The sequence below is a fragment of the Acomys russatus genome, chromosome 4, assembly GCF_903995435.1.
Source record: "Acomys russatus chromosome 4, mAcoRus1.1, whole genome shotgun sequence".
NCBI classification, from domain to species: domain Eukaryota; kingdom Metazoa; phylum Chordata; class Mammalia; order Rodentia; family Muridae; genus Acomys; species Acomys russatus.
In genome coordinates, this window is record NC_067140.1 from 61709972 (window position 1) to 61854150 (window position 144179).

Sequence of the window (144179 nt, forward strand, 5' to 3'; positions counted from 1 at the left end):
GATAGGCTTCTGATTATTTAAATTAAACACCGAGAGCCTAATACTCTACCTAACGCCCCCATTTTCCTGAATATTAAATTATTCTCACCAAAAGGAAAAAATGTAACTATGTGCTAGCAGTGGCCTGGGTAATGCTGTTATTCGATCCAGGCTCCTCACACCTGGGAAATGTACTTCTGTGTGTGACTGAGCCACACCTCACTCACTACAACCTCCAGGCTACAAAATGCCATTCAAGTGAGTCACATACGAAGCACACGGGCCCAGCAACAGGAATGCACTTTGCCATAAAGAAAACAACTCCCTTTTGTTAACAGTTGTGAACTACATCACAAACTTTGTAAGTTTGCCCTGTACACACACACACACACACACACACACACACACACACACACACACGCTTTATCAGATCTAAGACACCCTTGATTGTATGATGTAGTCCCACATATACACTAAGAAAAAAAACAATGCAATTAGGAAACAACACTACTTTTAAAATAAAGACTGTTGGGCTGGAGAGATGGCTCAGCAGTTAAGAACACTGACCTCTCTTCCAGAGGTCCCGAGTTCAATTCCCAGCAACTACATGATGGCTCACAACCATCTCTAATGAGATCTAATGCGCACTGCATACATAATAAATAAATCTTTTAAAAAAAATAAAAAATAAAATAAAGACTGTTAAGTAGCTATTAAAGTGTGAACACAAAATATGTGCTTTTAACCAGACATGACACAAAACACACACGCACACTCTCACTGGGGAATGGAAGCTCTGTCTTTACTCAGTGCCTGCTGGAATTCTTTTGTATAGATCATCAGATAAAGATGAGACTATGACAACCCAAGACAGATGGCACGGTGAGGTGAACATGACTCTCACATCTCTGGGTTCAGTTCATTGCTCCACTGGACATCACGCCTCCACAGAGTCTCAGACAATGAAAACAGGATACACTTTAACCTATCACCCTAAAGATGTGGGAAGAGGTTGAGACAAAGGCATCCATCCTCCAAGGAGAAAGAAAGATGCTTCCAGGGACTGGAGAGTGGGCTCAGTAGTTAAGAGCAGACATTCTTGCAGGCAAAAGACCCATGCACATAAAATCTACAGATAATGGCATGACACCAGTGTACACACACACACACACACACACACACGTTAAGTCCATGAAGAATTCAGGAAGTATAAAGTAAGTAACAATGTGACACTTTCAACCACTACATTGAAAACAGTCACACTTAACACTGACTATGTTGGTCATGGTTTAATGAACTTTTGGTGAAATGTGAGCTGACAAATCATCTTGAGAAACAATTAGTGGCAATGGACATTTGCCACAGTACAACCGCATCTCGGTTAACACGGCAAAATCACGCCATTAGTAGAAACAATGACCCTACTCCTAGATTTGACCAGAGAGCTGACCACTTGAATAAATGGACCACTTGAATAAATGAATAAAAGACCAAGGCATAGACTACATGGGTAGTGTGCTTTCTCAAATATAGCTACCTGTTTACTTTTCATCCTAGCCAGGAAATTTTTCGTAACACCATTAACAAACATATAAAAAAGCATGTCCTCCCTTATACTCGGATCAGACAGATCTCTGACCCGGCCTGTCTATACTTGGCTGATAATACTTGTCAGTGTTGTCCCTGGTAGTTTTCTGGACACACACACACACACACACACACACACACACACATGCACGCGCACACGGATAAATACCACCAGAATCTTGCTTTGGGGGCCAAACTTCAACACATATTTTCTTTTTCAAAAAGATTTATCATCATCATCATTACTTAATTATGAGTGAATATAGCCAATGGGTCACAAGCCTTACACTCCCTTGGAGCTGGAGTCACAGGGGTTGTGACCTATGCAATGTGGGTGCAAAGAAATGAATTCACATCCTCTTGCAAGAGTAGTGACAAGCTCTTAACCGCGGAACCATCTCTCCAGCTGCCGTAGAAAGGATCTTCAGATGGACCTTAAAGAATGTAATATGGCTGTAAGCAATTTACTGGAGGTTCTCATTCAAAAAACCTAGACTCTGGCAACTGTGCAATTTTAAACTGCTTCCATTTCTTTAGTAATGAAACCGGGTAAAAACAGCGTAGGAATGAGGAAGAAGTGGCTGTAACCGCCTGTGAGAAAGCTGACAAATCCGGTGGGAAACCTTACAACTCCGCGCCGAGGCCCCCGCCCTCCAGGCCTGCTCCATTAAACAGTCCAACCGGCGCACTTCCTGGGCGCACGTCTTATCTCCAAACTTTAGCCTTTATTCATACGAAAACAATCAAGTATTGTGAAGCTATGAAGTGAGATTCAGTGTGAGTCACACTAAACTTCATAACTACAAGATGGACTAAATGTAAATGCCCTGCACCCCCTTGGCTTACATGCTAACTTCTCTTTCAGAATGGAAACAGCCAGAACGCAACAGGCTGTTCTAGACACTTTGCAGGTGCTGTTCCGACTACAGAGCGCACAGACAAGTACTGAGGGCGGGGGCAAACGCAGCCGTAGGCACAAATATGACAACCTCTTGCGATCGGTGGTACCGACAGCAGCTTGGACAATCCAAGGAGGGCACAGGACAGCAACCCTAAAATACAGGAAGCTCCCCTTGCTGAGGGTACTCAAGCAGCTCCCTTACCAAAGAGCTGGGCCAGGCGTCCGGGAACCCTAGGAGTCGCCTGGGGCAGGGCCGGGGCCGAAGGCCGAGCAGGGAGCCAGCATGCACCGCAGCTCCGGTGCAGGAGACTCGAAGGCAACTCCCGATACCGCAGCAGCCCGCAGAAGCGTCCTCCAGCAATCAGCAAACCCGACTTCCAGCCACCAGGCACCTTCCCGGTACAACCTAGCCCGCGAATCTCGGCGCTCGACAAGCATCCGCCTCCTCCAATCGCCGTCGCTGCTCGGTGGGCTGGCCGGCTAGGCGAAGCTACGGGGCGGAAGACCCGCCTCCCACTAGGTCGGTTGAGAGGTCGCCTGCAGTTGCTAGAGCGCGGCTGTTCAAAGAGGGCGCCAGTAGCGGCGGGAAGCTGCCTGGAGCCCCCATTGGGGGAAGTCGTGAGCCAATCAGAGATGCCTCCTAAAGGGTTTACGGTTGCCTAGATACGGCAGAGCGTTTGCCCGCCCAGAGATTAGTGAGTACATTCTGTTTTCTCCCTTAAGCCCTTAGAGGTTTCTGCCATTGACCCTTTTTGTTCTCTGAGGTACCAGCCTTGCTGGTTATTATATTTGGCGTTATCGTAAGACTCGATTTGTTGTGTGTGCATGTGTGTGTGTCGGGGGGGTGGGGGGGTTGGTTGGTTGGTTGGTTGGTTGGTTTTCAAGACAAGATTTCTCTGTGTAGCCTTGGCTGTCCTGAACTTGCTTTGTAGACCAGGCTGGCCTCAAACTCACAGAGGCCTGCCTCTGCCTCCCGAGTGCTGGGACTGAAGGCTTGCGCCACCACACCTGGCTAGACTTGGCTTGTTTAGATTTGTGTTTCTTTACTGATTAGATTGTACGTGCTCCCAGGTGCCTCCTCGCTGCATACTTGAATTTCCATGGATGCTATTGGATGTTAGTTAAATTCCGTTATACCATCGAACTTGGAGGTCACAACCACATTGAGTAAATCTCATTTTTGCTTTCCACTTTTAATTTGTCTCTCTTAATTGGCAATATTCAGGGTGGCTGGAGCTCCTGAGTCCTGTAACAATTATCGTCCCTGGCCTCTTTGGTAGGAAGAGTGAATGCCAAGAACGTGGTGACATAGATTCTCACATCCTTTTAAGCCTTTCCCATGTGTACCATGTGGAGTAAAATACTTGCCCAAGGCTCTTCCAAATCTGGCCAATTTTGCTCTGCCACCTGCCATCCCATCGTTGTAATGCCTACATGGACTCTCAGATGGGGGTCTGATACAAATGAGCTTGGGCAAGAGAAACGGAATGAAAGCACAAGGCTCAACTGCCAATAGTTCCAGGATTGCTTGTGTTTCACCCGTGCTGTTTTTCACTTCCATTGTCCCACCTCTACCCACCCCCAGCCCTCAGGAGACACAACATTTCACTTAGCAGAACTGGATTTTGCCACCACTGTACACAGTGTGCATACCTACCACAAGTGAAGATGTGTCTCTGTTTTGTAATAATCAGTTAGTGTGCATCTGCCATGAAGTTCTGTAGTGACATTTTTAAAAAAATATTTATTTTTATGTATGTGAGTATTCTATCTGCATGTACACTTACATGTCAGAAGAGGACACCAGATCACATTATAGATGGTTGTGAGCCACCATGTGGTTGCTGGGAATTGAACTCGGACCTCTGGAAGAGCAGACAGTGCTCTTAACCACTGAGCCATCTCTCCAGCCCCTGTAGTGACATTTTTAAAGAATTATGGCCAGGCAGTGGTGGCACACATCTCTCAGGGAAGCAGAGGCAGGCAGATCTCTGTGAGTTCGAGGCCAGCCTGGTCTACAGAGCAAATTGAGAACATCCAAGACTACGCAGAGAAACCCTGTCTACACAGAGAGATCCTATCTCAGGATGGGGAAAGGGAGTTCTGGAATTTTGGTTTATTTAAAAAAAAAAACAGGAATATTATAAGAACGTGCTTTTGTTTTAATCCCAGGTATAGGGATGTGGGGCTGCTTTCAACCGTCTGCAGCAGCTGACTATGGTTTGCTTCGTGCTCTAGCAGAGGCATTGTTTTACCAGCTGCAGATAATTTCTGCGATTCTGTGAAGTTTGGAGTTCTGGGAACTTTTCAGAAGGTACACAACTGTGATGGCCCGGAGAGGTGGAGGGGTTAGTGGGTGTTGGTTGGTTTGCTAGTAGCCCCGTTCAAAGAAGAAACAAAAGGAATGAGATTAGATTCAGGGATTTCCCTAATACCTCCCTCCCCTCTGTCCTTGTTTCTCTCCTACCTAGTGTTAGGGGGTGAAACCTGGGACGTGGGCTAAAGGGTGAGAAAAAGAAGACCCCACACAGTTGCAAAGACCAGCTGCAAAGTTCTGTTGGGTCTACCTGCCTTTGTGAGTCCTGACTCAAGCAGGTGTAACTTTTCCTTTTTCTTCTGATCTTTTGCTTTTGGACGCTGGCCAGAGCCCATGGTACGTTTTCTCTGGGACTTTGAGCTTTTTCGTTCTTCCTCTAAAGCTCCCCCCTCCCCGCCATCTGGCTGCTTGTCTGCCATGTAGTTTGCCTGGACTCCAGCCTAACGACATGGCATTTTTCTCCTCCTCTGGGCAGCTACCAAGATTTCCAGCTCGCCCACTCTGAGGATTTTCTTAGACCTCTAGTGCAAACGTCCTCAAGCTTCTGTTTGAATCCACTCTTAAGCTGTTTTTACTAAGGAGAGCAAGAACTGCAGGGGAGCCTCTGCTTTCCCTGGCACCGCTCTGCTGGGCCTTGGGGACTGATGTTCAAGACGACATCGGTCAACTCCTTCCCTCTGTGTTCTGTCAGTTGGTGAATGACCCCAGCAGATCAGAGACGGGGGCAGAACGAGGCAGGTTGTCAATGACCTTAGCCAGTCCTCTCTTTTGCACCATTCACCTGCATCAGCTGTGACGTCAGTACAGTACTGTCCACAGCTACATGCAGCCATACAGCTGTCTTCCAGAATCCATACCTGCTCTCACCCTCTCCCTTTTTCTGGACCCTGGAACACTGTGGTCTCTCTATACTTTGCCCACACTTTAAATATCCTTTATTACTCTCTCAAGTTACCCAGTTTGAGAAAGCCCCCTGTTTTCTGCCAAGACACTGCTCCACTACACTTATAATAAAATTTCCAAGTCCCAAATACAAGACATTGTCAGTTGTCACAAAGCAATAATCATTTATTTATTTTTTTTTTTTTAGAAAAGTCATTTACAGACATTTATAGGCAAATGAACCACCATTTTAAAATAGAGGTTGAGAATATGAGAGTAAAATAGCATGCAGACATTTCTTGCATCTTTTCGGAGTGTGTGAACAGTGTCTGTAGTATCTGAAAGTGCAGTATTTGCCTCTCTGCTACCCCACCACTTCAGTCCAGTGCTGAGCACCCACATGTGCTGCCCACACAACCAGTGCTCCCTGCGTCTGCCCTGCCTCTGATGCAGGTTTCCTACAAGCTCCTATCCCTATGCTGATAGCTTTTATGGAGAAAAATGATTAAGAGCTAAGATTATTGGGGAAAATCAATGAAATATACTTTGTTTTCTAGCTGTGGAAAGGAAACAAACCTACCTAAGGAGCCAATGGCTGCAGAAATAAAACAGTGAGCTGTTACATAAAAATGCCAGACTTCAATGTACTTGATTTCTGATTGTTTCTATGCAAAAGAACTATCCCATGCTGTACTTAAAACTTATCAAACATATCACGATCACAAGGTTAGGTTGTATCTTAGTGAAAATGAAATGGTATTGAGATAACTATCTAGAAAACCCATGATTTATAGTCTCTCTCTCTCAGTCTCTCTCTCTCTCTCTCTCTCTCTCTCCAGTGACAGCAAGAAAGGACTAACTATTTCTTCTATTATTAAAAACAACCAGATCCACTTGGACCAACATTATGTGCTTTATATTGAAACACTTGGGGTCAAACTATGTGAGTTCTGATTTGGCTAAACCCTTTATCTGTAGAGTGTAGACACAGAATAAAAGGAAAGTCCTAAATGTTTGTCCTTAACTACACAGGCTGCTTATCAGTATTAACTTCTAACAAAAGAAAAACTACTGTGTTAGGACGGCGGAGACCTCTGAATGAACCTCTGAGCTCCCTCATCTTATAAACAAGAAAACTGGAATCCAGACAGGTTTAGCAACCTCCAAGAGTCAGAGCGATGAGTGGTCTGAGCCTAGAGCTTCTCTGAGAAGTGTTAACTTCACCACTGGTTAAACCATCAGACAGTGTGTGGCAGGCCTTTCCAAGCCCTTCACTCCATGTGTTTTCTCACTCTGCATTTTGTCTGATAACAGATAAATAGGGTGGTAGGACGAATATCGAGGTGACAGGAGGGTTCAGTGGCAGCCAGTCAAAAGGAAAGTTTCCTATACTTTAAGTTACCTTCTGACTCTCAATAGAAATGCAACCAGTTGGAACCAGTGTGGACTGAGTGGGATGAATACCAGTTTTGTTGCCATCTTCTGTACCCATTTACTCAAAATCAGGGACAACAAAGAGATTTGGCCTCGTGAACTTGTCCCGTGCTGCACATGAAGACTTTAGATAGCAAAGAGTGAGGAATGCTGGACAGTGAATTTGGGTCCCAACATTTTAATCAATAAATGTGACAGTAAAGACATCATCAATGGCTTTTGCTTTCGTTCCACAAGCACAGACACAGTCTGAATTTAATGTCAGTATCATATTTAACATGGCAGCAAAAAGTGCCACTAAACAGAAAATGTAATAAAGTCAGCACTATTAGTCAAATTGTTTCTTCTTGCTTTTTTAGCAAGGAAAAACTTTTTTGGCAACTGGCTCTGTAGCTATAGGACACAAAGACACTTGGAACTAATCTCCCCCATATGAAAACGTCCCCAGATTATCAAGTTGAAGGCACATACCACTGCCTGAGCAGTTCAAGTTGTCTGTAGCATATGAAATTGTAGTTGTGCTTTTAGCTTTTAATAATGCAATGTGACCTTTAGAAAGTGACCACCGTGCATATGGATAACTCCTTTCCAAATGGACCAAAATCCTCCTTCTCTGATTTTCATACTCAGAAGATGTTTTATTAGTTCTCTGTTTTATAAAAGAGCCCATGGGTTCTAAGAAAGACATGTTTCATGGTTTGTGTTCTTTTTTATCTGGAGAAAAGGTTTGAATTGTCACTGTTCCTGCCACCATGCCTGGAGCTGTCATTTCTTGGAATGCAAAGGTCTTGTGTTGTTGTCTTTTCGTACTGGTTGTTTAAGGCTTACTTCACTTCCAGAAGAGATGATTGGCAAATGATTTTCCATATGGTATTTGATAAGGTGGCCGACATTATCAAACACGTGGTCCTTGGTCCTCACCTGGAAAAGGAAGCACAAATATACTTAGGTTGAATACTAACAATTCTGAAAAGACACAAACAGTGGTAGGGGAGTGCCCCTGAAGTAGATCTGAGTGAAGGAAAGGTACTTTTCAATTTTATGTTCCTTGAGTCACAATTTTATCGTGCCCCATTACTCTTTACAGCCGTAGCCCTACAGGGTCAAGAAATGGCGAGCACTTGGCATCCAATCCAGATGAGCAGTCCACCTCTCTGCAGTGCTGTTGCTTGATGAGTTCCATCACGTCGCCACTTTTGAAACCATCTAGCTGATTTGTGCACAGGCACAGTCCCAGGATTGCAGTCATCTTCCATAGAGTGGAGTGCTTCCACATTACCCCGTCTCTGCCAAACACAGGCCCCTGGGAGCCTCAACACCAAGCCTGCCTCCTCCTTTCTAACAGGCATTCAGGCTGCCTGCCTGCAAGCTTCATTAACAGTTGCTGGCTCGTTCATGTCTGATTCATGGTGTTCACTGTCCACATGCTGATGGGAATGGACTGGTAGAATGTCCTCCTAGCTATCGTGCACCTACCCCCTGTGGTCTTTACTCTCTACCGGGCACCATTGGCTTTAGTCACTTCCGATGTGGAGGATTGTACAACCTCCAGGACAGAGAAGGCCTGCAGCCAGCACACACCTCCTTAATAGTTCTGCCACCTTCCTGCAGGAGAGTCAGAGCTCTGCCTGCATATTGGTTTCAGCATATTGGAATAACTGGCAGAATTTGAATATGGACTATAAATTATATAATGAGATCTGTAATGGAATGTGCTGGCTTTGAGGATTATACTAGCGCTAGGAAAGAAAGGGCCCCTGATCTTGTAAGCACACAAGACAGGGAAGAGGAGATGATGCCTTTACTGTGTTCTCTAAGGCCTTCCGACCTGAACGAAGTTTTTGCATCTTCCTAATCCCAGTGTAGCTGCCCAATCCTGCATTCTTAATGCCAACTCCTTCTGTCTCTTCTCCCTCGTGTCCCTCTAGCCAACATTCTGGTCCAGGATCTCCCAGTTCCCACCCCGAGGCCCCCAGTTTTGGTCTGTCTGCCCCATACCCTCCACTGTGGCTTCTCTGATCAATCCTGCAGATAGGTGTTAGGCTAACCTTCCTAGTACAGAGACCACAAACTAGCCACTCTGGACAAATGCACCAGATGTCATTATACCAGAAGTTTTAAAGGAGTCTAAGCTGAAAATGAAGAGAATGCACAGAAAACTCTATTTGGTGGCTTTTTGGAAAAATCAGCCTGGCCCTTCTGGGCCCCTACTCTGAATGGCAACAGTTAGGTAGAGCTGAGCAGTGACTGTTTTTTCAGTTCAACAGAGAGCGTCAACCACACCCTCTGTCGACTCCAATAATCACCCACTTCTGCTTCCTTATATACTGGTCAGGCCCTGTAGACATTCGCCTTTGCAGCCCCCTCCTCAAAAGCTTTTAAGAACTGTGTGATTTTTTAAAATCCATTAAATGAGACTTGAAGCAGCTAGTCCAATACTGCCAACTCCAACTTTGTCCGACTGAAACTATGCTACTTTCAGAACCATGATTCCCCATCTCTCCAGACCACCATTTTACTTTGTGTATTTAGGAGTCTGGCTTCTTAAGATCCCTCATCTAAGCAGAATCATGTGACATTTGTACAGGGACAGGCTGGGTTTTGCTTAACAAAATCAACATCCTTGAGAACAGGACAGCATGTGACACGCTTGTCCTCCACAAGGCTGAACAGCATTCCTTTGTACGTTTACAGCATTTCTTCTTTCTCCTCTCCTACATGAGCTCTGAGATTATTCCCACTTCTTGGCCACTGGACTGTCACTGCTAGATACAAGCGCACCTCTCCTAAAGATAGTGATTTCCATTCTTCCGGACTACTGTCCAGAAGTGAGCCTGCTACCTTTTTTTTTTTTTTTTTCCCTGAGGCAGGGTTTCTCTGTGTAGTCTTGACTGTCCTAGACTCACTTTGTAGACCAGGCTGGCCTCGAACTCACATTGATCCACCTACCTCTGCCTCCCAAATGCTGGGATTAAAGGCATGCGCCTGCTACTTTGTGTGGCCATTGTAGACATTTCTAAGAAATTTTCAGACTATTTTCTGTTTTCTTAGCCTTGGATAATAGCCATCTTAATAAACTTGAGGTGAAAACTCATGGCAGCTTTGATTCACATTTCTTATTAGTTAGAAGTCTTGGGCACCTCTTCACATCTGCGTGCCTTCTCTTCTCTGGAGGACTGTCCTGTCCTAAAGGGAATGCTGTGTTTTGCTTTGCCTTTGTGAACTGCAGGATTTCCTTAATGTGTTTTGAATATGAACTCTATTACATTCACAGTTTGCAAATGTTTACCTCACTCCGTGGGTTGACTATAAACCTTGCAGCTCAAAAGCACTTAGCATCGTGCAGACCCACTCTCTACGTTTGCTTTTTGATGCTTGCATTCTGACAACCTTACCTAACAAACAAAAGTCAGTCAGACCACTGGGATGGGATCCCCCGCCTGCCTGCCCTGCACTTTTCTCCTTGGAGCTTCTTAGTTATGGAACTAACTAACTCAGTCTTACAACTGAGTCTTTGGCCCATTCGACTTCGTTTTGATTAATAGTGTAAGAATCCAGTTCCATCCTTCTGCACAGGCATATTCAGCCTCCTGTCAGCACGTGGAGGCCATCCTGTCTCCGGTGTGTGCTTTAAGAAGACCTCCTGATCGTCTTAAAGATGACTGAAGTGCACATGTGACCTCATCGCTGGGCTCATCATGCTGTTCTGTCAGCCTAGACCTTTATGTCAACACTACGGTTTCCATTAACATAGATCTGTGATATGTTTTGAAGTCTTCAGTTCTATTTTTAAAAATTGATTTTGGTTATGCCAGACTTCTTTGTATCAGTTGACCATGATTTTAGGATTTTCTGGATCTATAAAAAAAAGTGTCGCCAGGAGTTTTACAGGAACTGCGGTTATGCGTGTGGATTGCTCTGGGTGGTGTGAACATTTTAATGGCGCTCACTCTTCTAACCCATGAAGAGAGGTCCTTTCACTTATCTGTGTCTTCTGTCGCTCCTTTCATCGCTGTCTTACAGTTCTCACTGCAGAAGCGTGCCTTGTTCTCGCTTGAGTTTATCCCTAAGTACGTTTTACCGTTGGCGCCATTAGACATGTGACTATTTTCTTCATTTCCTTTTGAATAGTCCTCATTGTGTGTAGAAACAACTAATTTTGAATAAATAAATGCACCGTCAGCTGTGAACTCTTCCCAAATCACATTCACTGTGCTTCTTCTATTGCTGTTTGTGTCATTTTGTTACTATCTGCTTCTTCTGCTTTCTTGCTGTCAGAAAAAGGCGGTGTGCAATTGTGTCACATGCCTTTTCTGCATTCATGGAGATGACCATGCAATGTTTCCTCCTCTTCTCCCCGTTTGTGATGGTGGATCTTGGTCATCAACCTGACCGCATCTGGAATCAGCTAAGAGCTGTGCATGCTGCGAAGTGACTACTGGATCGGATCACGTGAGGTGAGAAGATACACCCTAAATATGGCCAGGGTGTCAGGACAACTCTCAACTCAAAAAGTCAAATCAAGTGTTCCTTTCAGCATGAGCTTAAGAAGGCAAGTACTAGCCGGGTACGGTGGCGCACGCCTTTAATCCCAGCACTCAGGAGGCAGAGGCAGGCAGATCTCTGTGAGTTTGAGGCCAGCCTGGCCTACAAAGAGTCCAGGACACCGGGGCTGTTACATGGAGAAACCTCATGTTGAAACAAAACAAAAAAACAGAAAAACCAAAGAAGGCCAGCGCTAATTCTCTGGCTACTGATAAGGAGCTTGGCCAGGTGCCGTTCTCTTTGGGAGGTTGTTTTGGTTAGTGAGTCCATCTTCCTGTAAGTTCTATTATGCTTAGAGCCTCCATTTTCCCTGTGCTTTAGTCCTGGGGTGTGGTGTATTTTTAGACACCTGTCCATTTCTTCTAGTTTATTCCACTTGTTAGTATATGGTTGCATATAGAAATCTTTTCTGTCGGACGGTGGTGACACACTCTTTTCATCTTAGCACTCACGAGGCTACAGGCTTGCCCCACTGAACTGAGTTGAGAAAAGGCAGAAAGATGCTCCAGGGTAGCTTCCAATTCTAACCACACCACTAGTTCTGGCTACCCGGTTTAAGGCTTAGCCTTGACCTCTACTGAATGTTGTCTGTGGGTCCCAAGTGTGAAGTAGAATGAGAGCTCAGTCGTACCTTGCCTTCAGGATCCACCAGGAGAAGGTGCTTGGCCTGGCCGCCTTGCAGTCCGCTCAGTACATACTGGCCAGGAGATGTTACACTCTCTCGAACCAAAAAGTCCCCATCCTTCACCAAAAGTTTCTCTGCTGCCCTCCGGCTCAGCCTGCCATGGAAGCATTCTTCATTCCACAGTTGCCGCCTAATGTGTGGTAAAGAGTGTGCACTCACAGGCTGGGTGGTGGCTCCTGGCTGCACAGTTTCTGGTGCCTCTGAAGTCAAAACACAAAAGAGATATCACCAGGTTATCCCCTAATCCGTCCATTCAGTCTTCCTTCAGCGTACAGGGCACTGTTTAAACAACACTGTGGACCAAAACGTCCTGGCAGGCTCGAATTTGGTGGTGGATTTAAACATTATTTTTGGCTTCTGTCACAAAAAGAGGTTACCAGACACAGGAGTTTCTCTTTCAGGAAGTGGAATCAGCCCATGAGAGCTGATGGACCTGTGGGAAGGGGCCCTTCTTTTCCAGGGGCCGCATGCCAACAGGGAAACAGCTGGTGCTGAACCTGGATCTTAACAACATCTACAGTGTTTCTACAATGTTTCCACAACCTTTCTAAAAATTGATTTTTTTCTGAATTTCACATCATGCACTCCAATCCCACTCATCTCCCCCCGTCCCTTCCTGTCTTCCCTCTGCCCTTGCAACCTCACCACAGAAGAAAATAAATTTTGTTTTTAAATTTTAAAAAAGAAACAGGGGCTTGAGAGATGGCTCAGAGGTTAGAGCACTGTCTGCTCTTCCAGAGGTCCTGAGTTCAATTCCCAGCAACCACATGGTGGCTCACAACCATCTATAATGTAATCTGGTGCCCTCTTCTGGCCTGCAGGTGTACATGCAGGAAGAACACTATATACATAATAAATAAATAAATCTTTAAAAATTAAAAAAAAAGAAAGAAACAACAAAATAACTTGCCATGGAAGCTGCTTGGTGTCATGGTGTGTCATACAGTAAAGCCTTTTGTCCAAATAGCTTTACCTGCAAATGTTCACTGCAATGAGCCGTTGGCCTGGTTCAAGGCCTCTGACTTCTGCTACACCATCAATACTGGATCCTCACTGGGGCTCCTTCTAAACTCTTTGTAAAGTCACAACTGAAAGTTTAAACTATGCTCACTTTAAAAAAGCAAAAAAAAAATTTTTTTTAGCTTTTATTGTTTTTATTTTTACTAGTTTATACATCAATTTAGCTCACCTCGACATTCTTCTTAGTAAACACTTTAGTTTAGCATTCCTACCTTCTAACCCCACTGGGGCTCGTATCAGTCAGATCAGCCACCTGTCTGACCACAGAAGCGATGAGAGGAAAGCAAGCGCGGCAGCAGAGTGCTCAGCCTAAGGCAGCTTCCCGGGCTCCTAGAGAAAGGGCTGTCCCAAATCAGGAGCACTGAGCATGAGACCACAGGTGTGTCAAGGGGACACAGCGCTACGGCGGCTCATAGTGGTGACGATGACAGTGTGGTTCTCACTTATTACAACGGCAGTTGCCAAAGCCTTTACATAACTAATGCTATTTTATTTTTAAAAGCATACGGGTCCCCAGATTGGGTTTGAGAAGAAGGGCTAAGTGACTTATCCAAATCCATACTGCCAATGTTGTAGACCTGGGATTTGAAACCAGGTCCACCTAACTCCAAAGCTTGGGCGTTTTAGTAACAAACGCCAAGGCACTGGCATCGGATGTAAAAAAAAAACTTTCTGTTTCCCGCATTGGTCTAGCTGCCCCAGCTCTGTAGTGCCCACAAACGTCCCTCAGAGACTGCAGTGCTGTCAGAACAAATGTACACAGCACACCTATAACCCCAGCACTCAGGAGGCTGAAGCGGGAGGATTGCTGAGAGTTTTAAGTCTAGCCTGGGCAAGTTTGAGACAAGCTTAGTGAAGCTTTCCCTCAAAACAGAAAAGGCTCAGAGTTTAAGAGCATTTGTTGCTCTTGCAGAGGACCCTGGGTTGGGTTCCTAAGACGCACAAGTTGACTCATTAAATACCTGTAACTAGTTCCAAGGGATCTGGCTCCCTCTTCTGGCCACCATAGGCACTACATGCATGCAATGCACCTACACCCAGGCAAAACACTCATGTATGAAGTTAAAATAAATCTTTTTTTCTTTAATCCACCAAAAATAGTTTTAAAAAACAACCATAGAAACCAGCACTGTGTTTTGAAATGCAAAGGCTCCTTGCATAGAGACCACTTTTTATTCAGTAACACAATAGAGCACTTACAGGCCCCATGGAAAGTCTCACCAAGAGAACTGCATTGGGCTCTAACTGTGCAACTTGTATTCCACCATGCTGTGACACCGTCGGCATAGGCACCCTGCAGTGCCCTATGCATAGCCCAATTCCCATATCAGTGTGCTGGGACCCTGCCCTACTTAAGAATGCCTATTTGACATAAGAATGTGATATGACAGTTACAGCTAGCACCGCAAACATATCTTGTAAAAACATCTTCAGCCTAAAGCTAATGACTGGAAAGAATGACGCCCCACAAATCATCATCTCTCCCCACTGCTGCCAAAAAAGGCCTGAGGAAGTGTGTCCAGATGTTGGCTAATACTTGCAGTTGGCCTTGGTGCTGCCTGTTCTTGGACACAGCGGAAAACGTCTAATGAGCAGTCCTGTGTGTGTGTATGTTTGTGTGTGTGTGTGTGTGTGTGTGTGTGTGCATGCATGTGTGTGCGTGTGTGTTTGTGTCAGAGACAGGTACTGCATGAGTGTAAGGCAAGGCAGGCAGGCAGGCATGCGTCATGTCAGAGACAGAGCATGCATGCAGGCATGCATCATGAGGGCGCAGGCAGCTTAAGTGTGGTGTGCACTTTTGATTTGTCCTGAAATTATGGATGCCTTTTGGACAAGGACAAAGCAAAAGAAAAACAGACATTATATCATCTTGAAGAGTCAACAGCTCGCGGGCCAGCCTTGGGGTTGCAGTGTTTCTAACATAGGTTCCCAGATTAAGACAAGGACAAAACACAGTGTGCTAAGCAATTTCAAATGTTCCCTTAGCATGAAATTCTGTTAGAGAAATAAAAAATATGTGGTAGATTCTCCAATTCATTTGAACTTTAACAGTTATGTTAAATTGGGAAATAAAAACGGAGAAGTCCTTTCTGGTCTCATCACTGACCAGCACGGCTCAGTGCTGCAGTAATCTTTGTCTTGTTCCTCTGTGACGATTGACGCTACTGGGGGAGCATGTGTGCTTACCTATGGTAGGCTCATCTCTGCCACAGAGATGGGTGGGCAGCTGCAGAGGGAAGCGCTCATTTTCCAAAGAAGCAGAGGGGTGAGCAGTAGACACTCAGCCTTCACCAGAATTTGGAAAGCCATCACAGGATCGCTATCAGGAGTGCTCGGTACACTGCTAGGGCTGGGGAGGAGTTCATCTCTCAACTACTCCACTCTTTATCATTGCACTCTCTGAGCATCCACAGTACTTTTGGGTTTTAAAAAATGTTCTATAGAATTTAAAATGCTTACAAAAGTCAGCACAGTCCTGTAAGTAAAAATACAGCCGGAAGATGCAAACTTTGAGGAGACTATCATGGTTGAAGGGTAATTTTCCATTTTCTAAGCTCACTGTATTCTCCCCTTGGCACGTGACCTCATGTCCTGTTTCAAGGAACTAGGAGTGGGATCAGCTCTGGCTATTTGTAGTCCATACTTCAGAAAGTTGCTGTAGATCCTGAATTAATGAAAACAAACTTTCACTCCTACAGGAAACATGGGGTCTCCTTTCCAACACACCTCAGACCGTGACGGTCTCTTCAGTTAACACACAGCCTTATTTTGTGTGGGTTTTGGGTTAAATATACAAGGTTTGGCGTGCTTTGTTAACACTGAGATCATAGCCAACAGCACTAGACCTCATACTTGATTAAGGGTTTTTTAAACCTGTCTTTTCTCATGAGGGCACTTGTTAGCTCCAAATTTTTTTTAACAATTTCACTTTATTAGGAATTTATTAAAGGCATGTACCTCCCTTACAATCCGACTACTCTAAAGAGATTAAGGAGAACAAGAATGGAACCTTCTGGGTATCAGTTCCGTGGAGCAGTTGCCCTGGTGTAATTCTCAGGAGTCTAGCAGATCTATCTGACAGAAGAAGCTGCACCATCTGTGGACCAAACTTGGAGGTACCACGCCTGCCCCCCATCAACTCCTCCACCCCCCACCCGCCCCTCACCCCCACCCATGTCTTTTGTCTTGGGCTGATCCTTCCTCCCTCTCCGTCTATACTAAGATGTTTCTCAGTTTGTAGAGACAAAGTCTCGGTGGGGTCAAGCATCCCAAGCCTGTTTTCACCTTGGGCCCAGACTGAGGTAAGATTGCATTCTCTTCACAGGCACTTTACCGTTTTCTTTCACTTAGGACCACTACACGGCACTTTAGTAGCAATGTGTGGGAACTATTTTAAACAGTGAAACCATTAAAAAAAATAAGCACAAAAATGTGAAGTGGGGAAGTGGCACTAAACGTCCCACAAAAGGACACTTGAAGTTTCGGTTTGTTCAGGTTGGTCTTCATTTTGTGAGACAATTTAACTATGTAGCCCAAGCTGTCCCCAGGCTCACTGTCCATAGCCCAGAGAAATCCTGTGGTTGGGACTGTGGGCCGCACCACTGCACTTGGCTTAGACAATGCTTAGAGCTCAGAAACCAAAACAAGGTAGAGCTTTCCTTTGCTGCCATCTGCCCAGACCGTGTACGTTGGACAGCTGGCAGGCTCCATGGCTCTGCAGCAGGTCTACAGATGGCAAGGAGAGCATGCTGAGTACTGATTTGAGGGACACACCTAAATTTTGCTGCGCATGCTACTCCTCAATTGTGAAACCTGTAAATACCAAGAAACGCCAGGAGGTTACATAATAGGAATTCACTCGTGTTGCTGAAAGTAAAAATATACCTCAATAAAGTGTCTGAAAATGTGTTAGAAAACTCTGACCAAACAAATGTGTGTAGATGAGATGTTAAGATAGTATACCTCAGGGCCAGGCATGGTGGTACATGCCTTTAATCTCAACACTCAGGAGGCAGAGGCACTCAGGATCTCTGTGCATAAGGCCAGCCTGGTCTACACAGTAATATCTGTCTAATGATAATAATACCAAGAGAAAAATATTTGTAATATAAAGAAAAAAGTTTGTGCCTGCTAAAAAAAAATTAGCCAATTTAGTATATAGTAGTAAGTACAGTGGCTTAGAAGAGAGAACTGGCCCAAGACAGGAAGTGTGATGAGGAGCCCAGAACAAAGTGGCACTGGGGGGGTGGGGGGAGGGAAGGAATCAACAAGTGTTTGGAAAGGTGCGTCACGTAAAATGGAGCTAGAGTCACTGTCCCATATAAAGTATAAAGGGTCAAGAAGGAATACAATTATAAAGCCTGTAGAAGAAAATGCGTCAGAAGCCAAACAAAAGAAAAACGAATCCAAAGGATGTACGTTGGAAACACAGTAGGGATAAAAATGGAGACAAATCACATAGGAAAGAAAACAGAAGACCACATGCTTTAGCAAGATCAATACAATCAACAAACCTAACAGAGGCATACAGCCCGAGGGAGGATACGTTTCCAGAGAGCCAGGGGCCAGGAAAGTAATTATCAAGGACTATTCTGTACCAGGTTTCTGCAGAAATCACATTGCCGAGGAATGTACATGCCGCCCTGTTATGTGTTTTGGCTCCTAAAACAAATGTCAAACTCTCATGCCCATAGAAACAGGCTAAAAAGAAGTAAGACTCCAGAGACGTGCACAACACACACACACACACACACACGCGTGCGCGCACACACACACGCGTGCACAAACACACACACACACACACACACACACACACACACACACATACATCGGATGCTGGCAGGAAGAAGCCAGCAGGCATAGCAAAGCTCATAGACAGTAACGGACCAGAGTCATCTCACAAATGGGAGCCGGGTATGAAGCAAGCGGTGCTGTGTCTGCCTCACAAAGTCTTCAGAATTCCTTCCCATTGGGATTCCAGAGACTGCTGTCCCTTTGTGAACGTGACTTTACAGTGTAGATGTATTCCCATGCCACCATCAGGTTTGAGTGCAGACAGGGAAGTTAGTTTGGCAGGTGATAAGAACACACAGCCACTGGATGCCATGTGCCATGTTGTACAGGGTGCCGCTTGGATGTTTGAGAGGTAGAAAGGTACAATAGCAGAGACAGAGGCCTAGACAGCTAGTTGTCCACAGATACTGTCCCCCCTGCCACCGCACTACAGAACCCCTAAGCCTTATCTAGGCACCTACAGTAACTTCTGGCTTCCCTAACAGGAAGGTGTCTGGTTCTGCAGTGGCAAGAGAAGAAAAGAGTGATGTCTTCCAGTGGAAAGAAATGATGTCTGCTACTTCAGGTCACACCCTCTAAAGGAACATTCACGCACTACTCCTGCCTTTCTCCTACCTGGCTGGACCCACACAGGCACCTGGAAGCAGACACGGAAGACAGGTGTCAAAAATAATAATTTTGCCTTGTCCAGGTCCTGTGACAGTAGGGTTTGAACAAGTAGGTAGAAATGCATAAGCCAGGCTGTCTGACGCTGCGGTATCTGGGAGCGTTCTTTGTTATGGAAGCTTCTATTAGCTATAGCAGAGCTAGGGGACCCCCTCTGCCACTGACAGCACGAACAATAAGGCATCCTCAGATTGCCTCCTGCTTACAGGTGGTGGGAAGGACTGAGTATTCCTGCTGGTCAGAACTTTGAGTGTGTGCGTGTGTGTGTGTGTGTGTGTGTGTGTGTGTGTGTGGTGTGTGTGTGTATGTGAATGTGTGTGGTCTGTGTGTGTTGTGTGTATGTGTGTGTCTGTATGTGTGTGGTCTGTACGTGTGTGTGTGCATGTTTATCCTAAACAAATCAGTATGCTTATCTGGATAAAGGAAGCTAAGCAAGAGGGAAGCAGGAGGAACGATGGCAGGAGAGGCTGGAGATCTAGTTAAGGCATTTTATAGAGAAAGTAAGTAGAAAAATGACCACTGCTCTATCTCATCATAAGATGTTCTTAAACCAACATTTTAAAAACTGCATTTGGACTGGGACTGATTTTTGGAGGAAGGAATGGCAAGCTGACACTAACCTCATGGGGGCCCCAATGAGCCCAGGAGCTGTGCACACTGACTCCTAGCAGGAAACAAAGCTTGGGGGAGCATTAGGAGAAGGAAGGCCACCAGTGCGGGAAGAAGGGAAAGCGCTGTGGCTGTTGGCTTGTTCCCAGCTGTGAGAACAAAACTGAGCTGGGCTTAATTTGGCTATGGATTAACACTGCCTTGTCCAGCCGTGTGAATTTACTGCCGAAACATATACCCCATCACCATCTCACACCGCTCCCTCTGTGGTGGACAGAGGTGCACTTTCTTTAAGAAGAACCAACTGCCCTCCCCTCCCACCCCCAGGCCCCGCCCAGCAGTCGGCTTCCAGCAGACTAACCCTTCAGGGCCTGACTCAGCAGCCAAGGGCTTGCCCTGCCTCACGTGGCCCACATCCAGACAGATTCTTGGGGCGAGACAGGCCCATCCACTTGGGCCCTGTGTAGGACAATGTTGGCAGAACACACAGGCTCTCTGTGGAGTTGGCCGAAGCTCGCACAGGCCTGTAGTGTGTTCCGCTGCCCCCTCTGCGCAGTCACACTCTCTTGCTTTGCATCCAGATACTGGTGCCCACAAAGGCCTGATATGCCAACCTCCGTCTTAGTATCTACTTCCAGAGAACAGGCCTGGTCAGAGTGAGTGTGAAGACGGTTCTGACTCCTCTACCACAAGACAGACCACCTGTCACATGGCCGACACTGAGGGCTCACTTCATCCAGAGAGTTAAGGTTCTTTTGAAAGCCAGGCCTAACAAAATCTCCTTTGAAACGCTCAACTCTCAGCTGCCCTGGCTGAAAAGCTGATTTTGGCAGCTCTGCAGAAGCCTCCTGGGCAGTCACGGGGCCTCCTCGGGGCAGCTTCTCCAGCCTTGGAGCAAGCCAAGGCTGATACCACACCAACCTCTGAGCACAGTATTTTGTGGAGAACATTGATGTTTATTTTTCAAATGATTTTAGGCTTTGGGCTTATTTAGTTTTTGTTTATCTGTGTTCCTACTTATGCACTCACTACCCTATACAAGTTGACAAAAATAATAATAACAAGATTGTTCACTTCATTGTGTTTGACCCACGAATGGCTGGAGAACAGAGCATCTCATTCAGTGCTGAATAGATCACTTATCAAGGGATTTGAGGTGATTAGAGTTAGCAATGCCACTAAACAGGACAGAAATAATGGCCATTTTGTTTCTCTTGCAAAGAAACAAATACAGGATTATCATATGGCTTTGAAAGCCCTTCTTTGATCAAAAACACACATCAGAGGTAAATTCAGTGTTGAAAGGATTATCTAAACTGGTCGTAGTGGTGTACTCCTGTAATCCCAGCACTTGGGGAGGCAGAGGCAGGTGAATCTCTGTGAGTCTACAAAGCGAGTCCAGGATAGTCAGGGTTAACACAGAGGAACTATGTAATAAATCCTTAAAGTCTCTAGCATGTACACAAAAATCTGATTGATCGTTAACTATGGTGAAGGACTGAAGTCAAGAATTGGCAGTGAAGGCACTTACCTGCCTCCAGGCCTCACAAGCAGGTGTACTCCCCAGCCCAGGAGGTGGAGGGAGAACCCACTCCTGCAGATTGTCCTGAATGCCTTTGCATATATTTGTGCGTGTGTGTGAAGACACAAAAATAAACAAATGTCATACCCCGAACAAGGCCTTGACTTTGGACAGGTGACCTCATGCGGGGAGCTGTTGTTCTCAGACGCCAAATGTACGATGACTGGTGGCGACTGGCTGCCACAGTACCAGGTCATTAATACAGGTAGTGGGAAGGCACTTACTTTGAAGGTGCCACGGGCTTCCTTGTGGCTGAGTTGAGCTTTGCCGTCCAGCGTAGCCACAGGCGCGGGTACTCTGAAGAGCCTGCGTATTGACGTAGCAGGGGTCATCAAAGAGATCCACCCGACAGGAGTGCTTCAGGGATGCGGCACCCTCGTTCTGCATGCCTGTCTCATAGGGAATACCTGGAGTGGTTAGCAGTGAGCAGCGCATTATGTTTTTTGCCGTGCAAATCATGCCTGAGTTGAAGAGCAACAGGAAGTTGTGTGCCGCGCATGCCCGTCCCAAACAAGGACTGAATGCGGACACTTAGGTCTTTTAGAGGAAAAAAAAAAAAAAAACCAAAAGTAGAAACAGCCCCTCTCAAAAAAACAAAAACAAACAAACAAACAAACAAAAAAAGCCCCTCTCTGTCCCATTCCTTTTGTCAGCTGCATCACTGACAAAAGCAGACAGGAGAGTTAAGCAGAAGGACCCGAAATAAATGGCCAGTGAGAGCGAGGCCCCGCGAGAACAGAGCAAACAGCAGTAGCTCAGGGCGATCACCTGAGAGGACTCGAACACCTATCTGTAACCACCTTTTAAGGAATTGTTGCTTAATACAATGTCTTAAGCTTCCTTTTCCCTAAAGTAACTTAAGAGTAAGTCAGTGAATGAATCAAGTGTAGCCTTAAGGACAGAAAGTCTCGCTCTTTTCTCCTCCCCCAGGTTTTTCTTGCCAAGTACAGCCTTGCTCTGATGGTGGGTGTTTATGTACTTGGTGGAGTGGCCTCTACCCTCCCGCTAGTTCCACCTCTCCTCTGCATCTCAGTTTACACACTGTGGCCAAATGCTCTTTTAACACTGAAAATCCAGTCATATTCCTCAGAGAGTTAGAATCTTCCTAGTTGCTGCGAGCCCTTCTCTACCTGCCTGCACTTGCAGAGTCTCTGCCAGGGGCCACACCGGCCTTCTGCGCTGTGATCTCCACGTAAACCTCAGGTGTCGATTCAAACCTCTCTTTCTGCAGCAGCAGAGCCCTCCCTTCTCCTCAGGACTAGACAGCTCTCTACTTTCCTGGAGGCTTGGACTTAAGCTTTGAAGGCCATTCCGTGGAAGTAATTAATTGCATTGTTTCTGTTACTTGCTTAGGGTCTGTACAACGTCTAGGCTGCACACTCCGTAAAAGCAAGGGTAGTGTCTGCCTTGCTCACAGACGCAATGCTTCAAATGTCTGGCGCATGGGTGTTACCGGATGCATGGGATTAGCACGATCTGTCATGATCCGATAGCATGAAGGACTCAAGATCATCTAGACAGTTGTGTGTACGGGTGTGTGTACGTGTGCATGCGTGCACGTGTGCGTGAGTGTGTATGTGTGTGTTTAAATGAGCACATTTCTAAGTTTCGGATGTACGCGCTCCAGGGTCTTTATGAAGTTGCATCTGCGACAGCGATGATGCCCTGCCCCCGAGGCTGAGTCTCTTGACTGCTCTCCTGTACAACAGCATCCCTTCCTCTTTTGCTTCGGTCACTCAACCCCATTGACATGGTCCAAACAGGACAAGCTCACACCAGACTTTGCCCGATGGTGAAGGGGGCGGCCCAGGGGGGCGACCACACTCGTGACACCTGCCCCTTGTCCCATCCGCTTCTGTTTGCCATCTGCTGCTGTCCTCTCACCTGCTGTCACACTGGCTGTGACACGTAGGAAATCCCGAGGGGGGATCCAGTCTCTACAGAGGGAGGGGCCACCAGGACACTGTATTTGTGCATTCTGTGACATATGACTGCTTGCTTGATCAAATGGAGTTATGGGTTGGGGCCCCTACTTTAAACTTTTGTTCACAAACAGGCGAGGCAACCACAGCCGGGCTGTGCTTCCACTTGAAGGACAACCTTTCTAAGCAACACCGCAAGCTTAGAAACAATAACAACCTAGGCAGATTAGGCTCCGCCCACCCCACCCCCCAATTCTAACTCTTCCCATATTCAAAAATTTCAAGCTCGGGGATGTAGTTGTGCGCCTATTTTAATAACTAAATGCTGTGAGAGGCCTCAGTAAGTCTCACTGAGGGAACTGTTGAGTAAATATAGACTGTGAGAGACAGGCCAAGGCAGCCTCTGCACGTGACAACAGGCTGTGAATACGGCAGAGGGTGCAAGGTGCATCCTGGACTGTCAGGAATTCCCAGGAGGAGAGAGGGAGCTGCAGAGGAAGGAAGGAGTCACAGGTCCAAGACAGCATGGCTTCGAGGCATTTGCACTTAGCCTTAATTTCATTTTCAGCCATATAACTAAGAATTAGTTTACAATTTTACATTTGATCTCAGCCAAAAGCTGAGAAGTAATTAACTTTGGATTTTAACTGACTGTAAGGAATTTTGTGGAAAAAAAATATTTTATTTTTTTTTAGAAACAGTCTCGCTATGTAATCCTGGCTGGCTCAAAATTCACTATGTAGCTCAGGCTGGCCTTGAACTCCTAGGGCTCTACCTGCTTCTGACTCTGGAGTGCTGGGATTTAAGGCAAATGCCACTATGGAATTTTACTTTTCATCAAAAGGAACTATATTTTTAGAAATTTAAAGTGCTGTCTTAGCTCACAGATCTTTAGGTACAGCATGTAGAATTATAATAATCAGAGAGAAACCCTAAACAAAAGACGTTGATGTGTCCTTAGTTGTATAAAAGTGAAGTCAATAGGCTACACTGGCAAAAGTAGATATGAAAGGTGATAAATGGTTGGCTGAGTCCTTAGAAGTGATTTCCCAATTCCTTCCCCACCTAGCCTGCAAGACTTACCTTCCTAAAGAAACAAATAGTCCTGACAGGAAGAATGAAGCTATTGGCTGGGAGCATAATTGCTTTTATTAATGTGTATTTTTTTCTTTTCTTTCTTTCTTTTTTTGGGGGGTGTGGGTGGATTTTGAGACAGGGTTTCTCTGTGTAGTCCTGTGGACTCGCTTTGTAGACCAGGCTGGTCTTGAACTCACAGTGATCTGCCTGCCTCTGCCTCCCTGAGTACAGGGATGGGATTACGGGCATGCGCCACCGCACCAGGCTTTTTAAACATGACAGTTGAGGCCTTGTGTTTGACTGACTGACCCATGAGGTGAGCACACACAGGGGTGAGCACAGAGCTCCCAGGCAGGGTGGATGGTGGGAGCTATTGGTACACTCACATTTCAGCTATGTCTCTCCTGTTCCCTTTGCCAAACTAGAGCACTGGTCTGTCTTAACCACAGTGGAATCAGCATCTGTGTCCATTCTAACTCAACACCTAGTCTTTGAGGTGGAATTTCCTTTTGCTCTGCACAAAAGACATCCTTTTCCAGTAAGAGCTGTTGTGGTATCAGTGCAGTGCAAAACACCAGAGGCACAGCCACCACCTTGGGGATCACACGAGAGCAAGGGGGGTGGGGCTGTTGAACATTACACGACAGCATTCTGGCTTCTCTGGGAAGCATGCAGACCAAAGACTGAGTGCTTTGTTCCATGTCTGCAACTTAAGAGCAGGGGCCTACACATTCATACGACTTAACAGCAGTTGGGGGTGGCAGCTGGGAAGGCATTGTACCTACCTATGGGCCCGCTCTGCTCCGTACAGTTCTCATACACACCGCTGCACTTGGAGTTTCCAGGCTGTACAAACGACAGATTGCAGGACGTTTATCAAGAGTACACATTCGTAAAGAAAATCATGGCTCCCAAGAAAACATAGCAGGCAACTCCATGTTCTGACACGGGAGATGTCTGCAAGTTGAAGCAGAATCTGGGTGGGGAAGTATAGTACTTGATGGTCATCCTTTGAGGTGACCTGAAGGTTGGGGGTGTCAAAAGGACTGCTCACATCCTATGTCTTTAGAGTCCCTTCCTCTGTTCCAGAAGTCACACTCTAGCACTAAAGGGTCTCAGCTAGAGAGTGATGTTTAATTAGTTACTTTGTGTGTGTGTGTGTGTGTGTTTGTGTGCATGTGTGTTCACATAAGTACAGAATATTCTTCAGGAGCCATCTACCTGGGTTTTGTTTATTTTGTTTGTTTGGGTTTTGTTTGTTTGTTTGTTTTTGAGACAGGGTTTCTCTGTGTAGCCCTGGCTGTCCTGGAACTCACTCTGGAGACCAGGCTGGCCTCAAACTCACGGTGAGCCACCTGCCTCTGCCACCCGAGTGCTGGGATTAAAGGCATGTGCCACCACCGCCTGCTCATCTACCTGGCTTTTTGAGATATAGCCTCTCACTGAAACCAGGGGCTCACTGAGATAGGCCAGGCTGGCTGGCTGGAGAGTCCTAGTTAGCTGCCCCCTTTGCAGCACTAGGACATCAGCACATGCCCCCTCACCTGACTTTCTGTTTGTAATGTGGGTTCAGGGGATAAGGCTCAGGTCCTCACGCTCGCACAACAAATCCTTTACAAACTGAGCTACCCCAATTGCTACCTCATTTTGAGATGAGAAACTAGAACCCTACTCTACTGAGGCTTCTGCTAGACTCATTTGTCGTTCTTGAAAACCTCAGCCAATTAGGAGGCTCCAGCCACCCCATCTTTACACATATTTTCTCCTGCAGTGGGATGAAGATGTGCAGATGCTTTGGAGAAGTGCAACATGCATGCTTTAGAAAGATTTGTCTAGGGCTGGAAAGGTGATGGATAGATGTCTAAAGTACTTGCTGAGCAAGTGTGAAGGTTGGGGGTTTGGATCCCCAGAGTTCATGCAAAGCCCTATGCAGTAGAACTCTAATCCCAGGGCATATGTGGGTGAAATGGAAGCAGAGATGAGCAAGTACACAGAAGCTCCTAGAACAGATAGCCTGGCAGGTGGGGTGGGTGGAAGGTCCCTGCACAAGCAAGGACTCAACCCGCAGATTGTCCTTTTAGCTCTACCTGCACACTGCAGCATGCACATGCCCTCACACATACACACGCACACACACACGCACACACACACCATACACACAGACACACACACACAGACATACACATGGACACAACCCATACACAAATATGTAAAAAAAATTCAAGATGGATCATATGTCAACCCATGCGATAAAACAAATGCAATGAGTCAAACATTGTACATGTGAGGGTTCACTGTAGGATTCTTTCCACCATAATAAAAATGTTGGACAGAGAGAGAGAGGGGCCTGGGAACAGAAATGAAAGTTTCATGGAGGAGAAAGTTTCACCAAGATGAAAATAATGTTTAGGAAGCCAACAGAAGAGGACTCTCATGGAACAGCATCCAGTAGGTGCCAGCTCTAAAAATAGAGAGAGATTGCTAAAGGGAGGAGTCCACTTAGCAAGTAAGTCATAAATGACCTACATGAAAGTCACTTACCCCTGACTGTCTGGCAGAGTTAGGATCTCCAAGTGTCTGTGTGAGAGCAAGGATGAGGACAATGGTCCCTAGGAGTGGGAAGGAAAGGGGTGAGGAGCAGTAGCTAAAGCTTGTCCACAGGCAGAAGAGATGGAACCAATGGGGTGGTCCTGAGACAGAGACTGGACAGGACGAAACCACAGGGCTGGTGGGGGGAGGGGTGGGGGATAGGGGGATGAGAGTGGGGGAGGGTCAGAGTACAGGGGAGGATTCTATTCAGACAAAGTGGCTCAGGAAGAGAAGCAAGAGCTAGGGTAGACCTGGGCGGTGGGGGGCGGGGCGGGGCGGGGTGGGAAGGAAAAAAACGAGAGCGGTGCATTGGGTGGCTTTAGTATTCCTGGTGAAGACAGATGTGATGTCATCTTTGGAAGCTGTAGGTAGGGTGTCGGAAATAAAAATAATCTAGTGTAGACTGTGATTTACTCCGCTTTTGAGAAAGATGGTACTTTCATATTTAAAAACCCTCAAGTTGTAAGAACAGAAGCACACCTCTAGTACCAGTAACAATAAAGCATTACTTACCAAATAGCACAACTTTTCACACCGGATAGGGCAGTAACCCATTTGGTCTGTAGCTGGAGCCTTGACCCGCACATCTGAAATGCCACCCACAGGTGGCTGCTTCCCTGGGATTGCGTTGTAATAGTCATGATCTCTGTCTTCAGGTGCACCATCAACATGTACCTCCTCACTGTAAGGGGAAGAAGAGACACCCCAAGAGGCTGGATGGGAAATCAAAGGCTAGAAGGGATACAAAGAGATCAGAGCCAAGCAAATCATCCTGGAAACCTGTGCATCTATGTTTTAAGTTTACTGTGGTGCTTGAGTGATGTCAAATGCCTGGCCTGCCGCACTGACTTGTTTAGAGGTCTGCAGGTAACCCAGATGGAAGAAGCTGGGGAAGAGTGTCAAGAGTAAGGCTTCTGCACTTCTCCGCAGTTAATAGTAGCAGTGATGAGGGTAAACAATGACTTGCCTGAATGAAAGGCTGTTTTAACACAGCATTATAAAATGCAAAGTCTTTTTGTGTGTCTCTGGCTCACTTCAATTGCTTCGTTTTAGAAATGTTTTGGCCAAAGAACATTTAGATATTGTTCTTTGGGTAGAGGGCCTGGCCCAGTTTACTAAACTAAGATGAAAAACAAAAAAAAAGAGTGCTGTGGCCAGCTGTCTTGTCTGCACAAATCTAGACAAGTATGGTGTTCATAAAGAAACATTAGCATCACACATGGCAAGCCGGAGACCTCTGTAAACATGCAATTGTTTTACATTTTCAAACAGAGTTAAAAACATTTAGCAAAAACTGGCTTTTCTTCCAAATCGGAATTAACAAGTATATTTTTTAAATGTATATATTTCCAATTGAAGCCCCCTCCCTCCTCTCCTCATTGGTCCCTCTTTCCCACCCTCTCCCTTCTATTCCCCTCCCTTTGTCCTCAGAAAAGAGGAGCTCCTCCCTTCTATCAACCATCCCACCACATCAAGTAGCACCAGGACTGGGCTCCTCCTCATCCACTGAGGCCAGGCAAGGCAGCCCACAAAAGTGTCTTATAAAAAGAATAATGCAAAGCAAATCTCTTTATGATTTTGCATGCATGTAGGGGAGGCAGGGGACAATGTGATTAAAAGCAGACGTGTGTGTGTGTGTGTGTGTGTGTGTGTGTGTGTGTGTGTGCGTGTGTGCAAGCGCCATGGCACACATGTGGAAGTCAGAGGACAACTTTGAGGTAGTCAGTTTTTGCCTTCATTCTTGTTTTGAAGGCACGGCTCTTATTTCTGCTGTTTCACTGTGGACTCCATGCTAGCTCCTGTTTCTAACTCCCATCTCACCAAAGGAGTTCTGGGATGGCAGGTGCGTGATACAACATCCACCTTTTTCACTTGGGTTCCTGACATCAGAACTCAGGCCAGCAGACTTGAGTGCTGAACACTTTTGCCCGCTGAGCCATCTTCCCAAGCTGAATCACGTCTCTTTGGAATGATCTAATTCTACCAACCCACATGACTGTGTATCATTGTAGTAAATGTAAAGGCGTTTTTGTCTTGATCTCAAGTGTGGGATGTGAAACAGATTGGTGTGAGGGCACGTGATGTTTGTTGGAAACAGAGTTGTGAGAGGACTCGTCATGTCTGTCCACTAGAAAAGGAACTGCCTCTTGCAGCTGATAAACATTCTGGTACAGATTCTGAGAGTAGATAAATAAAACCCCAAAAATAGAGGCGTGGCTTCTGCATTGCTTCTCATCATCCAGTTGTTCACTGCCCCACTTTGAGATGCTCCTAGAGAGGAACGCTCCAGAAAACACTTCTTGGTTCCAGCTGCTTTGGTTGCAGTTGCTTTTGCTGAATCTCTGATTTGCTATTTAACGGGTCTTCTGGAATCCTGACAGTGAAGAGTGGAACCAGGCCAAGGAACTGAGTCTAAAAAGGTCTCCTTCTCCTGCCCGTATGGACCTTCTTTCTCTCCTACCTAGGGTAGCAAGTGGGAAGTATAGTAGGTTTTAAAAGAGCAAAGCCCACATATGATCATGGGTAAACCTTGTCACCAAGGCTCCTGGTACCCCTTTGCTTTGTTGCCCTGGATGACCTACCTCAGAAAGAGGGATCGCCAAACCTTGTGCTTGTTGGTACACAAGATGACAATTTGGAGAAGGGTACATTTAAAATACCCAAGAATTTCATTTCTTGAGTGGTGAACTTGGAGGCCTGAAAGAATCAGCTTCCGTGGCCTCAGACGGAAACACCGTCTCCTTGCGTCCCATCTGCTTCACCCCACGGACTACAACCACCTACAGTGCCTACAGCAGCTAACAGACTCCTGCAGAGAGCTTTGATTCTTATCGTTTTACTCTTTGGTTTTAGTTTGGTTTTTACTAGTGTGCAAGAGATCCAGGGTTAAAGAAAATCTCAGAAACATGTTAACATTTATTATTTTATAACTCTATCAATTCATAGTTTTGTATAACACTGGAGACACAGGTTCGACTCCTTCCCACATTTAGGGTCAGAAGAAGATCTGGATAAACACGAGTGGAAGAAAAGTAAATCTCTCGCTTAGTTTTGTACTGAAACTGTTACTTGTAAGGAAAAAAAAATCACCTCATTAGTGACCTTCAAAACATCATAGTACTTTTTTTGGTGTTTTGTTTTTAAACAGGGCTTCACTGTGCAGCCTTGACTGGCCTAGAACGTGCTGCATAGACCAGGCTGGCCTCAAACTCACAGAGCCCTACCTGCCTCTGACTCCCCAAGTGCTGGGATCAAGGCATGCACCACACACCCTGCCATCAGAGTAATGCTTTAGATAGTCAGAAAGACAGAAAGTTAAATAATTATGGAACTCTTGACTGACCTTTCCCACGTGTTCAAGGAAGGATTTTTCAAGTACTGTTTGAACCGGAGTTCAAAAGCCTGCCCTATGGTACTTATGACATCTTGGGCTATTCCACTATGACACTCGAGTATGTGGCACGCTGTGAGGAGACACATTAAAAATTAAGTATGGTGAGAACATTACACAAAATCAATAATAGTTCCAGAACATGAATAAGTAGTTGCATTAAAAAAAATCAGGCTTAAAGACTCACTTTATCTCTAAAATAGCATTATCAAACTCCATATTCCATATGAATCAACAAGAAAAAATACTCAAAATCTACATATCTAAACATTTAGAAATCTTGAGCCAGGTGTGGTAGTGCACACCTTTAAACCCCAGCACTCAGGAGGCAGAGGCAAGTCAGTTTGAGGCCAGCCTGGTCTACAGAGTGAGTTCTAGGACAGCCAAGGCTACACAGAGAAAAACTGTTTGAAAAAAAAAACTTAGTAATTTTAGTATTAAGGCAGATATTTAGGGTTCATGTTTTAATTAGATTGTCTTATTTTTGTTCAACTATTTATAAGTCTCTGTGTGTGTGTAATATAGACAACTCGTGATAGTCGGCTCACTCCTTCCACTGCATGAGTCTCTGGGATCACACTCAGGCTTGGTAGCAGGCATCCTTGCCCCTGAGCTAGCATTCTGCCTGTAAGACAGTCTTGAGTAAATGATGTTACTACCAGCTACATGCTAGCTCCTGAATCCAGTACAGGAGTCGAGAAGGGTGGTAGTCACATAGGAAAGCCAGGTTTGAGGCTGTGTTGCATGGTAGATTACAGAAGACAGGAACAAAAAGTAATTCCCAAGCCTGGCCCCTAAGGAGCTGCTGGTGAGGACACAGGTGCAAGGAGACCCCGTCTCTACTTGCCCTTTGTCTTGCCTTTGCTGCTGTAAACCAGTGATGTGGGTGGGGAGCCTCACTGAAACCCCACTGAAGAACTTTGCACTAAGACTTAAATTCCAGATTTGGTGAAGGTAGCACTACCAGAAGACAGTGAGGGTTTACCAGATGTAGTCTCATAAAAGCAGACACTAAGGCTAGCTCTCACATAGGTAGAAGCAGTTAAGAGCATATCACCACAAACAAATCGGGTGTTACTATGTTGCCATATGCAACTGCCTTCTTGTCTCACGCAGCCCAGGCGAGCTACCACCTCTCTGTAGATAACTTTGCCTCCTGATCTTCTTTGCATCCACGTCCAGGTACTGAAATTACAGCAGCTGCACCCAGCTGTGACATCATTCTCGACTTGGTTAGTGTGTGTCATGCTTAAGGCCTTGCAATTGCCTGAGCTTTCCTAAGGATCACTCAGGAAGAATACTTGGGCTAATTTATAGACAAAATCAATACTAGCAAGAAGGTCTAAAAGATGGGGCAGGGGGAGGTCCTATGAGAATTAAAAGATAAAAATGCAGAATATTTGGATAGTTTAAGGAAATGAGGTAATGAGGGAAGGTCTGATAAGCAGTTTAACACATGTGAGAATGCTGTTGCTGTTCGAAGTGAGATATTTTCTGAGACTAGGAAAGGGAGGGAAAGCGGCAGGTAAGAAATTAGATGAAGCACTGGGAAGACCATTGCGTGTTCCTTATTGTTACTTTATCACTGCAACAAATTAACCACAAGGAGATCTATGGAAGGAGGGAGGTCTGTGAGATCTTTAACTGTTCCAATCTGCAGCGTGAGCTTTGGGACAGATGTCATACATCTGAATGTAGGAAGCCATTCACTCCAACAGCCCCCGGAGCTGGAAGGCAAGGAGGGACAGTAGAATTTGTAACTAGTTTTTGTTTTGTGTGTGTTTGGCTTTCTTTGAGACAGGGTTTCTCTGTGTATCTCTGACTGTCCTGGAACTTGCACTGTAGACCAGGCTGGTCTCGAACTCACAGAGATCCACCTGCCTCTGCCTCCCAAGTGCTGGGATTCAAGGTGTGCGCCGCCACCACCACCCCGCGGTAACAGTATTTCTTAACTCCAGGATGACAACAACTCAAGAGATCTCCCATATTCTCAACCCAGAATTAACCTGCCTTTTGGATGGTTTTACTAGCTTATACATTTTATCTGAATCTGATAAATCTGAATCTTTCTTTTTAGTGTTTTAGCAGTGTGCATGTGTTGTGCATACTGCTGGGTCCACACAGCTTCCTTCAAGGACACCAAGTAATGTGACCACAGTCGTGGCCTCCCATTTCCTCCTTCAGTCTTCCTTCCCCATCCGTTGCCCACCAGTCTCATCCCTCCTTGCAGTCTCCCGTCTGCTTTCATGCCAGTGTGTGTGTGTGTGTGTGTGTGTGTGTGGTGTTGTGTGTAAAGGTTTTACCTATCTATAGAGAATTTCAGTGCTCACAATTGTGAGAAAACATATATTTATCTTTCCACACATTTATTGAAAAGATTTATGTCTCTGAACACCTTCAGGAGAAATGTGTTCTTGGATCCTAAAACATACTTAGGAGCTAATAATAACTTTGAAAACTCAAAATATCTTTAAATTTACATAATTTCTACTCTCAGAAAATATTTGGTCTCTCTTTATTGCCATTTTACATTGGCTCTATATTTTTCTTTACTGGAGATTTTTAGGGTAAAAAACACATAGAAGTAGTTTTAAGAATATTTTGTTGCTGGGGTTAGAGAGATGGCTCAGCAGTTAAGAGCACTGTCTGCTTTTTCAGCGGTCCTGAGTTCAATTCCCAGCAACCACACAGTGGCTCACAACCATCTCTAATGAGATCTGGTGCTCTCTTCTGGTGTGCATGAAGACTGTACTCATAGACATAAAATAAATAAATCTAAAAAAAGAATATTTTGTTGAATGATTATTTCAGCTATTCCATCAATATTAATCTGTGAGAAATAGTTGTGGAGCTTATTGAAGAAAGAACTAAATGATAAATAATTGCTTGCATTGCTTGAGGAAAAAGAAGTCTCTCCCTCCTGGCTAAGTCTCATACACTGAGAAGTGACAAGCACCCTTTGAGATGTGCTCTGCCGAAGAAGCAAGGCAAGTTATTTTACATTTTATAAAAAGGTTTACTTGAGGATTTTCTTGTTTATTTCTAAACTCATATATTCATGGCTTAATTTAAAACAAAACCACAAGAATGATTGCAAAATTCAACTTTTTTTCCTTTGGGTTGAAAAGATGTCAAGATATAAAGATGAGGAAGCCTGGGGGCGGGGGAGGCCACCAACACTGAGTTTCTGTGAGAAAGATAAGAGAGTGAGTTACTGAAGCACTCTGAAAAAGAGCCAAGTTCACATTCCAATCATGCCACCATCTGTGTAACCCTGGATGTGCTATTTGCGGTGGCTTGAATGAGAATGTCCCCCATAGGCTCATATAATTAAATGATGTCTCAAGTTGGTGGAACTCTTTGGGTAGGATTAAGAAGTGTGGCCTTGCTAGAGGAGGTGCGTTACTGGGGGTGGGGTGGAGGCTTCAGGAGCCCATGTCATGCCAGGTAGCTTTCTGTGCCCTGTGCTTGTGGATCATGATGTGAGCTCTCAGCTACTGCTTAAGTGCGATGCCTGCCTGCTTGATGCCATGCTCCCAACCACGATGATCGCGGACTTGCCCTCGGAAACTAAATCCTCCACAAACTTTTTCTTTTACAGTTGCTTTGATGATGTGTTTTGTAACAGCAATAGAAAAGTAGCCATGACTCTACTCCCCATGACAAGGTCCTCACTTACGGGAACAATGGGGCAGGCTACTTCTTTACTTTGGAGAAAGCCTAGCACTTATTTTCCATAGTAGCTTAAGCCCTCTGAGGAACAGGACAAGAAATCTGGGCACACAGGAAGAATTAACCCAATTGTCCACCCCCTGCCACTTGAGCACACTCTAAAATGCTTTGGCTTTTTTTTTTTTTTTTTTTTTGAGCTTCTCTGACTTGAACACCTAGAAGTTTGATTTTGTCTGTTCATAGGCAGAGTCTCCAAAATACTTTTCTGCTTTGCTTTGGTTACCCTGTTGCTTGCCTACTACTTTTTAAAGAAGATTGAATAGAAAGAAAAGGAAAACAGAAAGAAAAAGGAAAGGGCACCTGTCTCTCTCTGTGAAAATGGCAGGCTGGCCCTAGACCTGTGCCATGCCCACCTCCTCTTAGGAAACACCCATATTTTGACTGTGCTGTGCTGTGAGCTCCCTCATAGTTTAATCACAGGGCAGCGGCTTAGGAATAGGCTGTGAGTCACACACAAAAAAATGTCAAACCAGAATTCTTGGTCAGGAACTAGCCCATCTGCAACTACTAGGCAAAGAAAGACTACATAAGAGGTACCGTGTCCTCAGACAGTGATTCTTGGTGACATCCAAACAGCCATGGCAGGCTGAGCTTTGCTATGCACATCAGGAGTCGCTGCAGGCCTGCTTTCTTTCCCACGCCCACAGTCCTACCTGTGTCAGTAAGGGACAGAGGGCATCCTAGGAATCATAGCAATTCCCTTCACATGGGTTCCTAACAGTAATATGACACAAAAGAATGAAGATTACTCTTAGGGGGTAGAAGGCTTTTCATGAAGTTTTGTTTTTTTAAGTTCCTCGGTGGCTGAGTCCATGACCATCATGGCTAGGAGTGTGGCAGCAGGCAGGCAGCACGTGGCATTGACACGGTTACCTGAGGGCTCACATCTTGGTCCACAAGCAGCACCAGGAAGAGAGAGATAACTGAGAGTGGTGTGAGCTGTTGAAACCTCAAAGCCCACCCCCAGTGGCACATCTCCAGGATCTCACCATAATAACCCCGGTTGCTCTGGGACTCACTATGTAGAGAGACTGCCCTCCACTCACAGAGATCCCCCTGCCTCTGCCTCCTGAGTGCAGATATTAAGGGCATGCACCACTACTCTCTGCTAGCAGGCTGTTCTTTTTTTTTTTTTTTTTTCCATAAGGCCCAACCTTTGTCTAAAATTAGATCTTGAAATAAAGGTCAGTACCCCAGATAATCCACCAGATGGTGCTGTGGGATGCAAATGGAGTAGCACATGCCTCCAGGAGCCAAAGACTCAAAAAACAACAATAGATTCACAGACAGCAGCCTGTGTACATTATAACCATAAATATAAGCTAGCCAGTCTATTTAAGTTAGCTTTCTCTGCTTGGAGCATTGGTTTTACAATTCTCTTTCAATAATCAGCCCCCGGCCTTTCTGTATACAAATAGTCCAGGTAAACCAGGGCCTCTTCTCAGGCTTAGTTCAGATAAAATATGAAAACCTGCCACGGCTTTGGAGAGCTGAGGACGGCATGGTCTTCCCCGAACAGCAGCTACAGAAGGCTGGACTTGCCACTGACACTTTTACTGGAACTTGCCTTCTCTACAAAGAAGGCCGTTCATAAACTGAAGAGTTCATCAAAGGGCCTTAGGCAAGATAGGAAAACATGATACCAGCTTGTTCTGGATGGAAAAGCCGAACTAGGTATCCGGGGGTGGCACACTGAGGAATATTACCAGGAAACCCTGTGCCCACCTCCACTTCCTGTCAGCCATGTTTTCCTCCTCATCCTTGCTATCTGGCTCCCACCTTTCCCTTCAGTCCCCTTACTACTCAGTGTGTGACCATCCTGGTGTCCTCTCTGGGAGAAAGTGTTCCTCTTCATAAGAAGATGATTCTTGTCTGACTTCCTCCCCTTCTCCTCTGATCTGTCCTCTCTCCTGGATTCCTCTGTTGGTGAAGAAATTCTAGTTTGCCCAAACCTGCACATGCAGCTGGTCCTTGTTTCCTCTCTTCCTCTTCCTCTCCTCTCCTCCTCTTCTTCACTCTCTAAGTCTCCCTCCCCTCCCTCTAGCTCTCCCCCCCTTCCATCCCTCAAGACCTGTTCCTGGCTGGCATTGGGCACTAGAGCGGCATCAAGGGCAGATGTCTATCCATGGTGAGTTTTGGGGCTTCACATCCCATTTACCAGGTGAAAAGGTGGTGGTATCAGGGCCGTATTAAGGCCCATGAAGGGAAAGCTACTTTCTCCTGGTCTGCGGAACAGAATCCGGGTGGACACATGGCATTTCCACACACCCTGGAGACTAGAACATTGTATAATACTGAATCCAACTGGGCCTATCAATCACCTGGCCAGCAGACCAGCCTCAGGAAAGCGGGAGCTAAGCTGAGCAGACAGAAGGGATAATTAACCCCTTAAAAAATAATGTACTGGTAGCCCCCCCAGAAGTTCCTCTACTTGTAGCCCCCTGGAAGTCTCTCCCTCTGTGCGGCTGTTTGCAGATCTCTATTGCTAAGCCTTCTACTTTTCTGAGTTCTAACTAAAAAGCCTAACTACCCCCACCACCACCGCACCCCCTTCCTGTCTCTTCACTGGAGCCAAAGTCTTAGGCACATCTGCTTAGACAAGACAGCTGCTTTTCTTTGTTTCTCTGTTGCACGGTTTGTCCTTTTCCTATTGACAAGAGTCTCTATCTCCTTAGTGGCAACTTCACTACAATTCCCCGCTGGACGGTGCTAGGCAGCAGGTAGGAACCGGGAGCCAGGCACTGAGATACTGGACTGCATAAGTTATCTCACCGAGCTCCCCAGGGACATGCAAATCCTATTCCTTCATCAACCCTTCTGTGTAAGTGCTCATCAGGCACCGCTAGTGCACAGATTTGGTCGGAACTGTCCCCTTCATCCTCTAGGCCACTTAGACCATTAATGACCTTTGTCTAGAACCAATGAGACCTTATCTGAATTGGGATCTACAATGCCACACTGCTTTTCTGCTCTCTGCTGTCACTGTAGATACAACTGCAAGAAGCAGCACCATTCTACAACTGCAGTGCAAGGGCAGAAGGCATAATGCTTCCTATAAAGCTCAGAATCTTTGCTGGTACCCAGTGAGCTCCGGGCAGTCTCCATTCTCTACAGTCCTTTTCTGGCCCATCTCTCCCCTGAGGCTCCTTGTTTTCCTTCTCTGAAGCCCCAGCTTTCCGGAAGGCCTCGCCAGCCACACACACAGTTGTTGCACTATACTGCTCTTTCAGCTGCGCCAATCCTAACTGAGTACAGACCCTGAGAAAGTTCTGGTCCCTCTGATGCCCTTCCTCTCCCACGTATGCCCTACAGGTTATGTTTGTCCCTTCCAAGAGATAACGAGTCTTTGCATACTTTTCTTCCATATCAGCTCACCCTTTTCAAATTAGGATGCAATTAGGTAGGTGTGTGTGTGTGTGTGTGTGTGTGTGTGTGTGTGTGTGTGTGTGTGTACCCAAAAGCTGTGGTGGTGGTTCTCTGCAGATACACAGGACAGGAAAGGGGGGAACAAATAATGGGGAAATAACTAATTTTTAAACCCAGGAAAATCACCCTATGACTCTAAGTTATCTGTTCTGATAGACCTGGTTTCCTGAGAAAAGAAAGGTGAAAGGGAAAAAAATGTGCTTTCTAGGTCTTTTCTGTCATTTATGCCCAAAACATCAGAAGCTATATTTAAAAGATAACTGTGGTCTGGCAAGATGGCTCAGCAGGGAAAGGTGGCTGCTGTCAAATCTGGTTGGTCACCTGAGTTCAATTCCTGGGCACCATGTGGTAGAAGGAGAAAATGACCCTCACTAACTGTCCTCTGACCTCCATGGCACATCTGTGTGAACATACAAAAAAAACAAAAAAAAAAAAAAACAAAAAAACAAAAAAAAACAAACCAATACAGGCCAGTTCACTGGGGCTTGAGAATTTGAATCAATCTGTCATCTCACTCACTGAAATGGAGTCTTCCCGATTCCAGCCTTGCTCTTTGCCTATAATAGCAAGCTGATAAATTAAAAAGCAAACTGAATCCTCTGGACTCATGCATGACCTCAGTCAACAGTGCTCAAGAACACCCTCCCAAAATCCACATGCCGTGATCCTGTGGGCTCCCTCACGCAACCCAGATCAATTGAGCCCCTCAGAGCAGAAGGAACTTTCTGAATGAACATGTTGTATTACAATGTTTTCTGCTGGTTTCACTTAATTAATCAAGACACGGCCCTTCCTCTCCACGTCTAACTCTGACCTTTGAACTCCTCACTAGAGTTGACCCAAGAGCAAAAGCAACAACATGTCTACAGATTCCCAGTGATTCTGACGTTTCTGCCAACTATCAACTTGACAACCTGGCAGGTGGCTTCTGGGCATGCGTGTAGGTGAACTATCTTGATTGTATTAACTGAGGTGGGAAGCCCCAGCCATGATGATGGCTCTGTTCCCTGGCTGGGATCCTGGACTGTACATATAAAGGGAAGTGAGCAGCAAGCATACATTCACTGCTCCCTGCTTCCTGATGACCGAAGTGATACTACCTGCCATGACAGCCACCCGTAGGCAGGGAGCCAGAAGAAACCCTTCTCCCTTAAGTTGCTCTGTTAGGGTATTTGATCATAGCCACAAAGAATCAAACTAAGACAGGGACAGATGTCCAGGCAAATTCCCATCTGGATTCTAGATGCTTTTCTTTATCCTTAAAAATAAAAACAGGGTAGCAGGTCTCAGTCTATAACCCAGACTGTCCTGGAGCACAGCACGTGGCTAAGACCAGCCTCGTATTTGGGGCGATCTACCTTCCATATGTGTACTTCCTATGGTAGGAAGACAAATGTTATTTAGAGGTCTTCCCAAACACAGCAAGCGGTTATTCGGGTGGCTCCTTGCTTGCACCTTCCCCGTGCACGGTTCTGTCAACTCATAGTCACTCGCTCACCATTACGCAGCTCAGAGTGACTCAGTTTCAATGGGCTATTTTAAAGTGTCTGCCACCTGCTCTTTCCTTTCCACATCTACAGGATTGTGTCCTTCTGGGCAAGCAACTGCCAAGCATCTCCTATGTGTCAAGCCCTGTACCAACAGGGGCTTTTCCCTCATCATTTCACCCGGACAGTCACACTGTGTCCATGGCTCCACTTTCTCCTTGAATGCACCTACCACAGCCTTCCAGACCAGTCTTTCTAAAGCTCTGCTTTTCAAACAGCACCTCTATGCATCTACCCACGGGATCAAGCCCCTGCTTATTAGGGCTTTCTCATCTGCCCTGGTGGAGTGTCTTCCTTCCTCCATATGCAGTCTGTCTGTGGTTGTGCTTCCCAGCACGCCATGCACATTTCCACTTCTGTGAGTGAAAGTTTTTTTTCAATGGCCAAATACCACACCATGTTAAATCGATTATTTGGGGACAAATTCCATCACTAGGGTGGCAGAAGTCCCCCCAAGTCCCAGGTTCTATTTAAAGGAAACTGGCCTAAGCACACCTCTCAGCAGAGTCTGAATGCCTTGGAGTTAAGGATGTGAAACGGTGCCAACCCTGTCTGTTCAGAGAGGTCAAACCTTCTAAGGAACCTCAGGCCCTTGGCTCAAAGCATGGCCAGCAGATGCGTTTCTTAGGCAGCCTCGCTATACCCTAGGACGAGACATCCGTTCGACTCCTCCACTCAGTCATTCAAAACATAGTTTCTATGCATCATCCATGTCTGAGCCACTGTGAAGAGTGTCTGAGAAACAACAGTAAGAGACATAGGAGAGGTCTCAGCCTGACAGAAAGAACACGAAACGTTCAAACAAGCATGAGAGAAAAGCAGGCAGCCAAGTGTGGCTTGTTCATAAGAGGAGAAACACGGAGCCATGATGGGCGTGCGTGGGGAGCATGTGACTAGAGGAAGGACATGTAGTCAGCAGACGGCCTCTCAAAAGAAGAGGCATTGGCGCTGAGACCTAAAGGCAGGCAGGGCTTGCCTAGCACCCACAGCCCCACTGAGGACTAGCCCCAGCACTACATAAAGCTGGGCATGGAATCCTACTCAGGAGGTGAAGGCAAGAGAACGGATCAGAAGTTCAAGGTTATCCTTAGCTACATAGTGATGAGTTTAAGACCAGCCTTGCCTCAAAAAAAAAAAAAAAAAAAAGTTCATGTACTCAAATTCAAAGAACATTCCAGGCTCTTCAGCAACAAGTGCATAGACATACACACACACACACACACACACACACACACACACACACACACACACACACCAATGCCTCATTGAGTTTTATGTGCAATTTCTTTATCACCCAGGGATATGGGAGCCCCACTACCATAACCAATACAGCTTCTTTTTTCATAAGCTTTTTAGTTTGGGAATCTTTCAAGTGACTGGGATTTAAATACTGCCTGTGAATTTTTCCACTTTTCTCAGCTGTCAGGAATACCTATTTCCAATTCAAATTTACATACTTTTCTTAGAGTGATGGCGTGCCATTGCTCTGTGCAACAGTCATTATTATGTACATTAGAAATAACCATTGGTTTTTAGAGTTGATACCTAACAGCTCTTTTGAAAACCCAGAAGTTATTTTTCCATACCTCGTTGGTTGACTGGATCTTTAGCTACGTAGGCAACATAGTCTGTGGTATCCTATAAAAAAAGAAAAGCAATTGCATTTAAAATGAATGAATCGTAACCACTGGAAGATAAGACTTCCTAGGATCCAACAATGAAACAAAATCTTAGATGTAATTGTCTGTATGGAAGTGGTTCTCAACCGCCCTAATGCTGTGGCCCTTTAATACAGTTCCTCATGTTGTAGTGACCCCCAAACATAAAATTGTTTCGTTGCTACTTCATAACTGTCATGTTGCCACTGTCTCAAAATGTAATGTGAATATCTAATATACAAGATATCTGATATCTGAGTCCCCAAAGGGGTCGAGACCCACAGGTTGAGAACCATTGTTCAATGGCATACTTTGTAAAGTTTAACAATTAAATCTGTGTTTTCTGACCCTTATAGAAAGAGTATGGAGATTGAAAGTTCAGGGTCTGATTATATCATTAGGAATAAAAAAGAACACAACTCAGGAATTCTTTAAAACTGTCTAGGAACTGACTGTCCCTAGGCTGGGTTGAAAGGTGTGTAAAACCCTGCCTGTCACAAAGTCAGCAGGAGCCAGGATGTGGCATTACCACTGGCCTGTGTCCAAACAGACTCATATGCATCGGAAAATGAGTTGATCAGAAACCTGTTGGTTTCTTTGGTTGCATGTGTGTGGTGCAAGCTAGCTTGCAAAAATACAAATTGTTCCATCCATAGGCAGAGAACCTATGAATAACTTAAGTCCAAAAAGAGATATGCTGCTGACTTTGTGAGAATAGGCAAAAAGACATTCGGAAATTCGAGCTTTTATAGAAAACAGGGAGCTGATGAATGGTCTGACCTTAAAATCAAAGATGCTTTTGTTATCTCAATTCTCAGAGGGAAAAATACCTACAATGCCACTTCCAAGTATAAGGATGTCTCTAGAGGAGGAGGCAATCTCCTGGTAGGAAGTAAAAGCCATTTTGGTAAAGCCCTCCAGGACCGCTACTTAACAACCACAATGAATCATGCAGGAAGACGATCTCAGGGGCAGCAGAACCTGTCTTAAGTCATTTTCAAAAATACAACACACCTAACTAAATGTCTCTGGCAAATAGAAAGATGTGTTGGAATGGCTTCTAAATAAGTAAGGATCCTACCCATGAGCATTGCTTTCGGTTTCTTAGGAGCCCCGGTCAGGGCCGACTTGACCTCTCTTGTTAAGCTGACAGGTGAGACAGTGTCAGGCTAGAACAGGTGCTGATGAAGAAGGAGGAGGAGGAGAAGGAGGAAGAGGAGGAGAAGGAGGAGGAGGAGGAAGAGGAGGAGGAAGAGGAGGATGAGGAGGAGGAGGAAGAGGAGGAGGAGGAAAAGGATGAGAAGGAGGAGGAGGAAGAGGAGGAGGAAGAGGAGAAGAAGAAGAAGCCCACCCCAACCTGTTTCATCATCTTCCAAACGATCTCCAACTTTCTAATTGGTTTTTAAGTTCTATGACTATAAATATCTGGGAGACATTGCAGAATACATAAGAGGAAAGAGCAAATGTCCAGAGAAAATATCTCTACTTTTTCACAAATCTGCAACATGTTTTGAAGTAGAGAAAGCATGGGTGGCTATAGAAGTGTTTGCAAGAGCTGCCTGCACAGTTACTAGGGAGACGCAAACCTTTTGAGGAAGAATAAACTCAAGGAGGAGGAGCAGGCGTCACGGTCAGAAAGAACAATCCATGCTTTTGAAAGACCGCGCTGGATCACACAGGATTTTTAACTCAGCTTCCTCTTATCCCTGGACCCAGCTAGCTATTTAGGTGAATTAGCTCAGTGGGCATCCTAAAGTAAATACGGATAAAGATTCTAATGCCTTTTCTAACTGTGTGTCCTGTGCCCTGTCACACTGTGCCCGGCCCTAGCGTGCATCATCTCACTTGATTCTTGCAACATGGAAGCAACAGGAATTAGCCTTATCCTGCAAAGGAAGACCCGAACCCTTAGGAAAGTTAGCATGTCAAACCTACTTGACTCCACTGCTTAGCACTAATCTACCTTACTAACCTTTCTGACAGGAGGGTAAAACGTGACTGGGGGGGGGGGGAACAGGGCAGCAGATGGTCATTAAAGCCCAAGCCAGTGGAGCCCAAGGCTTCCATTGATTGTACTGGTGTACACAGTTCCCCACACTGGCTGCAGACAGCTTGATTCTGGCAAGGACAATGCTTCAATTAATTTAAAGCTTTGAAGCTATTTGAAGACAGGATGGGCTGGACATGGTGGTGCATGCTGTAATCCCAGCACTCGGGAGGCAGAGACAGGTGGACCACTGTGAGTTCGAGGCTAGCCTGGTCTACAAAGCAAGTACAGGACAGCCAAGGCTACACAGAGAAACCCTGTCTTGAAAATAAAATAAGATGAAGACAGGATGGAAAGTCTTCATCTGAAAAACAAAATAGAAAGAAAGAAAGAAAAAAAGGAGAAAGACATCATGTTGGATGTAGAGTGAATGAGGGTTTGTGCACCAGCCCTGACATGAAAGCACACACACACACACACACACACACACTCCTGGGCTCACATTGTGAAATCTCTTTACACACCCTGTTTGCTAACAGACCAACACTCATTAAGTGTGTATGCAGCTCCTCTCTCAATGCTCTGGTCCAGAAGTAAAGCGGTGAGGAATCAAGGATGACACTCTGAATCGTATTCTCAGAGAGAAACTCTGAACAGTCTGTAGGGACTGAGCCCTCCACAGCCTCTGGACAGAGAGGAACTGCAAATTCTCCCTCCATGGCTGAGCAGTGTCTCCACGAGGTTATGCAAATCTGGATGGCCATTATAGACTGGCCTCGGCTGACACCAGTGACAGTGAATGCGATTCCTGTCACGTATTAAATCCAACTGATAGTCTGCTTAGAATGCCGTTGGGGGGTCATTCTGGAAGAGCAATGGCAGTGCACACAGGACACACACTTCTCATAACTTTGATGTTAATTAAAAACTTAACAGATGATAAGACAGCAGCTACAAACAGCAGAGAGCACTAGCAGTTCTTCTAGAGAGCACTAACCTTTTAAAACCCGGAACATGGAAAACATTTGCTAAAATCATTGGGGGTTTTGTTTTGTTATCTACCTGATACATGACATATTTAACAAATTGCAATATCTAGGGAAGACATGAAGTAGTTAACATTCTGCATATGAAAGTTCTTAGGATTTATAAAAAGAACTTTAACAGATCTATACTTACAGGGTCCCCTCCAGAGGCAAATGAAATTGATTGCATTTGGTGATTTGCAATAATCTGGAAGACAAAAGCAAGTTAAACATGTTTAATGCTATAATGTGTTTGCTTTGTTCCTACCTGCTTAGCATTGCTTTAGAAACAACTCCTCTGTCCACGTTCTAAAATAAATTTTTTGGTTTTTTTGTTTTTTTTTCAATAGGGGTTGAAACTAAAGCACTGCATATCCTAAGTATTTACTCTACCAGTAGTCCATGTATCCAAGCCCTAAATAACCTCATCTAACTCATGGGTTTGACATGCCTTGCTCTCTACCTTGAGGGATATATGGTCAAGGTCTACCCATCCAATCAGCATATACCAATCTCTGGGTACAGCCAATCAGTGTTTTGTGGGAGGAACTGAGAACAGTAGTAGAAAGTGTGTCTCTCTCTGCCACTAAGGACCACACTGACCCAAGGTTTCTAGGGGCCATCCTTCGCTGTCATGTGGGCAAAGCCTGCTGGACTATAAAATTTTCATTCTGGAAAAACTGAGAGCTGGAGTTAAAAACAGAAAAAAAAAAAAAGTGATGGAACATGTGTTTCATCACTTTAACCAGTACAAATTCCCACTTCCTTTTGTTTCTATTTATTTATTTCTATTCACAGACTTACGATATTTATTTTTGTTTTAGTCATTCACAACCATGTAACCGAATACTAATATTAAGACTTCTAACATGGGGGCTGGAGAGGTTGCTAAGTGGTTAAGGACCAGCATTCCAGTCCCAGCACCCACATGCTGGCTCACAACCATGTGTAACTCTGGTTCCAAGAGACCCAAAACCCACTTCTGGTCTCTAAGGGGCACCAAGAGTGAACAGAGTACACAAACATATGTATAGGTAAAACACCCACACACATAAATCTAAAACAACTTAAAAATTTAAAGACTTCTAATATGAAGAATGATTAGATAAAATCTGCACTTATTAGCCCCAAGTGATTGTTTTACTTGTGATACTAATTTGTTTGCTTGTGTTTGGAAATCACAGTACAATGACTGGTTTGTAGAGGTTATTTGTTATACAGTTTTAAAGGTTAATTAAAACACCAACTATGCGACAGCAATTAACGATTGCAGAATCCTGATTGCGTAACTGTGTAGCAAAATCTACTAAGGCCGTACATATAAAACGGTAAACCAAATCTGCTCCCACATAGACACTCAACAATAACTGAATAACGTTTGCAATAAAATGTATTCTCAAGAAATAAAATGACTATGCTATTTATTTATTTTTTAAGATTTATTATTATGTATACAGTGCTCTGCCTGCATGTACACTTGCACACCAGAAGAGGGCAACAGGTCACATTATAAATGATTGTGAGCCATCTTGTGGTTGCTGGGAATTGAACTCAGGACCTCTGGAAGAGCAGCCAGTGCTCTTAACCTCTGAGCCATCTCTCCAGCCCCGACTATGTTATTTATAACAACCCTGAACTCAGAGGAATCCCAAAGGTGACTACTGTGATATTCAAACAAGTAGACTACTTACAATGTAACAATATGTTTGTTGGGTTAAAAAAGAAGTCAACACACAATAAAACATCATTTCATTTATCAAAAATGGCAACATTTTTATTAAACTATTCATTTAAAGTGTAAAATAGTCATTCATGAGGCACAAGAAAAGGGAAGAGTGGTTTTCTGGGATCCTCAATGGTGCCTTTTCTTCTGGGTAGTAGGTGAACAAATATGTTCAGCTTGTGATCATTAAGCTGCACACATTACTTGTTCACTTTTCTATATTATTTCAGTAAGAACAAAACCAATGTGCAAAGATTGCATATCAATTATAGCTCATCAGAAACGGCATTTAATGGGTAAAGAGGAATACTTCATACAAATGTGTCCAAGTATAAAACCAGCAAGAATCATGTAGCACTTTGGGGACAACTTCATTGATGGATTTTTTTTTAAATGACCTTTAACAAAAGAGAAGGCATGAACCCATGAATTCACAGCATTGGTGGTTATCGTCACAACGCCTGCATGAGATCAAGCCAGTCCAAGCTCCAGCACTGGTAAGAGAGGAGCTCTCACAGCCAGATCCCTGACTGGGAGAAGCAGCATTCTTCTTTGGAGGGATGGTTACTGGGGAGCCGCCCACGTTCCAGTGAATGGCCCCACATTCAAGTACTTATGGGCAGCGCCAACTGGACTTAGTGGGTCTTTAAAAAAGAAACAAACAGGATATTAATTTTAGGGGGGATATATTTGGAAGACTGAAGGGGAGTTAGCAGAGGGAAATGAACAGTGAATAGGATCACATGTCATTATGTAAATGTATGAAATTCTCAAAGAATAAAAAATTTAAACCTGATTTTATATATATATATATATATACATATATATATATATATATATTTATACACACACACACACACAGAGAGAAAGAGAGATAGAGAGAGAGAGAGAGAGAGAGAGAGAGAGAGAGAGAGAGAGAGAGAAAGGCAATATTATTGTAAAGATATCAATGACTGTCCCCTAAACTTGTTTACAAATACTGTGACATTCTATTAAAAACTCTACCAATATCGTTAGTGTAGCTTTTTTAAAAACTGCTTTAAAAATGTATATGGAAGAATGAGTATGGAAAAAGAAACCCCAGCTAAGGTAGTTTTTTTTTTTTTTTTTTTTTTTTTAACGAGTGAACAAGATTTACCTTGTAAGATAGCAAGGCATATTATTGAAGTCAGAAAATCCATCTTAACAGTATGTGGGGTGTGATTTATTTGATTACATAAAAACTAATTTAAAGTTTTATATAAGGCTCCTTAAGCATACAGACAGCAATGTATTCATACAGTTCTCAAGAAATCCCTACAAATCAGCAAAACAAACATAAAATAAGGCCGGTTAATGCATTGAAAAAGAGCAAATGTTCCATATACTTACTGAAAGATAATCATCTTTCAATAAATAAAGCTACGGAAAGATTATAATGATACAATCATAGCTAGAGAAATGGCTTGGCAGTAAACAGCATTGGCTGCTCACATTAAGGACCAGGGTTCGATTCCCAGCACCCATAGGCAGTGCACAATTGTGACTTCGTTTCTAGATCCAACGCCTTCTTCTGGCCTCGACAAGCATGATGCACACACATGGCACACAGACATTACATACAAGCAAAACACTCATACACATAAAAAAGAGAGAGATCAAGTTAATAAAGATGATGTTTAATTTTATTAATTCAATAAAACAGCATGTGGCAAGGGTGTGGATATCCTCAAACACTGTTGGCTACAGCTTAAGTTTGTAGAGCAACTGTGGAGCGGGATTACCTGTATTTATTTAATAAATGCAGAGCCTATGATCCACCTTTCCCCATCCCAGGAAAGTACTCACGCATGTAGCTTCTGTTTCCCCATGGCGTATGTATGTACACACACACACACACACACACACACACACACACACACACGTCCATGATTAGGTCAGCTTTAGTATATTCGGGCAGTGGGAGGGGGGAATGGAAAGCTGAAATTTCATAGTGTACAGGCCAGCAGGCGAGATGCCTTTGAAATGAGAGATAAGGGACACTCTGATCACATGCGATGCTGGGGAGGCAGGGAGGTTTAAGAGACATGAGGTCTGTCCCAGAAACCCGTTACTTTCCAACGTGAGAAGCGCCTCAAAGCAAGTACTGGTCAAGGAACTTAAGAGCTGGTCTCCAGGTGGAAAGTTCAGAGCCAGCAGAAGCTTCCCGAAAAGGACCGAGCTCGCGCACGCGTACCACGCCCACCCGCGGGTCAGGCCGCCCACTCGCGTGCGCACGCGCGCCTCACTGGCACGCGCACCACGCCCGCCAACTTGGCTCCGCGCGTGTACGGTGTCCCGCACGCGCACCACGCATGCCCACTTTCCTGCTCACCCACCTACTCACCACCCCCACCCCGCCCGCACACTCACCCGACCCGCCCACTCGCCTGCGCACGCGCACCGCCGCCCAGTCGCGCGCCACGCACGGGGGGCCACGCACGCCCTCTTGCCGGCGCACGCGCACCACGCCCCGCTCGCGCTCCCATCTCTGCAGAAGCCTTTTTCCTGGCATAATTGCTTGTTCCCACCATGGCGGAGATGGCAGAGCTTTGCGAGCTGTACGAAGAAAGCAACGAGCTGCAGATGGACGTGCTGCCCGGCGGCGAGGGCGATATGGAGGTAGGCCGCGGGGCCCGCGGGCCGGCCCCGGAGGAGGGCCCCATGGAGGAGGAGGCCGCGCCGCTCGCCGCGCGCGCCCAGCGCGGCCTGTTCCCCGAGGCTGGCGCGGAGCTGGAGGGCGACGAGTTTGACGACTGGGAGGACGACTACGAATTCCCGGAGGAGGAGCGCTGGAGCGGCGCGATGCACCGGGTGTCCGCCGCGCTGGAGGAAGCCAACAAGGTGTTCCTGAGAACGGCGCGAGCCGGCGATGCCCTGGATGGCGGGTTTCAGGCTCGGTGCGAGAAGAGCCCTTTCGACCAGCTAGCTTTTATCGAAGAGCTGTTTTCGCTGATGGTTGTCAATCGACTGACCGAAGAGCTCGGTTGTGATGAGATCATTGATCGAGAGTAAATGCTGACGAAAGAGGAGGAAACTACCTGAGAGGGAGAGATTCAACATTTTGCTATTCTGGGGGCTCATTCCAAATAGTTCTGTGCAAAAAAAACAAAACAAAACAAAACAAAAACAAAAAAAAAAAAACGGTTGGTTTTGTTTCTCTGAATAGAAGACAGGACAGTGAGTGGCCGTGCATTGTGGAAAAGGAGAATCAAGGAAAGAGTGTTAAGCCTGCGAATCGCGAGGAAAAAAGACCAAATTATTCCTGTTTCGGGCTCCCAGGGGCTCAGCAAAAGCCTTTGGCTCAGACTGTTGATTGAGATGGTTTTCCTCACGTTGGAGAACTTTCTCGTGTTAAGCTTGTAAAGATGGTTTTGAAAAGTAAATTGTGACTGCCAGTACAAGAATCTAATTAAACAAGGAGAAAGAATACATCCCCAAGATAGCTTTGATTCAAACCGAAAGTCTATTGAGAAAACTTTCCAAATTCGATTTTATGGGTTATGCAAATCATAGTCATCAAAAGCTAAATTTGAAATTTAAGATTGAGTATTCATCAACCCCAGAGGATAAGCAAAGTAAATATGTGTGTATAAATGTAGACAGTTATCATGTGTGCTATTACCTTAAAATGTGTTACAAAATCTTCTGGAATTTTGACTGCACATCTGTCTTCATGATTTATAAAACTACTGTGATCTATAGTTTGGAAAAAAATCCATTGTAATGAATTTCAAAGTAAAGAAAAAAACCAGGATCTCTTTTTAAAGGTATAAGTTCATGCTTTAAAATGTATGGGAAGCTTTCTAATACCCTTTTATATTAGGGAAGTTTTGCTTGCTGTTTTTTGTTTTGTTTTGTTTTGTTTTTAACCTTGACAGATGGTAAGACTATAACTGAAGTTCATATTGTAAGAACTGTTTGTGAACATTGTCAAGTAAGAGGAAACCCTGCTGGATCTATAAAAGACTTAGGCGCTCTTATGCTGTCAAACTGAAGGGTTTGAACCTGCCCAGACGTCCACTGGGCACCTGGTTACTCCTCTCTCTCCCTCCTTCTCCGCATCCCTCCTAATTATGCTTGTTAGTCTTTATGCACCAGCATTGGCGATAATAAAGTTTCTTGTTCTGAGTATCTTGTTTCGTCTAATAGCTTTGCATACATGCTTCATGCAAGACTCTCTGGCTGTGTGTGTGCTCCGCTGCCCATCTTAACAGTTCACCAGCTGGTGCCTACAACATAGAGTGAACCAGTTTCAAATACCTGACAAGTGGATTCTGAGAAGTTTAAGTAAATTTAAGGATTTTCCAAAGGAAGTGGGCAGCCTACAGAAACCTGCTCTATGGATATGTCGCTGTGGGTTATTTGGTGCTGAAGTTCCTTGACTGGTGATTTCATCGAAGGCCATGCCAAGAAAATGGATGCGTTAGCAGGATGTCCCTGCTAATGTCATGATGGCAGTACGGAGCTAGTACAGTAGCATGACTCCTTGAGTTCTTGTGGGGTTGGTTGGTTGGTTTTGCATTCGCCTTGGTTGGGAGGCTGGTGAGGTAAAGGCACCCACCCTCTGCTGTACTGCCACACCTGATGACCCAACTTAGGTTTCCAGGGACCATGTGTTGGAGGAAGAGAGAGAACACCCCAAGGATTGGGCCTGTTGGTGATTTTAGACCCTCACCGAAATTCTAGTCCCTCCTCCACCTCCAGAACACCTGTACATAATTCTCCACCCCTGCTGATTGTGGTTTCAGTAGGTGCTAAAATGCAAGAAAGGTCAGAGGTTAACTTGACAGTGCAGACATCTGGGAGGCTCCTACCCATGTTAGGATGGGGCTTTTAATACAACTACAAATACTTCTATGAGTAACCCCCTAGCCCTCCAATAAAATCCCAGGCTCACTAATTGGACTTGGGGAATCATTCATTTGATCTGTTACTGCCCAGCATGGTGTAAATAGATCTGTGCACACATCTCCCCTGGAAAAGTAATACAGTGTCCATAAATTTGAATGTATTTGTGTTTAGAGACTGAAGTGTAACCTTGGAAGTTTAGCAGAGAAGCCTTGCATTGGCATTTCTTTGTATCTTTTTAAATTTTTTTTTAAGATTTATTTATTATGTATACAATGCTCTGCCCACATGTGTGCCTGTAGGCCAGAACAGGGCACCAGGTCTCATTATAGATGGTTGTGAGCCACCATGTGGTTGCTGGGAATTGAACTCAGGACCTTGGGAAGAGCAGACAGTGTTCTTAACCTCTAAGCCATCTCTCCAGGCCCTCTTTGTATCTTTTTAAAAATTTTACATTTATTTATTCGTATATATGAGGAGGTTGCATGCCACAGCAAGCAAAGGTCAAAGGATAACCTTAAGGCTTGGTGGCAAGCTCATTTCACCCACAAGGGCATCGCCTACACCATCTTTGCATTTATTGTTTTTTGTTTTGTTTAGACAGGGTCTCACTGTGTACCCCTAGCTGTCTGGAACTAGACCAGGCTGGCCTCGAACTTACAGAGCTCTGCCTCCTGAGCTCTAGGATTAAAGGCATATGCTACCATGCCTATTATCTTTTATAAAGACAATTATATTAGATTTTATGGTTTGTGTGTGCACTTGGACATGCTCACTCATGCCATGGCACACATGGAGCTCAGAAGACTTGTCTGTGAGTCCCTAAACAGCCCAGCTAGAGCTAGCTGTGCAGGGAGCCCCACAGATGCAGCTTTTATGAGTCCTCATCTATACTGGATGCCCCACACCCCACCCCCGCCCCATGCAGCTACCTTTGAAGTCATCCATGCTCCTGTAAGTAACCCCTCACCCATTCTGTAAGTAGGCTCAACAAACTCACTGCTCAGTAAACTAGAATAGGATGGAATTGATGGGTCTGTCATCGGTGCCTTAACCTGGGACAAACAAGTTTGTTGTCATCTCCCCAGCAAGAATCACACAACACACCTCCACTATGGTTAAAGGACAGTGGAGAGAAGAGGCAGACTGGGCAGTGCCTCACTCACCACCATCTGCACCACAACCTCATTGTTTTTACATGCCTCCCCCCCCCTATTCACTTTAGTCTCCCCAGGAGACATTTAGAAAACAATTAGCTGGACTTGGTGGCATGTGTATACCTTTAATCCCAGCACTTAGGAGGCAGAGGTGGGATCTTTGTGAGCTAGCCTGGTCTACATAGCAAGTTCCAGGACAGCCAGGACTACTTAGAGAGACCCTGTCTCAAAGACAAACAAACAAGAAAGAACATGACTCTTAGATTCTGCATATAAGGCTGTCACCACGATATTCCCAGCTTTGCCTCTTACAATGAGCAATTTGAGTAGCTCAATGAGATGCCATCCCTAAACACAGTGAGTCCCCATAGTACCATATGCAAGTAAAATCACAGCTACAGTTATGTATACAGATACCTTGAGGTCAGAAATATAAGGATGTATGAATGAAATTTTCCTTGTGTTGCATCTTCTACATTGGCCCCTCAAAGTTATGCAACCATTACACCCACTCTAGGTATCACCCACACGTGGATAGATGATCTACACCCAACCAAAACAGGACTCTTTAAGTTGTTTCATATTTAACAGTACCCTTTGAGGTATCTTGCACTACTGAAGGAGCTGGACATTTCATCCTGGTTTTAAACTTGAAGAAAAAAAAAAAACAGCAATGAAGTTGTTGGCAATTTTACATACTATGCTTTTTCCCTCTTGAGTGCCAGGTATGTATCTAGCAGGGCCTTGGAGAAAGAATGAGTAAGCAATATTGGGCCCTGCATCGCCAGCAATGTGCTGAGTAATTTGTATTCATTACTTCACTTAATCCTCTAGGTAACCTTATAACACAGCATTCAAATCCAAGAAGCCTTGTAGATAAGCACTGTGACCAACAGGCCGCCAATGAGGAAAATGGGAGCCTCATGATGGAGGGTAATTGTCACCATGTGGCAGAGCCTCTGTGGTGTCAAACATCTTAAGTGGCTTGCCATTGCCAACAAGATTGAACCACCCACGAGTCCTTGGCGAACAGTTCTCCCTACAGCAAAAGTGACTTTGGATCACCCTCAGTCACCACATATCAGACACAGAGCAACATCAGGCATGAGGACCTAAACGCTGTAGTCCCCATACGTACTTAGCCCAGCGTCTATGCGTCTTTTACAGTTGTTACAATAGTGTGGCTCCCTTGTGAATAATGTTTGCAGGAAAAACCAGGCCAACTATACCATCATCAATCATGAACGAAGAAAATGATGCCCACACTGTTACAGCTTGGAGAGCTTTTCAACTAAATGACCTGGAGGGCGACACTTTCTGCACAGATTTTGATGAGCTGCTTTTGTTTGGGGCGATTCTCTGAGCCCAACTGCCTCCATCTTTAAGAGTTCAGCTGTACCCATGCGCAAAAGATCAGTCAACAAGAATAGTGACGTTACCTCACAAGAAAGGGACACGGAGGATCACAGGACCCTCAGCAGAGTATTCAGCCCCTCACAACCAGTTAAATGCCATTTGCAATTTTGCACATGGAGATGCGCTAGAACTTTCTCTCTCTCTCTCTCTCTCTCCCTCTCTCTCTCTCTCTCTCTCTCTCTCTCTCTCTCTCTCTCTTTCTCTCTCTCTCTCAAGATTTATTTATTTATTATTTATACATATTCTGCCCGCATGTGTGCCTGCATGCCAGAAGAGGGCACCAGAACTCATTGTAGATGGTTGTGAGCCACCACATGGTTGCTAGGAATTGAACTCAGGACCTTTGGAAGAACAGACAGTGCTCTTAACCTCTGAGCCATCTCTCCAGCCCCAGGATTAAACTCTTTAAGATGGAAAGGACTAGGTAGGGGACTCCATCAACACAGCTATAGGAGAGTCATCACTCTTTTTGGATGCAAACCTTTCAGTGTGACTGTTTTAAGGCCATCCATGCTCCTGCTCTCTGCCCTTCACCTATGCTTGGTAAGTGAGCCTAATAAACTCATTAGTTCCCCAGGGTGAATTTTGGTGAAACTGGACCTCAGTTTGTCAATGGGACCTTATAAGTAAGGGAAGAAAATGTTGCCTAGTCCCCCCACTCCCAGAGAAAATTCTCATAACACCATACCCTAATACATTAACCCAACACCACCTTTGCTCCTGGTCCTTCATCTGACCCCAGGCCAATGACCACATTGAGGATTTTAATTGGCAAACAATATTAACCATTTCCCCTTATCTTTGGTTCTTTATACAAAGCCAATCAGGTGCAGTAAGTGGCTTTGTAGGTAGTTAAAGTCCCCAGCAATAGTTAATAACAGTGTTAGGAATTCTAATTACTGGTGTGCATAGGCAAAAGGCAATTTTTCCCTTTGTGGCTTAGTAAATTGTAAGCACACTCTGATACCTCACTTTCTTTATTATCCACAGATTTGGGGTGGGGTGTGTGTGTGTGTGTGTGTGTGTGTGTGTGTGTGTGTGTGTTATGCTAAATTGTGTATCACTGGCTATCTTACCTGTTGGTTGTCAAGGTTCATCAGTGTCAGGCTGCATGTCGAAACGGTGAGTTTTATATTCATTCCTGAAAACTGAAGATTGCTTTTGCCAAGAACTGTTGACAGGAACTTAACGGGAGCCTTTAAAAATAACAAAGCACCGCTGTAAGGTATGGATGTGTAACACCTCCTCTCTGTTTCATTTTACATAAAAAACATACACTAGAACAGTTGAGTGGTAGGACTTCCTCGAAGCCTTGGTTCTCCATGGGACGTGTGGATATGGAAGGACAGACGTGAGACCCACAACACCAGCACATGCTGCCTGAAACATCTGGGCACAAGGTTAGAGCACATGCTGTGCTATGGGCACTGCAGTATCTCACCAAACTTAGAGAGTTTTCTGCTCTTATGAAAAGCCCTGGTTTGACTACAGAAGGAAAAAAGTATTTTCCAACTGCCATTCCTTAGCATACAGGCATCAAATTAGTATATCTTTTGAATTGTATTATAGTAAAATGCTGGCTATGAAAGAAAAGTGCTGTCTGGGTCATTTACTCGAGTTTCATAAAATATCATTAAGTAAATTTTGGCTTGAGATTAGGCTAAAATTTCTAACAACTTTTGAAATGACCCCAGACATACTTCTGCCCCTTAGTAATAGTGGCATTCTCAGCACTGATTATCACAAAATAAAATACTGATCAAATCTGAAGAATCTATACGACGATCTATAACCCACATTATCAAATATCCAGCCAAAATGTAATTCTTTACATAAAAACAAACAAGCACATTTTTCTAATTAGCTTTCACCATTAATAAATGTTTTTATATTATATGTGTACCAAAAATTTTAATTATTTTATTTATTATTATCATTTATATGTGTTTATGAATGTGGGCATGGGTGTAATCCCCACAATGGGGAGGCAGAGACAGATCAATTCCTTAGGCTCACTGGCCAGCTAGCCTAGCCTACTTGAAAGACCCTGTTTCCAAGACAAATGAATAAATAAATGTTGAGGAAGACAGAGCCTCCACAGCCACAAGCACACATATATGCTCACATTCAAACATGCATGCACATACATGCATACACATACACAAAATTCTCAGGCAAAAGGGGGTTTAAAATGAAAAAAAATTAAAGAATCCCAAGAATAAAAGGTCTATTTTGATACCATTTTGCCATAGTTAGAAGGACATAAAACAAGAAGCTCATGTAAATATTCACCTTTCGCTTCTTAATGGCTCCGTGGGCCCCAGGGACAGCTTCACACAGGCGGCTTATTGCTTCCCTAAAGACAGAAACCAGAGAGAGTCTTAGCATCTACCTGCAGTTTGTAAGTGGTCACGACCAGCGTTCGCACAGATGCAATGGTGTGGCTGGCATAAGGACTTCTGCTCAGTCCCACACTACAAGGCACCATTCCTAGTTCAAACCCAGGAAGACTTAGCAACACTCTAATACTGAAAAAAAAAAGTCTTACAAGGAGTCTGTGATTCGTTCTATTGATCTTTTTTTGTCCATTGGATTTTCAGATTTATTTTGGTGTGCTGTTGATTTTTAGCAAGCCAGGGCGAACCATTCTTTTCCTGGAATACATCATGATTCTACCCAGAGCAAAATCCTCACCATGGTGTTGTGAATGGAGGGAGGTCATATTATTTCACCATAAAAGGCAATTAAATATGAATGAACCTGACAGTAGAGGGAGTGTACAGGGGATGGGAAAAGCACCGGACTTGAAGGTGGTCTCGAATGGAGCCATATTGACTCAGCTGCTGCTGCAAGCGGTTGAGCTGTCATGTAATTTCACGGAGCGGAAGAAAATCAATACCAAGTTCCCTCCTGTGCTTATTTTCTGACCTCGCTATATACTGCACTTCCTGAGGAGCACACACCACTATTAATAAATTAGAGTTGCTGGCTAATGGAGGTGCTGAAGGGGCAGGCGCTGTCCTCCTCAGAAAGACCATTATGATGAGACCGATCTGCTTCAGGGTTGAACATTCATAACGGACCAGTCTTTCGCTCTGTAACACCTGCCTGTTCCCAGAGCAAAGGAAACACGGTCATTGTTTAAATGAACAAACCACATCTGTGCATACACTGTAATGATACATCATATTTATATTTTGTGATATATTTAAGATATTTTATGATAACTCAAGGAAAGAGAGGAGCCATCAGAACAAAGACTGCAGACTCACTTCTAAAAAGCCAGTTAGGGCAGGTTGGGGCTCAGTGCTCTAGGGAACACTCTGCAGCAGGAAGCAGAATGCCAGAAGAGTCTGGGCATCTTTCTACACAGCATGTTCTAGCTCAGAATCTCTGTTTTTCTCTGAGTAAATCCGACTTTTCCCCGAGGCGTTATCTTCTCCTTTCCCATAACTGCTTGCATTTATAACTTACTGAAAGAAAGAACCGCCCTTTGGTTCAGTATATTCTCTTGGGAGCCAAATATATTGTTTCCCCAGCCAACTTTTGTTCTCTGGAATTAACAGAAGGATGAGGCAGGAAGTTGGGCTTTCTTGTTTGGTTACTTGATGTTTTAGACATTTAAATGATCATTTGAATTGATGAGATTCTTATAATTGATCCAAGTTGACCTCTAGAACCTGCCAGAATAACTCACCTAGCCTCCTCACTGTATTGGTAGAATTCAATAGAGTATTGTAAGAAATGGAAGACTGCCTACTCCCCCAGAGCCAATGAGAGTACCCAGTGAGTGGTTTAAAATAACAATAGAAATGGGGATGGATGCTGATGCTCCTACACCCCCAAATTGCTAATTAGTGTTAGAAGTTGATGCTTTTCTAATAGTATCTTGGGACTTCCCAAACACTCTGGTTCTCATACATCAGCTGTCAGCATCTTTTAATGAAACCAGCATTGTGAGTCTGACTCAAAGGGAATGGTCCTTCTCAGGTGTACGGTCCTGGCAGAGTGGCCATTGGAATCTCAAACACAGACGCATGAGCAAAGACAAGAAGGCACCCAGTACGGGGTGGAGGGAGCTGACACACGAGACAACACTGGAGCCTGGAGAGGGAAGCAGGGGCGAACGAACGGGCAGAGAGACAGATTAGCAGCTCAAAACACTTTGTTAAAACCCTGATAGCAAATGCATTAGTGCTTAGTTCCAACAAAAAGCAGCAGAGGTAATATATAAACAAGTGAAGACGGCTGTGAGCCAGTAACATTTTATTTTTAGGAGTAAGTGCCGGCCAGAGATGGCTGCTGGGCCATAGTAGCCATCCGCTGCACTAAACCACTTACACAAGAGAAAAGTTTAGTCTTAAGAAACAAAGCAGGGGCTGGAGACATGGCTCAGTGGTTAAGAGCATTTGGCTGCTCTCCCAGAGGTCCTGAGTTCAATTCCCAGGAACCACATGATGGCTCCCAACCATCTGTGATCTGATGCCCTCTTCTGGCATATATGAAGACAAAGAACTCACATATTTACAAAATATGTGAATTAACAAAAAGAAAAGAAACCCTGTCTCAAAGTAAAATTTAACAAAACAAAGCATGGCAGGGTAGTTCCATAGTCTAGCACTCAGGAGACTGAGACCGGACAATCCTCGGTTCTAGGCCAGACTGAGCTACGCAGCAAGACACTGTCTCAAATAACAAGAGGGAAAAAAATGGGAAAATGTTCATATCCATTATGATTTTAAAACTGAAAATTAAACAAACTACAAGATAGCTCATGCACATTTAAATTTTAAAAAAGAAAGTACAAAATCAGTTTTTACAAAAAATGAAAAGTCCTAGTAATATATTTATTTATTGTTAGGGACCCACTGATTCTAAGGCGTAATTTGGTCAAGTCTGATAGATATTGGGCCTGTGATGTGACTCAGTTAGTAAAGGCATTTACTGCCCAGCCTTATGCTCTTAGTTCAATCCCTGGACCCCACACGGTGGAGGTAGAAAACTGACCCCTGCAAGTTGTTCTCTGACCTCCACAAGTGCACTGTGGCACGCGTGCCTCTTAGGATGACCTTCCTTCTCACTGACAAGGCACGCTTCTATTTTCAGTTGCCAATTACTGTACTTGGCAGAGAGTTAGGTGCTGGCAGGATTTTGCTGTTGTCATTTTTATGGCCCGTCACTGGGCTTCCTATTTGTCAATGCTTGTCCTTCCACACCTGCCCAAAACATGAAGGTCAGGCAGCCCTCTATGCCTTAAGTCAAGCCAAGAGATGGGTCTTTTACTGCTGATTGGCTATAATAAAAAACCGACGGCCAGTAGCTGGGGCAGGAAGTAAGATGGCAGGACTTCCAAGCAGACACAGGGGAATGGAAGGAGGCGCAGGAGAGAACAAAATGATGGGGAACAAGAGCAGGGAGGTAAAAGAGCTAGCCACATGGCTGCGACACAGGCCAGGAAGTTGGGTAAATCCCAGCAAAAGGCTGATGGCTTTAAACTACAGGGGAGTCTCCGAGTCTTAAACCGCATGCAGGTTGCAAAAGTCGCACAGTACATGCCACCACCACCACCGCCACACACATATACACATTAAATAAATGTAAGTGTAAAACATTTAAAAATAAGAAACATAAAGTTTACCGAAAATTTGATGGGAGAGAACGTGATTGAAATAGTTGAATACTGTGTACATAACAGAAACACTTTAATTTTAGAGTAAAAAAGCTGACCCATAAGCACGTGATAGATAACATGTAAAGGCTAAATACACTGATTTGGGATGTTAGGTATGTGAACCACAAAAATACTAGGAGGAGCTCTATAAAGCAGTGGAATAGGGTATGTTGGCATGTAAGCGGCCTGCCTCTAGGTTGCTTAGCAGCCTATGACTTCATCACCTACTACCACCAAGTGTGTGTCAGACTATAAAGGGACCAACCTGCCACCTTGTCTGTCTGTCTGTCTGTCTCTCTCTGTCTGTCTCTGTCTCTCTCTCTCTCTCTCTCTTACTCCTTGGGGTACCCCTCCTTCTTCCCTCTCCCCTCTCCCCTTCTACAATAAATATCTCCATATCATATCGGTTGCCTGTCATTTCATTTTTAATGATAACAGGGTAGACATTCAAATCTGACGTGCTGTACATTCAGACTTTGGAATGTGTCATGTTGGTACATTTATCCTGTACAGTCAGCACTACAGAAAGCACTTATGAAGTTATGTGGCTGTGCTTCCAGCCCGTGAGTGAGCTCAGCACTTCATCAAGGAGACAGAAAGAAGGTTGGGAGTTCACACCCAACCTGAACTACATTGCAACATTGTCTCAAAAACAAAAACAAAACAAGCTTACAAACACTAACTTGGTTGTTTATTGGTGCTTCTTTTTTCTTTCTTTCTCTTTCTTTTAAATGTTTATTATTTCTCTTTCTTTTAAATGTTTATTATTTATTTTATTTTAAGCGTTTATGTGTACCTGGGTGTATATATGCATGTATATTACATATGTGCAGAAGTCCACAGAAGTGAGAAGAAAGATGGCATCAGATCCTCTGGAAGTAGAGTTGTAGGCAGTTGTGAGCTGCTATGGGGGTGCTGGGAATTGAACCTAGATCTCCTGAAAAATCAGCAAATGCTCTTGACCAGTTGAGCCATCTCTCGAACACTGTACTATTATTTCTTGTTTCTGATGCTAGTATATTTAGGTATAAACAAGATAAATAGTGTTTTATTCCCATGTGAAATTGGTTGGTGATCTTTTTAAAATGTTTTCGGTGGCTGTGACTTGCTTTGTTTGGGTTTTGTTGTTTTTTGAGATAAGACCTCCCTGTATTCAGGCTGGCCCTGAATTCTCGACTCCCCGGCATGCTGTCACTCTCTGCTCTGGCCTCTGCTACATCAACAACGTCAAGGCAAGTATTTGACTTCATTTTGTGAAGAGGAATCTAAACTTGAACAAACTCAACTTTCACCATCTCCTAATAAGGCAGCAGATGATGCCAGAACTGGGGGGAGCAAATCCAGACCCACACTTGGCAGGGAAGAGACAGGAGAAGGAGCCTCCAGTTCTGAGACTAGGGCAGCATGGGTTGGTTGTTTTTTTCTTGCAAATGCCCCAACGGAGAGATGGGTTCACACTCTGGACAACCAGTACAGCAGCAAGGCTATAATGAACTGTTAAAGGGGAAATGGTTGCAGAGGTCTACTCCGTATAGACTATGGTTGCCTAGCTTTCTCCCAGCCCTGGCAGGTACACTCACATTTGTGCAGTGCATTCACACAATGTAGGCCCCTTGAGGTTCCTGTGCCTTCTTAGAGTGTAAAGGTCTCTGGCTATCGCAGTCCTCAAAAGAATAAGGAGAGCTTCTGTCTGTGCCTATAAACTTGTTTTCTTTTTCTTTCCTTCTTTTTAAGATTTATTTGCCATATTTTTCGGACTATAAGTCGCACCTGACCATAAGATGCACCCAGTTTTTAGAACAGTAAAACAAGAAAAACAGTAAAAACAGCAATCAGACCATAAGGTACACCCTAATTTTCCCCATCCCTCCCCCCACTTTTGGGGTGGGAAGTGCATCTTATGGTCTGTATTTTTATGTATACAATGCTCTGCCTACATGTATACCTGTAGGCCAGAAGAGGGCATCAGATCACATTATGGATGGTTGTGAGCCACCATGTGGTTGCTGGGAATTGAACTCAGGACCTCTGGAAGAGCAGCCAGTGCTCTTAACCTCGGAACCATCTCTCCAGCCCAAAACGTGTTTTTCAAAAATACTTCATTTTGGATGGGTGTGATGATGGCACATACCTACAGTTTCAGCATTCATGAGGCAGAGGCAGAGGAATTGCTGAAAGTTCAAAGTCAGCCTGAGCTATATAGCCTCTTCTTCTCTCTCCTCTCCTCTTCTCTTCTCTTCTCTCTCTCTCTCTTTCTTCCTCCCTCCCTCCCTCCCCCCCCCTTGGATTTCAGACTCCAAAATGAACCATAGGCTATCTCTCCCAAAGTTATACAAACAAACTTTATTCAGTTTTAAAAGATTTGTTTCCCACACCAGCCTCCTAGAAAACATTTTAGAAGCTGTTTCTGAATAGCCTCTCACATTTCTGCCTCCTTTGCTGATATCTGTGTTAACTAAATCAGAATCCCAGTCATAGGATACAAAGGAGCCTGCGTTTACTGTATTTTGTTGCATTTTTCACAAAGATCTTTTCTGTCCCTGAGATGGGGACATAGAAATTAACTGTAACACTGTCAAGGATGAGTAGGACTCTCAGTGACTTTCGGAACCTTAGCCACACCCCGAGCCCAAGGCACTAACTGTAGAAAGACATACAGGGGACAGGAGGGATCTCTCTCAGAGTTCAGAATGCCATGCTGCCTCAGCCTGTCCACCCAGCCAGCTTTTCTGCACAGGCCTTTTGGAGCTGGAGTGGGAAAGGGAGGGGAATAGGGGACACACACACACACACACAGACAGAGAGAGAGAGAGAGAGAGAGAGAGAGAGAGAGAGAGAGAGAGAGAGAGAGAGAGAGAGCCTGACTCTGAGCACAGCATCAACAGTGGCGACTTTGTTCATTGATTCTCCACGTGAGAGGGAAAGAGAGACTGGGCTGATGTAGGAGAAGAAGAATTCAGCTGAAGGTTTAGTGTTGAGACTGCACAACCCTGCCCACGCCAGAAGACCAAAAGAGAAATTTTGCCTATCTCCACAAAGTCCAAACTAATCATCCAAACAAAGCCATCTTTCTTTCCAGACTCTGACCATGGCAGGACTTAAGTTAGATTTTTCTTTTCCTATGTCTCTAGCCCTTAAACAGTTGTCCTCTGGAAGCCATGTTGCCTAGTCCCTGTCCCCCACCGCCACCCCCTTTCAAGTTTAGAAGAAAGTGGCCCAGTCAGGAGAATAGCAGTGCATTTCAAAGGAAGGTGCAGCACAGCAATCCTTTTGCCTAGTGAAAATGCAGTTCTTCAGTAAATAAGAAAACCAGAAAACAAGCCCAGGAACCCAGGTAAAGGGCCCAGCAGGAATCATTTAAGGTTCCTCCTCACCCCCATCCCACCCCATAGAGAGAGATGGACTATGTCTGCCCCCCACCTTTGTACCTCAGTTTTGTCTAGGCAAACAGATTTGAGACTCAAATTTCAATCACAGCAAGAGCATTACCAGATTATTGTCAAAAATACTCAAGCAAAATAGAATTGCCTGTAATTCCCAGGGGCATTCCCTGACTTTTCATGCCCCCCTCCACCCCCACTCCCCAAATCCGGAAACGATGATGGCTGTCTCCATCTGTGCCACCTTAAGCTGTTGGGATCATGCTGGGGATGCGAGAAATCTTCTCCTCCAAAACATCAAGACCTACGTGGTGACCTACGTGTTAGATTTTTGTCCAGCTTGGTGGAATGAAGGGCCGGCTGTGAAAGCCCTCAGCCGGGACACCTTAGAACCCAGCTTGCCTTCGTGGTGATAAGAACACAGTGAGCGTAGTCAGGGCTCACAGAGTGGGAGCAATAAAAGACCTCACACTCCCCCTGCGCTGTTATCAAGAGGCATCACCAGCACCTAAGGAAGGGACACCCGGCTTTTAAAATACATCCTTTCACTTTAGAAACTGGCCTCTCTGGTCCCAGAGCTGCCAAATAAAGCCTTTCAGTGTGCCAAGCATTTACTCTCACACTTATCACCCCCACTCCGTCGACTTGAATTGAATTATGCTTAAAAATCTGACTCCAACGTGCTTTTGCAATCCGACCTAGCTTATTGTCCACAGTTGCTCTGTCTACTCTGAGCCTTTTTTTCTTTTGGCTAGGAGGCAAATGCAGACCCACACATCATGCTAGGACCTGGTGGAAAAAAATCATTTTCTCCTGAGTATCACATTTCTCCAAGTCTCTCAAACTAATAGATGGTATGATTTCTGGCACCCCTTCACCATGATGTCTCGAAAGAGAGTCATATGTTTCAATATCGGAACACCTACACCCACAAACTGACAGCTCACAGGGTTTGCAAATGGTTAAGCCTTGTGAAAATGGCAATAAAGAAGCGGGATTGGTTCAAACAAAAAAAATCATCAATCACAAAGAGTTTTCCTTAACTTTGGGACATGCTGGGCTTCCTTAAAACAACTCTGCTTTACATAAAAATATTCAAAGTATTATACATCTTTGGTGTGGGGAGTTAAAGACCGTACTGATTTGCTGTGCGACTATTGACATGATGTTCCCTTTGGGGGGGCGGCAGTCAAGGCATATCAGTGTCAGAGAACAGGCCTTGCATGTAGGAAGCACAGGTTCAATTCCTAGCTCTGTAGGGAGTGGGAAGTGATGGTGGAGGGGAAGGCAAGAGCTTAAGGCCAGCTAATTCAATTATCCACTTTATTCACCCCAATTCATTCTAAATAATGAGTATGTGCTTCTAAAAATTAGGCCTATCTTTAAAGAAGGAAGATGTGGCCCCATTTAATCCTGCTTTGGACTGTTTGCCATAGAGATAGATGCCTGCAATATATTTAGAGACAGCCACTGGTGGGATGAACAGGTAGCCTCTGCTACGTCTTTCCTTTTAAAGAATGAGCTCTCCTAAAGCACAGTTGACGCATCTGCCACAGATGTCACGTGGGAGCTCCATCGTTTCAACATGTACATATGTAGCCCTGAGAGGAGGCGCTAAGTGGCCTGGCTAGTTAAGCCTAGTGGGAGAACAACCCTGATCTGCACATCTGCTCAGAGTTCCTATCATAGCCATTTAAATAAGCCATGACCTAGCTGAGAAGGTCTTAGTAGCCCCACCAGTGCCTGGTTCAAGTGCAGGTATCAGGAGCTATTCTTAGAGATACTGGCTTTGCACATCTGGGCTGGAGACTAGCAACCTGCAGCTTAACAAGTTGTGCAAACAGCTTCAAAGCACAACCCACGGACCCGATGACACAGCGGATGACAACATTCTCTCGGCAACACTGCTCAGGGTGGCTGGCTCTGCTCAATAGCTTTGACCAGATGGCTGTATTTGTGGACGTGAAGGAATTAGGGTACCCGTTCCTAGAGGCTGCAGTAGGGAAGGCTGTGTTGCCTGTACATTTAATGAGAGTCCATTGTGGAGAAAATTTGTTTTCAATTCAGTTACCCTTTATACTAGGATAGATATTTGGCATGATTCCCCCCCTGGCTTTTCCCAGCTTACTCAGGGAGAGGGTTTTTGTTTTTTGTTTTTAAGTCTGAACCTCTTTGGTCTCAGCACCCTTCCCCACACAGGTGGTGACAATGACCTGAATTCTCTCTCTTACCTAGCAGCCTGGGGCAAGAGACATCCATCTGCCCCTACAAATGTTTGCAAGCACTAAGCCCTGTTTCTTGGCCTTGGCTGCTCAGAGCAGAACACCAGAAAGTGTTAGTACGCGTTGCAGCCAAAATCTCATTTCCAGGCTTTCTGAGTTAATTAGTGCAGGCTAGGCCTTGGGGCCTGTGAGGTTTCTGTTTGATTCTTTGCATTTGAGACCAGCTCTAATGTAGCCAAGGCTGCTCTCCAACTTGTTATAGCTGAGGATAGACTTGAATTCCTAATGCCTCTGTTTCTCAATTATCGGTCTACAAGTTTTCAACCATCTTCCAAGTACTTCGAACCAAGCCTTAGGTGTACAGCATTCAAAGACAGCAGTCTGTAAAACTTCTTTTAAAAAGTCCAGATAGTAAATAATTTAAGTTTCTCAAACCATACAGTCTGTCACAACTCTGCTATGATGGCTTTGAAGGAAAAACAAAAACAAAAACAAAACAAAACAAAACAAAAAACCAAAGATCCCAGCCATAGCAATATATAAAGAGTAGAAAGGCACAAACAACATGTAATCAAGAAGGCATGGTTGTAATCCCAAAAGCACACACTGACACCGCTATGTAAATTTAATTTCTACACAGCGCAGAATACTTTTCTTTGTATTTCTTTTCATCTTCTTGAGAGTATCCAAAGCGCTCTGGGCTGACAAAATGGAAAAATAAAAACCAGGCAGGAGGTGGAGTTCAGCCCACAAAGGTCAAAAGAAAGTGTTGGAGACTGTGGATGGCTGTGAGCTGCTGTGTAGATTCTGGGGACCTGACCCAGGTCCTCTATTCAATCGTGGATCCGTCTCTCCATTTTCCATCCCATTTCCTTCTTGTGGATTGACAAAGAAGGAAACCTTCCTTTTTTTTTTTTTTTAAGGCGAGGGTGGTGGGGTCTTTAGTATCAACTAACCTTCATTAAGCTATACCACATACACCTGTTCAAAAACAAGGGCTTTCTGTGTGACACACAATCCAACAGGAGACCCTCATTTTCAAATCAATGAATAGGTATCCTTTGCAGCTGAGTCTCAAAGTGTGGGCATCACGTAGGACCTTAGACACGCACAGGCTGGAGTTAAAACTTCAAGGGGTGGCTGGAGAGATGGCTCAGAGTTTAACAGTACTGTCTGTTCTTCCTAAACGTCCTGAGTTCAATTCCGAGCAACCACATGGTGGCTCACAACCAACTATAATGAGATCTGGTGCCCTCTTCTGGTGTGCAAACACATATGGGGACAGAATATTGTATAAATAAATAAATCTTTAAAAAAAAAAAAAAAACTTCCAGGGGGCATCCTCCAACATTCTGTTTCTAACAAGCCCTTTTGTGATAGCTGAGAATGTCTGTGCCCAGGTAGTGGTGGCGCACATCTTTAATCCCAGCACTGGAGAGACAAAGGCAGACGGATCTCTGAGTTCGAGGCCATCCTGAATGTGCCTAAGGTTATTTTTACTTCTCCTTTGCAGAGATTAAAAAAAAATGCTAAATATTCTCAGCTGCAGATCTATAAGCCTTGTGAAGGTATTTTAGAGAGAGTCACACATGAGGAAAGAGTTTGACATTTGAAAGCCAATTCCAACTGAAGATTAAATGTCTTCTTACTCTGTTACTTCTGGCTTTTAACATTTTCCTAACATTTGCCCCTTCAAATTTTCTCCCTTGGAGGTGAAGGGCTGAAGATCACCAGACCCAGTTTCCACTCCTACCGTTTATGGACATGGGGCTGCCCTTTGGAAACTCTCAATACCGCTAAGCCTTGGGATTGGCATGGCTAGTATGATTCGAGTTAACATTTAGCTTATGAAGGTTAAGGTTTATATGATGAAAATGCTGATAATGGTACCTATAATTAATAACACACTTCTGGCCACTACTTGATAACTGGACACCACATCTGGTCCCTCCACTCAGAAAGAGGTTGAGGCACACACAGCTTGTCGCACTTGACTGAGAAGTTACTCCTATTGCTCACAGTCCCCTTTCCAGGCTTCAAGTTCATGAAAACCAGACTGGGGGGGGGGGGCATGGTGCATTTATTCTTTTCCTTTGTGTAAAATTCATATGCATAGAATCAAACGCAGTGCTGAGCACCCAAGGACCTGAGCCTTTTGCCAAAGGATCATTATTCTAAAATTCTGGCTCACTTCAAGAATCCAGATCCTATATCTTAGCTTCTTTTTCTCTCTTTTGCCTTTTTCTAACCATGAATGATCATGAAGCCTTGAAGACCTTCAGAGTTACCTGAAGGTAGGAGCTCTAGAACCAAGAAGTAATAAATATTTACTGATGGTCCCATGGGCTCATACGTTTGAATGCTTGATCCCTGCATGGTGGAACTATTTGGAAGGATTAGGAGGTGTGGCCTTGTTGGAGGAGGTGTGTCACTGGGGGCAGGGGGGGGGGGCCAGGGTTGGCTTTGAGGTTTTTTTTATTAATTTATTCATATTACATCTCAATTGTTAGCCCTTCCCTTGTATCCTCCTATTCTTCCCTCCTTCCCACTTCCCTCCTTCTCCCCTCCCCTATGTCTGTGATTGAGGGAGACCTCCTCCCCCTATATATGCTCTTAGAGTATCAAGTCTCTTCTTGGTAACTTGCTATCCTTCCTCTGAGTGCCGCCAGGCCTCCCCATCCAGGGGACATGGTCAGAAAAGGGGCACCAGAGTTCGTGTGAGAGCCAGATCTCACTCTCCACTCAACGATGGAGAATATCCTGTTCATCGGCTAGGTTTGGGTAGGAGTTCGAAGTTTACTGTCTATATTCTCCTTGGCTGGTGCCTTAGTTTGAGGAGGACCCCAGGACCCAGATCCTCCTGTCATAAAGTTCTTCTTGCAGGTTTCCAGAACCCTGTGGATCCTTCTATTTCCCCATTCTTCCATGCTACTCTCACCTAAAGTCTCAATAGGATGTCCTCTCCTCTGACCCACTTTCCTGGTCATTAGAAGCATGGACTAAGAAACTGTGGCTTTGAGATTTTTAAAAGCTCATTTCCAGCCCAGTCTCACTCTCTCTAGGGTAGAAGATGGGGATAAGATGTGAGCCCTCATCCTTTCGGCTCCCTGCCACGATGGTCACGGCCTCTCTCTGAAACTCGAAGCCAGCCCCCCTACTAGGTGCTTCCTTTTATAAGTTGCCTTGGTCATGATGCCTCTTCACAGCAGTGGGACAATAAGTAAGATGCATGGCCTCTGCGATTTCCTTTAAGCTCAAAGTATCAAGTTGTGTTCTTCAGGATGAAAGCTGCACCTTCCTGGCCCAGCTCTACTTCTTGGGTTTACCCTGACGCATCTACTCCTCCTCCATCGCCAGGCAGGTTCCCACTGAGACCTGCACGATGAGGCGCCCTGAGAAGAGCAAAGACTGTCATCTGTAGTGGACAGTTAATCCAGGGAAGGAAGCTGAACTTCGTGTGTTAATGACTTACTTGATTTCTGATTTGTCTCTGTGTTTTTGATTTAGGGCAAACTGAAGTCTTTTGCTTAACTTCGTTTTTTTAACATTGTGGGGAGGGCATTTTTATGGAGGAGAGCAGAGGACTGCACCACCTGCCACATGCTTTTCACTTTCCCCACGCCTCTCTTTTCCGTTTGCTTCTGATTTCCAGGCAGTTTGAAGACATATACAACTGTGTGCTTTTGTTTCCTTAAAAAGCTTGTTTCTCTGTACCAACAGGAAGTGCCTTTTTATGTGAACCTTCTTTTGCTGACACACCTGAGATCTGGGCCAGCATCAGGGCTGGAGGCCAGGATAAGAATGATGAGAGAGGGGATAGAGCGATGGCTCGGTGGCTCAGTAGTTAGGCCCAGTGGCTGTTATTTCAAAGGACTCTAGTTTGAGTCCCAGCACCCACATAGTGGTCCCACGGGACCTGAGCCCTTCTTCTGGCCCCCACTAGTACCAAGCATTGCACGTGGTACACAGACACAGGCCTTGAGACTTTCAAGAAAAGAAGGAAAAAAATAAAGGGGGGAGAAGAGTAAGCACTCAGGAAATAAGGTGGAAGACAGATGCTATAGACAAGGTGAACCTATTTTTTTTTTAATATATATGAATTCTAATATAAAAGGAATAAATAAGTGGTTCAGGAATGAGAAAATGGCTCAGAGGCTTGACGTGACTTCAAGATGCCCACTCGACTGGCTGTGCTGGTCTAATGTTTATGGGAGAGAGGAACCCAATGGAAAGATTCTGGACTCAGATAAAATATTTCCATCCAAGTAATGCACAGTGTGAACATATTACTGTATTCTAACATCCACATGAAGAATATCTCAACAAGACCTGTATTTTCAGAGAAATTCCACCTCCCCCACCCCAATGGCATTACTTTTAGCAATGTGTGAGCTCTTTGGAGGCGAGGGCGGGAATGCAAATATTTTTCAAACTCTTTTTTTTTCACAGATTGTCTCACTATGTAGACCAGGCTGGCCTTGAACTCACAGAGATAGGCTTGCTAATCAGTACTAATATTATGAAATTGTTGTTGTGGATGATGATGGTGGTGGTGGTAGTGACTTCCTTCTTTCTTCTTTTCTTTCTGTTTTGTTTTGGTTCATTGGTTGGTTGGGTTTTGTCGTTTTGTTTTGTTTTTTGTTTGGTCTTTTTTTGGGGGGGGGTAGTACTGGGAATCAAATATTTGTACATATTAAACCAAGTTGTAGCCAGCCCCTAAAATGTATATTTTAAAATAACATATGGCTAATAACTAAGATTATAAACCATATTGTTCAGAGCAAACTAGCAGTACAAATCAAAAACTTTTCAAACATTTAAGGTATTAGATCTAGTCAAGACTCCAGAGACAGAAAGCAGAGAGTGGCTGGCAGAGACTGTGGGGGTAAGAAGGAAGCGAGTGGGGAGTTAGTGTTTAATGGGTACAGGATGTTGGTCTGGGGAGATGAATACATTCTGGGGGTGGATGCTTGTGATGGTTATACAACAGCATGAATCAACACACATTCCCTGAGCTTAAAAAACGGTTAAAATAGTACATTTGTTTTATAGATTTAACTACAATTAAAGAAAAATTGGAGCACTAAGAAAATGTTCAGCGTGATAGAGGCATTATACAATAATGTTTATAGTTTTGTAATCTCGTATGTAGAAGTAAAGGCTGGAAGAAAAATTCTGACACAAAATAATAGCAGATACCATCTCTAGGTGGGAGTGTAAGCTGCCTTTCCTTTGATGTGTTTCATGTGTTAATGTTCTTATAACCACTCAGAATCTATACAACTAGGAAACAATAAAGTTAGGACATGCTCTGCTGTCTCCTGAGCACTATTGTTAGAGCCACAGTACCGGCTTTTACCTGCAAGCACATTGTGTAATTCTGTTTCCCACCTCGAATGTTATGTTCCTCAGAGAGCACACCCTTGTCTTTCTCATGCGGGACCCATAACGCTCCAGCAGTCTCGGGTACTTAGCGGGCCCTTTATAAATACTCAGGTGAAGGAATGGGTCTGTGTGTAAACAGATGGGTGAACAGGAAATAAGTTCTTGCTGTCTCCATCTACGGCTCCTGCGTCTATAAGACATATTAAAACTGAGAAATTTATAAATCGTGGGAATTTATGTCTTACAGTCCTAGAAGCTGGGAAGTCAAAGATGAAGGTACCAGCAGATTCAGATCTGGCAACATCTTCCTCTTTTGTAGAGGAGGACCTCACATGGAAGATGCAGCCAGCACCTCCCTGTACCCCTTTGAAATGGGCACTAAACCCACCTGCAAGAAGAGCTCTGTCTTTGTGACTTAACCACCTCCTAAAGGCACCATATCTTAACACGATCACACCATCCAATAAGCATCACTCTATCAATGGGGCAATTCAGACTGTCATTTACGTGGGTCAGAAAGGTCAGCATTTTTTATTTTTATTTTTATTTTTATTTTTTTTTTTTGAGCCTGTGCACCCACCCCAAGCACCTGTAATCCTCCCTACAGATGCCTAGAAGGGCTTTCTCAGGTGCAGGCTTGTTGACATAAAACCTAAATAGGTTAACAGGGTGCAAAGTAGTCTAGAACCTGTGTCCTTTGGAGGATGGCACAAAGGGTGCAAGAATGTGAAAAGTAGAGTATAAAAGAGGAGGGATGTTGTGGCTACCTCCAGACACAGGACTTGCAGCCAGGCAGAAACACATGTTTAGTCAATAACTATCCACCAAGCCTCTTCTATAGTTCAGGGCCTGAGGTAGGTGTCATAAACACAATTATATGTCATTTGTTTGACACATAATAAAAGATGGTAACATCTTCTTGATGCCACTAAATTCGATGTTTATGTGCTGTTATGGTACTTAAGAGATTAGACATTTATGTGTTTGTCCCCCATTTATTTCTGCTTCCTCTGACATTTGTGCAATTATGACTACTAAGCAAGGTTCTAAAAGGAACACCAACGATGAGTGAGGAGAAATCCGGAAAGGCCGAATTGAAACGCTTCCTAAGAGTCCAACTCAGCATTCCCTGGATCTTTTCCAGGGACCCTAGGGATATATGGGTTCATTTTATTACATCAAAACCTATTTTGGTCTAAATAACCTAGGAACATTTTGAGATGAGGTGTTTTAAGACCACAGCACAGGAATTAACACGTTACTGTGCACCTCGAGTCTCACAGATAGGGAGAAGGGTCTTTTTTCCCCTCAGGCTTCTGGAAGACAGGACATGTCTATGTCTGGGATCACACAACATGAGCACCAGGAAAGGCTATTCTCTCTCAGTAATGAGAACAGTCACCTTTACACAGGTGGCTCACAGTCATGGATCCAGATGGGAGCTATGGCAAGCCTCTGAGGTACACTTGGCACCCTGTGCAACAGACATCCCAACATTCACTCTGCGCCATCAATCAAGCCATCCCTCTCACCTCATCTCCTTCCCACCACAGCTTTCTGTTGCAGCATATCTGAGCCCATCGTGATCCCCGAGGTTGTGAATTGTGAAAACTTGTATTTGATCCCATTGTGATTCCTGAGGTTGTGAATTGTAAAAACCTGTCTCTTGTTCGGTGTGGTTGAGCCCTAACACACCCCATTAATCCAAGAGCTATCTGTACACAGGATTTAATAAAGTTAACCCTAGGTCAAGAGGTGGAGCAAGAAACCAGCTGACAGGAATTAAAGAGTAGGCGGGACTTTGAGTTGGGTAAATTAGACAGCGTGCAGAAGTAGAAGGGGCTTTAGTTCTTTAGGTCCTCAGCTCCTTGGCCTTTGGGGTGTTTTGGGCTTTGAGCTAGCAAGCCTTTGGCCTTAGGTTTTTTGGCCTTTTCCTCCTGGGCTGTCAGCTGAGCTAGTGAGCCTCTTGGGCCTTTTCCATCAGGGCATGAGCTGAGTAGGAAGGTCAGCTAGGTGCTTTCTCTGCCTCTCTGAGCTAGCAGGTTTTCACCCCCACAGCTATTTCCTGAACCTTTATTGGTAAAATAGAGTGACTGGGATTTTCTTTTTAAACAACAGTTTTTCCAGAATTCGGTGTCACTTACCTCCCTTTCAGTCCTGGATTTAAAGTTGAGCCTAACAAAGCATGCCTTGTACTGGTACTCCGCACTTGAGCCCTGTGTTTTAAGGACTCTGTTACTTCTACTAAGCTATGTGGGGTGACTCTGGGTAGCGATCCATGCACTCCCTTGTACAAAATGGAGAGCTATCCAGGCTGGTTCTTGTGTCAAAGACAGAATAAATAGGGTAGCCTGGCCTTTATGATGTCAAAATCGCTTGCTTGATCTTATTCAAGCAACCTCTTTGATGTGTTGGACACTCTTTTTTCTTGTTTTAAGATTTTATTTATTTATTTTATGTCTGGGTATTCTATCTTCATGTGTATCTACATGCCATAAGAGGGCATCAGATTCCAGTATTGATGGTTGTGAGCCACCATGTGGTTTCTGGGAATTGAACTCAAGACCTCTGGAAGAACAGACAATGCTCTTATCCACTGAGCCATCTCTCCAGCCCCTGTGTTGGAGACTATTAATGGTCTATTTCTAGGGACATTTTAAACATTTTGGTACCTGGAAATACACTTATTTCTGTGGAGTGGACCATGATCCACCTTGTAAGTCCTCCTATGTAACACTAATGCTTTTCCACACAGGTCTGAAGCTTTGGCACAATGAGGTAAAGCCAGTCATGCAAAGTCAGTGGGGCACTCCTCCCTCCTAGGCACACTGGTGACTTTGAAGACGTCATAAGAGACCCACAGGAGACTTTAAGCTCCAGCCCCTTGAAGCCTCTCCAGTTCTACTCTCATACCTTGTAACTTGGGTTCTCATTCCAAAATCCAGCGACCTCATTGATTGCAGAACCTCAATGCAGCCCATGTACTAGAAAAAAAAGAAGAAGAAGAAGAAGTAGGACACAAATACCACAACACAATCTCTGAGCTACACAGTGACTTCCTGGGCAGCGACTACATAGCTCCTGAGAGCAGCTGTGTGTGTGCGCATCACCTGTGCCGACATTTCTAACCACCAACATGTACGTGTGTCCCCTTGGCTATAAATATAAAACATCAGCTAACTACAAAGTATGTACAATCTGGAGTACCGGGAAAGTAGGTGACAAGGATGGCCTTGGTCTCAGAGGTTGGAAGTGTGCATCTGAGGTCTTCACATTGTGCGTGGTGCACACTCACACACTGGCTTTGCCACATTTTCATTTAAAAACCCCAGCTTGTGACCCAACTTTTCCACATTGGTTTTTGTCCTTGGTAAAAATTAAAATACCATTAGAATTGTTGCGAAAGCTAAATTATTTCACATACAGAACGCTTTTTTAGGACAATGCTTAGTAGGCAAAACTGCCCAAGTGTCAGAGGAAGCAGAGGTAAATAGCAGACAAATAACACAGGGATCTCCAATCTCCTAAACACTGGAACAAGTGTATAAATGCACAAAAAGACAGAATTGAGTAACATTAAGACAGTCTTATCATCTCTTGTAAGATCACTGTAGTGCAAGGCTGGGTGTGGTGGCGCATGCCTTTAATCCCAGCACTCGGGAGGCAGAGGCAGGAGGATTACTATGAGTTCGAGGCCCGCCTGGTGTACAAAGTGAGTCTAGGACAGCCAAGGCTACACAGAGAAACCCTGTCTCAAAAAAAAAAAAAAAAATCACTGTAATGCAAAAGAAAAAAAAAAAAAAAAAAAGCATGCCCAAAAACAGTGCTTGGTTAAGTTTAGCTTAAACAGGGAGTATTGGAAAAGGAGTTGTGACTTCTAAAACAAAGAGAGGGGCAAATTGGGGTATGGGTAAAGAGGCTGAGGTCGGTGTGAAGTGGGGAGCAGTGAGTGTATGAAGATGCTCCCTGAGAGAAGGAAGGAATGCTAGCCCACCTGGAGGAGGGATGGTAGCAATGAGCAGGGGACGAATCCCAGTGACATCATGGAAGGACATAGCACAGGATTCAGCAGTTAATTGGCTACATAGAGTAGAAGGGTGAGTCAAGAATGACTCAGCCACTTCTAGCCAGGACACAGAGGAACCTGGAGTGCCATTAATAGGACCAGGAGGGACAGGAAAAGAAGGTTATGAATTGCTCAGGAGCCCATTGAGTGCAAGACATCAGTTGGGGAGCCAGGAAGTAAGCGGCTGACAGCTGAAAATTGAATTTGGTATCCCCAAGAGGACAAAGCAGGACAAATGAGAGGGAGGGACACAGTCCCAGCTTTCTAAGCATCTCTGCAGGTGAGGCTGTGGGGTCCTCTCGAGGAGCAGCAGTTGACTCTGGAGAGCGCTACACTGAAAATTGCCTCGGAAAGGTTATGAGTGCCAAGTGGTGTAAATGAAAGGGCTCTCGGTGTTCAGAAATGAGGTGCCTCCTGTTTTGCTGGCCTTTGGAAGCCACTCAGCGTCCCTTGGTGTTGGGGAGAGGAAAGGGCGCTCTCCAGATCCTTTATCGATAGGTATTTCTGAGTGGACTCTATAGTTGTCTCATCCTAAAACTGGCTTGGTGTTCAGTTGCTGCCACAAAGCTGGTGTTAGGGAGACATTCTCAGGCAGAACACTCCACCCCCACCCCCGGAGTTTTACTCACCATGAGGTCTCTGATATCAACATTAGAAACATTCTGTATACTTAGTTCTTAACTCCCTAAGGCTCAGGCACAGCAGGAAGTAAAATGTTTGGAGACTGGGACTGACTGACACCTAAGACTCACTAGAAGAGGGAAGGTTGGTGGAGGGGCTCTGTTGGAAACGCATGTCAGAATCACAGGGAAGGAGGATGCTGGGGGTTCACGCTCCACAATGAGGCAGATGGGAACAACATGGTCCTCTCTACCCTCCTCATCCAAGAGCCTGACGCATTCGCCCCGCCTCCTACACACCAGTCTGGGGAAGAATGGAATCTACACACAAGTCAGGGAGCAGGTCTGCGCTACATTTCTAATTCGTCAGGGTGCCTAGTGGGTACTGAGGTAGGTGCCTTCCCTGACAGTTATAAATCGCTAGCTCAACACTGACCTATCTGTACATGTCTGAAAAGCGACAGGCACTACATTTTCTGACTACACTCATACTCTGACACAGGGATTTCTAGTGTGTGTGTGTGTGTGTGTGTGTGTGTGTGTGTGTATTTACCTTCCCTGTTTAAATCCCTTCACATCTATTACCAAAACAAAGTCATTACTATCAAAGCCTAGATCTTGGCTTTTCTTTATTGCGCTTACTAACTAAGCGTTCCATTCTCACACTTTGATATAATGCTGGCTTCCATCCTTGGCCTCAAATCCACTCAACTTCCCAATGGCAGGGCTTCCCACTTGCTGTTCCCCCTGACTAACTTTTCACTCTACAGGTCTAATTCTTCTTCATCCTGCACATTTTAATTAACATGGAATGTCCTTAGGTCATCTCCTGCTGCCCGTGAGCACACTCTTACCTGTTTCTTCCATGCCACTGAGTACCAGATTTGTCTCTCAGTTTGCTTGCTTATTTCCTTGACTGTAAGCACTGTACATAGAAGGGCCTGGGACTGTGCCCAGATCCCAAGAGTACTCAGCAAATACCGAGAGAGAAAAGAAAGGAAGGAAGGAAGGATGGAAGGAAAGAAGAAAGGAAGGAAGGTCAAATCTGTTACTCTACAGTAAGCATCTGGTGCTCTACAGTATGTACCTGTATTTCTTTTATCTTTTTTATTTTTTTCCTATTGTATCTTTAAAATGGGTAGAGAGAAAAGAGAAGTAGGGGAGGCAGATGAAGGTTTGGTTAAGTCTCTTCACGCTGTCCTAAAGGAGAGTAGGAGCATCAAGGTCTCAGAAAAAGAGTCGGGTACTGCCTTAGTTTCTTTATGTTGCTATAATAAAGGACCGTGACAAGAGCAACTTGAGAGAGAAAGGTTCTACTTTGGCTCTCAGTTCAAGGGTACAGTCCTTCATGGTGAGGATGTCACGTCAATAGGAGCTTGAAGCACCTGATCACAGGACATCCATAAAGCAGAGAATGATAAACAACTGTTCTCAGATTTCTTTGTCCCATGTATGCCATCTGGAATTCTAGCTAGGGAATTCAGCCACTCATGGTAGGTAATGAAATAATTTGATGCTTAGGGGGTCACCACGACATGCAGAACTGTATCAAAGGGTCGCAGCATTGGGAAGGTTGAGAACCATTGCTGCAGAGTTTGCAGCCTATTGCTGGGATGCTGGGATGCTGGGATGCTGGGATGCTGGGACTTGGTATGACAGAAGCTGCAAACAAGGCTCCTGTTCCCTTCTTTTGGTCCATCCAGATAAGAAATAATGATGAGACAGAGCCCATGATGGTGACTGCAGACACTGGGAGATGCTTGGTTAATGAACGAAGAGTGAAAATGAATCCATATTTTCGTGTTTTGCTCCTTGTCTTCAGGATTCTGGAGATATGATCCCTTTGCTGAGCCCTGGGATCACTGAAACATAGGACTGGCTTTTTTTTTTTTAAAGTAAGTCTGTGATATTCAAATTAGAAATTAAGTAAAAAGGCTTAATATTGCACTTGCAGGTACCACAGCTTATTAAGGAGAGTGAAGGACCTTTAACCTTTGGCAAAGTCCCTTCTGTGATGGTTGGTTTTTGTCAACTTGACACAAACTGGTATCATTTGGGAAAAGGGAGCCTCCATTGAGAAATCACCTCCATTAAATTAGCCCATGAGCACGTTGGGGCGCATTTTCTTGATACATGATTGATGTGGGAAGGCCCATGGCCATGTGGGGCACATTTTCTTGATATGTGATTGATGTGGGAGGGCCCAGCCACTGTGCACAGTGCCACCCCTGGGAAGGTGGGAACAGTGCCATCCCTGGGAAGGTGGGGACACTGCCACGCCTGGGCAGGTGGGCCTGGGTTATATAAGAAAGCAATCTGAGCACGTTATGAGAGTGAGCCAGTAAGTAGTGATCCTCTATGGTTTCTGATTCGGTCCCTGCCTCCGTGCTCCTGCCTGGAGTTCTTGCCCTGGGTTTCCTCAACAATAGACTCTAACCTATAAGTCAAAGCAAACCCTTTCCCACTCCGGTTGGCTTTAGTCTTGGTGTTTTATCACAGCAACAAATAATAAACTAGGACGCCATCTTTACAATAAAAAAATCCATGAGCTCAGAGTAGGGGAAATTACTATGCTCATGAGAGAGAAACTGAAGTGACAGGCCCTGCAGTTGGCAAGTGTAAAACCAGACAAAGAAGAAACACTGAAGATTGCCATCAAGTACCACACAACAAGGCTGCCCTGGCAGCAGATCCCCATCCAAAGTAGAGGCCACCACCCTGTCAAGAAGACACTGCAGGGTTCTCCTGCCACCTTTAAGCAATTCCTAGTCCTCCTCACAGGGGAAAAACACCATAGAGAAAGAAGAAGAGCATCTCTTCATAACTGGGAGGCGGTCCGAACTTCCAGTCCTAATCCTGTATGGAGGAGTAGACACAGTGAAGGCTTTGGGTTTGTGCAGGGCTGTAAAAAAAGTGCAGATGCTCACCCTGTACACTGCCCTGGACTGGCTGAGCCGCCAACTGCTTCCACCCCACACACTTGTCCACTGCTTGCTTTCTCCTGAACCTCTCTTCTTCTTCTTCTTCTTCTTCTTCTTCTTCTTCTTCTTCTTCTTCTTCTTTGATTTATTTATTTATTATTATGTATACAGCATTCTGCCTGCATGTATACCTGCAGGCCAGAAGAGGGCATCAGATCACGTTACAGATGGTTGTGAGCCACCATGTGGTTGCTGGGAATTGAACTCAGGACCTCTGGAAGAGCAGTCAGTGCTCTTAACCTCTGAGCCATCTCTCCAGCCCATGCTCTTCTTTCTTTGGCTTTGTATAATCTTTTTCTTTGGGCCACCTTTCCTCGGTTTCTTTTGTTGGTTTCTTTCGTCCTTTCTGTGTTCTCTCTAAACAATGATTCCTGCTCATTTCAGCCTGCACAAATGGTTTCCAGCCCCATTAGAATCACTAGGGAAGTTTTTTATTAAATGTCTGAACTGAGCCAGTGAGATAGTTCAGTGGTTAAGCCCTTACCAGAAAGTCTGACAGTCTGAGTTCAAAATTACCCCAGAGTAGATATTTCAGTGGCCAGTAAGAATATGGGAAGATATTGAACATAGCTCATCAGTTAGAGAAATGCAAACCAAACCACTTCATACCCATTGGGTGGCATAAGTTTAAAAAAGAAGAAAGTAAATATTAGTAAAGATGTACAGAAATTAATTTTTGAAACAGCATTCGCACCCCTAAAAAAGACCCAGGAAAACTGAAAATACACAGAAACACAAAAAATGCACACAACTGTTCATAGAAGTTGTATTCATAATAGCCTCACACTAGAAGTACCCCAATGTCCGTCAACTGATGAGTAGAAAAAGTACTTACAACTCTGTCCCAATATAGTACCTGACAATGAAAAGGAATGAGGTGTGGAAGCATGCTATAACATAAATGAACTCTGAAATGGCAGTGACAAAAGAGTGCACATTGGGGTTTTTTTGTTTTTGCTCTGAAGATTTATTTATTTATTATGTATACAGTGTTCTGCCTGCGTGTACACCTGCAGGCCAGAAGAGGGTATCAGATGGTTGGGAGCCACCATGTGGTTGCTGGGAATTGAACTCAGGACCTTTGGAAGAGCGGGTGGCACTCTTAACCTCTGAGCTATCTCTCCAGCCCAAGAGTGCATATTGTATGTTTTCTTTCTTTCTTTCTTTCTTTCTTTCTTTCTTTCTTTCTTTCTTTCTTTCTTTCTTCCTTCCTTTCTTTTTTCCTTGTTTTTTGTTTGTTTGTTTGTTTGTTTTGTTTTTGTTTTTCAATTTTTCGAGACAAGGTCTCTCTGTGTTAGTCATGGCTGTCTTGGACTTGCTTTGTAGACCAAGTTGGCCTTGAACTCACAGTGATCCACCTGCCTCTGCCTCCCGAGTGCTGGGATTAAAGGCGTGCGCCACCACAGCCAGTGTATGATTTCATTTATACAAAATAACCAAACTCTTGCTATCTTCCCTCCCCTCCATTCTCCGCCCTCTCTTTCTCTTCAGGCATCTCTTGCTGAAAATGCCACATTTTTGTCCATTTTCAGTCTCCTGCACTTTAAGATGAGTAGCTTGGAAATAGAGCTGGGAAGGATGGGGGCAGCGTATGGCTGCTGGCAGGTGCGGTTCCTTTCAGAGCTGATGTCAGTGTTCTAAAGCTGGTAACGGCTGTACAACTCTGTGCATATATACCCCAACGAATGATAAACTTTGAGTAGATAAACCATACTGCATGTGAACTACATTCCAGTAAAGCAATTGTCCAGAGACAGTGACAGCTGAGATGCCAAGCCAGCAGTATCTGCAGGCAGCACCTGATCCCGGAATAAACCACTCAGGTATGAATGACTGACTAACGAATAAATAAAGCAAGAATCAGAAGTTATTATCATCTGAAATGCTACCCAATACCCTGGAGGCAGTGTTCTCTGCTTGCCCTTTGGGGTGCCAGAGAATTTTGGTCACACCTCCATGCTGCCCTGGCCCAGAGAGGCTGCAGCTGGTTTCAGTTTTTAAAGCCCCGCTGAGCTAAGGGAGTCTCAAGGACAGCAGAGGGGGGCGGGTGTGGGGAGAGGGGTGTCTTAGTCATCATTTTGCCTTGCACCTCTGACAGTGCAATACATGATTTATTTCAAGGAATTGGCCAAGAAATGATGTTCAGGAAGTCTCAAAATAGCCTGCATCCTGGCTGGACCACCTAAAATATGTTCATTCTTAAAGGAGTATGGCATCTATTAAGATAAGCCTGGAGTTAGGTTGCCTGAAGCTCTCTTGGCAGCTCTGATTTGAAAGGTGGGTTTTCCAGAATAGATGGGAAAATCCTTCCTCTGGACTGGAAAGACAAGCCACTCAGAATATCCTCTTCAGAAAACACCCCAGACTGACAAACACTGCTTCTCTTAGGAATGACGTAACATCCAGGAAAGTGGAACACTGCTTCTCTTAGGAATGACGTAACATCCAGGAAAGTGGAGGCCACCATCTTCTTTGCCTTCTTCTATGTTTCTCTTCATACCCCTATTGCCGAAAATACTATGTATTTGTCTGTTTTCTGTTTTCCTCCCTTGGAATCAGTAATGAAAAACAGGATTGCTCTGGTCACATCCCCTGGAGTACTGCCTGGCACCCAGCAGTTCCTCAAATACATCTTGGTTAATTAAATTGAACCTTATTCTCTCTCTCTCTCTCTCTCTTTCTCTCTCTCTCTCTCTCTCTCTCTCTCTCTCTCTTCCTCTCTTTCTTTCTCTAAACATGAACTGAAAATTCCTCTTTCTACACCAAGCTCAAAGCTTAAAAACCTGGACTTGTTCGCTCCTTTACAGACAGGGACTTGGCTTACAGGGGATTTCACACATCTGGAGTCCTTGGTGCTCACAAAAATGAAACCGTCTAAAAGTACATTGTGTCTTAAAGTATGTGTGTCTTCTGCTTGTTCTACCAAGAGGGAGATCTCGTGCTCTGGGAGGGGTCTCAGGCTGAATGGCCAGCCTGGGGCTGAAAGGCCCGCTATTCTGGGCCCAGATCCTTGTCTGTCTCCTTCCCCACTGAGCAGACTCCTTCATGACAGAGGGAACAGTGTCCACTCTATTTCCATTCCTGGTTTGCCTGAAGAAAGCAGACCTGGTGACATCTAAAGCATAATAATTTCCCGATGTTTTTCAGATATAAGTGAGGCTTTAAGTTGACTCAAAAGAGCTTCTCTTTGACAGAGGGAAACCTAGGCTCCTTCAAATAAAATAGCTTTGTGGCAGAAACTGGAATATATACAATAAAAACCTTGGTCTTGATGTCACCTGAAGATGGGGAATCAACTGGGACCGGAGCTGTCTGGGATTGTACATAGAAAGCTTCTAATTCATCTGAAAATGGCTCTCTCTGGTCATCAGTGGGCAAGGCAAGAATGCCGGCCATTTCTTCCCTCATTCCAACCGTCCTACTCCCATAGAAAATCCCTTACGCAGGAGAAATGTTTTGAAGCGAGGGAGGTTGCATCCCTGCCTACAGACCTGAACACAAGACGAAATCGCCCAACTTGAGGTCATCCCTGAGGCAAATACCACACTGGGAGTATTTTCAGGGTCATGACCTCTCCTAGGAACAACACTGAAGCCACAAATGGTTCTTTTTGTTGCTACGCCTCGGCCAAACAGCCGTCCTATGTTATGGTGTGCTTTGGCACAAACAGGGATGCACTCTGTCGAGTCTCACGAGTCTCACTTCACTTGGTCCTCGGAATAAAGCTGGGGCAGGACCTATGGAAGTGGACAATCCCTTTTGACAGCTGCAAAAAATTACTGCCAGAAGCACCGTGCTCTCCTCAAGGATCACGGAGCTGGTTAACGCAGAAGTCAGGTCTTCTGAGGTTTGAAGCTGTCTATATCATGACGTTGCCCTGCACCAAAGAAGCTTACATGTAGGAGAGATGCAACACTGTAGGTCTATGGAAAAGTACAAGACAGAGACTTGGAAGTTTGAAAAACTGTAAGACGGGGTGTGTGTGTGTGTGTGTGTGTGTGTGCGTGCGCAAGCGTGTGTATGAATGCGCACACACTGGTGCTAGACGCTGCTTTAAACTCAAGTTCATGACAGCTTACCCATGAGACAGCTATTAATAACAGTTCTCCTTGGGGGTCTGCATCAGAGAGAGGTTTCCTCATCATGACTACCCTCTTGAAGCGAGCCATGCACCAAAATAGATATAATATAGAAAGATATTTACTGAAGTTTGAATGGAGGACTTTCTGCTTGTAAAGCAGAGGTGATAAACACTACACTATGGAACCTCTGAAAGAGATCTAAAATGAAAATGAAGGCAGGAACCTGAACATCTGTAGATTAAAGACACTGTACTGTGTCTCTCCTCCATCTGTTCATCCAATAGGCCCCAAACTAGCACACTAGGTCAGTCTCAGCATGTCATCCTCTTTGCCACATTATGGTATAGCAAGATAGCCCTGGCCAGATGCTGAGCAGATGTCAGAACCATGTTCTTGGACTCTCCGGACTCCAGAACAAGATGAAAATAAGAACTTTAAATCTTTATAAGTTGTTCTATCTTGAGTGTCATATTATGGTGTGACATTCCTATCAAGGCTGAAGCTATCTAAGTAGAGACACTTGTGCCCCTCCGTTTGGTGATCAGATTATTGACTCAGTGGACCCCCAAGAAATAGACTTTTCCCAGGAATCTCATGCTGTGGGAGGGGGAAAAAACTGAATCCCAGTGCCAGCCGGAGGAGGAACTTGTCTCCCCGGAAGAGATCCCACAGTTCTGACAAGTTCTCAGACCACTTTACAGGAAGGAACTGGAGCTGAGCCAGTGCTGGCCAAGGTGGGGAAGTGCACACCTTGCCTGGGTCTGCTTGGATGTGCGTACGCTCCGCCTACCACCGCCTACACACGAACCTAATGCCAAGACTCCGACTCCGGAGAAGGACTTCAGAAAATCTGGACCCTCTTTGTTTGTACCTCTTACCAGTGTGGCCAAATTGAACACGTCTGCCCGCTCTGTTTTCCACCATTGTTCTGTCCCTTTATTTAGTTGACCAATTGAGGACAGGCTAAAGCTAGGCTGATACCATTGCCGACACAGTAACAACAGTATCCGAGTATGAACTTAGCCACCGGAGATGATAAATCCATCTTCAGTGCCACCTTCTGCTAATCATCCTTTGAGTTCCAAGGAAGCAGACAAAGGTGAAATCTCTCTGACAAAAAAAAAAAAAAAAATTCTCCTGTGGGGTCTTTGTAGAGAGTCCCCAGGCCTTGTATCTACTATTCAGTGGTTTTAGTTTTGTGATTAAAATTCAAAAGTTGCAACTAATACCTTAAAGCAGGTCTTTGTGCCACTGCGCCCAAGCCCAGCTATTAAGAGATTTTTATCAGTGTGTAAAGGCCTAATCCAAAGAGACCACGAGCGCTATCACTGCCGTTCTGGGAGAAAGCCCTCAAGCTTCTGGGACTGGATGCTCAAAATGCAAACGTGAATTCAGATCCTGGCTTGCAGAGCCTGCCCTACTTAGGTTCAGGGCTGAGATATCAGTTGACTGCTTTCTCCTGGCCCTCTCCTGATGGAGGCAGGGGAGCCCCCGGGTGTGTCAAAGAATTAATACATTCAGAGGAGAAAAGGCTTTAAAAGTGCTAATTTAAAGGGGGTGGGGGTGGGGGCGAGGAGAGGCAGACCGCTGAATAATTGATGCCAGCAGCTGCTAAATCAGAAGCCTGTGGTTAGAAAGGCAGGCCTTTTCTTAGTCCCTAAAGACTCTCACTCCTTCTCATTCCTCTAGACATAGGCCTTTTATTTTTTTTATTTTTCTGCTTCCTCTGCCTTTTTTTTTTTTTTTTTTTTTTGTATACGTGGGAGTAATTAGTGCCAATCCAAAAACATTTCCAACTTTTCCTTCCCGGCATGTTGGCTTCTTTGAGGCTGAACACATCTCCTCGTGTGGTCGATGACATCACATGACAGTGATCTGTCTGTCCTATTTCTTTCCTTGTACAATTTGGAAGTTACTGTGGAGCCCAAAAAAGGAGTGAGAATGACACCAGCCAACCAGAGCCTCATCAGGTACGCTGTGGAGACACAGCGGGAGGAGCACACACTGAGCCGCTGCACTGACCTGTTGACTAAGAACAAGCTGACAGGCCCTGCCAGGGTCAACCCGGGAAGGAAGCAAGACTGTTGCAGAGTCTAAGAGTGTGGACCGCAAAATTCAGACAGGCTAGCTGGGTGTGGTGGTGCACGCCTTTAACCCTGGCACTCGGGGGGCAGAGGCATGTGGATCTCTGAGTTTGAGACCAGCCTAGTCCACAGAATGAGTTTCAGGACAGCCAGGGCTACACAGAGAAACCCTGTCTTGAAAAACTAACAAAACAAAACGAAAACAACAACAACAAACCCAAAAGCTCAGATAGGCTTGGATTTGATCTGAGCTTTGCATGAACTAGCCTCTCAATGCTGTGACTCGTGAATTTAGCCTGTGGCAGGACTCAGTGAAGAGTAGTCACCGGGTTGGGACGATAGTGTTCTTCTTCCTGGACACCTTCAGTTCCACGCGGTTCACTTGGAGAGTTGATGTAACAGGAGGAAGGGGAGCTGTGGGGCTGTGTAGGAGGAGGAGCTCCAGCTAATGCAGCGGAGCTGGGGAAGATTTCTCGAAGAAAGGGATGTAGGGGAGAGCCAGGAAAGGCAAGCCAGGAAGGTTGGAAGAGGGGGTCAAAGTGGTTCCCAGGCAGTGGGCACAGCAGATACAAGAGCTAAGGGCAAGAGCTGGGGATGTTCCCCAACTCCGAGCACTGCAGTGAGACTAAAGTCTGGAGCTACAGAGGGAGTGCCAGCGGGGATTCCACCACACTCTTCTCCTGGGGAGCTAACTGTTCAGTGCGCTCCTCGACTGTGGACGCTGAGTCTTATGCTCGGAAACCAGAACAGCGTGGAACCACAGTGAGCTTTCTGAACAGTTGCGGAATATTTGAGTGCTATTACCAACTTTCGGCCACCCCTGGCTTAAATGTTGATACCAATCTCTCCTCATCCTTCCGTGAGATTCCAAACTACATTTCCTTCCAAGCCATTTCTTGGACCCAAATAAATAAAAGCTAAAAATACAGCAAGGGTCATGAATCATAAATGAGATGGAAAAGCAGTGACTCACAGAAGTTAATCTGTTCCCCAGGAGAGACTTGCTGGATGTCCTTTGCTCTGAAAGGTTAGGCAAAAAGCCAGCATTATGGTCTTCAGATACCCAGCGTGATTCTCAGGACTGCTACGGGGAGCCTGAGCTTGCCAGGTCCAGATGCAAAGGGCTGGCACCATGTGCAGGCCAGGAGAGAGCAGCAAAGAGGCAGGCTCAAGGGCAGGTGCCGATAAGGATGCCAAGGGGTGTAAAAAGAAGTGGGAGACTATTGTCCTAGTGTCCCAGAGTGTTCATTATGTTTTTTTTTCTCCCCTTCCTTTTGGCCATGGCCTCAATACTGTTCTCTCTTGTAGTCAAGGAAACACCATAACTCAGATCATCATTGTACCGAATGACCTACCAATTATATTTTGTATGCTTGTTTAATTAAGTTGGGATATAATATAACCTAATAATGATGTGTGTGTATGACCTCTCCTGACAACCCATAATCCCATCAAAGTGGAACATCTCTTTTATATGACATTATTTCTCAATTCTAAGTCCTTGACAAAAAATAATTATGCCTTATATCTACAAATCTGACTCAGCCTTGAGAAGTGAGGGCCTAGAGTATGTGTTTGTATCAAATAATGATTAAAAACAAAACAAAACAACAAACTTGTGTGTTCAAAAATGGACTTTTGCTAGTGCTTGCTCAAGGCAAAGGGCATTAAGAGCACCAGCAACCTCTTTCATTCTCCCTTCCTACCCTGAAGTGTCTGTACCCTTGGCCTTCAAGGGCCTTTCATCTATAAAGCATTGCTCCTGTCCATGCAATCATACAGAACACTGCAATTAGTAATAATCCGAAGCCTTGGCTGGTGGTAGATATAGCTAAATTATCCTGTCACTACACCAGCCATGATGGCGTACACTCAAGAGTTCCTGGCCAGCCTGGGTTACACAGAGACCCTTTCTCAAAACAAAACAAAGAAACAACAACAAATCGCATCGAAACAAAAAGCTGCAGCTGTCATATATAGCTAAGTGCCAATGAGAAGGGACAATTGAAAAAAAGCTAAATCATTTGTTATCTGTTGCCAGGTTTAATGAAATATGTGTCTCCAGTAGAGCTTGAGGATAGTACTGGCTTCATTTTTTACCATGCCCCATGAGCTGCAAGAACCACACTGTCTTCCTTCCAAGTTCAAGCATGGAAGTCCTGCATGGGCGGCCAGCCTCGCCATGCTGAGACTATGTAAGCCTCATGCCAGTAGGTCTCCTATGAAGCCCTCAAGGGCTGAGTGACATTCAGCTAATCTTCAGCTTAGATGATTTCTCTGAAAAACAAACGGCCAACAGGCCTTTGCAGACTTGCATGCCAGGCGCTCACCACACATCATGGTGTTTCTTTTTAAAGGAAACACAAGTGTTCTGTAGTGGACTCTGCTTCTGGCGGGAGGCTGAAGGGGAGCCCAGGCCTGCAGGAGCTCAGAGATCACCCGTTCCAACTCCTCCACAAGATAATCATGGTGCATCTAAGCAAAGGGGAGGCAGAGAGACGCTCCCCCCAAGACATGAGGATTTGCTTTGGTTTTGCTTGTAGGGATCTGAATTTCAATGGAATAAAAGATAAGCTAAGGAGAAGAGTGGTTTTAAGGATATTATAGCTTGAGCGTGCTCAGTGACAATGTTGACAATAACTGGAAAGAGCAGAGACCATGGTAAATTCACAGTCCCTGGGAGTGACCGGGCATGGTGGCGCACGCCTTTAATCCCAGCACTTGGGAGGCAGAGGCAGGCGGATCACTGTGAGTTCGAGGCCAGCCTGGTATACAAAGCTAACAAAGGCTAACACAGAGAGACCCTGTCTTGAATGAACAAAACAAACAAACAAACAACAACAACAATAAATAAATAAATAAAAACAGTCCTTGGAAGTGGCGAGAGTGAAAACATTCACAAAACTTGCAAGGAAGGCCTAATTCATATAAATCATCTTTAGTTATGAGTCAGGTCCAACCTCACTCCTGGATCAACTAGCTTCCAGAGTAGGAAGAAGCACCTGCCTTTTTTGTCCATCTGTCTGTCTGGGTAGCTTTGGAGGAATCTTATACCGCCGAATAAGCGGGACTTATAAGAAGGGTGTGGCAGCAGGACCCAGGCCTTCAACGGCCACAGTGCTGCAGGGTTAGAGCAAAGGCTCAGTGATTACACTTCAGAAAGGGTATTCTTGCTGGTCCGTATTTTTAAAATAGGCAGTATTGGGCCTCAAATGGCTCAGCAGATAAAGGTGCTAGAAGCCAAGTCTGATAACCTGGGCTCAATCTCCAGGACGACACATATGGTAGATGAGAGTTGCCCTCCTTTAACCTCCACACACAGGCAAGGGCCACAGGCACACTCAGGTGCTTGAGCACACACATGCACTTGCAAACACATGTACACATACACACACATATAGACACACAATGAGCATGTGCGCGTGCGCGCGCGCGCGCACACACACACACACACACACACACACACAGGCATACACATGAGCATACACACATGCACATACGCACACTAAATAAATAAACAAATGTGATTTAAAACAGAGAATCAAAAACCCCACTTGAGTCATAAACCTTTTGTGCTTCTGAGACAGGAAGTGACCTGAACAATGTCACTATTTTTGGGCTCTAACTGAGCATGGATGTTTGTCCAGTTATTCATTTACCATAGACAGAGAGTTCCCAACAAGCCTACCCTACAATTGTGAGTCAGACTTAAATAAATGCCCTCTATTAGATCGGTACCTTCAGAGTGAATCTCATATAGAAGCTTAGATTCAATTGTATTTTTGGCTTGTACTCCTTAGAGGGAGAAAAAACAAAACAAAACAAACCCAGCATTTTTAAGCTGAGGAGAAAGAAAGGATATAAGAAAGTGATTTGTCTCTTTTTGCTTGCTGGCTATGGTTGTTTCACATTTAGAGCTTTTTGTTTCTTTGTTTTGTTTTGCCTTTTAAATATTTTTTTTTAATTTTATGTACATCAGTGTTTTGCCTGCATGTATGTCTGTGTGAGGTTGTCAGATCTTAGCGTTACAGACGGTTGTGAGTTGCCATGTGGGTGCTGGGAATTGAACCCCGGGTCCTTCAGAAGAGCAATCAGTGCCCTGAGCCATTTCTCCATCCCCTTTTGTTTTGTTTTTATTGTCCATTTTGAAATAGAATCACTACATATCCCTGGTTAGCCTGGAACTTCCTAGGTAAACCGTGGTGGCCTTGGACTCAAAAAGATCCACCAGCCTCTGCCTTCCGAGTGCTGAGATTAAAGTGTTGCCAACACGCCTTGCCCCTCCTGTCTCTACAGTCCTTTAGACTGTGGTGACTCTCTAGTGTTACTAGTTATGACACCGAGTAATAATTTTGTAGAAACAGAATTCAATGTAAGTCGTTAATGACGCAGGTGTGTGATGGTAGGTAGATCTTCAGTGACACTTTGTTTGGATTTAGACTCACCCAGGAGACATCCCTCTGGGCTCAGTGGTGAGGGTGTTTTCAAAGAGGCTTAACTGTGAGGGTGCCCCCCTGCAATTCAGGCAACAGCACTCCAGGGGCTGGGGTCCAGGGCTCAATACAAAGGGCGGAAGAAGGAAGTAAGCTGAGCAGATCTGCCTCAGACACAATGTGAGCAACTGCCTCACGCCATGCCTCCTGCCATGATGGACATGTCCCCTTCTTAATGGTGAGCCCAAAAAGCCCTTCTCCTCTTAAGTCACGTATGCCGCACATTTTGTCATAGTAATGAAAAGACACAAAAGGAATGTTCAAGCACAGCTCCAGGGCCTGAGAGAGGTCAGGGAGTTGTAAGTAGCGAAGAGTCCATCTCAAACTTCTGAAATAGCCTGTCTTGCAGAAAGTCCTCTTACCCTCTCACTGACGAACTGAGACGGACAATTCAGCACTTGTCTTGTTGGCGGACTCTCTGTGGGTTTGGTAAGAGCGTCTAAAATCTAACCGCCTTAGCAAATTTTCAGTATCCAATATGAAATTACTAACCTTAGCCCTGTGCTGACTGCCGTAGCTTTAGACCTGTCATGATTCTGACCCATAAATCTGTGTCCTTGGCCATGTATCTCCCAGTCCCCACCCTTGCTCATTCAGGTAACTACTATTCTACTTTTCTTTTCTGTATTTTCAGCGCGGGGTGCTGGGGGCGGGGTGTGCTGTGGATCGAACCTAGGACTTTGCTCATATTGGCAAGCACTTCACCACTGTGCCACATTCCATATGAGTAAGAAAGATACCCCAATGTACCCCCAACCGTATGCATCTTCAAAACAACCATTTTCCAGCTTCCTTTCTTGAAATCGGGGAGACAAATATAGAAGGATGTCATTAGGTTAGGTAGGGAAATCACTTAAAAGGGAGCTAACTGACCCAGACACAGACAATGCAACATTTTGCCTTCACCCTTCCTTTATCCCACTGCCTAGGAAACGAATGTGGTCTGGGTTGCTCCATCAGCAATGGTGCAACCTTGAGAGAGTCCGAGGAGAGAAGCCATGTGTTAAGGATGGCCAAACAGAAAATGGAGGAGCCTGATCAGAGGACGCTGCGGCAACCTTTAACTCTGACCCATTTAACTCTGTGAACATTTTTGTAACAAAGCAAATGAGGCAACTCTGACTGGGGGAAACCCATCACTCTCATGTCTTCACCCAGCTGACCAGACGCCTCTTACTCGGTGCTCTGCAGCTGTTGGTGGAGGCTCCTCTCAGTGCCCCCTTTCCAGAGAGTTCTCCCAAGAACTTTCTCACTAGAGGCTTGCTAGTTCTTAACCTCTGTCTTACGAAAGTAGAGCCTGTCGGTGGCAATGACTGGTTATTACAGACACACAACCCTTCCTGTCCTAAGCTTGGCTCATACAATCCCCTCCCCAGAAAAACATAACAATGAAAACCTTAGAGTAGACAAGAAAAACCTAGAGAAGTTAATGTCATTGTCACCCTCCTTTTGTTAGCCAAGTGAGACAACATCTCCTTCATCAAGAGCCAGAGGTCTGTGTCAACAGCTGGAATTCTGAGGTCAAAGACAAGCTGCCATACATTGCACATTATGGGGTAAAGCGGTTTGGGTTTTGGCAAACAGATAAGGAAGAGCAAATTGGTTTTGGCTAAAGGGCTTTTTTGTTGTTTTTTGTTTGTTTGTTTTAGTGTTGCTCATGTGTACATATATTTTAGGGCTGACCATTTGGGATTGGATAACCATTTAGAATGCTCATCTCTGGGGAAGACTAGGTTTTTTCGTTTGTTTGTTTTTGTTTTTTAACTAAAGGGTATTATTAAGTGCTAACACTGTCCTATCTGAGAAAAGTATTGTTTAATGTTTACAAAATGCTAGAGAGATGTAAAGGGCATCCCAGAAGATACAGGCTATCATTAAGAGAAACAAAAATCATGCCTTTTGTTTTTTGTAGTGGTGGTGGTGCATGCCTTTAATCCCAGCACTCCAGCGGCAGAGGCAGAGGTAGGTGAATCTCTGAGTCCAAGGTCAGCTTGGTCTACAGAGTGAGTTCCAGGACAGTCAGGGATACACAGAGAAACCCTGTCTCATAAAAACTAATAATGATGATGGTGATGGAGGTGGTGATGATGATGGTGGTGGTGGTGGTGGTGATGATGATGATGATGGTGATGATAAAAACCAAGGCATCTTCTCTAAGTTTACAGCAGGTAAAAGTAGTAAAAATGAAGGAAACTTAGGGCTCCTAAATAAAGGAGCAGGCCCTTGATGAACTGTAGGTCTCAACTATGGGACAACACACATCACGACAAAAGCTGGAAGTGCCTCATAAGCCATGTCAACAAATCATGTGGCAGAGCTGTTAACACATGACACTACAATAAAATTCTCCTACTGGGTTTGCCTTGACCAACCTCTTGCATTGATCAGGGTATTGGTGTGTCTTCACCTACACTGAAATGTGTTTCTAGGCTGATGCCTTTGGCTGAGAACTGTGGGTTCACTGGGACTCTTCTGTGTTTGTACCACATCTTCCCTTAGCAGTCACTATATAATCTAGGCAGACATTGCACACATTGATAAGGTGTGAGTGTTGGATTTAAATTTTTTTTTAAGTCATTCTATGAAAATAGGTCAAAGCTTGGTAAAAAAAAAAACAACCCTACTTTATGATGGCAAGCTGCTTTTAAAAAATATATGGGAGGAGAATAGGGCAGAAGAGAGAGGAAGGGAGGGTAGGAATGGGAAGACACAAGCGAGAGGATAGGAATCGGGGTATAAGATGAATGAATTATAATAAATAATTTTTAATACCATAAAAATAATGTCAAGTTGGAGATAGCTAATACTATTCAAAAATATAATAAAATGTGATGTGAGCTCTGCCCTCATCTGCTTTAAAGATGTTTGCAAGAGCCTTTCACGGTAGAGACACAAATAAGTGTAACACAGATGAGATGCTGTGGGCAGAATGTATTAAAAAGAATGAAAAAGAATATGAATTACTACATATAGCAATTTAATAAAGGACCTTGACTTCACATCACAAATATATCCTTAAGTTAAGTTACCTATGTGTCAAAATTATATATGCAACATTCTATTTTTTCCAGTCTTTAGGATATCAGAGAGGAGGCCTGCTATTCTGCAGCATGAAGAGACACTCTAGTCTTTCCCACTCTTTGAAATCACCCCCATCACTCCATTTAGTGGACAGCTGTCAGGTGAAGATCACTGATCTAAAAAAACAACACAAGCCGGGCAATGGTGGCACGTGCCTTTAATCCCAGCACTCGGAAGGCAGAGGTCGCAAATCTCTCTGAGTTTGAGGCCAGCCTAGCCTATGGAATGAGTTCCAAGACAGCCAGGGCTAAAGCAGAGAAACCCTGTCTCAGAAGGAAAACAAAACAAAACAAAACAAAAGCCCCCACACAACACAAGCAGATGTTTTCCACATTTCTACCTGCCTCTGGTCACCTCCCTTTCATCTGGATGACTCCACCATGCACAACTCAGCTTGTCTGATATGGAACCTTTCTTTTATGCTTCCTCCCCTGCTGGGTCTCCATGCCTTTCACTGGCACCTCCTCCACCCCAGTGTATGTCCTGTGCCTTATTTGAAGGCATGATCCCATACATTAGAGACCACCAGGACTCCAGCAGGAAACTCTAAGGTCTGATAAACACTTCCAGCAGAGTGTCAGGACACAAAACTGCCAATATAGCCAGTACCCTCCCCACACAATTTCAAAACCACTCTTCACAGAAACAGAAAAACATGTTACAATTCCTATGGAACCAAAAAGTCTCTGGGGTAACCTAAGCAGTTCTGAGCAAAAAGAATGATGCTGGGAGGTCGGGCGTGGTGGTGCACGCCTTTAATCCCAGCACTCGGGAGGCAGAGGCAGGTGGATCGCTGTGTGTTTGAGGCCAGCCTGGTCTATGCTACACAGAGAAACCCTGTCTCGAAAAAACAAAAACAAAACAAAACAAAACAAAACAAAGAATGATGCTGGGTCCCAGGGCAGCAGTGGCACCCGCCTTTAAATCTGGCACTCAGTAGGCAGAAGCAGGTACATCTCTGTGAGTTCCAGGACAGCCTGGTCTACAGAGCAAGTTCCAGGAGAGCCCAGGTTACACAGAGAACCCCTGTCTCAAAAAAACAAAACAAAACAAAAACAAAAACAAAACAAATGATGTCAATGTCATCATAGTTGATTTCAAGGTATACTACAGAACTACTAAAATAAAAATAGTTTAGTAATGGCACAAGCTCAGCCATGTAAATCAATGAAGTAGAAGCACCAGATATAAACCCACACAGCTACAGACACCTTATTTTTGACAAAGATGTCAAAAATATTTACTGGAGAATAGATAGCACCTTCATATAGGGTCTGAAAGCTGGACATCCACGTGTAGAGTGATGAGACCACATCAGCATCCTGCGCACCACACAAAATCACCTCCAAATGGACCAACGACCTTCACACAAGACCCAGAGCGCTGGAGCAACCAGACAGGAAAACTCTTCAAGATATAGGGATAGGCAAGGGCTTTCTGAACAGGCCTCCAGTCGTTCAGGAAATCACGATGGCAGTTTACAGATGGGACCCAGTGAAACAGAAAAGCTTTGGTTCAGCAAAGGAAACAGTTAATCGATTGAAGAGACAGTGCACAGAATGAAAGAAAACCTTTGCTATTTATAAGTGTTGTGGGACACTAATATCTAGAATATAGGGAAAAAATTTTAAAACCTAAACAAGGACCCAAATAGCTCAACGACAAATGAGCTAATAAAAGAGGTCTCAAAAGATGGAATCTAAGTGGCTCACAAACACATGAAGAAAATAGTCAACCTCACCAGCCATGAGAAAAAATGCAGAGTCCATCTCACTCCAGGCAGAACGGCAGTCATGAAGAAAACAGCAATTGCTGGTGAGGATGTGGACAAAAGAAAACCTTTATACCCCACTGATGGGATTGTAACCTAGTCTAGCCTCTATGCAAATCAGTGTGGAGCCTCCTCCAAAAACTAACCGTAGATCTCAGATATGACCCTGGTACACCACTCCTGGATTTTCACCAAAGGCCTCCACTCCAAGTCAACACATCACAGAGACACTTGCCCTTCTTGTTTATTGTAACACAATAGCTAAGTTAGGGAACCACCCTAGGTGCTCATCAACAGAGGTATGGAGAAGGAAAGCGTGGTCTGTGCGCAGGTGTGCATGAACATCTGTGAAGACCAGGTTGGTGACTCGTGTTCTCCTCTACTGTTCTCCATCTTATTTTTCTTTCACTGAGCCTAAAGTGCATTGATTGGCTAGGGTGGCTAACCAATTAACCCGAGGAATCCACCTGTTTCCCTCTCCACAACACACATACGCACACACACACACACATGCATACACGCGAGAGCACGTTGTAGATGTGTGTTTCCACACCCAGCTTTTTGCATAAATTCTATGGGTCTGAACTCAGGTCCCCAAGCTAACAAGGCAAGTGCTTTACTGAGTGAACCACCTTACGAAGTTTGAATTTTACGTTTCATCATTTTCCAAAAGTAGGCCAAACAAACTATTTTCCAGTGTTGCTTTGATGGATAGTTTTATGTCAACTTGGCACAAGCTAAAGTCATCTTTTCAAAAAAAAAAATGCCTCCATAATATCCTACCCAGCTTTAGGGCATTTTCTTAATTAGTTATTGATGTGGGAGGGCCCAGTCATTTGTGGATGGTGCTATCTTTGGGGCTGGTGGTCCTGGGTTTTATAAGAAAACAGGCTGAGCAAAGCCATGTTGAGCAAGCCAGTAAGCAGCACCCTTTTATGGCCTCCGCATCAGCTCCTGACTCTGGGTTCCTTCCCTGACTTCCTTTACTGCTGGACTATGATGTGGAAGTGTAAGCCAAATAAATCCATTCCTCCCAAATTTGCTTTTGGTCATGGTGTTTCATCACAGCCATAGAAACCCCAAGACAGTTGCTGAGGAGAAAAATCCAATTCCTTTCTTTCTTTCTTTCTTTCTTTTTCCTTTGTTTGTTTGTTTGTTTGTTTTTTGAGACAGGGTTTCTCTATGTAGCCTTGGCTGTCCTGGTCTCACCTTGTAGTCCAGGCTGGCCTCGAACTCACAGAGATCCACTTGCCTCTGCCTCCCAAATGCTGGGATTGTAGGCGTGCACTGCCAACCATGCCCAGCACTGAACAATCCAATTTCTAATGTTATCCTTATAGCACCTGATCTTCAAGGTCATTTGCTTTATGCAATGTCTTCCCCTTAAGTAGAAGAACTCCCCAACCTCAGGGTAGGTTGGTGGCCTGTAAGTTAGTTGTTGAAGCTTGGAATGCACTGCCCTATTAGAATGTCAGTACACACAGCAGCTGGACATGAGATTTAGCATACTGTCTCAGTCACTATCCTATTGCTGTGAGGACACACCATGACCAACGTGACTCAGGGTTAGTCCGTTAGCATCATGGTAGGAGCATAGTGGGAGCGTGGCAGCCCTCATGGCTCCCTCCTGATCCATAGGCAGAGGGGAAAAAAGACCTGACCTGGCAAGGGTTTAAGCAAAGCCACACCTGTTCCAGCAAGGCAACACCTACTGGACCCTACAGATGGCCATGCTTCAAACACGCCATCACACATGCCAACCTAGCCTCTGAATGCCATTCACCCTGGAGTGCGCCTGAGCCATGGTAAAAGCTGTTGTTGGTGTGGGCACTCGATCTTCCTGCTGGGTGCTTGATGTCCTGAGGGGCACAGGGTGCTGCTGTTGGATAGGAAACAAGGGGAAAGTATGCTGTTCAGGAAATGTATGCATTAAGAGAGATGAAAGAAGACTATGAGATAACTTAGGTTGCAATTTCTAGGAATCCCTAGGTTATTCCTTCTTTTTTAGCTCCTGACCCACATCCGGGTTTATCTGCTTTTCTCTGAATGACTCAGCACTATTTGCAGGTTAGGCCTCACCAGGCATGTTATGGAGGTTGTCTGCATACTGAGAGATGTTTGGCTGCCTCGAAACACTAAGGGCAGAAGCACCCCTTCCCTCTCAGTTACAACCAAAACCATCTCCAGGTATTGCCAAACGGCCTGAGAGGCAAAAATCATCCCTGGCTGTGTGTGAACTATGATGCTCATTCAAGTCAGTCAGCATTCTCCATTTTTATATGCATAAGAAGCCTGCGGAGGGCTTGACAAAATGCAGGTTCCAGGGCTCTGCCTCAGATATTCCGGTCCAGAATGCAGGCTAGAAATCTGCTTTTTTTTTTTTTTTTTTTTTAAACAGATGTAGAGACTCCTTGGAAGACTTTTGGAAACAACACAATGAAGAGTCAAAAGCTAAACCAACGTCTTCACAGTGCGGAAGGTTTCCACTCTACCGCTCTGAAGGATCAGAGCAGACTAATGCGTGATGGGTTATTCTTAGAGAAGACACAGCATAGACTTAAGAAGGTTCCACTAGGACTAAGGGAGGGACATAGTGAGGTACCAAGGGAAAATTTAGTCACACACACACACACACACACACACACACACACACCTACCTAGCTTCTAATATACCTATGTATACTTAGATCTTTCGCTGTCCACCTCCCCTCCCCCGCTTTGACAAGTTCTGTACAAAGCTTTTTGCATCCTTTTCTTTTCTCATCTCAGCCTGTGCCTAACCACATAAGAAAGTTTATCAATTTTAAACAAAATTTCTTTAAGAAGTGTTATTGCTCCCAAACAATTAATGTACAAAGTAACTCGTAACACACAACTTCTTTGTGAAGTACAGACGGCCTGTTCCAGGATACTGACACATTTATAGGACAGAAAGGGCTTTTCTCACAGAGGAAGCCGGATCCCTCCCTCACTTTTGTCCCCAAGTACTCTTTGTCCCACTACATAAAAGAAAGAAACCTCAGTACGTTCACTCAAAACAACATATCAGCTTGTCTATCAGGTTTTCTCGTTTGGAAAATGAAAGACAAAGGAGTCGAGAGTTTTCTCACATGGGCATGCCATAGGCAGATGTGCACGCCTAGCCATCTTTGGGTATAGACAGCCACTGGGTATGAGTGGAACTGGGTGGCAAGGGTGTAGAGCCACCTTGAACTGGCCCTTCTAACGTTTTTTTCACTCCGAAGCTTCTTGTGTCCTTTACTGCAGTTCTGTTGAATAAACCACACAGTTGGTGGCACTTGCCACTAGAGCCCTGGGATTCTAGTCTGTGGCAAAGGCCTTGGAGAGGCTGGGCAAAGAGTCTATAATCATGCAGATATGCAGGAACTGGCCCTGAGAGAGAGCAACTCCCACACAGCAGTGTCCTTTGTCTACCTTGTCCCATCAGCACGTTCCTAGCCAGTATGTCTTGGGGGTAGAAAGCTATTGGGGAAAGGGCAAAAGTGAGGCGAATTTGGATGGGAACCCACTAGCTGTCAAGTACAGACATCATACACTCTCTGAGCTGTTTGTTTGTTTGTTTGTTTGTAGGGTTTTTTGAGACAGGGTTTCTCTGTGTAGCCCTGGCTGTCCTAGACTCGCTTTATAGACCAGGCTGGCTTTGAACTCACAGAGATCCACCTGCCTCTGCCTCCCGAGTGCCGGGATTAAAGGGATGTGCCACCACCTCCCACTACTCTGAGCTATTCTAGAGAAACCAGTCTCCTGCAGAGGATAGCCTCGAGGACCACTGGTGGAGGTCTCCAAGATGCCTCCCTCTGTCTCGGTCTTTGGACTATGTTAGGATTGGAGATGGGTGGAAAATAAAACTAACATTTCAAAGGAGAAAGAAAGGAGGAAGGAGTCTGGAGCCATTAGACACCAGCGCAAGAGGGTCTCAGGAACTCGGGGCTCGCTCCTTTGTATCCCCACTCTCTGCAGATTGTGCTGTTACCTCAAAGACCAACATGAGTGTCTGTTGATGAGTAAAGTGCCCTGGGAAGACCTGAGAGGCCTGAGACTTTGCCTTACAGTAAAGACGAAAGTGGCCCTCTGACGTTATGTAAGGAATGTACCTCACTCCAATGCTTTACCCAGGCTACAGTCTTGTTATTCCACTCCTGGTTTGGTACTTCACAAAGACTGGGTGGTTAGGCCACCTCCCCTGAGGAACTTCCAAGAGAATAAAAATCTGAGCTCAAAGGAGAACATTCCTTAAAAATAGACACAGGAGTCATAGAAAAAATTTGATAGCATTACTAATTCCACACAGGAAGAATCATTTTTTTTTTTTTTAAGAAAAAGGGAGTTTAACCCAAAGCCAACTCTAACTTAGAGTGGACGGAAAATGGACTCTCTGTTGCAATGAATGAAGATGCCATCACAATGGTGATCTTGACCCCAAGGATACAGCCTTCTCCACCCGAATGTCACACTCTGCAGGGTATCACTAACTGACTTCTCTGTTTATTAAAAGCTCCACTCCACCGGGACAAGCCCTGTTTGGATGCTTAGAGTTAGTCCATTCGTTGGCCGTTGTCTACTTGCTACAACAGTTCCTGCAATGTGATTGGCTTGCGTTATGTGTAGGTCAGACAAATGAATGACTGGGAATAGAGGGCAACAGTCACCTCTGTGGGTAAGGAGGGGAAACATGGGGGCTCCTTTCACCTATAAGAATTTGTACCCACGTCCTCCCTGGCCCCATGTGCACTTGCCATTCATGACATTGCTTGATCCCCTGACCTGACTCTATCGCCCCACACAAGCGTTTATGCGCATCCCCACATGCTCCTATGGACAAGAGCACAGCAGTCGAGCTGCGTCTCTCTCGATGCAATATTTTTTTTCCACTGAAAATCAGGAAGTGGATGCTTCATCTTAAATAATTGGTTCACATCCCAGTAGAACTCACAGGAACAGAACGCCAGCCAGGGTGGGACCCTATGGGGAGGAGAGCTAAGAATGGTACCCAGAAGACCTGAGCCCGGATCTCACTCTTCTCTTGACTTGAAAAATTACTCCTTCGGGATTCAGTTTCCGCAGAGACATTTTAACTTGATAACCTGACAAATGCAGTCCTTTTGTCTTCCAAGTTAGGATCTATACACACTAAGATATCTTAGGTGTTGTGAGAAAGGCAGCTGAAACAAGAGTTGCACATGGCACTATCGGAGCAATGATGTAAGTTCCTCTGGGTTGTGGGGGCATCATTTCTCCTGAGGTGAGTTATTACCACTGTGAGAGGACAGCGGGCACCCTCATTTAGGACCCCAGAATCCCCGTAAAGCTACCTCCCAGGGAAAAGGGGCAGCACCCAGCAACTCTTTTCCCAATTAAAATTATACAGGTGTGTGACTGTGGGGAGCCAGCAGGGGGTGCAGGACAGAAGGAAAGCTGGGGCTGGGGGTAGAAATCTGGAGGCAAAAGGCAGGTGCCATGAGCTGGGGTTTGGGAGTCGCTCCAAGCCATAAAAGGTTGGCACCCTACAGCCTGACAAATGCAAAGTGCTTCCGGATTTTCCATAAACACACGCAAGCCTGGTCAGTGTGTGTAACTCTCTGCTTATCTTCCTTATCTTCAGGTGCTCTAGGCATCGATTAACCAAGTCGGGCTCCAAGCCTGTTCTCTCTGCAATCCTTCCAGCATCCGTCATTAAGCCTTCCCTGAGCTCCATGCTGTCAACTTGCAATGAGGTCACTCTCTTCTACACTCAGCTCTGACTTTTTGAGCTCGGTGCTGGGGCTGACCTGCACACTAGCACCCCGAGATGCCTCTGTTGTGATCTGGCAAAGCAACAGCAAACTTGCGAGCCCGCTCTCCTCTGTTCACTCTGCTGTCCCTGGCATCGTGAGTGTCATCCGAGGCGAGGCGCCACTTTAGAAGTTGCTCTTCATTTACCAGTCTTCGTCCTGTTTCATCTACACCCTCCATGGTGAGCAGCAAGCATCCTCGCTGGTCTCAGGTGTTTCTTCCTTTCTTCCCGCCTCAGCACAAGTTAAACAAGGCAGCAGATGGATCGTTTTAAAAACTACATCCGTGGTTTGCCTGAGAACCTATGAGGGTTTTGCTCACCAGTGTTTACAGGCTCTCCATTTGGCCCTTGAGCAACTTTGATGACCACTCTCTCTTCCCTGGTCTAACTTCTTCCCTTCAGGATGACTATGTGCTAGCCAGCCCCACCCTGCCCCCTCTCCTTCTCCTGTCTCCCCCACAACACACACATCCATCTCTCTCCCTCTCTCTCTCTCTCTCTCTCTCTCTCTCTCTCTCTCTCCCCCCCCCCCAGGACAAACTCCATGCTCCCCTGCAGCCCCACAGTGACTTTGAGCCTACTCCTTGCATCTGTCCCGAATCTGCCTTTCTCCCCTGGAGATTTGCTAATTGTCATGACACACCTTCTCATAAATCTCAGAAGCCAACTGCATCTCAGCTTCCCAAGTTCCCCCGAGTAGTCTCACAATATGCATCACGCTGCTGAACACTGCTCTCATCTAGTCACACATGTGTAAGTTGAGATCTGAGCTCGAAAAGACAGAATCTGAGAAGCTGCATTTCTGCTTACTCAGATCTTGTTTGGGCAAAGACAGAAACAACACCAGAGAGGACCCCGACTTTCGACCTTGCACAGGGGGAGCAGGCCTGCCTCCCGGTGTGTGGGCAAGTGCTAAAGCCAGCTCTACCTATATAACACCCAGAACTTGGCTAGCCTTTCAGAAGCGCTTGTTAAGTGTCAAATTCAAAAGATTTAAACCAAGTCAAGTCCCCTTTATAACACACTCTCCTCTGTCTTAGTACAGAAGTCTCCACTACAGTCATTTGAAATACAATGGCCAGTATAATCTATGAGGCTTCAACTATAAATCCATTGGGAAATCTTTGACGCTGCGCCAGAGGAGGCCAGAAGTTGCCATCTTGTCTGTCTCTATGAGACGCTGTGTCTGCACTCCCAGCTGCCTACGGGTTAGCAACAGTTCACACCCTCGGAGCAAAGGGGGGGGGGGGTTGACTCGAGTACACAGCAGATCCCTGTAGGACATCTGTAAGGACAACTCTCCCTTCTGTTCATTCAGTGGCATGTCTTCATGCGACCTAGGGTCCCGCCAGGTAAAGCGAAGCCCCTGCAGAGAGCACAGCGGCCCTTTTCGGCAGTGCTCAGAGAGCAGGCCTTAAAAGACTTACCCTTACACAGTAGTTCAGACCGGTCCCCAACAGGTGCTGCAGAGGGTGCCTGGCCTGCTTGCTGCTCCTGGGGGTTGGTTCTCCAGGACCAGGCAGTGGGCAAGTATCGGGAGACAAGGGGGTGGCCCTTCGTCCCACCTGGTCCGGATGCGGGGTAGGTGCAGGCCCGGTCCTATTTAGACTGGTTTCTGGGGACGCTGGGCTGCTTGGAGCCTGATCCTGGTTCTCTCGAAGTTTCAGCCGGGGCACCTCTTTTGTACCCAGGCAAAAGGTTTTCAGACTCAGAAAAGTAACTGGGTTGGCCAGCTTCATGCTTGCCATGCGGGGGATCAAGGTGCACAGCGCGGTGGGGCTCTCCTGGGTGGGTACAGTGGCATCTTCAGCCGGCAGGTGAGGGGCCAGGGCTGGGTGGGGAGGCGGCGACGAGCCCTTGTTTCCAATCGAGCCTCCGGGGCTCCCTTCGTCCAAAGACGTGATGGACTCGTTCCGAAAGCGGCTGTACTTGGCCCTGTGAAGCATCCCCAGGTGCCCAAAGAGTCCTATATACAGCGCGAGTCCTGCCTGGCTGTCCTGGTTGCGTTCTCGCATGCCTCGGCGTGCTAAGACGGGCCACCGAAGCCTAAACTGCCTCGCTGTTCGGTAGACCCACAGCACAACCACCTCTCACTTCTGCTTCGGCGGCCACCCGCCCCAGTCCTTGGCTGCTCAAGGATGACAGGCCAGGAGGACGCCTTCCCGGTCCTGGCAGAGGCCCCAGGGGGGTCCTCGCCCTCCCGACTTCCCCAAGCTCGGGTAGCCGGTGCCACCACGCCTCTAGCCTTAGCAGAAATATTTACCCCTTTCCTGCTGCGCACAGGAACTTTCAAACCTGCTCCCTCCAGCTCCCACGGGGCGGGGCAGCGATTGGCCCATTAACCCTTTATTTGTTCCCGTGATTGTTCATTTCAAAGGGAAAAATAAAAAAAGCACATAAGAGTAAAAGGCCCTTCTGTATGGGCTGGGGTTATGACGGCTGCCCTCTCTCGGAGGATCTTGGTTCTGGGCCACCAGCCAGGAGTCCTAGAGACGGGCGCTGTTCCGCATTGTTCCTCCCGCTTGAGGTCCCGGCGTCAGCGGTGCAGCTCGGGTCTGATCCTGACCCGCCCACCCCTTCTCAGGGCTCCCTTCCCTCCCGGACCATCCTTCCGTCTCTTTTCACGAGGAGCCTGTGCGCTGCAGAAGGCTGAGTTGAGCGGATGATACGCAGGCTGTTGAAATTTTTATGAATGAACTTTGCCGAATGAATTTCCCTCGTTGTGTGAGAGCTAATAAATCTGTGAATGGAGCTGAGAATAGCTGTAATTGACTGACCGGTTTGGGGGCGGGGGAGAGGGGGAGTGCTGCTTGGTTTTCGTCCAATCAGGCTGCAGCTTCATGAGTCACGCAACGTGAATATACTAAACTAGTCGCCAGGAGAAACGAAGCCGGTTGAGAAAAGGGAGGGTTAAAAGTAAAGGCAATCTTTGCTCCTGGATTGTCAGTATGCTGGGAAGCAAAAGATTAAAAATCTATGGCCTTTCTTGTTACGATGGGGAGGAGCGAGAAAACAGCTAGAAATTAGATGTATTGTTCCATGGACATCAGGGGTATATAGTACACAAGCAACTCTTGTGCGAAGCCTAGATTCATTTTTCATAGAAACGTAATTCTTTTTTTTTTTTTTTTTTTCCTAATTGATTGCCTCTCCATCTTCCGTCTGGTGCAATTTCCTGAGCCCATCAAATGCCCCAGGAAGACGACAGTGAAGGCTGAGCGCACAGGAAGCCAGAGCCCCAGCTGGGCAGAGGAAATGCAGGTTCATTCAGGGGCTGAGAGAGGGAATTGCGGAGACCTTGGGGTGGGGGTGGGGTGGAGTTCTCAGGGAAGACGCAGCTGAGGTTGCATTTCTCTGTGAGCCTGGGCTTGAGTACCTGAGACGATTCATGATTTCAGATACTGAGCCAGCAGCCAAGAGAATCTGGGAAGAAGGCCACCTCATCTTCTCACTGACCGCAGGCTGCCTGAGCTCTCGAGGTTTGAATGAAACGAGGGCAGGTGATGAGGAGAAAAGCCGCCTCACCTCAGAGCTTCCTTTGCACGCAGGCTCAGAATGGCTTTTCAGCAACCTGTCTGCCAACTTTGTTAGCATTTGTTTTTCTCTGGGAAAGCCTTTTGTAGCTTCACACAACTCCCTTTCAATCCTTACTAGCTTTCTTTTTGAATCTCCACACTTGGCAAAATTGAAGGGAATGGCTAAATCAGACTCATATTTCTGGGACCTAGGGGGACAAAGTGGGGGATGGGGACTGAAATAATCCTCTTGGTACCTCTGACTGCTACCCAGTCCTCTCTTTCATCTCCTCTGGGAACCTGCCTTACTTATGCTGTGCCAAAGTACACCATACTGCCTTGAGGAAAGTCACTTGTCCTCAGTGAGTGGTAATGGCCTTGTCTATGAGAAGCAACTAGCAAATGGTGTGAGGAGGCTTACAGCTCAGGGGTTAGGAACAGTGCTTGCTCTCCCAGAGGACCCGGGTTCAATTTCCAGCACCCACGAGGCAGCTCACAACTGTCTGTAACTCCAAGATCTGACACCCTAACACCAATGCACATAAATTAAAATTAAATAAATTATTTCAAATAGAGAGATATATTTAAGCCCTATAAAGCCTTGGCATGATGCTCCAGAGACGACCTACCACAGGACAGCCTTTTTAAAAGGTCGCTGGGGGGCCTGGAGGGATGGCTCAGCAATTAAAAACAGGCCCTGCTCTGGCACAGGACCTGAGTAGGGGTGTATGTCAGGCAGCTCACAGCACCTCTAGCTCCAGGGCATGTGAAGCCCTCTTCTGGGCTCCATGGGTGCCTGCACTCACACACACACACACACACACACACACACACACACACACACACACACACACACACACACTTATTTTTATGATTAATATATAGAGAATGAAACAGATAATAAGGTATCAAATATTATGTTGTAGAGGAGTTTATTAAATGAGCATGGGGAGAGAAAGAAAGGGGGAGGGGTACCCCAGAGAGAGAGACAGAGACAGAAGAAGTAAGAAGAAGAGTAAGAAGAAGAAGAGTCTAGAGAGAAAGACTAGGAGGAAGGCCTGTTCTTTTATTTAGCCCTGGACAGGGCCACGCCCCCGTGGCAGGTAAGCAATGACATCATAGGCAGGCAGACTGAAGCAGAATCTTAACACCTATACTTAAAAACAGTAGAGGTAAATCTTAAATTAGTAAATAAAAGGCCATTGGAGCCAGGGTATCCTCACTGAAGCAGTGTTCCAACTGCTAGAGTACAGTATGTCATCTTAGACAACCAAAAAGAAAAAGTACCACAAAGTAAGGGACACCAAGAAAGGAGCACTGTCTCAAGAAACTCTTCTCAATACTCCCATGTGCCTGGGGAAAGGTGGTGGCGCTGCTGGCTACTCCAAGGCCTGGGCAGGCTGTCCTGCCTATAGGTCTGAGTGACCTGGAAGGCCATCTCACCCAGCTCTGCGTTGTGCTGGCCAGACCAGCTGCAAACAGAGTGAGGTGGACCAGACAGATGAAAAAGCTAGCATGACCACTGTGAGTGGACCACTTCTCTGTCCTGGGAGCATGGAAAACCTTGAACTGCGTCCGCCGAAAAGCTGTCCAGCAGCCCCAGAGAAGGTTGGTTAGGCAGGTGAGTGGGTGGGCAGAGGGTCCAGTATATCATCTCCCTTTAGAAACAGGAACAAATACAACACTAAGTTATGCTCACCGGAGTTAGGCCACCAGCCAGTGGTATGCCTGGCAGCATTAGCAACTTACACATGCTCAGACACGAAGGAAAGCAGGTTCTGCTTGACCCCAGCTGGTGAGCAACTGTGAGCCAGGAGGGATGCTGCCCCCGTTGCCTCCTGAAGACCAGAAACCCCACTTCTAGATTCTGGTCCCTGTTGAGGCCATGGGCACCTCATTGTTCCCCAGAGCCCTGGCAAACAGTTGCATGGGAAGATGAGGTGGTGTCTCTTCTTACAGATTCCAGAATTGTGGAGAAACCTAAGTCTGCCTTCTCAGACCAGCTTCACCACCTACTGCTTTCCTACCTCTACTCTGCAAAATGGCCAGGAGAAAAGAAAAGTGTAGGTAGCCCACCAAAGAGTCATTGTAAGTAGAGATAACACTAGACTAGAGGTTATAAGGAACCTTGATGGCCTGACCACTACCCTGCCCCCCCACACACACACACTATGCACTTGGCAGTTTCATGTAGGAAAAGCACCCTTAGCTGGGTTGGCTTGGAGGAACTGACCTGTGATCCCAGCGACTCGGAGGACTGGGGTAGGAGGATACAAGCTCAAGCACAGCCTGGACTAGAGTGAGTTCAAAGTGAATGACTCAATAACTTAAGAGAAAGAGATATAGCTCGGGTGCTTACCTAGCATGCATGAGGCCAGGCATTCGATCCCCACTACCACTAAGCGGGAGGGGGGGGAAGCTATTAGCTTGAGAGTTAGAGAGCCAGGGTTGGGCTGTTCTGTAAGCTGTTCCATTTTTTTTTTTTAAGTCTATAAGACAGGCACCATAGGGCTGGGGACATAAGTAGGATGATAGTTTGCGGCAGGCTCTTACTCCAGACTGCTTTCTAAAGTAAGTGCTTCACAAGCGCACCTACCAGCAACTCTAGGGTGCCTCATCCAAGCCACTGTGCCAGTGAGGGGCAGGGTGGGTGATAGAAAGAGGCTTTTGGCCATCCTGATGTAATCTAGTATCCCTTAGAAGGAGGGACGTGACTAACAGATAAGAAAAGCCACGTTGTCAAGAAACTATTCAAAACCCATCAGTGTTCTTTGCAATAGAGTTCTGCTTTGACCAGTGCAGGGCACTTCGTTTGCTTTGAAGCACTCGTCCCTGGATACGTTCTGAGGGTACAGCATGCAGGAGCACGGAAGAGCTAGGCTAGGCTGGGTCTGTCTAGAGTAAGTCATGGGAGACTGGAAGAAGATTCTAGGCTAGAGCGGCTGCTGCCAGCTCTGAAGAAGCAGGGCACAGAGAGTGAGGGCTACCAATGTAGAGGGGACAGAAACAGGTCAGGGGACACAGGCACAGCCCACTGCTTGCACTTCTCATAAGGCAGACCTGTTTCTGAAGACACAGGTAATGGTCCATCAGGTAAGGGGCATAACTTGGGAAGGGCGGGAACCTGTGGGTGTCAAGGCAGGCAGGAAAAGGTGAGAACAAAAACTTGGTTCAGACTGACATAGATCAGATGAAACTTCAGGAGTCTGATGACAGGTAGCTTATTGCCAGCGTATTTAAACACAGTACAATTTGGGGAAAGGGGTTGGTTTGTTTGTTTATGCATTTATGTAGTTTCTGTTTATGAGTAGGCTATCTGCATGTACACCTGTACGCCAGGAAAGGGCATCAGATCACATAATAGATGGTTGTGAGCCGCCATGTGGTTGCTGGGAATTGAACTCAGGACTTCTGGAAGAGCAGACAGTGCTCTTAACCGTTGAGCTCTTTCTCCAGGCCTGGGGAAAAAAAGTTTTAAGGCAACAATCATTCCAATTCCGGGTAGACAATAAAGCTGAAGGTGTGACTACATAGCAACTCCTTTGCCAAGTATATGTGACCATGAAGATGGGTTCTATAGCTTAAGAGCCTAGGATCCGGTGTGACCTCTGACCGAGACAGCACAGGGGTCAGCAGGCTATGAAGTACACGTGACGTCTCCCCTAAGGATGGTTCTATCACCTGGGAACCCATCCGTGATAAGCATTCTGGGGGGTTGGAGTGAGGTCTCTACAGACAGCAAACCGTTGCCAAGCCCTTAACACCACCCACACACAGCTTTCTGGGTGGCATACAGTTATTTTATTTCCTCCATTGAGGAGACACTCCTGAGTGTTGAGCATTCCTGGTTTCTCTAGTGCGTTCCTGTGAATACAAGGGCCTTTATGGCCGCAACACATTCACCCAAAACAGTATTTATACAAAGGTCTCGGCAGCATGGACCAACCCCCACCCTCCTCTCTGAGTTTACTGGGATAAACTGACAAAAATGAAAGTTTTATTGATGTATTAACAGCAGGGAAACTACAGTGGAGCATGCTTACAGTCACTTAATACTCTTTAGGAACTTACACATGTTTTTTCTCTAGAGGAGGAGGGATATAGCAAGCCAGAATGTGTTTATAAACACCAGAAGCAAAAATGCACACATACATGCACCTGCATACATATATATGCACACACCTACACACACACACACACACACACACACACGACATATCACACGTATATACACAAAGACATACATATGCAAGTGTACAGACATGTGTGCCATATCACATACTAGAGGGCTTGTTCATCTGTTTTAGCCTTGTCAGTGAAAGACAAAAATTTATATCAAAGTATTTACGCTAGCCTGAGACTGAGAGAGTACGTCCCATGGCATATGAGCGATGAATGAGAAGCATGAGAGGTTTTTTTGTTAGGGACACACCCCACTGCTCTAACCAAAATGGATAGAAAGCACACAAAATGAAATACGGCAGTTAACTCGTAAAATTCCACAGGCAGAAGACAGACAGAGAAAACAGGTGTAAACACAGGAAAAGAAAGCGAGTGAGGTGCCAAGGGTGTTAGCCCGCATCTGTGGTCCAGCACTTCAGAGACTGAGGCAGTAGGACATTAGTTCAAGGCCAGCATGGTCCACACAGCCAGAATTTTTCTATTTCTTTCTTCTTTCTTCCTACCTAATCACCAAATGTTTCCTGTGACCTAGCACTAGGCTGCGTACACTGTAAAGCATAATTATAATAAAGAAAGAAAGAAAGAAAGAAAGAAAGACTCAAAGCTGAAGGGAGACATGCACTCTCCGTGTTTCTCAGCAATTCTACTGAAAACTGCACCTGGACCAAGTTGCCATCATTGCATCCTACATTTATGATGGCAAGAATTTTTTTTCTATTATAACATTATATGGGAGTGTGTTCATCTGAGTGCAGGTGCCCAGGGAGGCCGAAGAATGTGGCAGGTCCCCTGTAGCTGGGGGTACAAAGGGCTGTATATGTGGGTGCTGAAAATAAAAGTCAGCTCCTCCAGAAGAACAGCAAGTACTCTTAATTGGTGAGCCATCTCTCCAGCTATTGCTCTTTTAAAACTTATGTATATGTACGTATGTCTGTGTGAGAGAATGCCACAAATGGGCAGGTGCCCACAAAGGCTAGAAAAAGGCATCGGATCTCTTGGGGATGAGATTGGAGTCGTAAGCCACCCAACATCGGTACTAAAAATGGAAACTTAGTCCTCCGGAAGCGCAGCAAACGCTTTTAACCACTGAACCATCTCTCCAACCTCTGAACCAAGGGTGGTTTGTTTGTTTGTTTGTTTGTTTTGAAAGAGAGGTTTTAAAAGGCTAAGTAGTGAAAGGTTAGGGTACAGTGTGGTCAAGAGTTGCCAGGGCAGAGGGCTTGAGCCTGAAAGAATCCAGCTCAGCTCTGGCACTTCCGGTCACTACCTGTGGGACATCACACCGTACATTTCCAGACAGCACATCAGACGCGGCTGCCAGCAGAAGGGGAGCCTATGCCATGAGAGCAGCTAGAAAAGAGACACTTTTTGAGAGGAAAGTTGAACCTCCAGACAGAGAATAGTAAAGGTAGCTTCACCCCTGCGTTAATAGATTCTCAAAACTCCCAGGTGTGCGCTTCTGGGAACAAATACTAGCCAAAGGCCATGGTGGACTTGGACAGACGGACATGGTGATGGCTCCTCAGTGATACCAGACCACAAAAGCCGCTTCACTGTGATTCCATGTCTCCTGGAAGGGCCGCTGGACTCCAGGCTACCAAGCCTGGCTTCTCCACAGGATGATCGGAGCGCCGTCTCTCTCCATGCAGAAAGATTAAAGCATTGGATCCCTGGCAAGCTCAGAATGAGGTCCATGTCACAAGATCTCCACAATAGCTGCTACTAGCTCTTTTAGCTGGGCCGCCAGTACCAGGCCAGGTGGCAGTGAGGAGCTCAGGGCTCTGAGACCAAGTCAGGTGGCAATGAGGGCCCCGCTGCAGTAGGTGGAGGCAAACAGCAGAAGCGCATGGTGGCCGGTGACCAAGGTGGTTCTTCAGTGACTGCCTGGCTGGCAGTTGAGTCCGGGGGAGGTGGGGGTGTCCAGTGATGAATTCTTTTCCCTATTGCTACAGCTCAAAATAAACAACCAGTCTTGGCTGTCTTGGACTCACTTTGTAGACCAGGCTGGCCGTGAACTCTCAGCGATCCACCAGCCTCTGCCTCCGAAGTCCTGGGATTAAAGGTGTGCGCCACCATGCTCGGCTTAAACAACCAGTCTTAGAAGTCCTTCAGTGAAGCAGATGGTGCTCGCCTGTGAAACCTTGGGCAGCGGGGCGGGGCTTTGAGGATGAAGGAGGCTCATTGGCTGGGACTTAGGATGCTGGCAATGCTCTATTTGCATGAGGAAGGATAACAGGTGACAAGAGGTCAGGTGACTGACCACTACCTGGGGGTTGTGTCACGTGCTCCTGAGGCAGGCAGGGAAACAAGGAGAGAGCTTTGTCCAACACCTTCTGTTCCCAGGATGAGATTTTTAAATCCCAAATTATAGATTTCCGCGGTTTGAACATGCCAGTTCCACTGGAGACACGGTCTACACGCCCCACACTTTGCTCCACTGAGGCCCATGGAGCGCAGTGGTGAGTATGAGCCCCCTGCTAGGTCTCTGCTTCACTCCCAGGGAAAGCAGGTGAGGGAGGGACTGGAGTTTTCTCCAGTGCTACAGTCTTGATACTCTACTAAAAAAAAAAAAGCTCACTGGCTCCTTTGACTAACACAAGCTAAACCAGGAAGCTGGGGATAAAACAGAACACAGGGGACAGGTTCCTTGACGATCCTTTCCACCCGCTGCGGTCACAAAGGAGATCTCTTTTCTTCTTGAGAATCACTTTAAAGCATTAAAGAGTGAGCTGCTAACTCTGCAAATGGAAAAACGGCTGTCTCTCCCTTTCTTTTTGCAAAGTGACGCCACCGTCCAATGGAATGGGATTCTGCACCGTACAGAGATGCCAGACCCAAGACTGCAGTAGTGGGACCTGCCCAGTTCCAGCTCTCCTCTTTTCCAGTCAAAGATAATTCCCACAGGGACTTTGCAAAAAAATAACCATCAAGGCTAGAGGGATAACGTAACACTGTTTTGTTTCATTTTCTTCTAATGTAATTCTGGTTTTCCTATAGTGTGTCAAAGGCATGGTGTGACAAAGCTTACTCACTCCCAAACAACCCATGGGCTCCTCACATGTGTACATGTATGCAGGAAAAGCCAGCTGCCTTTGCCACAGTGCACCAGCCATTGACTGCTTCTGGTCACTCCTGAATTTTGAGCTAGTTGGAGAGTCAGCCCTCCACTTGTGTCAGTTTTCTCTGGTGAAGAGAATGTTAGCCAAGTGTATTTGATATCTGCTGTGTTCCTAGCCTTGTGAAGATCCCGTGTCTGCTAGGAATCAGCCTATGGACAAACTGGACACCCAGAGAGTCATTATCTCACATTGCTGAACACAAGGTGAGGTCAGTCTTTTCCATGTTCACTTTCCACAGAGACAACCTCTCATCCTCTGTGTCTGATGCCAGACTGTCTCTGCCAATGGTGCCATGCTGCCACAGGAGACACCTGGGACATTGTCTGTTTACTGGGATATGACTAACTAGTCTTCTCTTGTCGCGACCCTTCCGACCAGCGGAAAAGAAGGACACGACCCAAGCGTTCTTCTTTAGGCAGTTTATTCAGGAACCTTTTCAGCAAGCTTCTTCTCCTCCCGCTCGCTCGCTTCTCCTCCCCCAACACCTCCGCCCCTTTATATCCTCTGCCTCAACCAATCAGCAGCCCTTACGTCGGTAGCTCCAATTGGTTCCCGACAAGGCGGGATGCATACGTCAGAGCAAAGCACGGCCCACAACCCAAATAAGGACTTGTTTACCAGGAGCAGAATTGCGAGTCATCCTGCCTGGCAGGTTGCCAGGCGCCATCTTAGTGAGGGCAATAGCTTCAGCTTCCCACATTCTCTGTCATTATTATTAATATGTAGATTCCTTTAGGTTACAATTTATCGTCCTCAGATCTCTGATCACATTGATGGCTAAGCTGATGTTAGCTTGATAGGTTAAAAAACGAAAAAAGAAAAAAAAAAGACAATTAGCTCCTTAATACAAAGTTCTTTTCCCAAGCCTGTGCTATACTATATGTCTACTGCCTTTTCCTACAACGTGCTCATGTCTAACAATCAAACAGTGATGATGCTAATGTGTCTGAAATTTTTCTCCCTTTATGAACTTAAAAGGATTCTTGTAAGCTAAAAATCCATCTCTCAGGTCAAACGGAATCCAGATAAGAACTGTCAATCCAAAATCTAAGTTTCTCACCTACCGCCTTTCTCTAAGGCTGGGATTCTTTCCCCTTTTCACTGGTTTTGGGACTGCCCTCACGTAACTACCTGATTGTCACCTTTCTGCACCCAACACCAGCTAAATTGCCCCTTCCTAGTCACGTAAACACTTCCCCTGGTTGGAGACATTGCTGACCTTCTCTGATTCACTGGGAGTGGAGGTACCCAACCCCAAACCTCTTCGCTGACCTACAAGTAGGTTGTTCCCATCAGGTGAGGTTCAGACATAGTTTCCTTCCCACAGCTGTCCTCGCTGTCTACAGGCACTCTCCTCACCATCCACAGCTGCTGTCCAAATCCCAGTGCACTGGGTAGCTATGTCTCCAGGCCAGATCAATCTAGCTGTGCTCTTGGGTCACTATCCATTTTGGAGGATGCCCTAATGGCTTACTGACCTCACCTCCCCATGGAAAATGTCCAGATGCCTGTTCCTCCTAGCATGCCTTTGAGATGTCTTTTAGAGAATCTCAAATCCCTACACCCACAATAAGGGCTTTAAACTTACATGCCTCTGCAACCAAACCTAGACAGATCCAAAACTAAAACCAACAATAGGGTAAAATGGAAGGAAGTTCCCCATATCCAGACCTTTTCTTTGCTCTCCCAAAAATTTCAAGCATTGTCGGCATTCTCTTTCCTTGTTTTCAAGCCTTTTCTCTTTGCTCCCCCAAGAGTTGCAAATGTATACCAAGAGGGAATTTTCTCCCTAACCTACTAACTTTGTCTTCTGCCCACATATATGGTTCAGTATCCTGCCAGACTTCCTACATCTGGGACATTGTCAAAGCAGCTACCCACAAGTGCTGCCATCCAACCTTAGAAATCCTGCCAGCTGGGCCTGCATTGTTCCTCCTAGCTGGACCTGCACTGCCCTTCCCACTTGCAGATGTTCTCAGACCCTGGACAGCAAATTCAACAGCCTGTTCTTCCGAAACATGGCCAACACTTCAGCCTTTTAAACCCCCTGTCACCACCCTACTGTCAGCAGGAAGTAGTTAAGAATATTACTTCGCCCTTTATCCATTTGCAAAAGACTGAAATGGTGTGCTCCAGGCCTGGGACAGACAGCTCCAGGTTCTCCCAGCACTACTCAGTCCCTGTCTGCTGCAGGACATGGCTGACAGAGCCTGCCCTCCACCTTAAACTTTCAGGGCAGAACTTTTCTTCCTCTTCACCATATAATTTGGACATTTGTTGCTATTGCTTTTTTCCTATCTCTTTTCTCCCTTACCTACATTTATATATTTTAACTTACCTTATATAAAAACAATCCAACGTTCCTCATTTTTTAATTATAGGAAAAGGTAGGAATGTTAGGGTTCTGCTTTAGTCTGCCTACTTGTGATGTCATTGCTTACCTGCCACGGGGACACGGCCCTGCCCAGGGCCATATAAGAGGACAAACCATCCAGGTGGTCCTCTCTCTACTTCCTCTTACTCTCTCTCCCTTTCTCTCTCTCCAACTCTCCAACCCCTCTCTTCTTCTTCTTCTTCTTCTTCTTCTTCTTCTTCTTCTTCTTCTTCTCCTCCTCCTCCTCCTCCTCCTCCTCCTCCTCCTCCTCCTCCTTCTTCTTCTTCTCTCTCTCTCTCTCTCTCTCTGGGGTACCCCTCCGCCCTTTCCTTTTCTCCCCATGCTCATTTAATAAACTCCATATAACGTAATATCTGGTTCCTTGTATCTATCATTGCCTTAATTTTTATGTATAAAACCCACTTGTTTACACACACCCAGAAAACCACTCCCTGAGTTCATCTTCTAACATTCATGTTCGTGGAGAGCTGCGAAGTGCCGCGCCCTGACATGGTGCCGGTTTCCGCCTTGCGCCTTCCCGCTGGCGAGCGCTCTCCAGGATAAACAAGTCCTCATATGGCAAAGGGCTGTGCAGGGGTAACGGACGATCTTGTGACGAGCGGCCTTGCTCTGACTTTGACCTATGAGGAGTTAGCACCTGGCAAAAGCTGATTAGTACTTGGTTGTTACTTAAACTCTGTCCTTCCCTTCTTCGGGGCCATTCCTGCTTAGCAAAATCCTGAGTAAAGATCTAGAGAAGAAGTCTGGTTGTTGGTGTCTTATTTCTGCTGGACGGTGCGGCGCCGACACATGTTAGTTTGGGATCTGCCCTCTGTCATTACTGTCAGTGTTCTAGAAATGGTGTCTTCGTAAAGATCAATTTTTGTCCTGCCCCCCAATATTCCAGGGTGGGGGGCTGCTATTTCACTATCATCCTGTCCTCACACTGAAGCCTGTCATACCATGGCTGCCAAAATCACTCCTATCTTCAGTTTGTTCAAAATGGCAGTTTGGGGGCTGCATCTAACCCCCCCCCCCGCCCCAAACACATTTTAAAGCAGATTTTCAAAACTGTTCTCTGCTGCAGCTGAGTTCTGAAACCTGTCACTGCTGTGAAAGTCTCCACCAAGATGGTCACTGATGCCTCTACTCTGCAGCTACTGTCCTCTTTCTATCTTAAGACAAACACCCTCAGAGGACAGATGCACAGACCTCTTACGGCTGCTGCCAGGCCTTTGAACCCGAGTTTGCCCGGCCATGTTTATAAACTGCTTGAGACACACTGATGCGTTTGCTTTTAACTTTCTTCTTTCTTGAAGCTGGATTTTTACCAGCTGCACCCCCGTGCCCTCTCTACGGTTATGTTTTAAGAGCAGGAAGTGTGTTTGTTCGCTTACTCAGGTCCACAAAGAGCATACTTTGTCCCGGGGTAGCTCCTTCTCAGTTGTTCCTAACTGAGATGGCTTAGTGAGATTTGGGACAGCTGAGCAGATGAATTAGATGACGGTCTAGACGCTGAATTGGTAGGATAATAAGCAGGGAACTCTGAGGACCTTGGGATGTGGTGAACGAGGGTTGCACATGAAATGTGGGGCCCTGCAATGGACAGAGAACAGACTTATTAACCTATAAAAATTGACATGTTTGTATTAGTTAAGCTGCTAAGTCTGTGACAGATTTTTTTGTTTTGATTTTTTTTTTTTTTTTTTTTTTTTTTTTTTTTTCAAGACAGGGTTTCTCTGTGTAGCCTTGGCTGTCCTGGACTCGCTTTGTAGACCAGGCTGGCCTCGAACTCACAGAGATCCACCTGCCTCTGCCTCCCGAGTGCTGGGATTAAAGGCGTTCACCACCACGTTTGTTTTGATTTTTAATGCCAACATAGTGATTTTTTTTTTTTTACATTAGAAAGAAAGGAACATTTTGCACCTGATATTAAAAACAAAAATGTAGGCCCAGCCCAGATTGCAAACTTGACTCTTTTCCTATTATCCATCAAGTCAGAGCAAGCTGAAGAGAAAGCCCCACGTGGGACCTTCCATCCACAAGCCTCTGCCTTGAATTCGAGTGCCGACCAGGTGTTGGAGCAGCTCGCAGGCTAGACCTCTGCGTTTTCCAAAGCCACCTACATTCTCAGGTCCTTCAGCATCAGGAAACATTGGAAAGATCTCAGGCTGATGCATGGTGTGTGGGTCATGGCCAAAGAACTCCTGAGCCAGGTCTAAAAGCATACAGGCATGAGTTAGGAGAAATAAATCCCAGATGCTGGGAAGCTTGGTTTCCATCCAGGAGTGCAGGGATCTGGGTGTCAAATGTGACCTGGCCAGGCCTCGTCTATGCTGTGTAGGCAGTTTGCAGCATTATAGACAGAAAGCTCAGGCTGGGTGGCTCTGACTGAGGCCAGACACACAGTCAGCAGTGAGGTGGCCCTGGCTCATTTGGCAGAAGTCTTACGGACTCATCCTAGCAAATAAGCTCTAACCAAAGGCCAATAAAATGCTTTCAGTGAAATGTTGGAAGATATGGGTGAAAATGAAAGTCACACTCACAGCATCCGGCATAGCTGTGCAGGTCAATAACCCCAGCTAAGTGGAGAGGCTGTAGCAGAAAGATTGTGAGTTCAAGTCCTGTCTGGCCCTATATAGAATTCACGGCCAACCTTCACAACGTTGCAGGAGCCTGTTGCTGAATGAAAAGTAAGACAGCTGGCAAGCCTGATGACCTGAGTTCAAACTCTGGGCCCCACATGGTGAAAGAAGAAACTGAGTCCTGAATTTTTTTTTTCCTCTGGGCTCCATGTGCATTCACACACATACAAGAAAAATAAATACACAGCAAGTGACTGGGGCTAGAGACATGGCCCAAAATGACAAGAGCTGGACCTGGATTCCTGTCACCCACGTGGCAGCTCACAGCAATCTACAACTCCAGTTCCGGGGAGGTTGGTTTGGTGTTTTACCACAAAAGGGCTCAAAGTCTTGAAGACTATTTCTGGATTCGAGAGAAATCATTTCTCAAATGCTGTCACTCTATTACCCTGTTACCCAGTTTGGTCTCTTAACTTGGTGGGCTTGCTTCACAATGATTCTCCTGATGGACTATGTGAACTTTGTGTTTCTTTCATTTCTGTTTGAAACCTACCATATGGGTAGTTTGTTGTCTCTTTTAGGATTTGTGTTTGTTTTCACTCTTTGAGGCAGGGGTCTTGCCGTATAGCTGGCTGTTCATAGCATAGGAAGAACGCAGGACCCCTTAGTACTGCCTCTGAACTAAACCAGAGAACTTTTTATTTTATTTTATTTTTTTATTTTTTGAGATAGGGTTTCTCCGTGTAGCCCTGACTGTCCTGGATTTACTTTGTAGACCAGGCTGGCCTCGAACTCACAGAGATCCACCTTCCTCTGCCTCTGTTGGGATTAAAGGCCTGTGCCACCACACCTGGCCAAGCCAGAGCTCTTTAAGGATAGGTTTTCCTTCTACAAGGCTCAGTTGGCCCCTCCCTTCCTGAGGCTGAGGCTGAGGCTGGAGGAGACTCAGAAGAGGTAACAGAGAGGCGGGGCACACAGCTTGTGGAGATAGTGCAGGGCCCAGAGAAGAAAGGCAGACGTGGTGCCCTGATCTCTGCTGGCCTGCTGAAAGTGCAAATGGTGACTCAGCCCCTAGAAGAGGCGGCTTCCACCAGTGCACTGTCATAAAGCTTGCTGTTATAATCCCATGAGCTCTTTTGGCCTCTTGAGCTGACTTCATTTTTAAGCCCTCTTTTCATTTAACATAGAAGTACCTTATTTAATTAAATTAATCTGCAGTCTAGTTTAGGCACAGTCTTTGCTGACATTTTAGTCTCTTGCAAAGCACATCTACATATCCTCCCTCATACATAACCATTGTTTTTTTTTCTTTTACCACCACCCCCACCCCCACTACCAATAATAATAATAACAATGATAACAATTAAAAAATAACATCGCACACAATTTTTTAAACCTATTTTGTTTGTCAAAATCCCCATATTTATCAGCACTTGCAGATAGGTTATTTTCACGGCTATCTAGTGCCATTGTGCAAATGTACCATAATTTACCACTGCGACAGTCGTCAGTTGTGTAGAAGGCACGTCCTTTGGCCAGATATGATCAAACGATGGAAATCCATGGCTCCTTATCACTGAGTTTCACATGGAAGTTGACTGCAGTATCCAAAATGCTAGTCACGCCTTTAACCCCAGCACTCGGGAGGCAGAGGCAGGCGGATTGCTGTGATGTTTGAGGCCAGCCTGGTCTACAAAGTGAGTCCAGGACAGCCGGGACTATACAGAGAAACTCTGTCTCGAAAAACAAAAACAAAAAACCTTTTATGAGTGTCCACTCTCCCTGGCTTCCATTTTTTCAACCATATTTGATTTGTTGTTGTTGCTGCTGCTGTTACAATAAGATTTGGATGAGTTCCCCCTTTCTTAATAACCTCACATAAGCCCCTGTGTCTTGGGAAGACTTTCTCCAGGTATGAGAGCCTCTTCCCAGTGCAGCGCTGCGCCCCCTGGGGGCGGTGGCGGGAACTGCTGCCTGGGCTGCCATTGGCCACGGTCTTGGTTCTGGCAGAAGCTGGGGCTGGCCGGGGAGGCGCGGCTCCGAGCTTTTGCACGAATTGGGATGGCGGGCCAGGCTACCAGGCGCGTAGCACTGAAGCTGCAGGAGCCGAGAGAAGAAAGAGCCAGTGTGCGCTGGGCCAGTCCAAAGGCTTCTCCAGGCACAGCGACTGGAGGGGAGGGGCGCGGGCAGGGAGGCCACAGTCCCCCGCCAGGACAAAGGGGCCTCAGTGCTGGTGAGCAGGCAGCTCCCGGGGCCTGGTGGTAGCATAAAGGGAAGCTGTGTCTCCCCAGCACTCAAGATCACCTTTGTCTTCTGAGCCCAAGTCAAAGAAAGGTTACAGAAGGAGCCTGCAGGCGCTCCTCCCTCTGCAGGGGTCTGGTCCAGAGGAAGAGCCAAGTTCTTTCCCAAGATGCTCGGAATTGAGATGAAAATAGAAATGTGCTTGCCTGGTTGCTGCTGCGACAGTGGTCAGTTGTGTAGAAGCCACGTCCTTTGGCCAGGGCTCCTTATGAGGGAAGGCCAGATCAGATCAAGGATGGGAATCCATGGTCCGGAAGGGGCCCAAGCACACGAGACACACACGCAGCAGTAAGAATTCACCATCGTTGGAAAGTGAGGGAGATCTGGAAATGGGCCCGTTTCTTCTCAGCAGACTCTTAACTAACCAGCCATTCACTTGTGGCTCTGCCTCTTCCTACAAAGCAGCAGCTCTGTGCTGGCCTGATGACTGTACGCCTTTGGCCAGTAGGGGGAGGTCAACGGGACAAGGGAAAAGGCCACCAATCCTTACATTTGGTTCTTGCATGGTCTCCTAGCGCTGGCACAAGATTAGGTGTCTTGGACCAGACCTCTGTTGACAGTTAAGGCCAACACAGGCAAAGTGCTCTTGGCTGAATCCTACATCACCCCAGTAGCTTGCGATGAGCAACGTGAGACCACACACACACACACACACACACACACACACACACACACACACACACCCGCCCAACACACACCCACCCATCCAAATGTGCAACAGGGCATCTTTCCACAGTCACTCACTCATCCCCTCTTCAGTCTTGAGATTTGAGGAGCAAGGCCACTGTCTGAAAATGGCAGAGCCCAGCTTCCAGATGTTTCTACACCTGTATACCAACTTCCCTGACACTGAGTAACATGGGCAATTGTAAAGAGACATAAGAGGATAAGTGACTCACTGCCTTATAATGATAATCTCTATTAGTCACTAAAAAGCTGATGAGAAACTGAATTAACAGAGGGCATGTAATGGTCATGGGGCAATGGTTTGTGCTGAGGGTAATGAAGGGGCAGGCTTAAGCCGTTGCGACCATTCCTCGTTTATGGCCCTTCATGAAGATGTGCTTTACATAGTTGGAAGGTTTGCACTGACCTGCTGAGCACATCTGTTGGTAATATGCACTCATTTCAGTTCCTAGTGTCTTTATTTCAGTAAACTTGCCAATGTTTCAAATGTGTTCATTGCCCTTACATTTGTACTAGTGATCTGGGCTCAGGACACTGGACGGTGCTGTGTTGTGTAGTGAACTGGGCTCAGGACACTGGACGGTGCTGTGTTGTGTAGTGATCTGGGCTCAGGACACTGGATGGTGCTGTGTTGTGTAGTGATCTGGGCTCAGGACACTGGACGGTGCTGTGTTGTGTAGTGAACTGGGCTCAGGACACTGGATGGTGCTGTGTTGTGTAGTGATCTGGGCTCAGGACACTGGACGGTGCTGTGTTGTGTAGTGATCTGGGCTCAGGACACTGGACGGTGCTGTGTTGTGTAGTGATCTGGGCTCAGGACACTGGACGGTGCTGTGTTGTGTAGTGATCTGGGCTCAGGACACTGGATGGTGCTGTGTTGTGTAGTGATCTGGGCTCAGGACACTGGACGGTGCTGTGTTGTGTAGTGATCTGGGCTCAGGACACTGGACGGTGCTGTGTTGTGTAGTGATCTGGGCTCAGGACACTGGACGGTGCTGTGTTGTGTAGTGATCTGGGCTCAGGACACTGGATGGTGCTGTGTTGTGTAGTGATCTGGGCTCAGGACACTGGACGGTGCTGTGTTATGTAGTGATCTGGGCTCAGGACACTGGATGGTGCTGTGTTATGTAGTGAACTGGGCTCAGGACACTGGACGGTGCTGTGTTGTGTAGTGATCTGGGCTCAGGACACTGGACGGTGCTGTGTTGTGTAGTGATCTGGGCTCAGGACACTGGATGGTGCTGTGTTGTGTAGTGATCTGGGCTCAGGACACTGGATGGTGCTGTGTTATGTAGTGATCTGGGCTCAGGACATTGGATGGTGCTGTGTTGTGTAGTGATCTGGGCTCAGGACACTGGATGGTGCTGTGTTGTGTAGTGATCTGGGCTCAGGACATTGGATGGTGCTGTGTTGTGTAGTGATCTGGGCTCAGGACACTGGACGGTGCTGTGTTGTGTAGTGATCTGGGCTCAGGACACTGGACGGTGCTGTGTTGTGTAGTGATCTGGGCTCAGGACACTGGATGGTGCTGTGTTATGTAGTGATCTGGGCTCAGGACATTGGACGGTGCTGTGTTGTGTAGTGATCTGGGCTCAGGACACTGGATGGTGCTGTGTTATGTAGTGATCTGGGCTCAGGACATTGGATGGTGCTGTGTTGTGTAGTGATCTGGGCTCAGGACACTGGACGGTGCTGTGTTGTGTAGTGATCTGGGCTCAGGACACTGGACGGTGCTGTGTTGTGTAGTGATCTGGGCTCAGGACACTGGACGGTGCTGTGTTGTGTAGTGATCTGGGCTCAGGACACTGGACGGTGCTGTGTTATGTAGTGATCTGGGCTCAGGACACTGGATGGTGCTGTGTTATGTAGTGATCTGGGCTCAGGACACTGGACGGTGCTGTGTTGTGTAGTGATCTGGGCTCAGGACACTGGACGGTGCTGTGTTGTGTAGTGATCTGGGCTCAGGACACTGGATGGTGCTGTGTTGTGTAGTGATCTGGGCTCAGGACACTGGATGGTGCTGTGTTGTGTAGTGATCTGGGCTCAGGACACTGGATGGTGCTGTGTTGTGTAGTGATCTGGGCTCAGGACACTGGACGGTGCTGTGTTGTGTAACTGTTTTGAGGTGCCCGTGACCGATGCCTATGTAAGACAGAGAACCGCGCATCAGTAAACACTGCCCGTGTCCTCGGACCTCCCTATTTCCCATGATAGAACAACATTGAAATTAAGAGCCATACAATGCTTTGTAAGTGCTGAACTGAAAGGAGGAAGTGCGCATCTCCCACTTCCAACCAGAGGCTAGAAATGATGAAGCTTGGAAAAGAAGATCTGTGTAAGACCAAGCCAGGCTGCAAGCTGGGCTCCTGGACCAGCTGGCCAAGCAGAGAACCCAAAGGGAAGGCTCATGAGGGAACGTGGAAATACCGATCCAGGGCACATGTGTGGCAGGGAAGCTATAACGACTGCTGCCATGGGAACAGAATGGCGTACTCAGAATCAGCTGAAAATTGAGCAGCAGAAGGGTTCACTCTAAGTTGTCATGTTTTACACTAAGATCAGGCGAGCAGGCTGTGGCTTAGTGCTGGGCTTGCCTGGCAGTCAGCAGCGTATGGGCTTCATCGTGGACTCCACAAAAACAAAAGCATGGCATTCAAGAGAAACCTTTTGTAAAAGGAAGAGCCGAACCAAAGGATGCAGCGATTTCACTGCTATATGTACACAACTGCCATAGGCACCCCAACACCAGAACCAACACTTGCCATAGGCACCCCAACACCAGAACCAACACTTGCCATAGGCACCCCAACACCAGAACCAACACTTGCCATAGGCACCCCAACACCAGAACCAACACTTGCCATAGGCACCCCAACATCAGCGCCAACACTTGCCATAGGCACCCCAACACCAGAACCAACACTTGCCATAGGCACCCCAACACCAGAACCAACACTTGCCATAGGCACCCCAACACCAGAGCCAACACTTGCCATAGGCACCCCAACACCAGAGCCAACACTTGCCATAGGCACCCCAACATCAGAACCAACACTTGCCATAGGCACCCCAACACCAGAACCAACACTTGCCATAGGCACCCCAACACCAGAACCAACACTTGCCATAGGCACCCCAACATCAGCGCCAACACTTGCCATAGGCACCCCAACATCAGAACCAACACTTGCCATAGGCACCCCAACACCAGAACCAACACTTGCCATAGGCACCCCAACACCAGAACCAACACTTGCCATAGGCACCCCAACACCAGAACCAACACTTGCCATAGGCACCCCAACACCAGAACCAACACTTGCCATAGGCACCCCAACACCAGAACCAACACTTGCCATAGGCACCCCAACATCAGCGCCAACACTTGCCATAGGCACCCCAACACCAGAACCAACACTTGCCATAGGCACCCCACCATCAGAACCAACACTTGCCATAGGCACCCCAACACCAGAGCCAACACTGTGATGTTTCCTACCCCCAACATCGAGGACTCATTTTTCCAGTTACAGCTCACTGGAAGGGGTTTTTGGTAGTAAAATATTCTGAAATGATGTCACTGCATTGTTCAAACACAATTCTATCACACGCCCAATAAATTACAGCACAGTGTAAACGTTAACTTCCAAATGCATAGAGAAACCAAGTGTGTCACATGACTTGCTTTGTGGTGGTATTTGCTTTCTTGAGTGGTCTGGAACTGAGCTCATGAGATCTTGGTTTAGAAACTTTCAGGACATTAACTACTCAACAGATGGTCTAAATGCCCTCTTAAAATGAACCACCCCCTGTGGACGCGGTGTCTAAGTTATAGCATGCCAGACTCAGAAATAAGCGCATGGCGCAAGACCTATTGTTGAGCACACTTCCTGTCCCTTCTCATCAGGGAAGTAGTGCTTCACGGCAGCTGCCGACTCTTCAGGAGCTATGCAGTCTTCTGGTTAATTTGAACAAAAGACTGAGGGACAAGTTCCTCAACATTTTCATGGGACAGTGATCAGCAGGTGTGGCTGCACCCACTGCTCACAGTCCACACTGCCCTGGAAGCACAGAGCACACCTGGGAACTCAGCTGGGTTTGAACTCCGGGTCAGCCACTTGCTGGCTGTGGATCTGGGATAGCTTCTTAATTTCTCCATCACTGCATCATTGAGAAAGATCAGTACAGCCACAGTGACAACATGGCAGGGCTTCTGTGAGCCCGAGGGTCAACAATGGGAAAGGCGGGATCTACAGGGGCCTAACACCAGGACAGTTTACACAGAAGACAGGTGGGTGCCACACATCAACCACACCGACCACTCCTGGATTGCTACTAGCTCCTGTGTGAGAGTCTTGGCAACGCCAGGTGAAGGTAAGAACCACAGCAGGCAAACCCTTTAACATCCACCTGCACAGGGGAGGTGAGGGAGCTGGGCTGACATCAGAACGCATTTCAATAACCATTTAGTACAGAAGACCCACTAGTGCTTATACTGTGCAAAAGGGCTGTTATTAACCTCTGAATATGAGATAACTTTTATCCTTCACACAGAAAAAGAACACAGCAGTCCTCCCTTGGTATAATCCACTAATTTTGCTAGTTTTTATTAGAGCATTACAATTAAGACATTAAATTATAAATTCAGGTGGCATATTTAGAAATTAAATTACAAAACAATACAAATACTTTTAAGGTGTGATGTGCCAACAAAGTTTAAAAGTTATCATTAACCAGGGATCAGTTTTAGATTCTGCAGAATCTATGATGGGTTCAAAGGGACAAGGGAGATGGAAAAAGATTTGCAATAACATATTCCACAGGAAAATTTTTAAATAAAAAGATAAGCTTTCAACGAATTAAATTAATGTTCTAATCTGTTGGCACAATGTACAGAAAATACTTACATGATAATTTCTTAAGCAAACAGCAGCTTTACAAACAGTAATACTTTATACATATATTAAAGTAACAATGTGTTACGATTTAGCAGTTTTGTGTTAAGAGTCAAAAATGAATGCAAAGATCGCTCTTTATTTGCACACTGTAATTCCCACATCCCACTTTCCCCAGGTTATTAAAAAAATCACAAGTATGTTATTTGGATATTAATTTGTCAATATTTAAATTACTTGAATTCCTTTTGACTAATTCTTTTCCAAACACTGGAAGCATATAAAATACCGTCTCTTCAAAAATGATTCCAGTCAAAGCCTGTAAAAACTTTTCACTGTATAACACATGTTATTTTTCCATTTTAGTCAAAAGAAATTATATTACATCATTTACAAAGATTAAGATCAAAAAAGTAAGCTATTATGAACACCTGCCTTTGAGGAGTAATCTTCACAACGAACACGCCTACAAAGCGAGAGCCTAACCAGGGTGTGTAATTTATACTGTAATTCATGTACTGGTAGAAACCTAACACTAATTATTGCCAGTTAAACTACATCTACACGCTAAAAAAAAAAAAAAAAAAAAATCAGTTTTTATTTCTTGTGCCGATAAACTCTTATTCTTACCATTCGACTTATTTCTAAGACTCCAAAGAGTGAATCATATCAACTTCCAAAAAATAAAACTTTCCTATTTCTCATAACTCCTCTAAAGCCTGGAATTCAATATGCACAAATAGCCCCCAAAGTTACCCAAAGGAAACAAATTATTAAGACACCATGGGAGCGCACTTAAGGATGTGCTCAGTGTGGCAGCACTTCCTCCACAGGTAAGCAGCTCCCTGTATAAAGCCTGTGGTCCCTTGGTTTGCAGCAGGGAAGCCACTGCCTGTGAGAGGGCTCTCACTCAACTTCTGACAACTAAAATTAAGTCACCGGTGTTCTCAAGATTCCCTCGACTTCTCTTTTGGTACAAGTGTCAAAATTCTAAAATGATGATTCGTGTCCAGAAGAGAATAGAATACAAGAAACCTTCGAAACCTCAAGATCAAGGGCTATTTGAACCCCTGACATCAAGCAGGAAGCAGCATCATGAAAAGTAGAAAAAGTTCTCAAATCTACTTTCAAGACTGCCAGTTGTTCAAAACCTCTATCATTTCTTTAAACGAGTTAAGGCTTCAAAATACACAGACAGTAAGAATCCGCCCAGGTAAGCCTATGCTTGCTGTGTCAGCTTCACTCCTTACGTCTCACTGAAGTTGCAGATAATTAGTGCCTAAAATCTACACTGAACAAGTTTAGATTGGACGGTCCACTACTGTCGCCTTTAGGACACTAATGAAGTAGACAGACTGACTTTTTATAGAGCGATGTGCCTAAACTTTTACAATTCACAAATACTTTAACAGTAGCCAAGAATCTCATCTCTCCAGCATTAAATGCCAGCATTATAAAACCCGGAACTATCACAGTAGGTCACAATTATTTCAAGACTTCCTCTAGCTTGTCTCTTCTGCCTCTGGGAGGCAAAGCCCTGGCCCTCATGAGCAGGGGGAGGAGAGAGGGCCCTTGCTGCTGCTTCTGGGAGCTTGTAGCTAGAAAGCTCATGTGTCCATCTGTGTACTGGGAGCTGGAGGAAGGGGAAGATGGAAGATGTATGATTTGCCCATCTTACTGAAACTCGTTGAAGACACCAGGCGGTGGCTGGACAGAAACAAAACAGCTCATTAAGTTACGATTACGATTCTCCCAAGCAAACATACACACTCCTACAGAAAAGTAGAGATAAATAATTATGAATAAAATTAATTTCTGCATATATTTGCATATGATAAATCATCTGAAGGATCGACACAATCAGAATAACCTTCCCTTTTCTTCCACAGGTTCTTCAGCCTCCCTGAACATGTCACAGACTGCAAAATCCCTTTTCCTGACTTCCTGTAACTGTGGTTCTTTTATAAGGAAGGTGCAGAAATGTACATTTTTAAAAAGATGAAATGACTTACAATGTGGACGTGTTTGAATATGCAAACAGATCCACACCTCAAACCAAGAGGGTTCTAAAATAAAGGCAAGCAGCAGAGCACAGCCGGACAGCCTTGCTTCTGGGTGTCCACAGGGAGGCGCTGTGTGATACACACTGCTCTCCTGTCAGAGCTTGCCTAACTTTACATACTATGTACAAGAGCGTTCCTGAGCTAAGAGGCAAGTGTTAGACAGGAGCTGGCAAGCCCTACCATGGTGACTGTTTGCTCTTACCCATCTATCCCTTTCCACAAACGAGACCAGCATGGTTGCCACTCCAGTGCTCGCCAGACTCCTGCAGGCTGTTTTAGCCCATCCTGACTTTCATGGGTTACAATGACCAGTGACTTCTGAAATAGACATTGTGGACCATGTAAAATCTGCATCCATTTCTTAATGCCCAGCGCTGGGCAGCCGTGCTGCCCTCGGCCTTTTAGTCCCTGCTGCTGCCTCCAGCTCTTTCCACAAGCAGCTTCCGTGACTCCGATGGATAACCTTGAAGGAGATGGGTCTGCAAGCAAACACTGGTCCTTAGAACCCTGATCTTTAGTTTGTAAAATAACCTTAAATAGCCATTAGTTGTTTTTTTGTTTTTGTTTTTTGTTTTTCTTTCGAATTTGGTCTTCTTTAGTTTTTTTTTGTTTTGTTTTGTTTTTTTAATTACAAAGTAAGGTTAAACAAGTCTGAATTTTCTACACAATTCTTAGAAATAGACTTGGACACTAGTTAACAGCGACCCTAGAGATCATAACAAAATAGGTAAGAGTTACAAAAAGTGTAGGGAATTAAAAACACACTGAGTAACTGGACAATGGAAGATGCTGAGATGGGGCATCAGGTATATGGCTGCAGCTGGACCCAGCTGGAGACAGCTGGCACTTCCTGAGCTATGTACTTTGGGGAGCAGAACTGGCATCAGCGTGTTCTTTGCTCACAGAACTGCTGGGTCTGGGCTGCTGGTCAGGAGTCCAGGTCTCGCCGTCCACCCCCGACTCCAGCCCCTCAGGCGCTTCCGCTGCTTCTTCTCCACTTTGCTCCGCACTGTCTTCCTCGGAGCCAGGAAGGGCTGTGCCGAGCTGCAGGGTCTCCATAGTCCTCTGGGTCTCAGAGACCCAGGACTCGATTCTGCTATTGAGCTGTGCTTCTTCTGAGGTGGGTTCATGAGCATAATCTTCCTCCTCCTCCTCTTCATCATCCTCTTCTTCAAGCATGCCGGGTACAAGAGTGCTGGTGGTGCTGGTGATTGAGGAATTCAAAACATCTCGGCAGCTGCCATCCAGGGAGCCCGTCTCTGTGCTCTGCTGGGAGGCCCACTCCAGGTCATCTGGCTTCAGCCCGTCCTTGTCAACTGTGGGTGTCCCCTGGCTTGGGGCTGAGGGACAGCTCCCTGCAGCTGGTGGAGGCTGCTTGCCGACCAGGGTCGTGTCGAGGGTGAGTTTACTGGGCTTCTCAGAAGGGCCATGCTTACAGGGAGCCGCCTTCTCACTTCCTGACGTCTCCAAGCCATCTGAATTCTCCACCATGCTTCTCCAGTTAGTCTCTACAAGCAGGAAACACGTTTGTGAGAACCAGAAACACTATTTTAGAGTCCTGGAACTTATTTAAAACACCAAAATAAGAGGCAGAAACAGAAATAGAAACTGAGCAAGCAACTGGATCAGCAACTGAGTAAGAAAATTAAACATTTACTTTGCTCTATAATGAGTTTAAATATAATAGGGAGAGTAATGTCCAAAACATTCGCTGTGTATTCAAATGAAGAACTGAAAGATAAGATGCACCGCTGTGTCAGCGAGTGGGAGACCATATGCCAACAGAGCTACTGGCGCTCATGAACAAACCCACGTATGAAAACCAACGCACTGGCTCTTGTGCTTATGTTCCCACAGCTACAGTGACTTCAAGGGCCCCCAATTCTCAGACAGTAACTCAAGATGTCCAGCACAAACAGCTGATGTCAAGGGTCTGGAAAAACACATCACCAAGGCTTTGGGTCACATGTTTCATCCGACCAAACTAATCATGAATTTCTAGCATCTGGGAAAATCTGATTTACATTGCATGTAACTTGGCTTGCACAGGAAGTGTTACATAACAGTGTTCACAAAAATCATCTTTAAAGACTAGGACTCCATGATAAATGTGCCTCTCAACTTCTCTGGGTTTATTATTAAAATAAAAAGATCCAATTATTTTAAAATAATCTGCATTTTATAGGAGTAATATTATTATCATTTCGTAGTGAGAAGAGAAAGCTACACATACATAGCATTCTTAACTTGATTACTACCCACAGACTATACGTGTTGATGCCGATGGCATTGAGCATATCAGTCAGGACACAGTTTATACAGGAAGGGAAAACAAACAAGAAGCCTTTCCTCTTTCCTTGAGCAGAGGAGAGGTGACTCCCACTCTAACTGCTACCTCATGGACACAGTCTACGTTTCTATCGACACAATCACTCAACGGTAGGCGGTAGGCCTCATCTGATCTTTCTTGCTTATTCTACGCCTCTAGCCATGGAACAAATTCCCTTGTGTGACTTCTAGCTCAAACCCTACACCTGGCCACTGCTGTCTTAACTCAGGTCTTGATCTTTCTGTCCTAAATGTTCTTTTCTATGCTTCTAGTTTATTTTGCAAGCTAGTTTTCTCTCTGCCTAACTGGGTGTTGGTGACCTTAAGATTAAACTCCTTAGACAGCACCCCTAACCCCCATGATCTGAGTCTTGTCTGTCTTTCTGCCTCTGACCATGCAAGCTCCCCGAGTATCCCTAAATCCTGACTGTCCACGCAGCCACAATATAAACTGTACCTTAGCATATGCCGCTCTGTGCAAGCTGTAAACACAGATGCCTACGTGTCCCTGACGAGCACTCCTAGGAGCACTTCTTCCTGATCTTCCTAATGTCCACTGACCTGAACCCACAGCCTTTTACATAACTGCTGCTCTCCCCTCACCCCTCCTCACTCCAGCACATCTGTGCTCCTGTAATAACATTTAAAGACATTGAAGGCTGGCAAGATGGCTCGGCAGGTAAGGCATTTTCAACGCAAGCCTGGTAACCTGGGTTCAGTCCCGGGAAGGCATGGAGAAGTGACTCCACAAAGCTGTCCTCCGAGCACCACAGAACATGCTGTGGCACAGGCGTGCCACATCCTATCATGCACACATACATATAATAATACAATTTTAAAATAAGTTATTATCACATATCTATTCAATTATTGAAAATAAAGCCTTAAGGCCCACCAACACTCCCTCCATCAGCTTTTCCTTTTCCTGAAGAGAGGCTCACCATCTAATGCTTCTTAGGTAGGTGTTAAAAGCTAAGGCTTCTTCCATCTTTGAATGTGCTGCTCAGACTCTGAGATCTCTTTGAGCTATTTTACCATTTATCCAAACCCAGAACGCTACAGACTTATCCTGTAGTGTGCTTTAAAAACTGCATTTTACACACACACACTTGATCTGTCACATACGTAGCCCGTTGTCTTCGTGCTCAACTAGTGTCCTGGCGCAAACATAGCTACCTCTTTTTTTTTTTTTTTTTTTCATAGCTACCTCTTGCAGCAATACCCACGAACAACAACTTCTTAAAGGCGGACAATTCAGCTCTACTGAAAACATCCCCACACACAGAGACAAGGAGACCTGCAAAGAGTTCCTTACAGTGGAAATTCAGGTGACAACAACCCACTTGATAAGCTCACAGATAAGATTTAAATGAGATAAAATGAAAAAGGTGCCAAGACAAGGGGTGACTCTATGTGATGGGTGATCCTGATTCTCAACTTGACACAGGAACCGCAGAGCTGCGATTAGGATAATTTAAGTGGGAAGACTCAACCCTATTTATGCGTGCCATTCTTCCTAGGCTGGGGTCCTGGACCAAACAAGGAGGAACCCAGCTGACCACCAGCATTCGTGATCTGTTTCCTGACTGGGTGCAAAGTGACCAGCCACCCAGTGCTCCTGCTGTCTCCCCACTGTGGCAGATAGTCATCCCCGTGACCTGTAAGCAAGGTAATTCTTGCTATTTTATTACAGCAATGAGAAAAGTCACTAACACGCTAAAGGACAGGAGAAATACCACCTAGTTCAAAAGTGAGTGAGAGCTCAATCCCTCACAGACTGGGGCAGGGAAAGGGCAGTGCGGGCTATGCCAGCGATGCCGTGCACTAACACAAGCCTGCTACAGTCTAGAATGACCTTCACCTGACATATGAACCCACAGCTGATATCAGCTGCTGGTTTTGTAAGACCAGACTGAGTAGTGCGACAAAGTGGCTTAATGAACTTAGCTTTAATTATCAAGTACAGGTGACTAGAATAAAACTTCCTCTATTTATCCCATGGAGGTCACAAATATTCTGCTCTTAAGATCCTCTTCAACTTTTTCGTAAGCTTGTTAGAACTATGTGATGGTTTGAATAAGAATGATTCCCATAGGCTCAAATATCTGAATGCTAAGTCACCAGAGTAACAGTATTTGGAAAGGATTAGGAGGCGTGGCCTTACTGGAGGAAAGGTGTCACTACAGATGGGCTTTGGAGTTTTATTCTTTTCCTTCCTTTCTTTCTTTCTCTCTCTCTTTCTTTCTTTCTTTCTTTCTTTCTTTCTCTCTTTCTTGGTTTTTCGAGACAGGGTTTCTCTGTGTAGCCTTGGCTGTCCTGGACTCACTTTGTAGACCAGGCTGGCCCGAGTGCTGGGATTAAAGGCGTGCGCCACCATGCCCGGCCCACTTTGAAGTTTTAAAAGCCCACAGTAGGTGCAGTCTGTCTGTCTGGCTATCGCTCCAGCAGCTGAGTGCATGTCACCAAGCTCCTCACCGTGATAATAGACTAACCCGCTGAAACTGTAAGCAAGGCCCCAATTAAATGCTTTCTTTGTAAGAGTTGCCTTGGTCATGGTGTCTCTTCACAGTGATGGAACAAGTGACTAAAACAAAATGTGATTAAACTCCAGGGTCTTAAGGGATGGTTCTCAGTTCCAAATTTTATTTACTTATTTATTTATTTATTTATTCATTCATTTATTCATTTATTGAGACAGGCTCTATGTAGCCCTTGTTGTTCTGGAGCTTTCTATGTAGACCAGGCTGACCCTGGAGCTCACAGAGGTCCACCTGTCTGTCTCCCAAGTGCTGGGATTAAAGGTGCACACTGCCATGCCCAGCCAAATATTCTATTTTTAATAATAATGTTTAAAGTAATTTTTAAGCCAAAGTAAGTCCTGGGCTCCCTTCCTAGCATCATATAAACTACATGTGGTAGCACACAGCAGCAATCTCAGCACTTGGAGGATAAAGACAGAAAGATCTTAACGCCAAGGTCAACCTTATCCATATGGTGAGTTAAAAACTAGACTTTGAAGAAAAAAAAAAAGTATTAAAACCAACAGGAAATAGGTTGGAAGTTTACTTACAAAATGGTTTTAACCATTCGAATTATTTCATTTAAAATGGTATGGGACGACTTACCATATTCCTTTTCATTTACTTCAGAAATAGGTTCGGAAATAACACTGCAGAAAGAAATGGCGCTCGCAGCGGAGGGGTTGCGTGAGTGGCCCATGTGGTGAGGCCCTGTCTTCACACTCCTCAGGGCTTCCTCCGCCTGCTCCTGCTCCGTCGCTGCAACCATGTCTTTATACGCCTTCCTGGCTTCCTCCGTGAGCTCCACTAATCTATCAAACAGGCTCTGAAAGACAGACTCCTCTATGACTACTCAATTTTTAAAAAATTATTAAACTTCTTATATTTTTAGTCCAGATGAAATGTGGACAGTGTGTAAACCAAAGAACCTCACAAAATCACTTAACACACATGTGCCTTCCAAGCACTGAGATTAAAGGTGTGTACTACTACGCCTGGCACTCCTGGTAAATGTTTTAATGTCTTGGTGCCACACTGCTGCTTAAAGGACTAAGAACAATGGAAGATTGTTCTTGGTAAATGCTGCAACTAGCTCTCAAACACACACTCATGATTTGTTTTTATAGAGAAAGAAGAATGGGTAAAAGCAGCCCCTTCAAGCACCATTAATAATACAAACTTTATTTGTAGTCTGTAACAAAGCATACATTTAAATAAAACCAGTAAAAAGAAAACTGATTCTTTTGAGACTAACATGGGCATTATAAGCAGGGCAGACAGAAACAGTTAGAAAAAAGGACGTAAGAGAAGGGATGAAAATATTGAAGAGAGAAGCACTGGTCCACTCCTTTGAGTCACTAACTCACTCCTAGCACGTGTTAACAGAAAGGAGTAAAGCAGTATGCCTCCTAAGTTATTCTCGTGTGTGTGTGTGTGTGTCTGTCTGTCTGTCTGTCTGTCTGTCTGTGTGTCTGTGTGTCTGTGTGTGTACCTGCAAATGCACTACAGTCAATGGCAGACTCTGTTCCTCAGGGGCCAGTTAACGTGGATATTAGGCAGCTCTCTCATTGTCTGCAGAGACTCAGTTGTCTCTGGCTCCTCAGTGCTGTGAGTTCAGGTATGAATACCTGGTCTGTCTGGCTTGAGGTGGGTCCAAGGATCAGATTGAGAGTCCTTTACTGACTCAGCCACATCCCCTGCCCTGTCTCCTAAGTTCTTACCTCAGCACCAAAATAGTTGAAGATTCCTACAACGCTAACAGGAACCAGCTTGTTCACACAGCGTCCCAGAGCTTTCCTTCCGAGGGCAAATACAAAAGGAATCTCCTGTTCCCGGGCCATGGCTATGACATTGTAGAGGGCCTCATCCAGGCCACCTAAGGAAATCAACACATGGAGAGGCCTCCACTCAGTCACCTCCATGCCGGAGCTAACTTAGCTAAAGGAAAGACTACTGAAACAAAAGAAGCCCTTACTCACACTGCAATACACACAGAGAGACACACACACCCCACTTGCATATTTGTCTCTCTCCACAATTAAACCCCAAATTCCTTCAAACCCAGTACTTTAGTTTCTCTGTAGGGATTAGCATAGCAGGAATCAAGTTTCAGTGTAACAAATATTTATTATGAAGAAATTAGTTGAAACTGTTAACAATAACTAATTTTTTTCACAGCCTCTAAGCTCCAGTAACAACTGGCCATATTTAGGGAGACAGCTAAACATGTGGCTTACAGGTGGTTTCTCTGTGCATGTGTCTATAAAGCTGCCTAGATCTGTCTGCTCCCCCGAGGCTGCACATCATGTGATGGACTCGCATGCTAGCTTGCCCAAGGGCTTCTCTGTGTGCTGGCTAGGCTTATGTCAACTGGACAGAAGCTAGAGTCATTTGGCAAAAGGAAACCTCAATTAAGAAAATGCCTCCAAGCTGGGCATGGTGGTAGACGCCTATAATCCCAGCACTCAGGGAGGCAGAGGCAGGAAGATCTCTATGAATTTGAGGCCAGCCTGCTCTATAAAGTGAGTTCAGGACAGCCAAGGCTATACAGAGAAATCCTGTCTCGAAAAACAAAAACAAACAAACAAACAAAAAAAAAGAAAGAAAGAAAGAAAAAAAGAATGAACGAAAGAAAGAAAGAAAGAAAGAAACCGCTTCTCTGTCCCCAAACTGGCTTATGGGTAAGCCTATGGTGCACTTTATTAGTGACTGATGTGGGAGGGTCCAGCTCACTGTGGTGAGGATACCCCTGGGCTGGTGGTCCTGGGTTCTATACGAAAACATGCTGAACACGCCATGGGAGCAAACCATTAGGCAGCACTTCTCCATGGCCTCTCATCACTTCCTGCCTCCAGCCAACTGCCTTGAGTTCCTGTCCTAACTCCACTGGATGATGAACTATAAGATATAAGGTGAAATCAGTCCTTCCCTCCCCAAGCTGTTTTGGCCATGGTGTTTTATCACAGCAATAAAAACCCTAAGATATCATGCAACTGCTGGTTTCAGGGACATAGATCTCGACCCTAAGCAGAACTGAGATCTTAACATTTTTCTGATTCTTTTTCTCAAGAGGTAAAAGTCATTAAAGAAAGGTTATGTAAAGGTTTCAGAGCACAATATACAGATGCAAAATAATGCACCCTGACTAGTTCCAGTCTGACCGCATAAGGAGACACCTGGTGGGCCCAACGGAGATGCTTAACCACAGCTCACACATAAGGATTCCCCTTAGAATCCAGTCTTCACCACCCCTCCTTCATTGTAGGTGTTGGGGGTTTCCACTTCTCATGCTCAGTACTTGTTTCATAACTCTACTGTAGACGCAGATACGGCTGCTGGCTACAGGTCTGTTTAAACTCCCTACAACAGTAAACACTGCAAAGCAGCATACACACCCTTTGACTGGATCTTCTCACAGTTTGGAGAAATGATGACGCACTTGATCTTGCTCAGCTTCATGTGCTTGGTGACCTCCCGCAGGCCCATGACGAGCCGCCGTCTGGCCTTAGCTCTCACAGGGTCCTTTTGGTAGATGCGTTCCTGGAAACTGACGAGCTCTTGCAGAAGGAGGGTCACACACTCATCGATTTCTTTAGAAAGAACCTGGTTACAATATCTGTAAAAGAAGCAAAGAGCTAGGTAATTCCATCTTAACTTACTGTCTTGAAATTATAGACTTACATTAGGAAAATATCTTTGAGGGCGAATATATCCAACAAGGCATTTTTATAAAAAGTGATCAATTTCTAAACACATCAATCAGAAAGACAGAAACCCTGATTATCTTTGCTTGTGAATTTCAATGAAGTAGCTCTTAGTTCATGACAAGCTGCCTCAGGAAGTACCACTAAACTCCTAATTTTTTTAATTTCTAAAGATATAGTTTTTATGCCACTATAATAAATACTAGAGGGGGCTGGAGAGATGGCTCAGTGGTTAAGAGCACTGCCTGCTCTTCCAAAGGACCCGGGTTCGATTCCCAGCACCCACATGGCAGCTCACAACTGTCTGTAACTCTAAGTTCTGACAGCCTCACACCAATGCACATTAAAAATTAAAATATTTAAAATAAATAAATAAATAAATAAATAAATAAATAAATAAATACTAGAGGTGCTTCTAGTAAGAAAGAAATGCAACTCTTCTGAATTTTCAATAACAAGTCATCCTCTGAATGGGCAGAGAGGTGTCCTGACACTGCTGATGTAAACTGGCACAGCCACTGCGAAGACCCAAACTCCACAGGGCTCGGCTATGTAACTCCTGGGTACAAACCTGAAAGACTGTAAGTTAATAGACCAAAAAGATCAACGTGTGCCCATGTTTATTACTAGACTATTCACAATAGCTAAGAAATGGAACCAGCTGAGATGGTCTCCGACATGAATGGCTAAGTGAAAGTGATTTTTAAAAAATTTAATATATACTGGAATTTTATTCAGCTGCTGAGAAAAATAAAATCAAGACATTTGCAAGGCAACAGATGGGCCTAGCAACCATTATGTTAAGTGAAGTCACGCAGACTTAGACAAATACTGCATGCTTTCTCTCATGCAGAATTAGATTTAAGTTGTGTATGTATGCATGCACATACATGAGTAAATCATGCAAGTAGAAAAGGATCATGAGACAGCAGAAGAGATCTTAAGAGACAGAAGAGGGGAATGGAAAGTGTTGAAATATTTGGCTTGGTTTTTTTAAGACAGGGTCTCACTATGTAGCCCTGGCCTCCTGTACAGCCAGTGAAGGCAATGGATGGAAGTGGCATGGGTAGAGGACTACGTGGGACAAGAAGTAAAAGCAGCAACAGGTGGCTGTGGGGACAGGAGAGGCAGCTGGAGAAGGGCATGAGCACGAAGCATAATGACACGTATGTATGACATGACATAGCAAAACTCACTCCTTTATATGCTAAATTAAAGAGAGAAAAATCAAGGCTGTGGGCAGTGCTTCTTGCTGCACAGCCCTCGACTCTTACAGTGCAGCTAATAAACCTGCTTTCTTCTACTACAAAAAAAGTTCCAAAACATGCCAAGAAAACTAAGAACACTCAGTCCTCTGAGTCTGGATGAGTCTCAGCCATGTAAACATTTTCAACCACAAAAGTTAAGTTTGGTTAGATGCTCTGAAAGCCTACGGCTATAGGTGAGGAGCTCAGGAGCTAAGCTGGAATCCTGCAGTAAAAGTCACAGGCTTTTACACTCAGCAGAGCAACTGAGTGAGACCTCAGAACAAAGTGTGCCCTCACTGCGCACTTAACTCCAGGGCAAGGAAGTCATGCAAGTTTACCTGTGGACCATCCGCTCTGCTAAGTCCACCTCACTCCACCAGAGACAGCAGTCTACATCACACAGTGGAAAACATGGGCCTGAAAACATGCCCAGGCAATCTCATGGTTTATGTGAAAATGTTTAAGCAAGTATGACACAATTTCAGAAGATAGAAATGGGTGGGTTGAGGAAAGACTAAATGTCACGAACACTCAAAATTAAAGAATTCAACATCAAACTACAGTTTTCTTCCTTCCTGTTTCAAGCTGTTCGTTTCATACATATGTAATTTCTTTTCCATGTGTTTCAGTTGCTCCACATCTGCTGCCTGACATATAATTAGCTGCTCAGAGCCTGGAGAAAGGCTCCTGCTTAAACGCTAGAGCTGGGGAGGGAGCAGAACAGAGCAGTGGCTGCTGGACCCACACTGGAGCTCACTCCAGGTCTCCCCACACTGGAGCTCACTCCAGGACTCCCCACACTGGATGGAGCTCACTCCAGGACTCCCCCACACTGGATGGAACTCACTCCAGGACTCCCCACACTGGAGCTCACTCTGGGATTCCTTCATAAGTCATTTTTAAAGGTAAACACTAAAATAAATCATAGCTGCTTTGTGATTCTCTAATTATCCTAACTCCTTAGCCTAGACATATTTGCTTGAAAGCAAGTGCTTGGAGTTAACGGTGTGGACCAGTGGTCAAGCACTTGACTAGGAAGCAGGCGGCCCTGAAGTCAATCTCTAGCACTACAAAGGAGAACAAAATGGCATGGCTTTATGTGACAGCTTCAGGGTCTCAGACAAAGAGCTCTCCTACATGTTATTTATTGATTAGCAGGCTTTTAAAAATACCTATATTATATGCATAAAAATAAATTTTGAAGGTGCAAAATCCACAGAGTATTACCTTCTATATACACATATTTGCAACATATATACACAGGATGTAAAAGGTCAGACTCCTGGGATAGAAGCTCCATTTGTGGTAAGAAAACATCCCATTCCATGGATGCTGACCGCAGGAACTGCTATAAATAGACCCAAATCAGCTGTTAAGCAAGAGGAAGAAGAGCAGCACAACCTCCATGGTCCACCTTGCTGGGCTTTCTAGGTTAACAAGAGTAAATTCAGAATACAACCAAGAACCTTCAACTGTTTGGCCTCAGTACTAAGAGGAAAAACAAACGAACAAACAAACTTACTCTCGAAATCGTTTGCTGTGGATTTTGGTTATAGTTGATGATGCCATTGGACTGCCTATGCCAGAACTAGCAGGTGAGCCTTGTGACACAGGTGTCATACAGTATGGAGAGTTCTGACTCGCTGGAGAAAGTGAAGCATCACTGGGCATGCTCAGTCCAGTATCTGTGGAGATGCAAGGTGAAAGGGAAGAATCTGGAAATCTCAAATGCTAAGATGCTCCAGAGGGACGTGGACAATTTAGCTGGCAAACTTTTCTCAGGTCATACCCTAATTCCTTGAAAGCTAGTAAATTTGGCATTTTCCTATCACAAACTATTAGTTCTTACAAACTAAAGTAATGAAGCATTCCTACTACTATCTATTAGAGCACACCCAAGAAAACGCAAGCATTGCTTATAAGTTTCCACAGAGGAGATATGGAAGCAAAATTACCTAAGACACGTATGCCCATGGATATGTACTTCTCTGCATAGCATTATTACACATCTCTACTTAGCCATCTATTTCTTAAATCTTTCCTTCTAGCTTCACCTGGTACTAGCAATGACAATCCTAGGTCACCCATTCTCTCTTGACTCTCCTTATCCCACACCTGCTCACCCTCCCCAACTCTCCAGGACCCACACCTGCTCACCCTCCCCAACTCTCCAGGACCCACACCTGCTCACCATCCCCAACTCTTCAGGTCCCACACCTGCTCACCATCCCCAACTCTCTAGGACCCACACCTGCTCACCATCCCCAACTCTCCAGGTCCCACACCTGCTCACCATCCCCAACTCTCCAGGACCCACACCTGCTCACCATCCCCAACTCTCCAGGACCCACACCTGCTCACCATCCCCAACTCTCCAGGACCCACAGCTGCTCACCATCCCCAACTCTCCAGGTCTTACACCTGCTCACCATCCCCAACTCTCTAGGACCCACACGTGCTCAACCTCCCCAACTCTCCAGGACCTACACGTGCTCAACCTCCCCAACTCTCCAGGACCCACACCTGCTCACCATCCACAACTCTCCAGGTCCTACACCTGCTCACCATCCCCAACTATCAACCACTGCTCACCCACCTGACTCTCTTTGACCCTACCTACTGATCTGGCCTTTGTGTCTGTGCTCAGGAAGCCACACTTTTAGATGCAGACTATTTTTTTTTTTTTTTTAAGATTTATTTATTTACTAAGTATACAGTGCACCTGTACACCAGAAGAGGTCACCAGATCTCATTATAGATGGTTCTGAGCCACCATGTGGTTGCTGGGAATTGAACTCAGGACCTTTGGAAGAGTAGGCAGTGCTCTTAACGTCTGAGCCATCTCTCCAGCCCTAGATGCAGACTACTAACTCTACTGCGTCTTCCTAAATTATTGCTTGCCTTCAACAAGTGAGCTCAGTAAGTTTGCATATTCAGTCTAATCATTAGCAAAGTTACACATTTATCCTGTGTGCTGGATTATCAGCCCATCACATCAGCCTTCAATCATTTTGTTTTCCATCCTCTTTTACTATTTATGAACACATTTGCTAGCTACTCAATCAACATCAGAGGGGTAAGTGGATGGATGGGCACACAGAAATTTAAGGAGAATCACGCTGAGAATAAAAGGAAACCCCAGCTAAGCATGTCCTAGATAGCTAATACTTGGGAATAAACTAATTTACCTAAAAGTACTGAAAGAAAGACTCCTGCTTGGTAACTGTGCAAATCAGAGTTCCCTTGCTGATAAAATAGCCGTGTGGCTACTGCTGTACCAGATGAACCCTACCTGCTGGAATCAACATGCTGGGAATGAAGTGAATCTTTGCTCTGCTCTGCAATTCTCTATTCCCTGTGCCTTATGTATTAATTCTCCCAAGGCAAGAAAGAAAATCAATAAAAAATTATTTGAAAAAGTCCTATTAAAAAAACAAAACAATAGAGTTCCCCATGTAAGAAATGTTGAGCAAGAGCTCTTATGACCATCCCAGGAGTCCAGGCACTGGGAAAAACCTCATGTTTGAGATGTCACTACAAGGGATGGATCTGAGCCCCCAAATTGTCAGAGTCCTGCTCTGTAACACCTGCCCACCCTCTCAGCCATCTGCCTTCAAAAGAAACCACATAAGCCAATGTACATCAACTACAGTGTGAAACTCCCATTTGAGGCACAGCTAGTGAGGCTTTCCTCTCAGTGGCAACACCACACACAGCCATGACAGAGGGAGAACATCCTCACCTTCCTGGGAGACAGACTCCTGAGGTAAGTCACTGGCAAGGTCCAAATGCATCTCTGTTGAATCCTCAGCTCCCAAAACACTGTGTTCCACAGTCAGGCGTCCCTTTTTCTCCTCTCTTTCTTTCAAAATAACCTGAAAGCCATTACACCAGTCTTTAATTATGACTCACTCTTCAAATAGGCTCAACAAACTATTAGAGTGTTACGTTAAACACGGGCACAGCCGTGAGGAATTGGCTACACAGAAGCTGATCTGCAAAAAGGTGACTATATTATTCTTAAAACTGTAAGTTGGAAGAAATGCTGATCAGAGAATACACAGAGAGTCTGCTAAGAGAGACTCACTTTGTCTGCCTCCATCTTCAAATAAAGGGAAACAGGAAGCTGAGAGCACACAGGCAAATACTACACATCTTTAAATCCTAGGTGGCCAAGTAGGATTTCAAAAACAGTGACTAACTTTAAGTTTGAAAACTGACTCATTCAGTGCATGCGATTTACACTCTCCAGTTCTCAGTTATTCGGGCAGGGATTACCTCATCCTGACCCTCTAATCCTAAACCAAAGCAGACACATCGACAATTTAGAGGTAAGGAATATGAAGATGAAAAGGCAGGCCTGAAGGTGCTCTATGCCACACAGAGCAAACACCAAGGTGACCAAGGTCCAGGGCTAGGTAGCTGGGCTGTCACAGATGTGACACTGAAAAGAGAGAAGAAACAGGTGGGACCGTAAAGGAACAGAGAAGAAGATTGGCCAGATGAGGGGGAGAAAAGAAAAGTAAGGCATGGCTGTGAGGTGGCCCAGTGGAAAAAACATAAGCATAATAGTTGGAGCGTGTGTCTTCAGAACACATGACATGCCAAGTGGGTGTGGCAGCCTACCCATGAACTTGAGGCCCAGAGGACTGAGATGTAATTCCTGAAGCAAGCTGGCTAGCTAAGGCAACCATATTGGTGAGCTCTGGGTTCAACTGAGAGACCCTTCCTCAAAGAATGGGGTCAAGAGCAACTGAAAAAACTCTGGACATGAACCTTAGGTTTCTATATGCACCACCCCCACACAAGCATGGCCACACATGCATGGCCACACAAGCATGCCCTCACAGATACACATAAGAAAAAAGATGCCAAGGAAGGAAAGACATGGGCTTCTGATTCATAAGGAGGGTCTAATGCTTTTGTCTATGAACTGTTCAGCTAGTTGTTTTTCAAACGTTATAGAAAAACCCACTTTGCAGGGCCTTCTTACATACAAGACTGCCACACAATGCTGGTTTTGAATTAACCAGTCACATGTAGCCATGAGTATAAATATATTACAACATCTGCTTTCCACAACACAACTAATTTTGGAAAGAAATGAAAAAAGTAAACCCTTAAGTATCCTCTACAAGAAACATCCCCAGGTTCAGGGTTACCTTCTTGAGTGCTGTAGGTCGTTTCAGCTTTGCAATCTCCTTCTCTTTTCCTTTTTTTGTTTTAGATGAAGTGATGTCCAGAGAGTTAAAGGATGTTAAACATGGCTGGCTTTTGGTTAAAGGCTTTCTGTTAGCAGAGTCTTTAGTGTGAAAAGCAGCTGCAGTGACGACTAAACAAACGAGAACATTAGTTTTACTACTGCAGCCAGATCCCCACACTTGCACAATTTCTGATAATAAATCGTCAAAAAAAAAAAAAAAAAAAAAAACCTCAAAACCAAAAACAACCCACAAGCATTCTCTTCCTGTGGAAAAAGACAACGAAGACAGCACAGGAACACACTCACCAGTGGCCTTCAGGCACAGCTTCCTTCCAAGTCTTTCGCCTCCCAAGGATGAGGAAGGTAAGCCTACACTCTTAGCCAGCCAGAGCTCTGAAGTAAGCTAGACAGTTCAACTCCACCGCAGCGACCCGAGCGTGCACACTCCTTGCAACTAGCCTCCAGTCAGAGCCACCCTCACTGCTTCCGACCCGGCCATTCACCCTTACCCACGTACTGCTGCAGCCTATGCCTCTCTGCTGAGCTCAGTGTCAGGAAGGAAGGCCCGCTGTCTGCCCCATGCTCAGTGCTCCCCAACAACTGTTACACACCTGCTTATACCCTCTGACATTCCTAAGCCTCCACTCTGCATTGCTCCATTCTAGCAGAATGTTCCTATCATTTCCTTGAAAAGACACTTCCCAAGTTACAAAAAACATCCAGAAAGGGGACAGATATCCTTCCTCCTGTCCAAGTGTTCAGTACTTTCAAGTAAAGACTGGAATAGAAGGGAATCTCATTTCTATCTGCCAAGAATCCTGCTCATTCCTCAGAGTCTGTCAAATCCTGCCTTCCACGAAGTCACATGTGACCTTTATCGCTCTTCATCTACTGGCTACACCACTCCCCTCTGTGGCTCCCAGAACTGGTTGTAGCTCTCCTAAGACGCCGCTGTTCATCAGTTATCTACGTACGTCTCCTCTCCTATAAGACTGTGAACTTTTTTTTTTAAAGATTTATTTTATTGTATGTGTATAAATGTTTGCCTGGATGGATGGATGGATGGATGGATGGATGGATATGTAGATGCTTGGTATCTATGTCAGAAGAGCATCAGATCCCCTGGAGCCGCAGTTATGAATGGTTGTGAGCTGCCTGCCTCTCCAGTGCTGGGAACTAAACCTACGTCCTCTGCAAGAGCAGGCTCCTACCGCTGAGCAGCGTCACAGGTGAGCCACTGTGAGCTTCCTGAGTGGGTCTGTCTTCATCATCTCCATAATCCCAACAGCTCCAGATAGCACATTCTACACACTGACGTTCAGATTTATTTAACATTATGTTATTAAATCAACCAAAGTTGTAGAGCTAGGGCTATAGCTCAGTGGTAACGTGCTTGCCTCCTATGCAGAAGACCTTAGGTTCCAGTCCCAGCATTGGAAAAAAAATGTAATATATTTATGATTATATTACACACACACATATAAAAATACAGTGGTTGGAGATTTAGTTCAATGGTAAAGTGTCTGCCTAGCCAAGCACAAGGCCCTGAGTTTAGTTCCCAGCAACTAAAAAAAACTAAACTGTTACCATGACACAGAGCTGGGTGTGGTGGCTCACCCAGCAGTTTCAGCATTTGGGAAGCTAAGGCAAGGGAAATACTTCAGCCCTGTTTCAAAAAACAAAAACAGCAGTAACAACAAAAATCCCAACCAAGTTGTAATGGTCACGGTTAACAACCTCTTCTTTATAATAAAACTCACTAGTGAGTGATTATAGTCCAATTTTCTAAGCACTTTCCAGCTATCGCCTCAGACAACCTTGAAGCAGGGACCATCACCACAGCAGAATTCCAGTCTCCCAGCCTGGCTCCAGGCCCAGCTGTGAGCTGCAGGACCACACTTCCTCCATTAGGACTGGGGGGGGGGGGGGGGGGGGTTAATGCCACTCCTGCCACCGCAGTAGCTTCAGCTGTGCATTCACAGTCACTTCGACCAAGTCATTCAAAGCAGAGGCTCCCACCAGCTGAGGAACAGCACAGGCTTCAGCATCTGCAACAGCCACAGTCACATGTTCCTGGTTTTGCCCATTCAGCAATAATCCTGGGACTGTGACACAGGACAGTTCTGCCGCTCAGCATTAGTCCTTTTAATTGGTGCCTCTCCCAACTTTGTGCTATCCTATTTCTATAAAAGAGATGGAGGGGGATCAAACACTGAGCTCTAACCCTGACACAGTTGGTTAAAACACGAACAGTTTCAGTGGGGAGCCAGATCAGTGTCTCGTTCACACATATGAAGCTATCAAAACTTGTCATTTAATTGGATACTTTCATAGTTAACAGAGCCAAATTACTGGACGTGGTCGTGCACACCTTTAATCCCAGCACTTGGGAGGCAGAGGCAGGCAGATTGCTGTGAGTTCGAGGCCAACCTGGTCTACAAAGTGAGTCTAGGGCAGCCAAGGTTACACAGAGAAACCCTGTCTCAAAAAAAAAAAAAAAAAAAAAAAAGAGCCAAATTACCCTGTGATTTTAACCTCTGAAGAAGAAAAAAAACAAAAACCAATGAGGATTCCTTGCTCAGTGCTGTCTGCACTACAAGCCTGGTGACCCAAGCTCAGCTGACAGCCTCCTGGAAGCTGCTCTGACTCACCATGCCTGCTGTGGCATGCACACACACACTCTCAGAGATGGGGCATGAGTAAGTGCAGAGTAGGGAGAGAGAGTAAGCAATATTCCAAAGTCTGCAGCAAGCTGCTCAGACTAAGGAGTCACCTGGATATGCGAGCGGTCTGGTGTTGGTGATCTGCCGTGCTTTCATTGCTTGCTGTTGCTTCTCCAGAGCAGCGAGCATATCCCCTAAATCTAGCTGCACAGGGGTTTTATTCTTTTTTCCAGCTGCTTTTGATAAAGCTTCCTAAAAGGTGGATAAGAAAGGACCATTCATTTTTGTGTGACAGGGAGTCTGTCACTTGGCATTCTGTACATCCCACCAAGGCCAGCAGACCATAACTATGCAGAAAATGACTTATACCTGCAATTTCTTTTGCTCCATACTTATTTCTGAGTATTCCTGTGCTGTGGCAAGGGCTGCAGCTAACGCTTTCTTCTTCTGACTCTTGGCTCGCTTAGGAACGGAGGTGGTAATGGGAATCGGAGTCTGAACTATATTGATGGGTGAGTTTTCAGGTAAGTCATCCAGCTTTAAAACCAGAGAGATACATCTGAGTCACTTCACAGGAGTCAAACCATAAGAAACACACTGCAGAATGAGGCAGGTTCTGCAGGACACAGGAGACTCAGAACTCAGGTCGTAAGAAGAGGGTGAACAAGAGGGCCCTCTTAGAATGGGAGACAAAGGAGTAAGAGCTGAATGTAACAGGTGATGCCTGTCTGGAGAAAATGTCTATAGTTCTAGAACACATGTAAACATGTACATATCTCTAGATTGCATGTTACATGACAGTACTTAAGATTTTCTCATCTTAGAAATAGAACTGCAGATTTCCCAAAAACTACTTTTGCTTAGGAAAGAGACATTACGGTTCCACAGGTACAGGACTCTGCGGCCAAGACTGAAAACCTGGTTCCTGTGAAACGTGGACAGAGAGAACCAGCTCCTGCAGGTTGTCCTCTGCCCTCCTCAAGGACAGTGTGCACCCCATCCCATATACCCACAGAATAAATACAACTGCAGTAAGAATTGTAAAAGAAGTGCTGAAAGTAAGCTCTAAGCCCACTGTCCCCACACACCATGCTGTCCTTTATACTAACCCAAGACATCTTTCCACACAGCCCAAGCTGAAAAGGAGTTCTATTTTTCTTACAATTTTGAAAGGGGTTACTTACTACTTTTGAAGAAAGCTTTTGTTGAATAGTCTCATCTTTAGAATTTCCATTCTCACTTAGTTCTTGAAACCCATCTTCATCCTGAAACAGTTTCACGATGTCAGTAAAAATGTTCAGTGCTAACCCTACAAAGGGATGTGTGAGGGGGTGTGTGCATGTCTGCGTGTCTGTGTGGGATACATGTTGCCTGTATGTGTGTGTGGCGGTGTGCACATTTACATACCTGTTGTGGGGGCTGCATGTGCACGTATGGGCATTTATGTGTGCGTGTATGTGTATGTGTGTGCTCCTGCACACGCACACATATGTGTTTGCTGGGAATCAAAACCCAGAGCCTTACTTATGCTAGGTAAACTGCTCTATCAAAGGGCAACCTCCCCAGCATAGAAACTGTCTGTACTGTTTGACAGTTCTGAAAGGTAGGAAAATAATGTACCGTATTTTTTCAGACCATAAGATGCACCTTTTCCCCCTCAAAAGTGAGGGTGAGGGGTGTGATTAGGATGCGGCTTATGGTCTGATTGCTGTTTTTACTGTTTTTCTTGTTTTATTGCTCTAAAAACTGGGTTCGTCTTACAGTCAGGTGCATCTTATAGTCCGAAAAATACAGTATATCCATACCCTTCTGTTGAGCTATTTTAAATCAGCTTTAAAAAGAAATTTTATTTTTCCCATTCTAAAACCTATTTTTCATTCAAGCATGAAGTCATGTCCACATCCACTCATGCTTTAGATTTCTGTAACCACTTTTTCATTTTTATGCTAATTCTATCCTAAGATAGGTAAGTAACTGAAAAGAATTCAAATGGATTTTTATCACAATCTGAAAATTTGGAGATTAGCATTCATTGTTAAAAATGTATTCCATTCCCTATTACATACAATTTTAAGAATAATGTTTAAAATGTTTTTATCCAAATTAATTTCTCAGTCAATATCCTTCCAATTGTATGGAAACAATCACACAAGTGGCCTATAATTAAATTGTATACTTAAACCATCCTTCTGAGATTAAAATTAACTTTTGTTAAAAGGAAGGAGTAGAAGTAATATTTTATCAATCGCAAAAATGTTCAAATTGTATAAAATCCACAAGTGGTAAAAAGAAAGACTGGTCAGTCCAGGATTCGTGGAACTCTGCCCAAAGCCCCCATATCTGAGAACAGAGAAAACAGTGAGTTCATCAGGTCCTGAGAGCTGGGGATGCCTTGCTTAGGGAAGTGCTAACTTTGGAAGCCTGAAGAGCTGATTCAATTCCCAGAACCTAAGTAAAAGTAGCTGCACAGTGGCAAGCACGAGATCCCAGAGATGATGACCAAAGATGGTCAGATCCACGAGGCTCACCAGACAGCCTGCCTCACTGTACCACTGAGCTCCAGGCCAATGAGGGACCTTTTGTCAAAAAAAAAAAAAATCAAGGTGGTGGTATCTGAAGGACAAGACCTGAGGTGTCCTCTCGC

At 45.3% G+C, this 144179-nt stretch overlaps 3 protein-coding genes across 3 annotated transcripts in view; 1 reads left to right on the forward strand and 2 right to left on the reverse strand.

Annotated features, from left to right (window-relative positions):
• Positions 1-7847: 7847 nt before the first annotated feature.
• Shc4 (SHC adaptor protein 4) lies at positions 7848-100735 on the reverse strand. Its single transcript, XM_051144534.1, has 12 exons — positions 99578-100735; positions 72092-72162; positions 54813-54876; positions 53597-53716; positions 43510-43563; positions 40272-40323; positions 29933-30053; positions 27103-27271; positions 24786-24846; positions 21226-21408; positions 12277-12530; positions 7848-8021 (listed from the first exon to the last, which is right to left on the reverse strand). Exons 1-12 carry the CDS (start codon positions 100163-100165, stop codon positions 7866-7868), a joined length of 1893 nt encoding a protein of 630 aa, XP_051000491.1. The 5' UTR covers positions 100166-100735; the 3' UTR covers positions 7848-7865.
• Eid1 (EP300 interacting inhibitor of differentiation 1) lies at positions 47507-48207 on the forward strand. Its single transcript, XM_051144535.1, has one exon. The coding sequence runs from the start codon at positions 47629-47631 to the stop codon at positions 48109-48111; it is 483 nt and encodes a 160-aa protein (XP_051000492.1). The 5' UTR covers positions 47507-47628; the 3' UTR covers positions 48112-48207.
• A 23748-nt stretch (positions 100736-124483) lies between the features above and the next one.
• Secisbp2l (SECIS binding protein 2 like) overlaps positions 124484-144179 on the reverse strand; it is a 41014-nt gene continuing 21318 nt past the window's right edge. The window contains exons 9-18 of the mRNA XM_051144539.1: positions 142720-142800; positions 141905-142072; positions 141646-141787; positions 138832-139001; positions 137412-137544; positions 135192-135354; positions 132114-132334; positions 130440-130594; positions 129325-129544; positions 124484-125379 (exon numbers count right to left, since the gene is read on the reverse strand). Of these exons, the coding sequence (XP_051000496.1) occupies positions 124727-125379; positions 129325-129544; positions 130440-130594; positions 132114-132334; positions 135192-135354; positions 137412-137544; positions 138832-139001; positions 141646-141787; positions 141905-142072; positions 142720-142800 (2106 nt within the window). The 3' untranslated portion in view covers positions 124484-124726. The remainder of the gene's footprint in view (positions 125380-129324; positions 129545-130439; positions 130595-132113; positions 132335-135191; positions 135355-137411; positions 137545-138831; positions 139002-141645; positions 141788-141904; positions 142073-142719; positions 142801-144179) is intronic.

Bases quoted from the DNA above. Each gene is read 5' to 3' on its own strand.
- Shc4 (XM_051144534.1), bottom strand. From the start codon at position 100,165: ATGCGAGAACGCAACCAGGACAGCCAGGCAGGACTCGCGCTGTATATA. The intron at 53,717-54,812 runs GTGAATATTTAC...TTATTTTTAAAG, and splicing joins GAGCCATTAAGAAGCGAAAG to GCTCCCGTTAAGTTCCTGTC. The intron at 27,272-29,932 runs GTCAGTCAAGAG...TTCCCCTTACAG, and splicing joins TCCTTGAACACGTGGGAAAG to TGAGGAGGTACATGTTGATG.
- Eid1 (XM_051144535.1), top strand. From the start codon at position 47,629: ATGGCGGAGATGGCAGAGCTTTGCGAGCTGTACGAAGAAAGCAACGAG.